Here is a 117,154-nt window from a genome sequence, read left to right as displayed (position 1 = left end):
TGTTCTGCCTGGGTCCATTTCAAGTTGTAACAGAGTAGACTCAAACTATAGACATTAACCTATAGTTTCAGGTTTCTAGGAACTTGCCTTTCATGGTATAGAAACCTTAGGTATGCTGAGTATTGCCAGAATTAGTGGTTTTCTGCGTATAGATAACAAGCAACCTTTTCTAATACACGTGCCTTCATATAGTGACTATAAAAGACTTCTGATCCTGTTGTCTCGTGTAGGATAATAGCATCTCAGAGTTGGGTGTGAGGAGTAGTTTGATGGTTAAACCATCTGTGCAAGGGCTTCTTCAAGGGGAATAGTTGAAGAAGGAAATAAAAATCACCTGTAGTCACAACAACTAGAGGAAATCATTGTTTATGGTTTGCTATATCCTGTCACATATACAAAAAAAATTAGCCAGGGGATAATGTGTCAACCTGCTGGTTTCTTGTGTTGTTTTTTTTTTGTTTGTTTTGTTTTGTTTTTTTTAAGCTGGAGGAGGAATACTAGCTGATGGAAATAATTGGGTTGGGTGGGGAGAAGTGCTTTAAGAGGACTTCCTGGAAGTCAGGAGACTTGAATTCTGGCTCTGGATCCACCACTAAGTGGGTTTAGGGAATATCCCAATGTTTCTTTTTTTTCTTTTTTTTTTTTTTCTTTTTTTTTTATTTAACGTTTATTTATTTTTGAGACAGAGAGAGACAGAGCATGAATGGGGGAGGGTCAGAGAGAGGGAGACACAGAATCTGAAACAGGCTCCGGGCTCTGAGCTGTCAGCACAGGGGCCCGATGCGGGGCTCGAACTCACGGACCGCGAGATCGTGACCTGAGCCGAAGTCGGCGCTCAACCGACTGAGCCACCCAGGCGCCCCTATCCCAATGTTTCTTGAGCTTCAATTCCCACTTGTGTAAAATGAGAGTCGGAAGTAGATGCTATCTGAACTTTCTGATCATTCTGGGTACAAACAAGTTTCCCAAGGAGACGGAGTTTGGGAAATGTATATAGGGGGGCGGGGCCCAGTTGCGTTCACACTGCCCACGTTCTGTAATCCCCCTCTTCAATCTCCAACTCCTCTTGCGTGGTCTCCTGTTGGTCATCCTGCACCTCACGGCCACGCAAGCAACTTCCCTCACAGCCCTAGGAGCCTACCCTATTAGATGGGGCCATAGGGTTTGTGTCGCAGGAGTCTTTGACACGTCACAATGCGCAGGGGAGCCCCTACCTAGGGCCCTCGATTCCCACCAGAAAGGCCCTCGGAGGCTGTAGTGGTTGGGATGTCGCGCGTGTGCGAGTGTCCTCTGCGGCTGGAAAAGGGCTTCATCTTGGATGGTGTGGCCGTGAGCACCATGGCCCGCACCTATGAGCGCCTGAGGCCCAAGGTCTGGTCGGCGATTCCGCCCTACAACGCTCAGCAGGACTACCACGCCCGCCGATACTTCCGGAGCCGCGTGGTTCCGCCAGTGCTGCGCCGGACTGAACAGGTTATTTATAAGAGTGCCCCGGACGATCCCACTGTCTGCCCCCACAGAGCTCGACCCTGTGGCGGGGCGTTTTACCCCTCGGGCGGGCCCTCCCACCCCCTCGGTTTTCTTACTGAACCCCCGGAACTGGCGCAGGCGAATGACAGGTATTGAGTTCACTGGGCTCACAAAATCACTTTCCATCCCTGAATTTGAGAATGTTCCCATTTTGGGTTTCTGCAAGCCTTAGCGAACGGGCCTGGAACCTGGCCTCTCCCAAACAGATGGGTGTCATTGTCCCTTTTGACGTCATGGACCCGACCTTGGGGTGATCTCGCACCACAGATTCTCTAAGCGCGCGAAAATCCTTGTGACCTCAGCGAACACCTGCCAGGCGGGGCGCCTTCCATCGGTGACGTCATAGTTGCCGAGGAGCCCCCTCGATGGGACTTTCTGTGAGCAGGCAGGAAGGAAGCTTCCCGAACCTCTGCTACCTCACTCTCCCCAGCCCTTTCCCCTCGTGGATGTTGCCCCTTCTCAGCAGAGTCCTACCCGGGATCAAAGATCCTGACGCTATTTGCTGATGGCTTCAACACCTTTGCCTCCAATATTTCTGTCTCCATATTTCACAGTGGTATGGGTAGGGGAGAGGAGGGCTTAGCGGGGGTTATTCTGGGAACAAATCTTGGGTTTTTTGTGTGTGATCTCAGTGTTTGTGTCTGCGTGTATATCGCATGCATATGGACACATCTGTATGTGGCATGCTTGAGGGTGTACGTGTAATTACTCATGTAATTTTTATGACAGAACCAGAGTCTAGGAGGAAAAAGGAGAAAAACTTGAGTATTTAAAAGCTTGAAAATAATATGGTGTGCACACTTTTTAAATTTTCCATTTGTAAGTATTTAACCATCACAACTGTTTGTAGTAGGTATTACTTCATTTGCATAGAGATAATGGGGGTTTGGGGCTCCTGGGTGGCTCAGTGGGTTAAGCCTCTGACTTTGGCTCAGGCTCAGGTCATGATCTCACAGTTCGTGGGTTCAAGCCCCACTTTGGGCTTTGTGCTGACAGCTTAGAGCCTGGAGCCTGCTTCAGATTCTGTTTACCTCTCTCTCTGCCCCTCCCCTGCTCGCATGTGCTCTCTCTCTCCCTCTCCCTCTCTCTCAGAAATAAACATTTAAAAAAAAAGATAATGGGGATTTTTGTTTATTTTTTTGTTTTGTTTTTAAGTAAACCCTGCCCCCAATGTGGGGCTTGAACTTACACACCCAACATCAAGAATGGCATGCTCTACAGACTGAGCCAGCCAGGCTTCCCCAAATAATGTATGTTTGTTTGTTTGTTTGTTTATATTTTGAGAGAGAAGTGTGCAAGTGAGCGAGGGGCAGAGAGAGAGAGGGAGTGGGGCTCACAGAAGTGGGGCTCACCCGAAGCAGAGCTCGAGCTCACCCAATGTGGGACTTGAACTCACAAACCGTGAGATCATGACCTGAGCCAAAATCAGATGCTTAATGACTAAGCCACCAAGTTGCCCCAATAATGCATATTTTTAAAGTAAATTAAGTAACTTTTACTATGCCAGGCCCTTTGTTGGAACTATCTCACTTAAATCTCTCAGCAACCCTCCTTAAAGCCAAGAGGAAATTGAAGTCCAGAAAAGCTGTGTCATTGGCCCAGGGTCACACAGCTTGTTAGTGGCAGAGCTGGACTGGAACCAGTCTGTCTGGCAACAGACAGCCCTTAACTGCCCAGCTATGCTGCCTCTCCCTGAGAGATAATAGGTCAATACGTATATTTATATTTAATCTGTCTGGCCCAGTTACCCCTGGCTGTGACCTCTTCTCTCTCCCCGAAATAAGCCCAAAGGGAGTTTGCGTGTGCACCTCTCAGCATGGTGGCTGACAGTCTTTGTTTTCTCCCTCACTTTCAGGATCTCGGGGGCACAGGCAGGGATGGCTGGATAGTGGATTATTTCCACATCTTCGGGCAAGGACAGAGATACCTGAACCGGAGAAACTGGGCAGGGGCAGGCAAGTGCCACCTGGCTTTCCAGCCTCACCATGGACCCACTTGGAAGAGTGATGTGCATTCCCCCAGTTCAGAGAGAGAAACCGGGCCACAGAGAGCCCTGTTTTCAGGGGAAGAGGCCCAAGGACTGCATCCTCCGGCTTTTCTTCTCATGCATGAGCAGATGGTGTCACTGTGCTCCTTATATTTAGTGATTGAGTGCCTACTGTATGTCAGATGCTTTCTGCCCTCACGCTATCCCTGTGCTACAGCCGGGGAAACGGAAGTTTAGGGTGGTAAAGTGATTGGCCAAGAAGGGCTTAGCTGGGATCAGAGTTCCACTCTTTCCAACTCTAAAACCCATGTTCCCCTCACTGCTCCCGGCCTGAGCAGGCTGTGTCCTGCTCCTTTTCCGAGCCCAACTTAGCAACAAGAAAGGAAGGGTTGAGAGCTGTTTTTCTGACAGTGTGAAACCTCCTCCCACCCAACCCCATCGCCCTTTCACCACACTCTAGTCACATGATCCTATGCACCATTTGGCCAAAGTGAGCTCATCCATTTTCTCCAGATGGGTCAGAAGCAAGGGTGAAATGTTTTCAGTCTTCCTGGGAGCAAGGCAAGTTCAGCCAAGCCCAGAATCTTCTGGCCCCTCCTGTGCTAGCACATACCATTCACGCTCCTCCTGTATACTACTCGTGGTATGTGGTTTGGTTTCTAGAAAGCTGTCTCCTTGACTTCATCAACTCTTGGCTTTTAATCAAGACCCTTGAGACACTCCAGGATTGAGGTTTTAGCTGGGACATGGGGAGCATGTTCTATACCAGCCCTGGGACGGCGGGGGCGGGGGGGAAGCAAGTGGGGGGGGGGGCGGGGGATGGCTGAATGCAGGCTCAGGCTTCTCTCTGTGCCCCCAAGGGCATTCCCTCCAGCAGGTGACAGGGCATGATAACTACAATGCTGATCTGAAAATGATCAACGGATTCAATGGTCGGTATGGCTATCGCAGGAACACCCCAGACCTCCGCCAGCGCCCATCGGTCTTTGGAGAGGTCACCCGATTCCCTCTCTTCTGACAGCATCTCTTCCCTTCCCACCCCTTGACCTGAATAGAAGACAGATGTTTAGACGATCTCTCAATTCTATTTTTATATAAACAGTGATGTTATTGTGCCTCCAAGTGTGCTGTTTCTTTCCCAAGTTTGGGACCGGGGCCAGCTAGTTTCTTCACCTTCTGCTTCTCTAGCCTTTGGAGAGGAAGTGGGAGGAGAGAGGCCATCCTCAGGCCTGTGCCCTTACGCTCCATGCCCACGAGTGCCAGGCTTGAAAGGAGGCCTCAGTTCTCCCCCGCCCATGTAAGAAGAAACTGCACTGCTCACCGAGCCCTCCACAAAGCTCTGCCCCAGGCAGCAGCAGGGCCCTGGGTTAGACACTGGCTACCGATTTTCCATCAAGAACTGAGCCAAAAGGGATTCGGCCAAAGGGATTGTCATTGGTTGCCCTGAGAAGGGTTTCCTGATTTTCCTGAGAGTCATCCCATCCAAAATAACTGACATCTTCCTTCTCCTTTCTACCCTCAGTCCATCAAGAGTCAGGGCATGAACAAGGGGATATCTGGGGGTGTTTTTTAGCCTCTGGATTCTGATCTAGTAATTCTGACACAGTGCTTGTGGGCACTTTCTCTGCTGGTGCTCTATCAGTTTCCTTTTCAGCTAGTTTCCAGGATGTCATTTTTCAAGTGTCCCCACCCAGTTTACTGGTGACCAAGAGAAAAGCCACAGCAGATGATGGATACAAAAGAAGGTGGAGCTTTAGAACACAAAGCCTGCCAGAGCTCTGGTGTGGGTGGAACCTGGTGGTATTGAGTCACCTTAAGTGGACAAGGAAGAGAAGAATAATAGGTCATGGGGGTATAGCTCAGGGGTAGAGCATTTGACTGCAGATCAAGAGGTCCCCGGTTCAAATCCGGGTGCCCCCTTCCTCCTCCCTTTTGTAATTCCATTAAATGGAAGTCAGTAAGGGCACCATACCTCTTAACTCCCAGCCAGAGTGTCTAGAGAGGACAAAGAATTGTCAATGCATTCTTTGATTGGAACACTACTAATCTCCCCAGATTCCAAAGGATACTTAGCTGAGACCCCTGGATGACCTTGTTGGGCTTCAATTAAGACAAAGTCCCCTGGGGCGCCTGGGTGGCTCAGTCGGTTAAGCGTCCACCTTCAGCTCAGGTCATGATCTCACACTCTGTGAGTTCGAGCCCCGCGTCAGGCTCTGAGCTGAGCCTGGAGCCTGCTTTGGATTCTGTGTCGCCCTCTCTCTCTATCCCTCCCCTGCTCATGCTCTGTCTCTCTCTATCTCAAAAGTAAATAAAAACATTAAAAAATAAAATAAAGACAAAGTCCCCTAAGGAAACTCTGAACCTAAAATTAGGTATGAGAGCTGTGAACACAAATGTAGCAATCTGAGGGATGAGAGTACAGGTAAAGAGGATCATACAACATGTGTTTTTGAGAGCTTAAGCCAGTGCATGTAAGGCAGCTGTGAATTAAAAGATGAAACAGGGCCCCTGCCATCAGGGAGTTTTATGTCTGCTGGAAGTTGACATATTTATACACAGCTGTCAGAGGAAGACATCAGGTTGTATCTCAAGGAAGAAACATCTTTTAAAAATACCTACCCACCTTTTCTAGACATAACTTCCAAGTGAAGCTTTCCTACAATTTGAGGGGGTATTTCTGCCTAATCCGAAGAGTTTATTATGGACATGTTTCTGACACCACAATCCCTTCTAGATAGTTCAGGGCACTTTCCTCTTAGTAGTTTATTGTGCCAGTCAGAGTTCTTGGCATGGAATAGATACCCACTCTGGTCACTGAAAGGAGAAAAGGAGTCTACTAGAGGCAGGGGGGACTCATGGTGTTGATGGAAGTTTGGAGAACCTAACTCACAAAGCATTAACTATGAAGGGCAGCAGAGGAGGGAAATCCAGCTCTGGTCTCCTCTCTCAGGAAGTGTCCATTGCTGATGTCACCAATTCAGGGCACTTATCACCAAGTCGTGGTATGGTTCCAGCTGGACCTGCATCTCCAGGAAACTTCCTCAAGCTTCAAGATGCCAAGTGCAGGGCGCCTGGGTGGCTCAGTCGGTTAGTCATCTGACTTTGGCTCAGGTCATGGTCCCAAGGTTTGTGGGTTTGAGCCCCGCGTCGGGCTCTGTGCTGACAGCTCAGAGCCTGGAGCCTGTTTCGGATTCTGTGTCTCCCTCTCTCTCTTTCTGCCCCTCCCCTACTCACACTCTATCTATCAAAAGATTTGATTGGTTGAGTCATGTCTGACATGTGTGCAGTTTTCTGCCAGGAAGGGAAGGAGGTAGTGTTGCCTCATCAAGTTTGACAGTGCGAGATAGTCCCCCTGAATTGGAGGGGTGTTTGGTGCAAAAATGGATGTATCGCCACTTTCCCTTCCTTGAAGAAACAATTGTAAGGAAAGAGCGTGAAAATTCACTGGTTTATAGTTCTAGTGGTCAAGAATTTGCTCTCTCACACCCCTTGATTTCCCATTTGCTAAAGTTAGGTCAAAAACATTTTTTTTAATGTTTATTTTGAGAGAGAGAGCAAGAGCAGGGAGGGGGAGAGAGAGAGGGAGAGAGAAAATCCCAAGCAGGCTCTGCACTGTTAGTGATCTCAAGAACCGTGAAATCATGATCTGAGCTGAAATCAAGAGTCAGATGCTTATCCAACTGAGCCACTCAGGCGCCCCTGAAGAGGCATTTCATAAAGGAAGAGATGCAAATGGTGGATAAACCCATGAAAACGTATGCAACATCACGAGTCATCAGATAAATGCAAATCAAAATCATATTGTGACACCATACATGCATCAGAATGACTAAAATGAAAAAGGCTGGTAACATCAGACGCCAACTCTTACTTGGTGGGAATGTCAAATAGTATGCCATTTTGGGGAAAGATCTGGCAGTTGGTACAAAACTGAAATGTACTGACCTTCTGGCCCAGCAATTCCATTCCTAGAATTTTACTCGGGATAAATGAAAACACACTTACAAAAAGACCTATATAGGAATGTTCATAGAGACATTTTTCATAATAGGCAGAACTAAAAACAGACTAGGGTCCACCAATAGGAAGGTGATTTTTTTTAAATCTGTGGTTTATTCATACAAGGAAATACTACTCAACCATAACAAGGAATGAATTACTGATTCAAGATGGATGAATCTCACCAACATAATGCTGATAAAAAACCTTACAGAAAAGATTGTATGTTGTATTATTCCAGTTATATGAAATTCTAGAACAGACACAACTAATCTATGGTGAAAACGAATCAAAAGAGTGGTTGCCTCTTGGGTGGGGGTGGGAAAGAGATTAGCCAGGAAGGGGAATGAGGGGAATTTTACGGGGATGATGTTAATGTTCCATTTGTTTCTTTCTTTCTTTTTTTAAGTACACTCCATTCCCATCATGGGGCTTGAACTCATGACCCTGAGATTCTGAGTCACATGTTCTACCAAATGAGCCAGCCAGGCACCCCACTGTTCCATTTCTTGATTGGGGTTTGGGTTACACTGGTGTATGTACCTGTCAGACTTAGTGAATGGACACTTAAGATTTATACATTTCATTTTATGTCACTTTAACATGAAATGAAAAACACTGTAAACAAATATGAACTCTAGTTAATGATATGCATGCTGAAGTATTTAGGAGGAAGTGTATTTTCTGCAATTTATTTTGATTTTTTTATTATTTTGATATATATAAGTATATAAGTTATGTATATGTAATAATTAAATTAATATAATTATATTTTTATATTATTTGTATCTATAGGTTATGTATGTTTATATCATATATATAATTTTTGTATATAATATATTTATCATATATAATTATATATTTATATATTTTATTTAAATTTATATTTATACATTTATATTTTATTTAATATATCTTTATATAATATATTTATATATTTATATTTTATATTTTTAGTTTTTACACATTATATTTATACATTTATATTTTATTTAATATATTTTTATATAATATATATTTATATATTTATTTATATATTTATATTTTGTATTTTTATTTTTTACATATTAATTTATATTTATACATTTATATTTTATTTAATATATTTTTATATAATATATATTTATATATTTATTTATATATTTATATTTTTATTTTTTACACATTAATTCTAATTTATATTAACTATATAAATCAACACAATAAATTATATATATTAAAATATAAATATGTATTATATATAGAGAGAAAGAAATGTGATCAATCCAGTATAGTAATATAGTAAAGTGTTCACTGTGTTCACTGTAGAACGTAGGTGGTGAGTTTATAGATGTTCCGTGTAAAAGTCGTTCACCTGTGTTGAATGTTTGAAATTTTTCATAATGAAATGTTGGGGACTGTTTTTAAAAAGGTGAACCAATATAAGTAAAAGTATTAAATAAATGTCATTGTTATATGAACATGACAAAAATCATGACCGTGGTACTTTTGAATGACTGAAGTAGGTGAGCAGAGCATTACTTCATTTAATACACACAGCAACCTTATGAGGTAGGTTAGGTACTAATAAAATCATTGTTTTGGTTATGGGGAAACTGAGGCTCAGAAAAGTTTCCCGACTTGCAATGTGGCATGCCAGCATCCCAGCCCAAGTGTGTTTTGACTCCAGAGCTCATTATGTTTTGCTGCTTGTGCAAAAATTTATTTCTCTGTGTTAATACATTACTTTGTACATTTCTCAATTGTAGCCTTTGTTATACTATAGTGATGTCAGGTGTTTCGATGTCTGTCACCTCCTCCACACCATGAGCCCCTTCAGGGCAGAAACAGTTTCCATCTTTGTAGCTTCCATACAAAAGTATAGTGCTAACTAGCCTATCATCATCTCTCCCTTAAGGTGCTGATGGATGAAGGAAGGAAGAAAAGAAAGAAATGCTTCCTAACTTCGATGATGTTTTGGCTAACTTACCCCCAAAGTTCCCTCTCCCACCACTTTCTGCAAAGATCTATGCTTAACCAGACCACTTGATCAGAGCCTATCTGTGTTCACCTTGGTCAACAGCTGTGGGGCTATTTATGATTACTTGACAGGGCTGGTTGCCACAAGCCCCAAAGAAGCAAAAGTTGGAGCATCTGTCTCTGGAATAGCTGAGGAGTAGCAAAGACCTGACTTTACCTCAGGAAGAGAATTTGTCAGTTTGCAGACTATGGCTATAATACAATTTGTCCAGTGTCTGACATCTATTGAATGGAGGGATGGATGGAAGGATGGATGGATGGATGGATGGATGGATGAATGATGAGTAGCTGGATGAAAAGGCAACACAAGTCAGCCACGGTGATTAATTTCTTGATCAGTGATGTCTTGCCTTTCCTTATTGGGGAAGCATCTCTGTATCACGATGTTTGTAAACAACCTTCACATTTCCTGGTTTCAGACAAGACTATATTTTTCCTTGAAAACTAACTTTATTCTAAAAACATTTTCAAATTTTAGTGTGCATCTGAATCACACGAAGAACCTGTTAGAATCCGGGGATTCGACCCTTTGGGAAGTCTGATTCAGTGATTCAGGGGTAGGGCCCAGGGTTCTGTAGGGTTGAATAAGACCTTCAGGGCAATCCATTATGGGTAGTCCCCAGGTCACAATTTGGAAAACACTGGTGAAAAGAAATTATTTCCTGCAATTTCAGTTCTCTCTCCCTCAGATATAGGGAGTCTTGTATTAAAATATTCTCCACCACAAAACTATGGCACCATTGGCTTTTAGAAGCATCCTTGTCCTAATCTCTCATGTCAATCAGATAGAGTCCTTGAAAAGAAGTTCTACAGATGTTAGTAACATGGTAGAATTGTTATCATCCACTGAGCATCTGCTATCTGCCAGACACTTTGTGAAATGCTTTACAAATGCTGTTTCATGTAATACAACAACTTTCACGGTAGGTGGTAGTATATTTATTATACAGATGGGGAAAAACCCTCAGAGAGGTTATATAACTTGTCCAAAGTCACAGTAACCTACATGGCATACAAAGTCATTGCTTTTTCAAATATACAGCCCCTTTTATTAGTGTGTAATTATTTAATTTCTTAATGTTCATTTATTCTTGAGGGAGAGAGAGCCAGAGTGAGAATGGGGTAGAGAGAGGGGGAGGGCAGAGAGAGAGGGAGACACAGAATTCGAAACAGGTTCCAGGCTCTGAGCTGTCAGCACAGAGCCCGACGCGGGGCTCAAACTCAGGAGCCATGAGATCATGACCTGAGCTGAAGTCAGACGCTTAACCGACTGAGCCACCCAGGCGCCCCTATTATTGTGTAATTATTAATAACATTAATGATTACTGTTATTTCTATGAGATCATACCCTAAAAAAATACGTTGGTCAACTTTGACTCCAGACATGAGCCTTTAAGGATTCAGCAATCCATTCACTCATTCATTTAACGACACTTAATTGAGCAACTATTGTGTGCCAGAATCTGTCCCAGGCATAAAGCACACAAAGATGACCTAAAGTCTCTAGTATTATGGAACTCACATGGATACAGACAAGTATACAGGCAATTTATAAAACAGTGTGATAAGTGCTATAATTCTAATTAATCTAAACATTGATATATCCTTCAATAAAAACAAAACAGCACTGTTTCTGGAACTGGACAAGCTGACTTTAAAAGTTCACTTGGAAGAATAAAAGTGTAAGAAGAGCCAGGACATTCCAGAGAAAGAGTATTGAGGGAGAAGTAGGCATACCAGTCATTAAAAAAAAGTTACAATAATGAGGACAGTTTGGTAATAGTATATGAATGGAGGGATTAACGAAATGGAATAGAGAATCCAGAAACAAACTCAGATACAAATGGGAATACACTATATAATAAAGGGATATTTCACACCAGTGGGGAAAATACAAGATTATTCTGTAAAGCGTTGAGGCAAATGTGTAGCCAACTGGAAAGACAATACACAAAAATAAATTCCAAAGGGATCCGAGACATAAATATTTAATATAAAATTATAAAGTTACTTGGAGGAGGGGCGCTTGGGTGGCTCAGCTGATTAAGCGTTGAACTCTTGATTTCAGCTCAGTTCATGATCTCACAGTTCATGATTTTTTTTTTAATTTTTTTTTAACGTTTATTTATTTTGGGGACAGAGAGAGACAGAGCACGAACAGGGGAGGGGCAGAGAGAGAGGGAGACACAGAATCAGAAGCAGGCTCCAGGCTCTGAGCCATCAGCCCAGAGCCCAATGCGGGGCTCGAACTCACGAACCGCGAGATGGTGACCTGAGCTGAAGTTGGACGCTTAACCAACTGAGCCACCCAGGTGCCCCTCACAGTTCATGATTTTGAGCTCCACGTTGGGCTCTGCGCTGACAGTGAGCAACCTGCTTAGGATTCTCTCTCTGCCCCTCTCCTGCTTGCTCCTCTCTCTCTCAAAATAAATAAACTTAAAAAAGAAGGTACTTGAAGGAAACATGAGATAAAATAACTCTGATCGAGGAGGGTATAAGGATGGTGGGTGACTTTTTTATTGTATTGCCTTTTGCATCTTTTAAAATGTATTTATAATGCATTAGCTATTTAAAATATGTTAAGAGTGTTTGGCCAGGGAGATAAAAGTTTTCCTGCCAGAAAACAGTGAATAAGGGGTAGGAAGTCTTATGAGGCTGGAGAGGTTAAGAAGGGACAGATCATGAAGGGCCTAGATATGTTAAAAACATGGACTTTAGGGGCACCTGGAGGTCTCAGTCGGTTGAGTGTTCTGACTCTTGATTTCTGCTCAGGTCATGATCCCAGGGTCATGGAATTGAGCCCTGGCTGGACTCCACACTGAATGTGGAAACTGCTTAAGATTCTCTCTCCCTCTCTCTCTTCCATTTGCTTTCTCCCTCTAAAAACAAACAAACAAATATATGGACATTATAGTATGAAAAAATGCCGAATTATAAAAGGTTTTAAAGCACGGGGATTGATACAGCGTTTTGCATTTTAGAGAGATCACTCAGTATAAAGTCATGCGTAGATCCGTAAGGGATAAAACTGAAAGAAGGGACATAAGAATTCTCCCAGAGGAAGGATGATGGTAGTCTGAACCAAGCTGGCGGTGAATGGTGATAGAGAGGTGGATAGATGTGAGAGATGTTTAGCAGTGAGGATCTTGTTGACTGATTGGATGCTGGAGGGGAGGGAGAGGTCTTGAATGATGCCAAGATAGAAGTGGTAATAATAAGTAATAATAAGGTAATAATAAGGGATAAAAGAGGTGGGTTGGGGAAATACGGATAGGTTAGATAATAAGTTCAGTGTATGTGCCTCCCAGATGTCCAACTGGAAATATCTAATAGCCAGGCTTAAAAACCTGGAGCTTGAAAGATAAATATGACTGGAGGTAATGAATTTGGGATCCATCAGTTTATAGATGGTAACTGAAGCCCTGTGAGTAGATGAGATAGATCACCCAGTGAGAGCATTTAGTGTGAAAAGACCCAAGACAGAACCTAAGAGGCAAGATGAAGTAGGAACAAAATGCTCCCTGAGAAGGGATTACAGAAGAAAACAACACTCTAGAGAGTGGTGCGGAGAAGTCAAGTGAAAAGTATTTTGATGAGAGTGTGATGAACCGCCCCGCCTTAGGAACGACGCCCCTTCCAACGTAAACCAAGGGAAAGGAAATGGGGAAGCTGGCATTTTAAAGGTTTGATGCAGGGAGGGGCGCCTGGCTGTCTCAGTGGGTAGAGCACGAGGCTTTTGGTCTCTCAGAGTCGTGAGTTCGAGCCCAGGGGTAGAGATTATTTGATAAACAAAAAATAATTTTTTTTTTTTTTTTTTTTTAAATAAAGGTTTGGTGCAGGGAAGCCGATGGAAGTTCGGTTCGATGCTTTCTCCTTCTTTCAGTAAACTCGGCCTGGAGTAAGGGAGTTGACCCTGCGTGGAGGTTGGAGGGGAGTGCGGGCTATTTTTTTGGAAAAGGCCGCTGCGGGGAAGTGTGCCCGGGAGAGGAGACAGACGTAGGCTGGGCGGCGCTGGGGCCCTGCGGGCAGAAGCCCGGTGCGGCCTGCGGTAGAGCCGGGAGGAGTCGTGGCGCGCTGCCATGGCGACAGGACCGCGGGGCGCAGCCCGCGGCCGACTGGTAACTGGACCGAGCGGCGGCGTTTCAACACAGCGCTCGCGAAACCGGGTGAGGTGCCAACCAAGACGCCCAAAACGCGACCGCAGGCGCCGCCAATCTGGGCGTCACTGGCCGTGACGCTCGCGCTGCTGCGCGTCAGAGTAAGAAACGTCATCATCCCGCGACGCCGACGCTGTAATAGGACGCCCTCCCGGAAGTGGGCTCTAGATCTGGCAGTCGAAGTGGCAGCCGGTGGCCTCCCAGACCAGATCCGGGGAGGTCGCAGCTGAACTGTTTGTCTGCGTTTCCTCCGGATCCCTCCTGAATCCTCCAGGTCCGCGCGGAGAGGAAACTTCTCCGTCGTCATGGGGGGCGGAGATCTGGTAAGTGGGGGAAGCCTGGGCGGGAGAGGACTGAGCGGGAGACCGACCGGGTCTGGGGACGGAAACTGGAGGGTGTGGGAGTGGGTGACCATGGCTACACAGCCGTGCTTTCGCGAGAAGGGAGCCGTAGCCTTGGAGAGGGGACCGATCTCTGGGGCCACGGAGGGACAGGGCGGAGACTTGGAAAGGTGTGCGAAGCGTGTCGCCAATGGTGGCGGCAGGTGTTTGTGTTGTTTGTTGGCGGGGACTCTCCCGACTGGAAATTCTGGGAGGGGGTGGTGGTGGTGGTGGTGGTGGTGGAACCATGCTTACGAAAGGAGGCAGATATCGAGTCACGCAAGCTTTACTTTGTATGTCTTGTCTTGGGACACTTCTCTCTTCCTCAGCTGGGAGTTCAGTCATATTTTGGACTATAGTAAGAGTGGTTTGTGCCCCATTCTCTTTGCCCTTGAGCCGTATCCAGGGGTCTGTTTTAAACCTGAAGAGATCTTCTTCATGTCCACCTTTCTGACTTCCACTCCTCGTCAGTGCTTCATTCTGATCTGTAGTGACAGAGCTTTCTTCTGGATTTACGGCACTTAAATATAAGTGATGTGGCAATTTCTCTTGAACTGCATAGTTCATTTGTAGGGTGCTGAAGCCCCCGACGGGGCAAAAGACCCACAACGGCATGGTGCAAGGTCAGAAAGATGCTAATCTCTTTAAAGTGTAGCTGATTGAATCAGCAAATAGATCAATTCTACGTATCCAGTATCTGTATTAGAGTTTGTAGGTGTCACTGATTAGAATGACACCTAATTCTAACGCTGAGTGTGGCTCGATCCCATGACCCTGGGATCATGACCTGAGCTGAAATCAAGAGTCATATGCTCAACTGACTGAGCCACCCAGGCACCACTTTTTGTTTTGCGTGTGTGTGTGTGTGTGTGTGTGTGTGTGTGTGTGTCGGGGGGTGGGGGGATGATGGCCCTATGCATTGTAGGATGTTTAGCAGCATTCTTGGTCCCTAGCCACTGGATACCAGTAGCACTCTTCTCTGGATGGGACGACCAAAAATGTGTCTGGACATTGCCAAATGTGGAGTGCATGGGGAGGGGGGGCAAGATCACCCATGTTAAAGGAGAGAGAGGAAGACCAGTAGGATAAGGCCAGGGATGGGGTGGGGACAGGGGATTGAGTGACCTGATGAAGGGAAAGGAAGGACAAGGAGGAAGAGAGAAAAGAAAGAAAAGAGAGCCCTCATTGACTGAATACCTTCTCCATGCCAGATACCTTGTGTTGGTTTTCTCATTTAGGCCTCTTAACCGGTCTCCTGGTCTCCAGTCTCTGCCCTCTCCAATCCATTCTTCACATGATAGCTAGTCATGCCTGCCCTGTTTAGTGTTTCCTACTGTCCAGAGGATAAAGCCCACTCCATTAACATGGTTTATAAGGCCCTTATTCTATTGCTTTCTTAGTTGGTTTTGTTGATTTCATCTTGGACCCCCCTGCCCCTGCCCCTCGGCCCCGTCCCCCTTCATCAGCTTGCATGCCACCTTTAGCCACACGAAATCATCTGTGCTGTGTTCTTTGTTGCCGCTGGGCCTGCGGTTGTGTGTGCTGTTCCCTCTGGAAATCTGCCCCCACTCTACCCTGCTTCCTACATCACTGGGCTAAATTATAGTTGTCCTTAGATGATCACTGCTTCCAGGAAACCTTCCCTGGTTGGGAAGCTGAACCAAAGTAGTGGTTTATGGGGAAGCGGGAGAGGAGAAGCATTCTTGAAGTCCGTCCAGGTGTAGTGCGAAGGGGAGCTCAGAACCAAGGGGAGAGTCCCAGGAAGGAAGGGTGAAAGAGGTACTCAGTGGGGTTGTAAACCACGAAAGGTTGGGGTTGTAAACCAAGGTGAAGGCAGGTTAAGTGGACTCGAGAGAAGGAAGATTGTGTTCGTGAAAATGAAAGGTCCCCTGCCAAAGGCACTTGAGTTCTGTTGCCTTTTAGAGTTTACCTTCCCACCTCTCTGCCCATTCCTCCTTTACTGTCATCACTAACCCTTAGTTCAGGAATGGCCCGTGGAAGTCCGAGTCGTGTGCATTCCGAGTGAAAAGTGTTCAAAGGGAACCCGGACAAGGCCTGACGCCTTACATACTTGAACAGAACCCCTGGATGTGTGGGAGATTGGTGGGGGCCAACCTCGCCGTTGTGAACGATGCCTTGCCCCTAGATGTCTGCCCTGGCACGAACAGGGAGCAGAGGGGTCGGTGGTGGTGGGGCCCACGCACCCACCGGCTCCCCGCATCGTCTTCTCCCTCCTTTCGCCACCACAGAATCTGAAGAAGAGCTGGCACCCCCAGACCCTCCGCAATGTGGAGAAGGTGTGGAAGGCCGAGCAGAAGCATGAGGCTGAGCGGAAGAAGATCGAAGAGCTGCAGCGGGAGCTGCGGGAGGAGCGGGCCCGGGAAGAGATGCAGCGCTATGCCGAGGACGTCGGGGCCGTCAAGTGAGGGGGCAGCCGGGGCTGTGGGGAGGCGGCGGGGCTGTGGGTGTCCCAGGGTGCAGGACCGGCCCCCAGCGGCGTCATCCTCTGGCTGCAGACCTGCTGGTTAAGAGCATGGGTTTGGGAGTCGGCCCGGCCTGAGCGCTGAGGCTGGCTTGGGGTGTCCTGGCCTCACTGTGGCACCGAGAGCAAGTTTGGGGCCTCGGTGACCTCGGTAGGACCAAGGAAGGGAGAGTGTCCAGTTCCCAAGGTTTGTGGAGGATCAAATGAGATGACACCCAAAGGGCCTAGCGCAGGCCTGGCTTGTAGCAGGCGATCGACCAATAACCAGGCCTGAGGATGATTGCCCCCCACCCCGCCTCTCGGGACGTGTCCAGGTCTCAGACCTGCTTTTGTTTGTTTATGTACCGTGGACTCATTTCAGGGGCGCAGTGAGGCCTCGTGAAGGGAGGCAGATGGTGAGTCTGTCAGTAAAAGCTACGTGAGCGTGGACAGTCCCACCGCTCGGTTTTACCTTATTTCAGTTTCCTCTTGTATAATATGGGATAGGAATAGCAGATAATTATCAGGCTACCCATCTCATAAACTGAGGTGGGAGGACATGTGTTCTGAGAAAAATGCAAAGCATAAAGCGTACAGCGCATTCTTGAGTTTTGCGAGAACAACACAGAGCCAGAAATGGGGTAATCGGCCCCGTCTCCTTGTTCATTCTCCTCGTACGTTTGCCTTGCTCGCGTCCTTGTGGGCAAGTCCCCGGGGTGCCCTGTGGCATACTCTCCCCACTGGGTATCTAGGGCTCTTCCTTAATACTTCATGACAGGGTCTGTGACATTCAGGGTTGTGTGTGTACGTGAAACTTAGTTTCACTTCATGGAAATGGCATGAGGGACATGGTGCCCTGGGGACGTTCAGGATAATGGATTGGGGAGAAGGCCCTTCTGACTCAAGTATGAAACTTGGAATGTTTTAAAATAAATAAGAGTTTTTAGGGGCACCTGGGTGGCTCAGTCCCTCGAGCACCCAACTCTTGGTATCGGCTCAGGTCATGATCTCACGGCTTTGTGGGTTCGAGCCCTGCCTTGGGCCCTGCACTGACAGTGCGGAGCCTGCTTGAGATTCTCTCTCTCCCTCTCTCTCTGCCCCTCCCCCACTTGCGCTGTCTCTGTCTCTTTCAAAATAGATTTTTTAAAATTTGGAAAAAAAAAAAAGAATTTTAGAATTTTTAAATACAACAAAATATGACATTAATATATCCAGTGAGATAAGGGAATGAAGTTTTATGTTTTTTGGTACTGTAGACACACCTTAAATTATTTTACTTTATAGGCTTTATGTGAATTAAAGCCTATAAAGCAAAAAAAAAAAATTTACTTTTTTTTTTTTTTTTTTATAGAATGAGCGAGAGTGTGTGGGGGAGGGAGCCGAGGGAGGGAGAGAGCGAGAATCTTAAGCAGGCTCCACCCTCTGCACGGAGCCCGAAGTGGAGCTAGATCCCACAACCCCGGGATCATGACACTGAACTGACTAAGCCACCCAGGTGCCCCTAAAAATTTGTTTTTTTTTTTTTTTTTTTTTTTTTTAGGTAAATTCTGCCCCCCATGTGGGGGCTCAGACTCACAGCTCTGAGATCAAGAGTTGCATGCTCTACTGACTGAGCCAACCAGACACCTACGTTATAATTTAATGCAAATAGGGGCACCTGGATGGCTCAGTTGGTTAAGCAGCCAACTCAGCTCAGGTCATGATCTCGTGGTTCATGAGTTCAAACCTCGCGTTGGGCTCGTTGCTGTCAGCGCAGAGCCTGTTTTGGACTCTCTGTCCCCCCCTCTCTTTCTGCCCCGCTGACTCTTGCATGCTCCATCTCTCTCTCAAAAATAAGTAAAAATTTAAAAAAATGTTTAATAAAAACGAATAATTGAATGTAAATAAATTTCACACATTCAAATTAATTCCTGGGCAGCTTACAAAGTGAACACACATTGTTCTATGTGAAATTTTAGACTTTGTGAACCTTTGATTTTCGAACAGATACCAATTTTAGATTCAATACTCACTAGTCATAAGAGTTTGCTTTCCCACTAACCAAAAGTTAAAAAAAAAAAAAAATTGTGAAATTCTCTCTCTTTTTTTTTTTTTTTTTTTTTTTATTTTAAAGTAATCTCTACACCCAGCATGGGGCTCAAACTCACAATCCCAAGATCAAGCATTGCATGCTCTTATGACAGAGCCAGCCAGGTGCCTCTTGAAATTTTTATTCAGCAAAGCATTACACATCATATGCCTGATGTGTCTTATTTAATGTTATACGGCCTTTCAGGAAAGTGAGCTTCCTAGAATGTTCTAGGCAACACTGATCTTCCTACTCAGACTTCCTTAAGATCTGAAGTGGTCTGCCTTTCACAATCAATTCTTTTTTTTTTTCGCCCTAGGCACAGAAGTCCCAAAGGAAATGGTGGCCATGTTTCACGGTTATTTGCCCTTTGTCCTTGACCTTCTAAGCACTTATTATATATTTTATTTTAATGCTATTGGACATTTACTTTAGTCACAAATACAGTCCAAGGGTGGATAAAGAAATGTATTCTCTTTTTACACCTCATCCCCCCCCCCCACCGTGTGCTAAATGTCTCTTCATAGCCTGTTTGGCCATAGTTATCCTATGGTTTAAAAACAGACTGTACCTTGGTCTTCCCAAATCCTTCTTGAACTGCAACTTATTCTGTTAAAGAAGTCCTGGGAAAGAAGTCCTATTGGCATTGTCCATATAGTCTCCAATGGGGAGAGTGGTCACTGGGTTGAAGGCAACTGGGAGGAGTCTTCAACAAACTAAGGACCATTGAGAAACCACACAAAAGCGAAATAAGTCAGAGAAAGACAGATATATCCTATGTTTTCACTCATATGTGGATCTTGAGAAACTTAACAGAAGACCATGGGGGAAGGGAAAGGGGGGAAAAGTTACAAACAGAGAGGGAGGGAGGCAAACCATAAGAAACTCTTAAATACAGAGAACAAACTGAGGGTTGATGGGGGATGGGGGAGAGGGGAACGTGGGTGATGGGCATTGAGGAGGGCACTTGTTGGGATGAGCACTGGGTGTTGTATGGAAGCCAATTTGACAATAAATCATATTAAAAAAAAAAGAAACTGCACAAAAGCAAATCTTGTCAACCAGATGCCAGCTCGTCCAGTTAATCCTTGGATCACCCATCACAGCTGACCCAACAACCATGGCCACTGGTCCATTTCTTGCTGCCAGTGTGGCTCCTATCAAGGCACCACATGTGATGGAGTTTCAGAGGCCTTCGTTCCCTCTATCTTTTTTTTTTTTTTTTCAACGTTTTTTTTTTTTTTTTTTGGGGGGGACAGAGACAGAGCATGAAGGGGGGAGGGGCAGAGAGAGAGGGAGATACAGAATCGGAAGGAGGCTCCAGGCTCCGAGCCATCAGCCCAGAGCCCGACGCGGGGCTCGAACTCACGGACCGCGAGATCTTGACCTGGCTGAAGTCGGACGCTTAACCGACTGCGCCACCCAGGCGCCCCCGTTCCCTCTATCTTGAACCACACAACAATCGATCGTGGAAAACAGACCTCTCCAAACTACAAAGCTACCTCCCAACTGCGGAGGCCTGATTTTAATAGCTGTCAAAGTCTCCTGTAGTCGCTGGTTTATTCCAGCTGGAGAATGGCAAGAACCTTTAATTGCTTGAAAGACTCCACTACCTGCGGTACTCATTGTAAAGGCCCCACCACAGTCTCCCACAGTTCGCCAGGGCGCGGCCCTGTCTATACTCCTCCTTCTTGACTCCAGTGGGGTGAGTGAGGCTGGGCAAGCTGGGTGGAGCCCGACCCCAGTGGCCCACAATCAGTTTTTAATTATAGACTAGAGGGTTTCTCAAACCGCTCCTTTTAATGGGGAAAAAAACAAAAACAAATCTAAAACGAAAGCATTATGACCCTCCATTATTGGGTTAAAATATTCTTATTAAAAATATCCAAAGACTTAACTAAGAAGACTTTCCTTATGCTCATAGTTGTTACATAATCGTAAACAAAAATAGATACGCCAGTTTTGAAAAGCCATATTCAAAAACATTGAATTTAATGTTACAGGTAATACTGCTTTTGATGAAGCTACTTAGCCGCTCGCAGTGTAAACGTGCTATCGGCTGCTGCGGCGCATGCACTTAATTTGGCGTGCCTTTGCCGTCTGTTGTGGGAAGGTTCAGTTTTCCCACCATTTTTTCCCCCTCAGAAGCACAGGGCAATGTTTGTTTGGCAAATATCAGACATGACTGACATTACTGATATTGATAACTCTCTTTTGGCTTGAAAGCATAATTTCCTTCTTCACTTATCTCTGGTCTTTTCTCATCATCTTGAGTTATCTCACATGTGGAATTCCTGCTTGTGTCCATGCTCCAAAAGACACCTCGAACAACCGCACACGTGCTCCCTGAAACTGTTCTCGGTCATGAGGTGATGCAGAATCTCTTTATTGTTTCAGATCATCCTCAAAATGAAAGCGTAACATAAGGACTTTGTAAAGGAGGCTTGAGAAGCCCTGAACAAACGTCCATGTCTGGGAGGATACTTTCTTCACAGAAATTGCTTTAAGTGTGGAGGAACGATCTCTCCACGGAATGGCGAGCTCCATGCCGGCAAGCACCATTTCTTCTCATGTGCCACGAGGAGCACAGCGTTTAGTCCCTACTAGGTGCTTGGAGAATGAGTCGTGCTCTTGCCAGCTGCCATCTCTCCCTCGTGTTGGGGTTGTGTGTGTAGGTCTGCAAGAGCCCTACGCTTCCTTTGATTGTATTTTTTTTTTTGGTCTTGACCTAGGAAAAAAGAAGAAAAATTGGACTGGATGTATCAGGGTCCTGGTGGGATGGTGAACCGTGATGAGTACTTGCTGGGGCGCCCCATTGACAAGTACGTTTTTGAGAAGATGGAGGAGAAGGAGGCAGGCTGTTCTTCGGAGACAGGACTGCTCCCAGGTTCCATTTTTGCCCCATCCGGTGCCAATTCCCTCCTCGACATGGCCAGCAAAATCCGGGAGGACCCGCTCTTCATCATCAGGTACTGGCGACGGGCCGGGGAGGGTTTTTTCATAGCTGCTCAGCCTTCCAGTCGGTTTCCTCTTGACTTTGGTCTGCTCTGTAAAAGGATTTGTCTCCATTTGGGCTCCCTGATGTTGGGAAGGAGGCTCCATCTAGTGTGTCTTATCTAGGCCACGTGATAAGAGATGGCAAGTAGACCAGGGCAGACCAGATTTATTCATTTACCTTTGGCCCTTGAACAAAAAATGGGATAGAAGCAAGGTAAGGGGTACGTGGGTAGCTCAGTTGGTTAGGGGTGGTTTCGGCTCAAGTCATGATCTTGTGGTTCGTGAGATTGAGCCCCACACCAGGCTCTGTGCCGATAGTGCGGAGCTTGCTTGGGATTCGCACTCTCTCTCTCTCTGTCTCTCAAAAAATTAAAAAAAAAAAAAAAAGATGAGAAAGCCTGGCAGCTTCTTGGAAATTTGGGGATATGTATATCGTGGGATAGGTGGGTGAACAGGCCTTCTACCTACCCCCCGGCCCTCCTTTTTTGTGCAGCCAAACCCTTTAAAAAGAATCTGCCTCGAAACCCTAATGTGTAATGTATCAAAGTGGAGTTGCATTTTGCCATATGTATAAATTTGTGTGGTTTAATTTGCAGGATTTTATTTCAAGTGGATAGGTTGAACATTGAAAAACCTTTGTCATTTATATTTCTTCTTTTGAAAACATTTTAAAGTTATTTACATATTGGGGCACCTGGATGGCACAGTCGGTTGAGTGTCCAACTTCAGCTCAGGTCATGATCTCACGGTTCGTGGGTTCGAGCCCCGCGTCAGGCTCTTGCTGACAGCTCGGAGCCTGGAACCTGCTTCAGATTCTGTGCCTGTCTCTCTCTCTGCCCCTCCCCAACTCACACTCTGTCTCTCTCTCTCAAAAATAAATAAACATTAAAAAAATTTTTTTTAATAAATAAAGTTATTTACATGTTAAAGGTATTGCGTAGATATATATATAAAGGTATTGTATAAAAATTTATTTTGAGAGAGAGAGAATGAGAGAGAGAGAGAGAGAGAGAGAGAGAATCCCAAGCAGGTTCCGTGCTAACAGCTCAGAGCCCGACTTGGGGGCTTGCACTCAAGAACTGCGAGATCACGACCTGAGCTGAAATCAAGAGTCAGACGCTTAACTGACTGAGCCACCCAGGCGCCCCACCATTTTGTTAGCCTCATAATTAATTAAATTGTGGTAATTGTGTTAGCTGTGCTGACAGGTTCAGAGCCTGGATCCTGCTTCTGATTCTGTGTGTCCCTTTCTCTCCGTTACTTCTCCACTCGCACTCTCTCTCTCCCAAAATAAATATGTTAAAAAAAAAAAAAAAAAAGGTTTTCACCTTACAAAGCTGAAACTCTTTACTCATGAAACAAGAACTCCACATTTCCCCTTGCCCCAGCCCCTGCAAACCACCATTCTCTTTTCTTTGAGTTCTACTATAAGCATATAGGTGAAATCATACAGTAGTTATCTTTTTGTGGGATTGGGTTATTTCGCTCAGTATAATGTCTTCCAGGTTCGTCCATGTTATACCATGTATAACATGTCCTTCCTTTTTAAGGCCGAATAATATTCCGTTGTATACATTTTGTTTGTCTCTTCGTCTGTCGATGGACATTTGGGTTATTTCCACTTTTTGGCTATTGTGAATAATGCTACTGTGAACATTGATGTACAGATATTGTGCCCATTATTTTATAAGCTTTTTTTTCACCTAATTATATATAGCAAGCATCTTTCTACGTCCCTATGTTTCTGTAATACCATTTTTTATGTCGATATTGTGTGGTATACCATAATTTTTTAATACTCTCTTAATAGGTCCGTAACCTGTTTCTGAATTTTCATTGTTATAATATGGATGACTCTGTAGGGACCTCTTGATTATATCCGTACAGTAACAAATTCTTGGGAAAGAATTGGTTAAAGAGTGTGCAGGCAGTGATAAGTATTGCCAAATTGTCTTCCATGAAGGCTGACCAGTTTACCCTCATGAATAATGAGAGTAAGACTCCTTTTTGTTTTTTTAATTTTTTTTTAATGTTTATTTATTTTTGAGAGAGAGAGAGCAAGTGGGGGAGGAGCAGAGAGAGAGGGAGACACGGAATCCGAAGCAGGCTCCAGGCTCTGAGTTGTCAGCACAGAGCCTGACGCGGGCTTGAACTCACAAGCTATGAGATCATGACTTGAGCCCAAGTCAGATACTCAACTGACTGAGCCACTCAGGCATTCCCCATACTCATTCTTGTACAACAGGGAGCCAGTGTGAACTTGCCCCACACCATTCAGTCCCTTCTGCAGATTTGAGGAAGAGTCCTGACTTCCACACCATCATGTAGCTTTTAACACAGGGCCTGTCTGCGTGTATTTGGAAAAACGATTGCTGTATAGATGGTCTTGTGGAGAGTACAATGAATGACTTAATCCCCTTCCCCAAAGAGATAGTCATGATTTTTATAATGTTCTCTTTCTCTTTAGGAAGAAGGAGGAAGAGAAAAAAAGAGAGGTGTTGAATAATCCCGTGAAAATGAAGAAAATCAAAGAATTGGTAAGCAGTGCATCAAATTAGGCACCAAGAGTGCCTTTTAGCTACTTTTCGTGAGAACTACTCACCATTCACTCTTACCTTGTGAGAGGGCAGACAGAATGGCTTTTACATTCTCGCTTTTAGAGACCTTCCCTTGGTGATTTTATGCAGTCTTCATTATCAAGCTCAATTAAGCTTATCTTCTCTTTTATTTTTTTGATTGGAAGAGCACCATGTGATGTCTTTTTTGTTTTGTTTTGTTTAGAAAAAGGGGAGTATGGGATAGGCCTGTGCAAGTCCTCATCACACAGTGTGTTCAGGGGATCAGGTGATATCAAGCCTCGAGGGCCCATTTGTCATTCACGTGACATATTCCGTGATTGTGTTTTGGATTAGTTGGCAAGGAGAATGGAAAGCTGGATCCTGCGGTCCCCGATTGCTTTCGGTGTTGCTGGGAGTTCCTCTGACAGATTGGAAATTCCCAGGCACCGGTTCTGGGGATGGTTTAAAAATACAGATTCCTAGCCCCACTCGCCCGAGATTCTGTTCAGTAGTCTAGGGGCTGTTTATGCACCCCTCAAGGTAAGACTTGCCCCCTCTTGTTGATGGGGAAACTCCGCTGGTGTCTTGGGCCTCTGTAGTCCCAGAGGACGAAGTCAGGTAGTTTTCGGGCGTGAACCAGGCCCCTCGGAGGGACCGACAGGGGCCTTCGTGATCTTGCATGGTTATGTTCTGGGTGTTTTGTAGTTGCAAATGAGTCTGGAAAAAAAGGAGAAGAAGAAAAAGAAGGAGAAGAAAAAGAAGCACAAGAAACATAAGCACAGAAGCTCAAGTAGCGATGGCGGCAGCAGCCAGGATGAGCGCAGCCGGGGGAGGTGAGCACGTGGGGGCGGGCCTCCCTCATTGACTCATTCACTCATTCATTCCCCACGTAGTCACGGCTGCTCTAGGCTGGGAACTGCCAGGCACTGGGGTTTCAGTGGTGAACGCTCGTACGTGGGCCCCGTGCCCACAGAACTTTGCCATCTAGCACCAGAGTTCCTTGGAGGTCTTGGCATGGCCCCTAAAGGGCTGCCCGTAGCCTTGTAGGTCTTAGCTCAGACATCCTGGCTGTGACTTTCGTCTCAGCTTATGACTCCTCCAAGACCGAAGTGGGTTTTATGTAGGCCTTTTTTTTTTTTTTAAATGCATTAATGGGCCCATCTGGGCGCATTCTGTGTGCCTTCTCTGTGGGAACAGTGAGCACTGTCACCGCTGACTCACTCTTAGTCGCTGGAATAGCAAGCAGCACGAGGTGAGAGGAGAATGTGTTCAGGCAGTGGGGCTGAAGAGCCAGGCCCACGTGTTTTCACAGGAAAAACATGACTGTGCTGATGCATCTTCCAAAGACAGTCCAAAGCGAGAGCCACGCTCCCAAGTAATAGAAGTGGGGAAGGTCACGTCTGAAGCAGGAGGAGGCATGTTTTAGCACGAGACATTTAAACTGGACCTTCATACATTTTCTTTTTCAATGAATGTGTGTTTTAATCTCTTAGAGCTCAAAAGAAGACGGCAGATTCTTCCCCTGTTTTGTCCAAAGCCCCTGGATACGGCTTACAGGTAAGGGTGTGGGCGTCTCAGAGGGAGTGACCGTGGACCAGGGAATGTGTTAACTTGAGAGCCTTTTTGGACAGAGAGCATTTCGAGCAGCCAGTCAGACATCACATGGGAAAAAGGGAGTTTGGGCAGCCAAAGCGGGCACCGCTGGGGAACTGGCCCATTCCTTGTCCTTGAGCCTCCGACCGGGGCTGGGGGCCCTCTGAGTGGAGAGTCTAAACCACCAGTGGGGCCTGCAGGCGTTCTGCCCGTCTCTCTGCAGATAACTTACGTGAAATGCAGGCATTTTAAGCTTCAAGGTTGATGACTTTTGACAGATGGACATCCCTCTGGATCCCTTTTTCCCATAGTAGGTTTAACCTTAGGGCCTGTTCTCCATGCTCTGTCTCTTGCTCCTGCTCAGGCTTTGGTGAAGCGCCAAGCCAGTGGAGGTGACTGGGTGGGTACATTCTCTTAGGGGACTCTGCAGATAACTTTGCTAAGTTTGAGTGGTTCTCTGAGGCAACTGTGCGATGGGATCGGTACGCCCACTTAGCTTCGTACAGACCCTCGTTGCTCATTCATTTCCTTGTTTCACTGCATTTCCTCCTGAGCTGCACATTTTCCTCTGAATACCTTTTCTTCCTTTCCTTGGTGCTACAGATCAGGGACTCCTACCACAGCCAGGGACTGCAGAGTCCTCTGACAGCCAAGCAAAAGGGAATGCACGGGTTGAAGAATTATTCCAGGTCCAGAAGCTCCTCCCACTCACCTCCCAGACATGCCAGCAAGAAGAGCACCAGAGAAGCAGGGTCCCGGGACAGGAGTTCTCGATCCCCAGGCAGAAGGTCACGGTCCCCAAGGCCAAGCAAACCGTGAGTGTAGGAATTCACTGGGAAATGGCCTGTAAGGGTGGGGGTTGCTCACCGCAGGTGTTTCTGTTCATTCATTTTTCCAAACGCCTTTGGTTTATTTCCTTTACATCATTTTCCCCCACCGCTATGTAAAGCTCAGTCCCCCAGAACTACATATTTATATATGTAGGCTCTTTGGAGTGAGTTTAGTACCAAATCTTCTGTTTCTTTAGGTATTTGCTTTTCTTCCACCTCTGCCCTCTGTTCCCTTCAATTTGGATTGTAATTCTAAGACTGTTAGCTTTTCTCCCATCATTTGAGGGACACGATAAAAGCCCCTACCTTGAAAAGGCTTTTCTCCTTTCTGCCCTCTGTGTGTCTGTCCCAGGCACAACTCTAAGGTCAACAGGAGAGAGAGAGGCCGCACTAAGAGCCCATCGCCTAAAAAAGAGGTCTATCAAAGGCGCCATGCTCCTGGATACACCAGGTGAGTCAAGAGCCTCGTAGGTGAACTTCAGACTCTGCGGGCCTGAGTCTCAGAGTGGCTCAAACCAGGGCAGGTGGATAATCTAAATCACCTTTTCTCTTTCTTTTTTTAATTAAAAAAAATTTTTTAATTAAAAAAATTTTAACCCAAACCTCTCTCTTTGAGAGAGAACGAGACAGTGCGTGAGCAGAGGAGGGGCAGAGAGAGAGGGAGACACAGAATCCAAAGCAGGCTCCAGGTTCCCAGGTGTCAGCATAGAGCCCGACGCGGGGCTTGATCTCACAAGCCATCAGTCAGATCATGACCCGAGCCAAAGTTGGACGCTTAACCGACTAAGCCACCCAGGCACCCCTACATCACCTTTTTGCCAAACCTGCTTTTATTCTTCATGTCAGCTTTTTTTAAAATATTTTATTTTTTTATTTTTGAGAGAGAGAGAGAGAGAGAGCGTGAGCAAGGGAGGGGCAGAGAGAGAGAGGAAGACACAGAACTTGAAGCAGGCTTCAGGCTCTGCACTGTCAGTACAGGGCCCAACATGGGGCTTGAACTCACAAACTGTGAGATCCTGACCTCATGAGCTGAAGTCAGATGCCATCCAGGGGCCCCTCTTCCTGTCAGCTTTTAACAGTCTGTCCCGCCTCCCTACACTGCGCACACTGAAAGGACAAAGTAAGAGTTTTAACTTGATGAACAATCGATTAAGCGACTGTCTCTGGACATCTAAGCATGTTAATTCTCTCAAGAGATTTCCACCGAGAAGCTTTTCTTGAGAGAGTGCTCCTTTCTTGAGCCACCAGCTGAAGGAGAAGCAGGGTGCTCTCCTTGAGGGCCGACACCCTAAGATGGACTCTGTGTTCACGTTGGGTGTGTAGTGGGTCAGACAGAACAGGGACATAAAGCCCTGGGACCTGAGGGGAGTTGGTTGTGCCCATGAAAGGCTGTCCCTAGGGGTCCGTCTTGCTCTTAGAATTTAGAGGAGCCAGGCAACTCTTGCGAACCTCCTTTTACTGCCCAAATTGGCTGCACGTTCGAATCACCTGGGAAGCATAAAAAAGAAAAAATCCCGTTACCCAGCTACACCCCAGCCCTACTACATCAAAACCTCTGGGGGTGGGCAGCCAACGTTGAGAACCGCCGAGAGTCTATACCCACCTCTTTTATTCACTGTGTTAAAACAGAGGCAGACCCTACATGTCCCTTGCAACTCTTAATTGCCCGACTCCCTGAGTCTCCAAGGAACAGAAACTTTTAAAAGGTTTAGTCTTGACTGACAACCTTTAAAAGTACGTTATATACTTCCCTGCCTTCCCAGACAGAGTATGTTACATAGAATTTGACCTATTATTAGTTGGCAGTTTTTCAGCTGTGCTGTAATTCATGCTGCTCTTAGGGTAGATACTCGTGAGTGTAAGTATTTGTTTCTGTGTTTTAAAGCTTGTGGGCAGCAGGCTTTTTCAGATCCTGCTTTGTTTTTCTCTCTTTTGCCATCTACCATCACTTTAAGTTTATGTATTTATTTTGAGAGAGAGACAGCATGAGCAGGCGAGAGGTAGAGAGAGAGGGAGAGAGAGAATCCCAAGCAGGCTCCACACTGTCAGCACAGAGCCTGATGCGGGGCTTGAACTCAGGAACCGTGAGATCATGACTTGAGCCGAAACCAAGAGTTGGATACTTAACCGACTGAGCCACCCAGGTGCCCCTCACTTTAGTTTGTTTTATTTTATCAGCCTTCCTTACCTCCCTTTCAATTTGTGTTGAATTTTGTGACATAAATGGTTTAGAGCCCTCAAGACCTCTCTTCCCCAGGAGTAAAAGCACAGAAACTTTAACGCATAGACTTTATGATTTCATTGTCTGTTTTGGTTTGGTGTTCCAAGTGGTCAAGGTTGTTTTATTTTATGTACTTAAGATGATGCTGAATTAAGAAAAAGAAAAATTAGGGCCATAATTGAGAATTCTGTGAGAACTCTTTCTTTTGTGTATTTTAGCTGGTGATCTAAAATGACTTTCTTAATGGCTGAAAAGATGAAGGTTCTCTTTTATAGTGAGATGCTTAATTTAAAGTGATTTTTAGGGGCGCCTGGGTGGCTCAGTCGGTTAAGCGTCCGACTTCAGCTCAGGTCACGATTTCGCGGTCCGTGAGTTCGAGCCCCGCGTCGGGCTCTGGGCTGACGGCTCGGAGCCTGGAGCCTGTTTCCGATTCTGTGTCTCCCTCTCTCTCTGCCCCTCCCCCGTTCATGCTCTGTCTCTCTCTGTCTCAAAAATAAATAAACGTTAAAAAAATTATAAAATAAAGTAATTTTTATGGGCCAAGACTGTATTTTTTCTTGTAAAAAATTTTTGGGGTCTTTTGGGATTCCCATTTAATTAATATTAGTTTTGATTGCTTTTGAAATTTCTTACAGGCAACACAGCCCTTTTATAAGTTAAAAATATATGTGCTCAAGACAGACCAAAAAACCACTACTGTGATGTCACACCCCAGAAATGCCTAAAATTCCTTCTATTGGGCTTATAAATTGCCCAGAGTAAAAGTGGCTGCAGGCAATAAAAAATAAAGCTATTACTCTTATATTAATTACTATTATTTTAGAGGCACAATTACTGTTATTATCGAGGCTTAAATTATTTTGATCAGATAATACCCCTTAGAGATACATTTTATTTTATTTTATTTTATTTTATTCTATTTTATTCTATTTTATTTTATTTATTTTTTTTAACATTTTATTTATTTTTAAAGAGAGAGTGAGCACAACCGGGAAAGGGGCAGAGAGAGACGGGGACACAGGATCTGAAGCGGGTTCTGCGCTCTCAGCACAAGCCTGATGCGGGGCTCAAACTCACATACCGTGAGATCATGACCTGAGCTGAAGTTGGACACTCAACTGACTGTGCCACCCAGGCTCCTAATTGTTATTATTTTTTTTTATTTTCGAGAGAGAGACTGCAAGTGGGGGAGAGGGGCAGAGGGAGAGGGAGATCGAGAGAGAATCCCAAGCAGGGGTTTGAACTCACAAACTGTGAGATGATGACCTGGGCTAAAATGAAGAGTCAGAGGCTTAACCGACTGAGTCACCCAGGCACCCCCAATAATACACATTTTTAAAAGTTAAAAACGATTAAAAATCTCCTCACAAGAGGTGCCTTGTGAGACCCAGAGCCTGCTTCAGATTGTGTCTCCCTTGCTCTCTCTGCCCCTCCCCCCTCACACTCTGTCTTTCTCTCAAAAATAAAATAAACATGAAAAAAAAAATCTTACAGAAACTACCAGTTCCTTGCTCTGCCTGACCTCACTTCCAGTCATGCTGCCTAGTGGCAAACACTTTCAGCTTTTTGAGCGGTTTCTTTTGGCAGCTACCTGTCTCTAAAAATATGCACATGTTGCTGTCTCTTAAGTCATGAATTTTATGTATGTATGTATGTATGTATGATTTATTTATTTATTTTAAGATTTGATTTTTTAAAGTAATCTCTACCCCTAATATGGGGCTTGAACTCACAATCCCAAGATCAAGAGTCTCATGTTCTACCAACTGAGCCAGCCAGGCACCCCTTAAGTCATCATCATTTATTTATTTATTTATTCATTCATTCATTCATTCATTCATTTATATTTACTTATCTATTTATTCCTATTTATCTATTTATTTTTAAGTTTACTTATTTTGAGAGAAAAAGAGCACAAGCAGGGGAGGGGAAGAAAGAAGGGGAGAGAGAGAGAGAGAGAGAGAGAGAGAGAGAGAGAGAGAAAGAGAAAGAAACCCAAGCAGGCTCTGCACTGTTAGCACAGTGCCCGACACAGGACTCGAACCCACAAACCGTGAGATCATGACCTGAGCCAGAGTCCAGAGCTGGGCGCTTAACCGATTGAGCCACCCAGCTGCCCCTTAAGTCATCAATTTTAGACATTAGGTATTTTCTTACTATTGGAATAAATGAGCTCATATACACTCCCAGTCCCATATTTCTTCTCCCTCCATTTATTCCATTAGGTAAATATCACAGTTTTTGGTTTTGTCAATAAGTGAATTCATGTTCTTCCATTATGTAAATATTGTTCATTGATACTTTTCATTGCCAAGCAGAATATTGAGGTTATATCTCTTGTATGAGTTTCATATTTTTTCTAGGGTCAATATTTGCCTCTTTCAGTTTTGACTTAACGGATTTTATTTCTGGGAAATGTTCTTGTATCATTTCTTTGATAACTTCTTTGTTCTCTCTGATTTTTCAGAGCTCTTGTATGTTCTGATTGTTCCTTCTTAAAAGCCTTTCTCGGGGTGCCTGGGTGGCTCAGTCTCTTGAGCATCCAACTCTTGGTTTCGACTTTGGTCATGATCCCAGGGTTGTGGGATTGAGCCCTGCGTTGGGCTCCGAGCTGAGCCCGGAGCCTGCTTAGAAGTCTCTCTCTCTCTCTGCTGCCCCTTTCCCCTGCTTGCAGTCTCTCTCTCTCTCAAATAAAAAATTAAAAGAAAGTAAAACAAATAAAAGCCTTTCCCATTTCAATGATGTAATATCTTTGATTTATCATCTCTGAGTGAGATTTTTTTTTAATTTTTTCTTTAACGTTTATTTATTTTTGAGACAGAGAGAGACAGAGCATGAACGGGGGAGGGTCAGAGAGAGGGAGACACAGAATCTGAAACAGGCTCCAGGCTCTGAGCTGTCAGCACAGAGCCCAACGCGGGGCTCGAACTCACAAACCACGAGATCATGACCTGAGCCGAAGTCGGCCGCTTAACCAACTGAGCCACCCAGGCGCCCCTCTGAGTGAGATTTTTAATTGTTCACTTTTTGTTGCCAATTTTAAATAGTTTTATTTAAGATGAATTGTACATTTTTTAAAAGTTTCGTGGTTTATCTTTGTTAAGTTCTCTTTTCCTTTTCCTTTGGTCGCTTTCATGTGAGAGGCTTTCCTGAAATGTTTGGTGATATTTCACTGTGTCTTCCTAGGCATTAAAAAGCTGAGATCTGGGGCGCCTGGGTGGCTTAGTCGGTTGAGCGTCCGACTTTGGCTCAGGTCATGATCTCAAGGTCTGTGAGTTCGAGCCCCATGTCGGGCTCTGTGCTGACAGCTCAGAGCCTGGAGCTTGCTTCAGATTCGGTGTCTCTCTCTCTTTCGCTGTCCCTCCCCCGCTCATTCTCTCTCCCTCTCTCTCTCTCTGTCAAAAATAAATAAACATTTAAAAAAAAAAAAAAAAGCTGAGATCACTGTATTGTGTATGGGCAGGGCTTGTCTACTGGTGGAGATTGGTTTTTTGTACTGGTTTTTAGCTGGGGACATTCTTATACCCTCTGGTTACCTTTGGTTCTCCTGTCAGGAACCATTAAATTTTTGTAGGAGAAAAAAAAAAAAAACCCTCTGGTTGCCTGACCAATGGCTCTAACTCTGGCTGCTGGCATTTTGGGACGTTATTTCCACTCATGACCCTGAGATCAAGAGTCACATGCTCTTCCGACTATGCCAGCCAGGCACCCCTTATTTTTTCTTTTAAAGGGGGATCTTTCATGGGGTACCTGTCTGGCTCAATCTGAAGAGCTGCGACTCATGATCTTGGGGTTGTTAAGTTTGAGCCCCACGTTGGGTGTAGAGATTACTACAAAAAAATAAACTTAGAGAGGGATCTTTTTTTTTTTTTTTTTCTCTAAAGACTTTATTTTTAAGTAATCTCTACACCCAACATGGGGCTTAAACTTACAACCCCAAGGTCAGGAGTCGCATGCTCTACCAACTGAGTTAGCCAGGCACCTCTAAAGGGGAATCTTCCAAATGGGTACATCACACCCATTTGAGAAGCAATGGATTCGAGTTTCTCATATTGTTAAATAGCGATTGAGCTCCTTCATCACCTCCTCTTCTTGCTCTGACTTCATTTTCAATGAGTGCCAGGAAAGACTTACCCATTACTTTCTGAGGTTAAGTTGAATTGACTTGAATTCTTCAGGCATCTGGCTTCTGGCTTAGTCCCAAAGTGGTATACTCATGGGCTGCGTCCATGAATTTCTAAGCATTTCCAGTGGGTAAATGGTAGATGTGAACAGTCACATGGCTAACTTAGTCCCCCATACTCCAATAAGTTGTTGAGCAAACAGTGGAATATTTTGTTTTTTTGGGGGGGAATATTTTGTTTTTAATGTTTCAGAATAATCACTCCAGGGATTATTGAGAGAGTATGGAATCCTTCATTACAAGTCTTTGAAATTTGGATGAAACCACCTGACCCAAGATGTTAGGAAGGAAGGAAACTCATGCTGAGTTTGGCCCTGGGTTGGGCATTTCCATGGAGAGAGCGGTGCGATGGAGAACCTGGGGTCCTACCTGATATCTGTTCTCCCTGAAGTGTTTGGGTTTTTTTTTGCTGGGAGAGAAGTAGACCTGATGGTTTTTGTGTTCAACAGAAAGCTCTCATCAGAGGAACTAGAGCGAAAACGGCAAGAGATGATGGAAAATGCCAAGTGGCGGGAGGAAGAGAGGCTAAACATCCTCAAGAGGCACGCTAAGGATGACGAACGGGAGCAGAAGCTGGAGAAGCTGGGCTCCCGAGATGGAAGGTTTATCCAGTGAGTGCATCTTCCTGCTGCCTAAAGGCTTTCATGGCTATGGTTCCAAGGAGGCAGTTGGGCAGCTGACTCACTCATCGTGTTCCTGGTGTTTCTGTGACTATGCAGAGAGAACGGGGAGGTCAGCCTCCAAGCCACCTTTGTTACTACTCCCAGCATCTAGCCAGACAGTGGGATGGTTTTGATTTGAGGAGAGGAGAAGTGAATTAGTATTTTCATTGAATCTCCTTGCCTTCCATTTAAATAAGAGTTCATGGCTCAGGAGGCCTTTTTCCTTTTTTTTTTTTTTCTTTTTTTGCATGAACAGGGGAAGGGCGGGGGGTGGGGGGGCGGGGGAGAGAATCCCAAGCAGGCTCCACGCTGTCAGCACAGAGCCTGACGTGGGGCTTGATCTCACGAACTGTGAGATCATGACCTGAGCTGAAATCAAGAGTCGGATGCTTAACTGACTGAGCCACCCAGGCGCCTCTCAGGAGGCCTTTTTCCAATGAGGCTTTACTTACTTTCCAAAACAGATAAATTTGCCCTTAGGGATATTGGTTTAAAGAATGGAGTTCCAAATGGACTCACTCCAAAGTTATCTACATGGGCTTTTAAAAGAGCTTGTATTTCTACATGGGCTATATGACTGGCAACCCGTTTCTTCTAATTCTGCCAGAGAGTTGACCAGCTGACAAATATTTGTAACTCGCATTATTCTCCTCTCTTCTGTTCCTAGTCGCATGAAGCTGGAGAGTGCATCTACCTCCTCCCTGGAGGACCGGGTAAAACGGAATATCTACTCTCTGCAGAGAACCTCAATAGCTCTGGAGAAGAACTTTATGAAAAGATGAAAACCATCCCCTCTTTTGTTGGTTTTCCTGAATTTTCCAGGGAGGCTGCTGATCCCTTAAAAATTCTCTTTATAAGAGTTCAAGTGACTTCTTCCACAGTTGTCAAACCACCACTGTTCAAAGTGACTCTCCTCCAGCGATTCCCGAAAGAGCTCACTTCCTTTAAGAACCAGTGTGACTCGCTTTATGGGACCCTCAGTAACTTTTGCTGGGTGCTGAGTGGGTTTTGACTGTGTTTTTAATGAGTGGGCACTGGACCATGTAGGTGTGAGCACTTGTCCTGCCGTGGAAGGGCTGCTCCCTGTGGTTGTGATACTGATTATGCCACTTCTTTCCCACCCGTGTAAACTGTGTGCCTCGGTATAGACCGGACCTTTCAGAAACCTCCCTCCAGAGTCACCCAGGTAGATGGCGCCTAGTGGGGTAAATGAATTTACTGGGTTTAGTAGATAATGGGACAGAATGATGTCTACTTAGGGCAGAGCAAAGGGGGTGACAAAGAATCTGGAAGGGAAAACAATACAAAAAAGCACTAAATGAGCTGTTGAACTATTTGGACTATCTTTTCAACTGTAAAAGTGTAGTGTGTATGTGTATAAATGTATAATTTTTACAAGCTTTTTAAAAAGTTAGCTTTGTGAGAATATCTTGTTTGGTAAGTGACTTTACTATGTCATGGAAATGTATCTTGTTATCGAGTAATACGGTAAGGCAGGTCAGCTTTTTTTTCCCCTCTGAATCCAGCTAGTTTAGGAGAAGCCTGGGTTTGTAGATCGGATCTAGTGTATCTATCCTTTTACACTGCTTATAGTCTCCCATGTGGGCAGTGCAGTGGTGAAGTCAAATGATTTTAGGAGTCAGGACCAAATTACCAGTGTGCTCCCACCCTGGCTCTTAAAATAAAATAAAATGGAAGCTGTTCCTTTCATGGCTTCCTTTTTATCATGTAGTAATCTTATTACAATGCTAAAATTTCAGGAGGTGTTTGCTACTAATTTTTAGTCAGGTATTAAAAAAACCCCAAAACTCATGGGACCGGTCTCCTGTCTTTACTCCTTCCCCTTTTCTATTCTTTTACCAGAAGCCCTCATTTGACCCATGCAGTCCTAGGCCCTGTTGACCCACACATTAAGCTGGGCCAGTTCCTTGTTCTGCCAATCCCTAATTCTGCTTAAAACGACGTTGGATTTGTATTTTTGAGCACTTACGATGCCAGGCACTGCGATACTTAAAACCCAGTCTTTCCCCAGAAAGAAAGTAACGTACACTTGTTACTCATTTAATCACCTCATCGTGCTTCTCTATGCTAGAGTTAATTATGTCTTTTATTTTATTACTTGGTAATAAAGGCTACATTTATTTTTTGTAACTGTTTAAAGAGCAACCACGCTCGGAGTACCGAATTTACGAATTCCCCCACAGAACGATATTGACCTGTTAATTTGTGTCGAATGTATGGAGATCCTTCGTCCAAGAGGAATTATGTAACAAAGCGTGGGCAGTTTACCGAAAGATTTCATGAAGTGAGCCACAGAATAAGACGATTATGTTTCTCGGCTGTAGGATAGAAGTCTTAAGGTGCCGCCGGTCTTTTAACTGGACCCTTTGGAGGGAGGAGGCCAAGCGGCAGGTGGGTGGACGCGCGACCCATTCATAAAACCCAGGGCTCTCGGCTTGCTTCTCTCATTGGCCCCGGGGGGAAGGGGCGTGACCCGCGGGTGGAGCGCGCTCCGGGCCCCAGGGAGTGGGAAGATCCACGCTTGGGTGGAGCGAGGGGGCGTTCCTTAGTTTTCCCGGCAGGACTGCCTTTTCCCCTCGCCGTGTTCCTCCTCTCTCCCCTGGGGTGGGATGGTACGTCCCACCCTCCTCGCATTCCCGCTCCCTCCTCCCCTCCGGAGCTGTGGTGCTGCCGCCATCTTGGCACGTCAGGTTGAGGGAAAGAGCCAAACCCAGGGGGCCCGGACAGGAGGGACCCTCCGGCGGTAGACAGCGAGCCCTACCCCCAGCCCTCCTCCCGTTTTTGCTCCGGCGCGGGGCTCTGAGGCGTCCCAAGGCCGGCCTGTTCCTGTCAGGCCCGGGGAGGAGGGGCGGGCGGGGCGGCCTCTGCCTCCCCGGGACGGGCGCTACCACCCGGGCGGGGAGGAGAGCGCCTGGTGACGGTGGGGCGGCGGCGGCGCCCGGGGGCGGGGTGCGGAGCGAGCCGGCCGACTCCCTGGAGCGGAGCGGGGCGGGGCGGGGCGGGCCGTGGGGGCGGGCCGTGGGGCGGACGGAACCACCGGGGCGGGGTGGGGAGGTAACGGGACGGGCGCTACCATGGCGCGGTGAGGGAGCGGGGGTGGGGATCGGTCCCGGGGAGGCCTGGGGCCGCTGGCTTGTGCGCCGTCTCGGCCGCCCCCCCTTTTGCCGCCGCCGCCGCCGCCGCCCCGGGCATGTCGTCCAACTGCACCAGCACCACGGCGGTGGCGGTGGCGCCGCTCAGCGCCAGCAAGACCAAGACCAAAAAGAAGCATTTCGTGTGCCAGAAAGTGAAGCTATTCCGGGCCAGCGAGCCGATCCTCAGCGTCCTGATGTGGGGGGTGAACCACACGGTAACCAGCTCCCCCGCGCGCGCCCCTCCGAGCGCGGCGCCGCGCGCTCCCACGCCCCCCGCAGGCCCGGCCCTCGCCCCGCGGGCCCTGCCGGTGACGCCTGCAGCCCCTCGCCAAGCCACTTGCACGCCCACCCCACCCTTGCACGCCGTCCCGGCCGGGTGTGCACTCCCCGAGCGCCACGCGAGGCCTGGTGTCTCCGACGGTGGTATGCCGTCGCCCCCTCCCTTCCCTCCAGCCCCTCTAGCTTCCTGCGTCTGGCTTGCTCGCTTCGGGCAGTCCCTGGAGCGCTGGGGGAAGGCCTGGGTGCGGCGGAATCGCTTTCATCCCTTCACCCTGTTTGTTGCATGTGTTTCCCCCCTTGTTCCTTTAACCGGCTGCCAGCTCACTGTCCAGTTGACGGAGCAAGTGGCATTGGCCTGCCTGAATATTCCTCTATTTCTGGTTATTTGGTCGGTGTGGCTGCTTAAAGTTTCCCACCCTCCAGATCTCCCTACCCCTGACTGTGGAAATCCTTCCTGGGTTTCCTTTTTTTCTTCTTGAACAAGATGTATCAACTGGAGAAGCACAGGCTTCCTTGAACCACAGACACTTTACCAGGGTCTTCCTTGGTTAGGGAGAAGAGAGAATGTAACCATTTGAGAGAAGGTGAGGCCTGATTATAAGGAGGGCTATTCATAGTAGAAATAATGTGTCTTCTTGCATTCGCCTATGGTGTTCATGTCAAAGACACTGACTTCTCTTTTTATTGAGCTTTCTGTTGTATGGTCATGAAGGGTGTGATAGTGGATGGTGGTTAGGGTGAGAGGGCGGTCCCCTGGACCTTTGGGGTCCTTTGAGATTGTCCTAGGAAGTTGGAGCCCAGCATTAGTGCTTGAGCTGGAAGACTTTGTGCCCTGATTGTTTAGGGTCTTTCTTTTCTTTTCCATCCACTTGCTCCTTGCCTTCTGACCACTTGCACTGTGAGTCCCTACACCAGGAATGAGCAGAGGAAGTTAAAGGACCCGAAACACCAACTTCACCAGCTGGAAGTTTGGAATGAGGAAGATGAAGCTGATGGCTTGGGTTTCCTGTGAATTTCAGTTTAGGCACCTGACTTTTCAGAGCACTTGCAATTATCCTCAAGATCAAATGATGACAAAGGGGCCTGGGGCCAGCAAGACTTTGTGCTTTGCTTTGGTAGAGGAGCCTTCAGCTGGAGATCGATGAACCTTAGTCTGAGCCAGGGTTTTAGATCTTTACATCTAGTACAGAAAAGTATAGGCATATGATGAGGTCTTTGTTGGTGTTTTGGTCTTGGACAGGTTACGGTTTTCAGTAACCTCACTCAGGCGAGGGTCCTCCTGGCCAGGGGTAGGGACTAGCATTGCCTGGAAGCTGCTCTGGGCGAGTAGTCCAGCAGACTTTGTTTCTCCTGCTTCCTGCTGCTTCAGGGGTCATCTGACAACATTGCAAGGGAAACTGGGTCATCAAAATGTGAACCTTGTGTCCCTGCCTGGAAGTCAATCCTTAATTTTGTTCTACAGCCTGCTTCTCACTAGAAACCATCCTGTCTATATAGAGAACTGGTGGAGGTCTGAGAGTCAGGAATATTGCAGCTAACTACCTTGGGTCCTTATTTTATACACGAAGAAATGGAGGCCTCAGGTGGGGGATTAGCTCACCCATGGCCACGGCAAAAGATGCAGCTCATTGTCCGACACCATGGGCTGTGTTGGCCACTGGTGCTGCTTGAATGGCAGGTCTCACTTTCTGTGCTTCCTGTTGTTCATTCCATCTCTCAACCGGGTGCCAGGATAGGTGGGGATTATCGTCTTGTTGGAGAACCTGAATGCACCCTCAGGTATGTGTGCTTGTGCACGCCGTTTCTCGGGAGTGTGTGTGACGTTTGGCAATGAGTCTGCCCAGATGTGGGCCTCTGAATAGCAGATGGATAGGCATCTGTGATTCTTACTTTCTTGGACTAGGGGGTCACCCTCCTTCATTGCTAACTTGAAGAAAGTTCGTTTGAGGGCTAGTTGGGAAGGCATTGACTTTAAGTAAGGCCCACGGTTCTGGGTGTAATGAGTGAGCACCTCAGGGGAAAGGCACTGGGCACCACTCCCTGGACAGGCCAAGCAGCGCAGGGCCGTTAGTTCCAAGCTTTATTGCATTCATCTTGGCCTGCCATAAGGTCTGATACTTTAGGGTCCCCATCGGGGAGACGGAGGTGTCTCTGCAGAAGAAGAGTGGTATAAAATCTTGCAGTTCTCTAGGGGGTCAGGACTGCATTGTTCTTGGCAGATTGCTAGCCCTTCTGGGAGGTTACCTTCCTTCAGAAGCCCACTGTTGCCACTCTTTGCAATCTGAGGTTTCAGATACCACGTTTCTTTGATTCTTTAGTCTCTCACCCACTTAGGCGTTTAGAGCATGATGGTCTGTGACTGATGGTGCATGAGATGCTATGTCTTTATCAAGAGCAAAAGTCAGTTACTCTGTCCTGAAGTGGTTGATTGACTTCTAGATGGAAAAAGACAGGTTTTTGAGCTTGGTGTTGTTACAGGAGCTCCTCTCCTGGACAAGAGATGCGGCCCATGGACTTTGTGGAGGGAGACTGAAGGAAAAGGAGAAGAGTCAGAAGACTTTGGATCTGTCAGGGAAGAACTAGTAAAGAGAGAAAACCAGGGGTTTTGTGGATGAAAAACAGTTTAGAGGCTCTTGAGTTAGGGAAGAGATTGTCTTGGAGAGGGGCGTGGAAACCAGAGATCTCCAGACCTGGGTCGATAACCTGTTGGCCATTTCAGGAATCAGGTATGTGTGAAGATTCACCCAGGTTATCAGAAAGAATGGGAGCAATCGATGATAGCGATATTTAACCATACAGGAAACTGATAGACTGTTCTACACCATTTTACATTTCCCCCAGCAGGGTTGTGGGGTTTCCAATTTCCCCTCATCCTTGGCAACACTTGTTATCGTCTGTCTTTTTTATTATAGCCCCCCTGGTGGATTTGAAGTGTTACCTCCTTGTAATTATGATTTGTGTTTCCTTGATAACTAATGGTGTCGAGTGTCTTTTCATGTGCTAATTAGCCTTTTTTATGTTTTCATTGGAGAAACATCTAAGACCCTTTGCCCATTCTTTTAAAAACACTCTTGTCCATTTTTTAATTGGGTTGCCTTTTTATTACTGAGTTGTAAGAGTTCTTTATATATTTTCGATACAAGTCACTTATCAGATATATGATTTGCAAATATTTTCTCACATTCTTTGGATTATCTTTTCTACTTTCTTGATGGTATCTTTTGAAGCTCAGGTTTTTAATTTTGATAAAGTCCAATTTATGTATTTTTGTTTGTTTGTTTGCTTGTACTTTTGGTGTCATATCTAAGAAGCCTTCCCCTTATCCAAGGTCAATGAAAATTTACCCCTATATTTTCTTCTAAGAAAAAGTCTGATAGTTTTAGCTCTTACATTTAGGTCTGTAATCCATTTTGCATTAATTTTTGTGTACGGTGGAAGGGACAGATTCATTCTTAAGTCTGCTCAGTTCTCCCCCACACTTCACCCCTGTTCTGCCCATGTATTTTCTTTGCCTAATGCAGACCCAGAACCTCTTTTACCTGCCTTTTTGTCTTGCTCTGCCACTTTTAAAACCTTCAGTAAATATTCCCATTCTAGTGAGGCCTTTGGATAACTTTGCCCTTTGCCAGGGCTTTCCACCTCACCGAGAAGAAAAGGAGAAGAAAACCCACGGTGTGCAGAAGGATGAATAAACGTAGGGGTGAATTTGTTGGCACGTGTGGCTCTGTTCGTGCTTTTTTCCTCTCTGGTTTGAGGTCTTGCTTGGACTTCCTTGGTCTTGGGAGTGTGTTTTTCAACACAACATGTTTTCTGATGGAGGCAGGTGACACATGATTGTCAGTGGTAGCCAGCCCATTGCTGAGCCAACCACAGAATTGCAGGACAGGTCAGGAAAGCAGCACGTCCCGCCCACGCCTTCTGTGTAACAATTCCTATGAAGGTCACACAGGGAAGTAGAGGCTTCTGGAGTCAGAAGTTCACCAGACTAGAACTAGCGACTGAATTTTCATCTCCAGTAGGATCAGCCGAGGGTGAATTCTCTGCTCCTAAATTTCTCACTCAGCTTGTTTAGCCTCCTTATTATTCATGCTGATGGCTCATGGAGTTAATCATGTGGATAATCCAAAAACCACTTACGTGATGTGAGATACAACAGATTTACCATCCTAACACGTTGTATTTAGCGTGATACTTGAATGAATATGCATTCCGCAAGTGCACTTCTGCTGAAGGGCAGAGGGGTTGCTTGGCCCAGAAATGTGCTGGATAATAAAGGAAAGGCACATCTTCCTGAAACGTTGCTTTAAGTCATGACCTTTCAGGTTTCGAAACTTTTAGTTACTCCCCTTTACCTACCAAATAAAGTTTCTTCTTCTCTCCCTGGTATTTAAGACTTTTTAAGGTCTAGTCATAGCCTTCTCCATAGCTGACTTAATCTTCGTTCCCATTCTCCAGACCATGAGTCTTTGGCAAAGTCACAACAGCTTTGCTGTCTCTATTCTCTTTGTCCTGGTGTTGCCATCCTTCAGTCCCCTTTTTCTAGCCATGAATTCCTCTGGCCAGCATTTATTGTGCAATTACTATGTGCTAGTCATTGTGCTAGGGGCATAAACATGGGTAAGGTGGTCTCTTCCTTCTAGGGGCTCACAGCCTAGTGGAAAAATCAAGCATGTAAGCAAACAGTTACCCAAGTGAGTGTGATATTTAGGTTATAAAGATGCACAGAGGAATGAATAATTAATTCAGCCTGGGAAAGACAGAGTGGGTCTCACAGAGGAAGTGTCATTTAGCCAGATCTTTTTTTTTTTTTTTAATTTTTTTTTTAACGTTTTATTTATTTTTGAGACAGGGAGAGACAGAGCATGAACAGGGGAGGGTCAGAGAGAGGGAGACACAGAATCTGAAACAGGCTCCAGGCTCTGAGTTGTTAGCACAGTGCCCGACGCGGCGCTCAAACTCTCAGACCGAGAGATCATGACCTGAACCGAAGTCGGCCGCTTAACTGACTGAGCCACCCAGGCGCCCTGCATTTAGCCAGATCTTGTATGATTCTCTTAGCTTTATCCTTTCCTCAATTCCTGCTGCCAGAGTCTGTCACCTGAACTATTGTAATGGCCCCATAAATGGTCTTACTGCTGCTTATTTTTGCCTTTTCCAGTCCTTACTTGATTTTGATTCCAGGATACCTTTCTGTTCCATTTGAACATGTGAATTCCCAGACTTAAACCCAAGAGGACTTCCCATTTCCTGCCTAGTTAAGTCCAGATTTATATAGTGGACAAGTCTAAGTTCAAATCCAGGCTCTGCCCTTTATTATAGCTTTGGAGCTTCATTTTCCTTTTCTATAAAATAAGCAAAAACACTTGCCTTGCAGATTATTAGAATAGAGGCAAGGGATGGAAAATGCTTCCTTAGTCAAGGTAGCTATCCATAAGAAGGATCACACAGCACAGTATAGGGGCACCAGACCGACCTGGGAGCAAATCCTGACTCTGCACATCCTGTCTATGTGACCTTGAGCAAGGTACTCTGAACTTCTTTTGCAAAATCAGATTAATAGCAGTTCATGTGACCAACCAGGTATTAGAAATAATAGCACAGAGGGGCGCCTGGGTGGCTTGGTCGGTTAGGCATCTGACTTTGGCTCAGGTCATGATCTCACGGTCCGTGAGTTTGAGCCCCGCGTCGGGCTCTGGGCTGACAGCTCAGAGCCTGGAGCCTGTTTCAGATTCTGTGTCTCCCTTTCTCTCTGCCCCTCCCCTGTTCATGCTCTGTCTCTCTCTGTCTCAAAAATAAATAAACGTTAAAAAAAAAATAAAAAAATAATAATAGCACAGAGCAGAAAATATGTGATACATGTGATATCTATGTATTTGTATATACAATATATGATAATATAAAGCACCAGCCACTTTTAGGTATTTGGTAAAAAGAAGCGGCTGTTCTTTATTAATACTGATAATATGAACATGTTAGACCAGTCACCTATCTTCCTATGTTGTCTCCCTCCACTCCTTAGTGCTGCTGACCTACCCTCTCACCCTCCAGACTTCTCCTCACCCCCCAGCTCTGTACTTAGGCTGGGCAATAGACGTTTACAACTCTGAGGCTTGGTTCTGACTGTTCCCACCACCTGGGATTCCCTTCCTCTTATTTATTTATTTATTTTTTTTTTGGAGAACTACCATCCTAGGCCTTTCTCACACATTCTCCACAGCTTCCTCTAGCCAGCAACTCTGACTCCCACTCCCAGGCAGCACCAGTTTCTTAATCTGTTTTGCCACCTCCCTTTATTCATAACTCCATAGCACTCATCACATTGTATTCTTTGTTGTCTGTCTTCTCAGCTAGACAGAGATCATGTCTTTTTATTTTTGTATCCCCAGCTCTGGCACAGCCCTGGCACAGCCCTGGCACGTATAGTAAGGCCCTCGGTACACTGAGTAGAAATTAGCTGAAGAGGAGTTTGGCAGAGTCTGAGCCAGGTCAGGAAAGGCCTTAAATGTCAGGCTAAGGAGGTTTGCCCTGCGGTTGATGAAGAGCCATGGAAGATCTTAAGTAGGGGTGTAACATGATCTTGTACATTCTTCCAGTGTCAAGTGCCCTTGGCAATACCAGGAGAGGCATTAGGTGCCCTGTTTCAAGCCTGATGTGTGAGAGCCAGGAGTCTTTGTGACCACATTAACCTCACCCTCTGAGCCTCTCCTGTTCTTGATGTCTCTGTGCTGTGTTCACACTTACTTGTATACTACTTGACTTTGAATTTCTCTTATGTCACGGGTTTGTCTCATCTCCCTGATTAGAGGAGAAGCCTCCTACTTCTTTTGGGTACATAGTGTGCATGTTTCCCCTGCTGTGCGCCCCCTCCTCCCTAACATGAAGTGAGGCATGTAGTAGGTATTTTAGTAAGTGCTTGTTCAATTGAAATTGAATAGAACTCTCCGGGGATGTAAAATTTAGCACAACTAAAAAAAAAAAAAAAAAAAAAATAGTACAGCTAATCCCCAGAGTGAATCATCTACATGGGGCCCAGTGGAAATGAGAGGTGAGTCTACATAGTGCAGATGTATGGATCGTTCGCCAAAAAGTATCTCAGAAATTTCCTCCCGTTGGGTTGTGTAGTCAAGAATAGAGATGAAGGGAGAGCTGAAAACCAACCAACTGGACAACCACTCGAACTAGGCTGAACTAAAAGTTAACAGAGAATTAATGAGTGTTCCTGAATAGCTGCTGTTAGAATAATTCCCCCCGGCTTGCCGCAGCTGACCCTCGCAGGCAAGGGCTTCAGTCTTTTCTAATCCTCGCAGCATCAAGCCCTGCCCTGGCACCAAATCTGGATTTGAGACGATCCCAGAATCTATGGATAGCAAATACTAGAACATTTTGGTATAAAACCATACTCTTGGAGCCAGTGGTATGTCCTTTCTAGTGTGGAGGTGTGAACTAGAAAATCCGGAAGCTGCACATGCTCTATGAACTTCTTAACTTGTTTAGCTGTCAGAGCCGGGCAGTATATGCTGGGGCGGGGGCGAGGGGAGCGGGGGGAGGAGGTGGGCCAGCTACCATGAATTGTTTGTGTTGGCAAGAAAACGAGGAAGTAGAATGGTTTCCTCCGAAGGCACAAACTTAACAATCGGGCTCCCTTGTGAGCAGCCCCTGGAATGGGAAGTGTGTGTGTGTGTGTGTGTGTGTGTGTGTGTGTGTGTGTGTGTGTGTGTGGCTGGTAAGCCAATGGCAGGCATCACAGACCTGAATGCTGGGAATGTTCAGGTCCAGTCTGATGAGTTTCGGCAAATGTATATAGCCATGTAATTATCAAGCCAAACAACATATAGAACACTTCTGTCACCCCAGAATCACACCTGTCATGTCCCTTTACAGTCAACCACCTCCAGCCCAAACCCAGGCAGCCTCTTTTTGGATTTCTCTCACTGTAGATTTCTGCTCTAGAATGTCATGTAAATGGACCCATACAGGATATACTCTCGTGTGTATGCCTGTCCGTTTTTGCTAGCAGTTTATTGAGTCTCTGCCCCACTGCCAACTTCTGCCAGTACCCTGCTTACCCCCTGCCCCTCCGCCACATATATATGCCTGTGCCTTCCTTCATTTCCCCAGAAGCAAATTAGGTTTTTCACTAACTCTAGGAAAATATGGTTCCCCAGCCTGGTTACTGCATTAACTTGAACTTCTATCCTCTGACATTTCTAAATAAAAAAGGTTTGCAGCATGAAAGGGGCAGCAAATTAAATGCTGTTTCCCCCATTCATGCTCCTAATGACTCTAGGTTATTCCCTCACTGCCACATGGGCCTCATTGAGATAATAGGATTTGCAAGGAAAGTCTCTGGGAGACATAAGGCTGTGCGTCCCCTCCCCCCCAGCCATTAAGGCAGACCTAAGGTTTCCTCTGTAAATCCTGAATGCATTAGTGGCCACTGGGTAGAGGGTCAAGTGTCAAATACTCTGCTGTGAAGGGAGAGGACATCTGTGGCTAATTAGACCACTAATTGGCTAAGCTGGGGACAGGGAAGGGCAGGATGAGCTCTCTCAGCTCTGCACCAATGGGAAGCCTGCTCTCCGGCAGCCTCCTGCTCCCTGAAGGGAGAAGAAAGCCCATGGGAAGGTTTGTAAGGCACCCCACCCCATCTCCCCCAGTTTAGCAGAAGGCAGGACCTGGCTCTTTTAAATTTTAATTATTTAAAATTTATTTTTATTTTTATTTTTTATTTTTGAGAGAGAGAGCATGAACATCCATGAAGATGGAGTGGGGGGGGGGGGGAGCGGGGGACAGAGGATCCAAAGCAGGCTCTGCGCTGACAGCCCAGAGCCCAGTGTGGGGCTCGAACTTCACGAACTGTGAGATCGTGACCTGAGCTGAAGTCAGACACTCACCCAGGCGCCCCTATTTTTAATTAAAAAAAAAAAGTTTATTTATTATGAGAGAGCACAAGTGGGGGAGGGGCAGAGAGGGAGAGAGAATCCCAAGCAGGCTCTCTGCTGTCAGCTCAGAGCCTGACACGGAGCTCAATCTGAAGAACCTTGAGCTGAAATCAAGAGTTGGCTGCTTACCCAGGCACCCCAAGAACTGGCCCTTTTTTAATCAGGAGAGTGAGAGTGAGCCAGTGGCCAGATGTCTACCTCATCTTTTCACTTAGTCCTTTATTTTAGGGGCACCTGGGTGGCTGAGTCGGTTAAGCATCTGATTCTTGATTTTGGCTCAGGGCATGATCTCACAGTTCATGAGTTCAAGTCCTGCATCTGGCTGTGTGCAGGCAGCAGGGAGACTACTTGGGACTCTCTCTCCCTGTCTCTCTGTTCCTCTCTCTCTCTCTCTCTCTCTCTCAAATAAGTAAACTTAGGGGCACCTGGGTGGCTCAGTCGGTTAAGCGGCCAACTTTGGCTCAGGTCATGATCTCGCGGTGAGTTTGAGCCCCACGTCAGGCTCTGTACTGACAGCTCGGAGCCTGGAGCCTGCTTCGGATTCTGTGTCTCCCTCTCTTTCTAGCCCTCCCCCGTTCGCGCTCTGTCTCTTTCAAAAATGAATAAATGTTAAAAAAATTTTTTTTTAAATAAATAAGTGAACTTATAAAAATAAATTTAATCCTTCACTTCGGAGATGAGTTATCCACCCACACAAACTCATCCAGCTGCTTTCGTACCACAACCTGGTTTCTTGAGTGACCTCAATTTGTATGAAGATGTTAGGCCACCATACCCACATAGGTTGTGTGATGTTTCTTCATTGATCTATTTATTACTACATTTGACCAATATTTATACAGTATCTGTCAGATGCAAATCATGTTGCCAAGCACCATGGAGTCTCTGGAGATCAGTTAGATGACCTTTGCTTACAAGGATCAGTAATAGGGTCTTGCCTCGCTTAGAGTCTAGCAAGCTTGTGAGGTTGATAAGCACTAACCACAATATGAGGGAGGCTGTGTGATGGCCAAAGGACAGATGCAGACACTGCTTCAGGAATTCCAAAATCAGAAAGAATATTTATGGTCTAGAGAATCACGGGAAGCTTCCTGGAGGGAGGTGCCTTTTGAGCTGGACCTTATCAGATGGGGAGAATTTCAGTAGGTAGAGATGAAGTTGGGAACTTAACTTGAAGACAAGAGCAGAAATATAAAGACCAGGAGGGACTCCATAGACACGTTTTTGGTGAGATGGCGGCATTCACGTTTGTTTGTAGCATATCGAGTCTCTTGCTTTGCAGATCAATGAGCTGAGCAATGTCCCCGTCCCTGTCATGCTAATGCCAGATGACTTCAAAGCATACAGCAAGATCAAGGTGGACAATCATCTCTTCAATAAGTAAGTTACCTACTGAGTGGGCTCAGGTTTTGTGGGCAGTCCTTTCCCTCAAGGCAGAGAGCTTCCGAAAACTGGCGCACGATAGTGCCAAGCCAGCTCCTGGCAGGGTGTGACAGGGACACCTGGATCTCAGAGCTGACAGACTGGCAGGGAAAATCCATTCATTATGGGCCTCTCCCCTTTGCGGTGTTTCGTCATCGCCTTTGTCTACCTGCCTCCGGTGTCCCTCGGGGCATGTGGCCAGGCCCAGGGTGATTCATCTGGGGCCAGGTTAGGTAGCAGTGAGCTGCTCACGAGCTGTGGTGTCTAGTGTGAGGCTGACAGCAGTGGCCCTATCTTGATCTCCGTCTGAGGCAAGAAGCTGCCAGACATGTTCCTGGCCCGGAATGCAGCCAAGCTCTTCCCTCTCCAACGGGCGTGTGAAAGACAGGCCGAGCATGGGGCCCAGGGGCGCCATCCAAAGCAATTCTTCCCACTTTCGTTCACTGTGGCTTCTGGGATCGACACTGGGGTCGGAAGCTTGTCTCAGGTTGTTGGAGCAGCCATCTCACCTGGTCCAGTGTGGGGCCGGCTCTGAGCCCTCTGGAAGCCTCACGTTTTCATCCTACTGTGGGTCACCCTGGGAACCATTCGCTGTTCACACTCCCCTCCGTTCTGCATTTGCATCCTGGCTCCACTTTCCATTGCCCCACCGTCCCCGCACCTCACCAGCTGGGCTCTGTCACCCCACCATTGCCAGACTGCTAGCCTGGAGGGAAGCTTGATTTGAAAATATCCCTTAGTGGCCTCTCTGCCACAGTAAGTAATAACGACATCTTATTCTAGAAGACATCTGTCTTCGGCTAAGCGGCCACCTGTATGGACAGAAAACTCCTGTGTTTCTCACACCGCTACCACACGTCACTTCACTGGGTTTTCCACACGTCAAGCAATTCTGTAGGACACTAGGCGGGTGCCCTGCCGATTCAATTCAGCTCTGACACTGTCCACCTGCAGTTAGCATCAGGCCCCACAGGTGAAGAGTTTAGTCCCACAGAACTGCCCCCCACCTTCAGACGCCAATCGCAAATCTAGGTCGTCACCTGTGCTTCTTTTTTTTTTTTTTTTTTTTTTAATTTTTTTTAACGTTTTATTTATTTTTGAGACAGAGAGAGACAGAGCATGAACGGGGGAGGGGCAGAGAGAGAGGGAGACACAGAATCGGAAGCAGGCTCCAGGCTCTGAGCCATCAGCCCAGAGCCCGACGCGGGGCTCGAACTCACAGACCGCGAGATCGTGACCTGAGCTGAAGTCGGACGCTTAACCGACTGAGCCACCCAGGCGCCCCCGTCACCTGTGCTTCTGACCAGCCTGCTGTGGGGCCCATGTTCCCCCGACCCTCCCCCTTGGGTTCGGTTAATTTGCTGGAGGGGCTCACAGAACTCAGGAAAACAGTTTATTTACTTGATTACTAGTTTATCATCAAGGGTACAGCTCAGGAACAACCAGTTAGAAGAGACACATGGGGGAAGGTATGTGGGAAGGGGTGCGGAGCTCCCATGCCCTCTCCAGGTACACCACCCTCCCCACACCTGCGTGCATGCAACACCTGCGAACTCCGGAGCCCTGTTTTCATTAAGAAGGCATGATTGGTGAAATCGACTGGTGATTGGTTCAGCCTCTAGCCCCTCTCCCCTCCCCGCCATCCAGGGAGTGGGACTGAAAGTTCCAGCCCTCTCATCCTGGTTGGTTCCCCTGGCAACCAGCACCTATCTTTTGAGGCTTTCCAAAAATCACCTTATTCACATAAGCTCAGATGTGGTTGAAAGGGGATTGTTATGAATTAAAAAAAAGACCTCTTTATTGCTCTTATGACTTAGGAAATTCCAAGGTTTTTAGCTGCTCTGTGTCCGAAACAGGAATGAAGACCAAATGTATATATTTCTTATTATATCACAGTATCACACCCGGTAAGGAAGAAGAGGCAGCCCTTGGCTCTGAGGCAGGAAAGGAGGTTGTTCTCTCCCAGGGGTCAGGGCTCTGGAAGTGGGCATCGAACCACTGCCCATTTCAGGGTCTGTGGCCTCTGGTGAAGTTCCGGGACCTTGACATCTTGGCCTAAAGGAGAGCATCAATTTCTTCTTTTCTTTCTTTGTTCCTTTTGGCCTTTCAACGACCGTTTATGTGCTAGTTATTAGCCTGCAGTGCTCCTTACTAGAAGATGGGTACATGAGGCAGACCAGGCCCCTGCCCTCATGAGAAGCCACTGCTTTTTTATTTCCTCGAAGTATATCATCCTGGAGTAGTCAGAGGGATGTATTTCTCAAAGGGACTCCCCAAGGAAGGTGGCCATTGTAAAGACGGAGGATTTGGAGGAGGCATCCCTTCAAGGCGATTCTCTACCCTCCCGGGAGTCTGAGTTTTTGACCAAGGAGTGGGAAGGGTTGAGGTTGGTGCCAGCAGCCCACAGACAAGGCTTCCTGAAAAGACAGGATTCCAGTCATTTGAGATCTCTTTAATCCGAAGCACCCTTGTCCTCCGTCCCGGGGGAAGCCCAAGGCAGGGCCTCAGGACGTGTTGATAGCAGCGTCCCCGAGGAGAGGGTCCCTTGGTGGAGAAAGTCCGCTCCCTTTAGCAGTCAGACTGCTGTCCGCCTCACAACTGCTGTTCCCATGCAGCCAGTGACAGGTAGCAAGTACAGCTCTCGTGCAGGAAGCGCCTGCACTCCGTCTCACTTCTTGGCAGGTAAGGTTTTTTCCCTTTAATGTCGATTTCGTCTAAAGATAACACGCGGGAAAAGTACACAGATTGTAAGTATACAGCTCGACTAATTTTTACAAAGTCAACACAAGGGATGTAAAGTTTTAAAACTCTTACATGCGCAGAATCACCAGGAGTATTGGTTAAAAATGCAGTTTCCAGACTCCTCTCCAGAATTTCTGGGGCCTAGAAACCTCCATTCTAAGCGCCACAAATTGTTCCGATTCTGATGACCTGTGGACCAAGCCCGCAGAAGTTCTGATGTAAGGATTAGATGGGCAAGGAGAGGCTCACAAAGACGTTTCTCTGCTTTGCCCTAGGGAGAACCTTCCCAGCCGTTTTAAGTTTAAGGAGTACTGCCCCATGGTGTTCCGGAATCTCCGGGAGAGGTTTGGGATTGATGATCAGGATTACCAGGTACCGGGTGTCTTTGCAAAGTCGGAGGGGTCAGGGAGTGAAGTGGGGCCAGGAAGCCACAGGACGAGGAGAGGCAAGACTGGTCCACCGTTCTTATGCTACATCTTCCTGTCCTGTCCTGCTCCCGCCCGCCCGGCGGTCTTTCCCCCGGTGTCGGCAGGCTTCTGGAGGGGTGAGGGCACTGGAAGTGGTTCTGAAACTGCCTCGAAGGCTCAGGCTGTCTCCCTGGGAGGGAGAGGCGCGGGAGGGAGAGGGCTGCGGAAGCTGCTTCATCTCAGTCTGACATTCCCAGTCTAGGCCGAAGAACCCTTCTCCTTCGTAGTTTGACTTAAAAGAGAATTGTTGCCAGCGGGAGATGAGGCCTCTTAAAGCAGATAAGACAGAGTAGAAAAGGAAGACTTCAAGGGTAGTGTAACCTTGCCAGGTATGAGTGCCACCTCCTAAACTTGTCCCCTGTCCTCTGTTGGGAGGGGGGATTGGCGAGACTGGTGACTGCCCCCTTCAGGGCTGATAATGCCATAGGGGCCTTTGGCCTGCTGGAAGGAATCAGTCCCAGTATCAGGGACGTTACAGTCTGACTCCTAGTGCGTGGTTTCTGTTGCTGCTCCGCCTAGCACCTTCCTTGGACCTTCTCCCCCTGGCAGATAGCCTGCTGGTGATGGCGGGAGAATTTTCCACTTCACTTTGGTAGCAGTAAGAAATACAACTGACTTTCAGTTGTCTGTTGGGGTGGGGGGGGAGAAAAAAAAAGAGTGTACAGCCTACTGAAATCGAAAATGGACGCCCGAATCTTTTTAGAGACCATAACACCTCCCGGCCTGGTCCCAGTAAGCCCTTCATAGCATAGTTCCTGAGGAGCAGAACGCGCCTCGGTGAGTCCCCCTGCCCTCCCCCTCCGCTCTGGAGGGCCTCCTGCAAAGACGCCATCCCCAAGAGGAGGGCACGGGGATGTGGGAGGAGGAGATGCCAGGCCCGGAACGGTCAAGAATGGCTGTGTCTAGGAGGTACTGGGAGGTCCCTCCAGCCCCGTCTGTTCGGACTGAGCCCTGAGCTGAATCACGACCTGATTGGAGCTGGAGGTTTTCTGAAAACTCTTGCCACTACTGCAACCCCACGTTGCTCGGACGTCTTCCTTCCGCTGTGGCCCCTTCCCTTCCCCTCGGTATTCTAACCACATCCTCTCGGTGTCTGCATTTTTCCTCTAATAACCTTGTGGGCGAATGATTGTGCTCACAACTGACATAGAGGCAGGGCGGGCGTAGTTCAGAGAGGGGACTCGAAGGATTTGGAGTCAGAAAGCGCTGCCTGCAGACAAGGCAGCAGTGGAACCTTCCTTCACACCTGGGCTGGAGGCCTGCATGTCTGACTGGGAGAAGGACCAGGCTGGGAGGGTGAGGCCCTCAGCTGTGTAGCCTACTCAACATTTCTGGGTCGGGGACACCCTGCTTTGGGGATGCCCTTTTAATTCAGGGAGCATCTCACCATGTCACATTTCAGTCTCCCCATGACAGTGGTGCTCCCTCCTTCCCCCGGGGTCCCGTGAGGAGGCATTCAGTGAGGGGAAAGCGTCGAATCCTAGGTAAGAGCTGAGGAAAGGGCTTGGAGAAGAGGCGTTTCTGTGAGCAGATCCCCACATGTGTGCTTGGGAATGGGGACATCTGGGACCTCCCTCTCTGCCTCGCCTTGCAAAGGTCTGCTTGGTGAACACATCCCTTCGGTTGACTCACGTGTCCCCCGCCACCCCCTCTAGAGGCTTCTGCTCTCTGATCCTGATGGGAGTAGGGCCTCAAGGAGGAGCGGTAGCACTAAGCTTTGTCTTTGTCGCCCCAGGAAACTGGGAAAATCATCTCCGTCTGCCTCATGTTCTAGGTCAGGGAATTCAGGAGTGGACAAGTTAAATGGCTCACCCAAGGTCATGTTACCTGTGAGCGTCAGGATTCAAGCTCAGCCCCAACGTCTGAGGCAGAGATTTAGTTTACAGGGCAGTTCTAGGGGGTCAGAATGAGAGGAAGTGTCTCATAGTCAGCCCTCTTCCCATCCAGTCAGGGATTAGGAGCTGGTGGAAAGGAACAGCTCTTGTCACTCTGCAGGAGGACTTTCGGGAGAGAGGTGAACTTCCGGTGAGGCAAGGGGTGGGTAAGGCCCTGCCTGTCTCGGCGTGGCTGGCTTCAGAGCAGTCTGGCCCAAGTAAAGGTCAGAGTCTTTGTTCCCCTCCCAAGACCAGCCCGCTTTTGTCTTGGTCCGTCAGAATTCGGTGACGCGCAGCGCCCCTATCAACAGTGACAGCCAGGGCCGATGTGGCACACGTTTCCTCACCACCTACGACCGGCGCTTTGTCATCAAGACCGTGTCAAGTGAGGATGTGGCTGAGATGCACAACATCTTAAAGAAATACCACCAGGTATGGTGAGTCCCGAGCCTGGGCGGTAGAGGAAGGATGGCAAGAGGGAGAAGAGAGCCCCTGGGGAGGGACTGGTCCTCTCACAGCGGCCCACACCTCCTGAGAACCAAGCACTTGGCCCTTCCCGGTGCCATGTGTCTGTGAGCTGAAATGCCTACTGGAAAAAAGGGAAAAAGGAGACATGAAGGCGTGCTACCGATTCAGTCCCATCGAACAGCTGGTTCTTGTCAGAGTCGGGAAGTTTCACACTCGGGCACCTGCCGCGTGTCTTCTAAAAGAGGCCCTGTGGGCTCGGCAGGCTCGCTGCTTTTCCCCTTCTGACTCCCCGCTCCTCAGGAACCGGTCCCGGAGAAAAGCAGGGGGCGGTGCGGCGGCCTGCTTGCGTCTTCAGGGAAAGCTGGCTTGTCTCTGGGGCCCCTGAGAAGTGGTGAAAGGGACTCCTGGTCTTTGGGGGGACAACGAAAACCCTGCCCGTGGCACGGCTAAGGCCTCCCGGTGCAGGGCCGTTCATTTTTCCCGGACAGCCGGACGGCAGCCCCGCCTCTGCACGCCCCGTGCCCTCCGGCTTGCCCGTTCAGGCCGGCGGAGGAGAGGCCAGACCCGTCTGAGGTGCTGACACACCTCTGAAATGGCAGACACGTTCGGTGGCGTCCCAGTAGTGTGAAACCACAAGGGCTCTGCAACTGCCTCAGCCTCTCCCTCTGCCATGCCCGCTGGGGGCGGGGGTGGCCGTGGCCCGCTGTATGTCCAGGAAACCCCTGTGACTTCACAGGACCCCTTTGAAACCGACCGGTCTGGGAGCCAGACTCCCCGGGAGCGTCTGAGCCTGGGGCGAGCCCCGTCCGTCCTGGCACCTTCACACGTTCCTCAGCATCCGCCTTCCTCCCTTCGCTCTAGTTCATCGTGGAGTGTCACGGCAACACCCTTTTGCCGCAGTTCCTGGGCATGTACCGCTTGACCGTGGATGGCGTGGAGACCTACATGGTGGTCACCAGGAACGTGTTCAGCCATCGGCTCACTGTGCACCGCAAGTATGACCTCAAGGTAAAGGGCTCTGTGGCCGCCCTCCCACGTGTCGGGAGAGCCGGGGCACGTGTTTTGGCGTGGACGGGAGACTCGGGAGTTGATGTGCCTAATTCTTACGGGTCAAAGGCTGTTTGAGGTCCAGATGACAGTGACAAGGGGTTATTTATCGTGCCATATTTATGGCACGGTCGATGTGCTTCAACTCCTGTCAGTGGGGCGTGCACGCCGAGGGCAGCACTTTAGGGACAGGCTGTGCTGACACACGCACTCAGGCGTGTGTCCGGGCCCCGCGGACTGACAGCACAAGCACGGTCCTGGACACGGAGAGGAACACGCTTGTGACTGTGAGCCACCGTGCTCCACTGTTCTCGAAGCTGGCTTCCTGACGTGTCCCCTCACACCTCTCTCTCCCTGCTACAGCCACGAGGGTTTCTTTCCATTCCAGTGCCCGTGCTCTCCTCCTCCAGCAGCTCGCGCGGGCTGCCTGGCCTGCGTTCCCTCCCTGCCCTTTTCTCCACCTCCACCGACTCCCACCTCATTGCTTCCTGCTTTCCCTTCTGGGCTCAGCTCACATATCACTTCTTGCAGGAAGCCGGCCTTGGCCTCCACCGCTGCCCCTCCCCAGTCTGGACCCGCCCTGTGCTCGTGCTCTTGGTGTCCTCCTCCCTCGTACCACCTAGTACTGTTGTAACTAACGGATTAATTAATCGCATAACTGCTTCTTACTGCCTGTCTCCCCTGTTAGAAGGAGAGTCCCCTAAGGGCGGGGCCTGGGTCTTGGTTCGGGGCTGTTGGCCGAGCACGTGCCTAGTGTCCGATCAGAGCTCGGTCAGTGGTCCGTGACACGGGAAGTGAACAAGTTGCTGCCTCCTGGCCTCTAGGACTCTAACCAGCCTCCTTCAGTTCACCTGCTGCCTCTCCCCAAAGACTGGTGCATGTTTTCTCGCTCAAAGGACTTTGCCTCAGCTGGACCTCTCCTGACGGCTCTTATCCTTTCAGGGCTCCACTGTTGCCAGAGAAGCGAGCGACAAGGAGAAGGTATGCCGGGACCTGTACTGAGCGAGTGTGGAATGGGCTGCTTGGAATCAGAAACACCTTCTGTCGGTCACCCTGTCCCTTCCTCCACCACAGCCCCCAGCCCAGTTCCCAGACGTGTGGCCTGTCGGTGCTGTGTCACCAAGCTCCCGCCCGTCCTCATCCTCGGCCCCGGCCTCTCTCCAGCCTTTAATCTCTACCCTTGCTGGGTTGGTCATCGTCCTACAGGGCTGGCGATCTCTGTCTCATAGTCCAGCCTGAATTGGGGAGTGGCTGCCTGAGCCCCGAGGTAGTTCCGGCTCAGCAGGAAGACGTGCTTTGGTCAGTCCTCAGTGTCTGACGTATGTCAGATATTTGCCATCCCTGCCTGCCCGAGGCCTGGGACTGTAGCCTCGTGCGCTGAACCTATTGATTGGGCAGGCGACCATCTGTGCTCTAAGGACCCTTCCCTTTTCTGTACCATCACCTCTGGGGGTGAATGGTACCCAGCCTAATACACTGCTGTTGCTCTCCCAGGCCAAGGACTTGCCGACATTCAAAGACAATGACTTCCTCAATGAGGGGCAGAAGCTGCATGTGGGAGAGGAGAGTAAAAAGAACTTCCTGGAAAAACTGAAACGGGACGTGGAGGTACTTACTAACCCTCGTTTTCACCTTGGTTGAGGAGGCCCCCTCTTGTCCTCAGAGCAGGAGCCTGTTCAGCCTTAAGAAAAATTGAATTCACTACTTTCCAGGAGTGTGGACAAAAGGAAGGCTGGTGATTTGAACAGTGTGGGTGCGAATGCGTATTCCATTGCGGGGGAGACATTTGTGCCGGTAGAAGCTTTGTAACTCAAGTTGGAATGCTTTCCTTCACCTCTTCGCTAATCTATTCCAGCACCTTTTTCAAACGCCCCGAAACTTTCTTTCTGGAGGTGTCCCTGTAGTGGAGAGGGTGGCAACGAGAAGCCAGTTGCTGACATCCACCAAGCAGGCCCTTCTTTGGCTCCCATTGTCCACTTACCCAGCAGCCTTCTGGTGGAATGGGGCTTCCTGTGGAGAAGTTCTTCCAGGGCGGGCAGGTGCTAAATAGTGAATGCGTTACTGGACCGCTTGATAACTCAGTGTTTCCTATTTTAACAAATTGGGAGCCTGCTCATTAAAACCAAACCCTACAAACTTTTAAAATGGTTTTTTTTTTTTATTATTGTGGCAAAATACACATAAGATAAAATTTGCTGTCTTAACCATTTGTGAGTATATCGTTGAGTGACATTAAGTACATTCACGCTGTTGTGGAGCCGTCATCACCATCCATCTCCAGAACTTTTCATCTTCCCAAACCGAAACTCTGTACTCATTAAACACTAATTCCCCGTTTCTCCTTCTGCCTAGCCCCTGGCAGCCGTCACGCTGCTTTCTGTCTCTGTGAATCAGACTTTTTTTTTAATGTTTATTTATTTTTGGGGGGGGGCAGGAAATGTGATTGGGGGAGGGACAGAGGGAGAATCTCAAGCAGGCTCCATGCTGTCAGCGCAGAGCCCAACATGGGGTTGATCCCATGAACCACAAGGTCATGACTTGAGCCAAAATCAAGGGTCATATGCTCAACTGACTGAGCCACCCCGGCACCCCGTGAATCGGGCTATTTTAAGTGCTTTATATATAAATGGATTCATACAGTTTTTGTCTTTTGCGTCAGGCTTATTTCACTTACCATCATGTCTTCAAGGTTCATGCATGTTATATATAACACATGTCAAAGTGGCCTTCCTTTTTAGGGCCGAAAATATTCCACTGTATGTTTGTACCACATTTTGTTTACCTGTTCATCCATCAGAGGGCAATTGGTTAAGGTTCTCCAGAGAAATAGACTAGGGTGCTGACAGATAGATACACAGACAGACAGACAGACAGATGTTTATTGTAAGGAATCAGCCCACAGCTGTAGCTGGCACGTTAGAGACCCAGGAGAGTGGGTGGTTGAGAGTGTCGCCTGGCTGTGGCTTTCTTTCTTTCTTTCTTTTTTTTTTTTTTTGTTAATTTTTTTAATTTGAGACAGAGAAAGAGAGAGAGAGAATGAGCGGGGCAGGGGCAGAGAGAGACAGAGACAGAATCTGAAGCAGGCTCTAGGCTCTGAGCTGACAGCTCAGAGCCGGATGCGGGGCTCGAACTCATCAGCTGTGAGATAGTGACCTGAGCCAAAGTCCGACACTTAACCAATAGAGCCACCCAGGCAGGCGCCCCGACTCTGGCTTTCTTATGGGGTGTTTGTTCCCTTTTCTTTTCCTCCTCATTTTCATCCTGACTGTTAAAGAAGCTGAATTACATAGTTTTTCAAGCTTCGCCTGTGCCCCTCAATTAGAAGTACATTTTACCTCACAGCCCAACACGCACAACTGAAACACTGCCTGCCTATGTCGTGTTACATATGTTTTCTATCCTGTTCCATAGTATTTAATAATAAAAACTGCCTAGTCCCAGCCAACTAAATTAGATTTCCGGCTCGCAGTGGGTTGAGACCTGTGGCTTGAAAGCCACTGCCCCGTCACACCCACCTCTCCAGCCTCCGTGCAGTGTGGGACTCCTTTCTTCGCTGGGACTACCACAGCGTCTCTCGGGCGGTTTCCTCTTCCCTCAGTGTTCTACGTCCTCCCGCAGCTTCTGCCTGCCTGTCTGCTCCTCCTCCGTCAGGCCGCCTGGGCTCCTCTCCCCAGAGAGGCCCCTCTCCCCGCTGCCCTGGCTCCCGCAGCTACTTCCCTCGAGGGACGGCCGTCTTCCCCGCTGGGCACTGAGCTCACTGAAGGCAGAGACTGATGTTTTTTTCTCGCCCGGGGCTCAGAATCGGAGGATGGACTTGAAGGGAGTGCCTTTTCTCCTCTTTCCAGATGCCACTGGGGTGTCCCTGTAACCTCTCCCTCCCATCTCTCCCTCCTCACCCTCCCTAGTTCCTGGCCCAGCTGAAGATCATGGACTACAGCCTGCTGGTGGGCATCCACGACGTGGACCGGGCGGAGCAGGAGGAGATGGAGGTGGAGGAGCGGGCAGAGGACGAGGAGTGCGAGAATGACGGGCTGGGTGGCAACCTGCTGTGCTCCTACGGCACGCCTCCGGACAGCCCCGGCAACCTCCTCAGCTTCCCCCGCTTCTTTGGTCCTGGGGAGTTCGACCCCTCTGTTGACGTCTATGCCATGAAAAGCCATGAAAGTAAGTGGGAGCCGCGTCTGTCTGGCCACGGGGCCAGCTGCTTACTGCCCTCCTCCCTGCCGCCTCTTCTTCCTTTCCTGCTTCCCTCCCCTGCAGGTGCCCCCAAGAAAGAGGTCTATTTCATGGCCATCATCGACATCCTCACGCCATATGATGCTAAGAAGAAAGCCGCGCACGCTGCCAAAACAGTGAAGCACGGGGTGAGTCCTCCCTGCCACGTCGAGGCCCGGGGCGGGCAGCCTTGGGCCTCCTGCTCTGAGCCGCTCCCCACCCCGCCCCCACAGGGAGCAGGCCCCCTCCCAGCCTCCCGGTTCTCCCTGCCGCCCACCCCTGTGCTCTCCCCACCAGCTGATCTGCCCAGCCTAGTGGCCCCTATTTCTCAGCTTATTGGTTCCCTTCCCAGAGCTGCTGGGCAAGTTGTGCGTCCTGTTGCCTGCAGGGAATAGCTCTGTGTACACGCCCACGCTGCTCCCCAGAGGCCCTTTTCCCCATGGACTTGAAGTTACTGTCTCCAAACACGGACCCCGCCCAGAGATACAGTCTCTCCACCACCTCCCCACCGCCTTGCCGCTACTCAGTGGGTTCAGGCGGGGGCTTGTGAGTCAAAGGAGCAAGGCCGCGGTGGTTCTGAGATGGGAACTGCTCCTCGAGGGCCTGCCCAGGCGGGGGTGCAGCATTCAGTTCAAATGCTGGGCCAGAGACTTCCAGATACCCAGGCTCCTCCCGGCTGTAGGCTCTCAGGGCCAGGGAGCTCGACCTGAGTCAGCCTCTGTGTGTTACAGGCGGGGGCCGAGATCTCGACTGTGAACCCTGAGCAGTACTCCAAACGCTTCAACGAGTTCATGTCCAACATCCTGACGTAGTTACCTTCTACCTTCAGCCAGAGCCGGAGAGCCGGATGTGGGGTCGGACCAGAAAAGGGAGAGGGTGTATTTGGGCTAGATGGGAGGGTGGGGAGCGTGGGGAGCAGCGTAGGGGGAGGGGAGGGCTTCAGTGATGAGACTGCAGCCTGTGACATTGAAAGACTCTAGCTGGGGAGGAGGGGATGTGCTGTGTGAGCACGTACCCACAGGGTGTAGCCTTGATCTTTCCCCCATTTGACCCAGGTTGAAAAGGGGTTTCCTTTTTGTTCCCTTGTAACCTTTTTAACAATACGTTGGGGCTAGAGATGAGTTTGTGGGTTTATGTGGGTTTTGTTTCTGAAATCTCATTGCTCCAGGTTTGCTATTTATAATGATGTGTGTCATCACCCCATCACCCTCCCCATCCCTGCCCTGCTCTCGGTTCCCTTCAGTGAAAGAGGCACCCCCATGGACCCGGCCAAGGGGCCTCTTAGGGCCAAGTGCTCTGATGGCAGAGGAGAGGTCAGACACTTCAGTCCTGCTGCATTTGATCTTGTCTGGATTAACTTTTTCATTTTATGGAGCATTGTGCACAAACTTCCTCCACCTTTTCACCTTGGATCCAAGTGAAATGTTACCTGATTCCTCCATCTAAATGCTGTCCTCCAAATCAACAGCAGGCATCTTGGATCAGAATCAGAGATCTCACAGGGGCGTGAGTTCATCCTCATGGGATGGTGAGGGGTGGGGGTAGCGGCTGGGCTCTTGGACAGCTGGTTCTCACAGAACCCTGCGATCATCACCCACGCCTCTGAGCTCCTTTGGCTGCTGGAGTTCAGATGTCCTCTGTCTAAAGCCTGCCTCCCGTTGGTCAAGAGGAACTAGAAAGCATCTTTAGGTACAGCAGGAGCCTTCATGCTTCGATGGTTATTTCCCCTTGGGAAACCCCCCAGAACCTGATGAGTAGCCAGTGAGGCCTTGTGCCCTCCATCCATTGACTTCCTCCTGACTTTCTCCCACGCACCCTCCCTTGTAGTTGAGCTTTTAGCTGGGGGAGACCTCCACGTGCCTGGGATGCTCCTTGCAGAGAGGCCTCCTCAAGCCCCAGGGCCACCATGTAGATAATCTGATGCCCTGTGCCTGTGGTCTGTCCCCCTGGACAGTTTTGGCCATCAGGGAGTGCTGCCCCCCACCGTGGAGTGTGGCACCCAAGCCTGAGCTGGCCGCGGAGTCACTTGAAGATGTGACCCAGGAAATCCAATGTGGAAGCCTGAAACGGGATTCGACCTGGCCCAGCTTTGGGGCTGTTTTCCTTGATGCCCCCGTCTTAACTTTGAGCAGATCTGCCACCCCAGGGGTGCTTCGGGAGTGGCTTCCTGCAGCTTCGTGCAGGGTCCCCACCCACCTGCTGAGCTACCCAGGCCTCAGAACTGAGCCGGGTGTCATTCTGTGATGCCATCAGAGCAGTCTGGTCTGGCTCAGAGAGAACAGCCCTGTGTTGGGGGAGGTACATTCCTGCACCTTCTCACCCCCTCACCCGGAACTGGGGATTTGGGATGATCTATGGTAAAACTTTTGTAGATAACCCCACAGGTGCGATGCAAGTTTATGGAAACATTTCAAATGGGTGGACTGGTTTCCTGTGGCTCCCTCCAAACCTGGCCAAGTTCAGCTTCTGGAGCAGGAACCACCGCCTCCGTGCCCTACCTGCAGCGTTTAGGTGAGGGGGGAATGGAGGCAGCATTCTTGGACTCCAGTGAGGCTGCTGGAACTGTTCTGGAAGAGGCAAATAGGTCAGACAACCGCCCCCCGGCCCAGGAAGGGGCCATAGGCAGCTCTGAATGATCAGCGGCAGCAAGACCATGAAGTGACTTGGGGAAGAACTTGGAACCAAGTGGCTCACGGAGAAAACAGATCTGACTTAGGACGGGATTACGTAGGAACGATGTTTGGACTTGATTTCCCCACCTCCTAATCAAGAATGGAAATTTGGATCTGTCCCTCGGGAGGCCCGCATCTTCCGAGCTTAGTGGGCTGTCCTCCAGCAGAGGCCACAGCCTTGGGCTCCCACCGGCTTCCTGCGTTTGGTCTGCTGATTATGTTGCATCATGTGTGTGAAAAGTGTAACACAATCCATCGGTTAAAAATGAGCTACCAGGTATCTAACTTCTTTAACATTGAGTTTTGTGTTTTTTGTGGGGTTTTTGGTTGTTTTTTTTTTTTTTTTTGTATATTGTTTACATTTTGAGAGTAGCATTCGGTTTCAAATGCTTTTTTTTTTTTTTTTTTTTTGACAGTATTGTTGTTTGGGTCAAAACATTTGAGCTGTGGTCGGGTGGACTTTAGATTTTTTTAAAAGGTCATTCTCTGTGCTATCTTCAAAACCTTGGGTTTGGCCCTCTGATTCCTTTGGCATTCAAATGTTTAAAAGCTATTTATCTTGGTTTATGCCAGTTTTCTTTCTCTTCTTTCTGTAATGATGCCGATGTGTTTGGTTTGTGGTCTGAATGTGGAGAAAGTGAACTGATGGCCAAGCCTTTGTCTGCCCCCACTCCTTTCTCAGAGCCCCACCTTCCCGCTCTCCCTACAGAAGGCATCCAAGAGCAAAGGACTACCCTCAGCCTTCCTCTCTGGAGCCCTGAAGAGAAGCTCAGCTGTCCCACGGCACCCTAGAATAATTTGGGGGTCTCCTAAGAACCAGGTGTAAGGATAGGACGTGACGGACTGGGTGAAGCCCAGGATGGGGGTCAGGGCAGGATTCCTCTCCATTCCCCCCACCTTGACCACCTAGCCAGTCACAGCTTCACCCGTCCTGAGAGTCTGGGGCTGAGAAACCCAGGCTGGTCCTCTGAAAACTCCGCGTAGACCACTAGATGAAGGCCTCTGGCCCTTGTTCCTATTAGTGAACCACTGAGTCTTTGTCCCCCCCACCCCCACCCCCCAGTGCAAGCTCCTTCCCTGTGCCCTGCGGTTTGGGGGTACAGGGCGGGCTGGGAAGCCAGCAGTTCCGGGAGCAGACTGCAGCAGCGCTCCATCTCTCCTTATCTAGCTCAGGGGTTACTGGTCTGTGGCGGGTGCCACGAGTCGCCCCTGTGGCTGTTCTCAGTGGCACCTTCTAAGTTCCCACCACAGGCAGCTCTCCCTCCCCTCTCCCAACTCCTACTGTTTCTCTCGCCTGTGCTTTAGGCCTCAAACAGGTCCCCTGGTAGCGCTCAGGGCTTGGGACTAGACTCCTGCCCTAGTTGACTTTCCCTCTTCGGTCTGCCAGGGTCTGCCCTGGGGAGGTGGACCAAAGACACAGGACTTCTCTCAGTAGCCAATCCTCACCCCTCAATTGTCTTTTTCCCAATTCAAGTTGGGAGGGAAAAAAACTTCAGCACTCCCTAGCATCTGAGCTACTCGAGTGTTAGGGGCCAGAAGGGACAGTGTGTTTAAATGGCCCTTACAGCTCTGGCCTTATATGGCTCCCCCGAGTCTAGGGACCTCACTTCTTTCTGGCAGAAATGGGGGGCGGGGGTCCAGCCTGAGCACAGAAATCAAAGGGAAAACACATCCGAACAACTGCCCCCAAACCTACCAGCCACCTGCAGGGGCAGTGACTGCCTAGCTTTCCTCTGAGATGTGCCGCGTACGAAGAGTGCCTCCAGAGGGAAGGGGAGACTCAGCTGTCCCCAGCGAGTTGTGCCGAGATCCTTCAGAGGCTGGGGAGGAAACTTCCAGAGGAGTTCCTTCCCCCTCGCTCAGAGCTATTTTGTGAGTTGTGAACCAACAAACAGCCTTTAGGGGGAGGCCGGTGCCGCTCAGCACACCTCAACATCAGGTCAAATCATTGTAATCAAAAAATGTGAATGAAGCTGAGATTCAGCTTTTGGGGGAGCAGGATAAATACGACCCCTTCACGTGTGTGTCACTTCTCGGTTCTCACCGCACTCTCCATTTTTTAAATAGGAATTTTCAACCCCTTGTGCTTGTCTAATGTCTGCTCGGAACAGTTCGAGACACTGTTACTGTTTAAAAATGCATGCATGTGAAGATGAATCTCCAACCCAAGGAACAAATAAAACTCAAAAAACTTTGTGTACACATCTGTCATGTGTCAGTCCTTTGGAAACGAGCCTTTATTTTTCTCCGAATTAAAAGGTTTTGGCCTCAGTTTCAAAGGCTGCTTGGGTGAAATCAGTGTCTGGCTTGAGTTTGGAGAAAGAGTATATACAGGCCGTGACTTTGGCCGCCTGCTTTCAGATGTGGCTAACAGAGCAGCGGTTAAGAGCACAGGCACCAGAACTGGGCAGCCGTCATGACCTTACTGCGCACATTGAGAAATGGACAAACCACCCGCTTCTCGCCTCTCTAACTACGTAAAACCAGCACTGGCTAAGAGCCACACACAACTACCACCCCTGTCCCAGCTCTCCCTTGACTGGCTATGTGGCTGACTTTGAACAGGTGACCTCTGTGTACCTCATGTTCTCCATTTAGATTGAGCTTAAAAATCTAGTGATCCTCCCGGTGTGGTTCTGGGCGAGCAGGATCAGCAGCGCCTGGGAATCAGAAATTCCGGGTCCCTCTGCAGATCTGAATCAGAAACAGGTTTTTTTTTTCAATTTAATTCTATTTAAATCCAAACATGAGGTGTAATAATGGTTTCGGGTGAATCAGAGTTTTAACAGGTCCTCCAGGAGATTCTGATGGAGGCTCAAGTTTGGGAGCCGCCACCACAGGTTGGAAGCTGGAATAATTTGGGGAACTTTTTGGAAAGACAGGCACCCAGGCCTTTAAAAGCCAGTTAAATCAGAATCTTGAAGGACGGTATCAAAGTATCTTTGTGGCTAATGTGCACCCAAGGTTAAAAGACACCTGGGTGGCTCAGTCGGTTAAGCGTCCGACTTCGGCTCAGGTCATGATCTCCTAGTTCGTGGGTTCGAGCCCCATGTCGGGCTCTTTGTGGACATCTCGGAGCCTGGAGCCTGCTTCGGATTCTGTCTCCCTCTCTCTTTCCCTTTTCCCTGCTTGTATTCTCGCTCTTTTCAAAAATAAGCAAACATTTTAATAAAAAACAACAAAACACTGATCCATAAGCCTATTACTTGTAGTTACATAGCCAAATTTCTACCTGAAACTATGAAAGATTTAAGAGTTTTCCTATAGGGGTGCCTGGGTGGCTCAGTTGGTTAAGGGTCTGACTCTTGATTTCAGCTCAGGTCACGTTCTCATGGTTTGTGTGTTGGAGCCCTGGGTCAGGCTTGTTACTGACAGTGCAGAGCCTTCTTGGGATTCTCTCTGCCCCTCCCCTGCTCATGTGCTCACTTTCTCTCTCTCTCAAGGAAAAAAAAAAAAAACGTTTTCCTGTAGAATTGAGTGCAAAGCATTCTAGGCTTTGGGGTCAAATACAATATGGGTTTACATCTTTGCTTTACTATTTATTAAAGTCACCCTGAACAAGTTAACTGCCCATAAAAGAAGATTACGTCAGCTGACTTAAGTCACCATGATGATTAAATTCTAGAATGTGTAAAGCACTTTGTGCCGGGCCTACCACACAGCAGACACTCAGCAGGTGATGCGTCGATGTTCTCCCCGCTGGTGTACCGGTAGAGTTGGCTGCCAAGTCCAGAAGAAAACCCAAGGGCTGAGCTACACCCTGAGGAGCTATCTGTAAGTGCCTAGCGGGGATCAAAGACCTCGGGTAAAAGTCCCAAAGACAGAGAAGCAGAAGTGAAAGAAAAAAACTATTTTATTTAAAAAAAAAAAAAAAAAAAAAAGTAGGCTCTGAGAACAGAGGGTTAGTCCATGCGGGCCTTCAGTGTCCTGGTGGTAATCCTGTCCTTCTCACTGCAGAGGGAGAAAAAAAAGTCACAAAACATCTACGCCATTCTAGACTGCAGAACGGAGCTGTCCAGCCAATTCTAGGTTTGACTGTCTTGCTCATGTTCCACTAACCTTAGCCTGTCTGCTCAGCCTGGGATGAGGAAGGGGGGAAAGACAGGAGACTAGTGACAGCTCTCCAGGGCTGGGACCACCAAGAGTAAGAGGACGGCCTGACTGCACAGCTGGCCGAAGAAGGGCAGGAGCTCCCCCAGGCCCAGAGGACCAGTCATTTAGGAAGGACGTTTCATCCCAAGGAACATACAAGGGCCCGAGGGTGAATTGTTTGCTATCAGCCACAGTCTGTTTTTCGTGATAATTGAGCAAGCTACCCCATAACTAAAGGGTCCAAATGCTTATTTGGGGATGTGCCCAAGGAAAGCTGTCGGGAGGACATCTACTTCATCCATTCGGGTTCCTGGTGACAGCTCCAGACGAGAGGAAAGGGGATGGCAGTGAGGGAGCTGGCTGGGGCTGGAAAATCATTCCCAGCGCCCGGAGCACCAGCCAGTCGTGGCTCAGAATGTCACCCAGAGGCGGGAGTTGGGAGAGGAGGGAGTCACCTAGAGTCCTGACCAGTCTGCAGTAGCGCTGCTGTGGCTCATCCCCACACAGGTCCCTGAGACTTTGGGGACACTTCCTACTGTCAGCAAGTAGGGAGGAAACTCAGGGTCACGGAGCCTCACCTGACAGAGGCCAGGGGAACCGCAAGACGCTCCTTGCCGCCACCCTTGGAGAAGCATGGATTTCTGCTATCCCAAGCCTGCCACAAGCACCTTTCCTCCCTCACTCCTGATCAGGGGGATGGGAAGATGGGGTGTTTGTGGGGGAGGGGAGAGGCAGGTGTACGCAAAGCTTCTAGACTTTTTCCAGCTCGTACTCACATGACGTGGACAATGACTCCCATGCCTGACACTGCATCCCGATCCACGGCATTCAGCATGGCTTGTGAGATGGTTTCAAACAGGTGTTCTGGATCCTGCCAACAAGCAGAAGCCTCAGACCCTAACTTGGTTGAACCCTTTAACTCTCTCTTCTCTAGGCTCAAGATCCCCAACTCTGGCCACCCTCACGCCTGAAGTGAGGGACGGTTCCCGGGATGTGGGAAGCCCCCTCGGCTGCTCAGAAGGAAGCAGATTACGTAAGGGAAAGCGAAGCCCTGAACTGCCTCTACTAACCAGCAGTGTGACCTTGGACAAGTCACACGTTCCTTCGCTAAGTTCAATCCCCCTTCTGTAAAATGGGGAGAATCCCTATTTGATTTCCACGTGCTTTAGGAGTTGTCTACGGGCTCTCCTCCTGGGTGTCACACAGGTACCTCAAAACTCGATCTGTCCAACCGTCAACCCACTCGCCAGCCCCCCAAACCTTCTCCTTCTCCTACGTCCTCCATCTTGGTTGGCTTAGTGAGAAAACTCAAGACACCCTCATTGTCTCCACCTCCCTCACTTCTGGTTGAAATGACCAAATGCTCTAGACGCCAGAGGCACCCCTGCCCCTCCCCTGACGATCTTTGCTCAGGCCTCGCCCAGCGCCGCCTGCAGGCGAGCACGAGAGCCTACGGCATCTACCTGCGGGTTCCGGTTCCTACCTACCTTTGACATCAGGTACCGGGGAAAAGTTCAGACCCTGGAACGGCATTCAAGGCCTTTTGAAGTCGCAGCCATCATCTCCCCCCACAGAGCAGCCACAGCAAGCTCTCTCATCACCGAACATACTCGCCCCTCTGGTACCTTGGCACAGGCTGTTTCTTCCGCCAATCAGACCTTTTGTTTCCTCTCATCCTGGCAAACTGCATTTTAACACGCGTTTGGGGGTCTGTCTTGCTTCACCAGACTGCACTGAGCCCTTGAAGACAGGCCAGAGGGGCCCGGCAGAGCTGGCACAACAGCCAACCCTTCCCGTCAGGGACCGTTCCAGTCTTCATGTGTTTTCCTCACACTGCCCCTCCTAAGGTAGACTACGCTGTTATCCCCATTCTACAGCCGAGGTAATGGAGGCACAAAGAGACAAAGTGACATACCTGAGAACATAACTAAGTGACGGGTGGATCCAGGTTTCCGACCCAGACAACCCGGCTCCAGAGCCCATTCCGCTGACCCGCCTCGGCTGTGACCCTACACCTTGTTAAATGTTTGTTCAACGAACGGGTGTGGAAAGCCCGTAAGGAGTTACTCCAAGGTAAGGAACCATCCGCTGTTGCGGCAAATATCTGACCGGGGTCTCCTGACAGATGCTGTTCTCCCTGGAGCCAGCCCGCACCAAGGCCCGGCCGTTTCTGGACACCGTCCCGAGGCCAAGCAGCTGTGGCTCTCTCCTACCTGCGTCACGCTCTTCATCGTGTGCCACATAAACACATTTTTCCCCGATGGCCAAGGGGTGGACACCTCAGAGCCCGGCCCCACTCCATGCCACCAACTCACCATGTTGGGCTCCCAGAGGGACTCGCACATCCCATACATTTGTTCGGAGCAGGTGCCGCTGACCACAAAGTCGTCAGTCACCATGGGGCAGCCGATGAGGTCCAGGGAGCAGATGAAGGGCTTGAAGGTCTTCGGGTCCAACCCGGCGATGACTGGCTCTGTGTAGTAGGGGCCAAACCTGTGCAGGCCAGGAGCAGAGAGAAACCAGGACTCAAGAACAATCGCCTTCTTGTTCAGACCTACCCAGAAGACCTTTTTTTTTTTTTTAATGTTTATTTATTTTTGAGAGAGCAAGTGAGCATGAGTGGGAGAGGGGCAGAGAGAGAGAGAGAGAGAGAGAGAGAGAGAGAGAAGGAGGGAGGGAGACACAGAACCCGAAGCAGGCTCCAGGCTCCAAGCTGCCAGCACAGAGCCCGACGCGGGGCTCGAACTCACAAACTGTGAGATCACGACCCGAGCCAAAGTCGGTCGCTTAACCGACGGAGCCACCCAGGCGCCCCTCAAGACTCTAAGAGTCACATGCTCTACTGACTCAGCCAGCCAGGTGCCTCCCATAGGGACAGCTTTGATTCACCCTTCCCCACCTCCTGGCATCTGACAGTGCTTTAAGACTTCTTTTCCCTGACACCTGCCTTCATAGCCTCCGCCCCCCCGACCCTCTCTTCCACTTCCTAGTTCTGGGAATTCTGATTTCTTCTACTCTTCCCTATCCTCACCAAAGTCCTACCACCATTCAATTCTCTATTCGTGTATCTACCTATACCTCCACTCCTTTTGAAAATGGACTTGAAGCAGTTTATAGGAAACACACTAAAAAATAAAAATCCTTAAAACAATAACAAGACACCCAGACTGAACACAAAGTTTTGTTCTGAGTCTCTTGGCAGACAAGGCAAAGAAGGATACTCAGGAAGCTGGGTTATTTTCGTTGTCTGCCTATAGAAAATAGGAGATCATCAGACACTTGTCCTAGACCCTGAGCTCTGAGTAGAATTAATCTCAGAAATCTATCATAAAATACTCAAAAGCTGGGACACCTGGGGGGCTCAGTCAGTTAAGCATCCGACTTCGGGTCAGGTCATGATCTTGCAGTTTGTGAGTTCCAGCCCAGAGCCTAGAGCCTGCTTCAGGTTCTGTGTCTCACTCTCTCTCTGCCCCTCCCCCACTCATACTGTGTCTCTCTCTCTCTCTCAAAAATAAACATTGAACCAAAAAAAAAAAAAAAAAAAAAAAAAAAAAAAAACGCAAAAGCTAATGGCCGTTATTCTCAATAAAAATAGTAAGTAAAGATGTCTTATGTTTATTTTTAAAAAATGTTTGGGGCACCTGGGTGGCTCAGTCGGTTGGGCATCCGACTTCGGCTCAGGTCATGATCTCACGGTCTGTGAGTTCGAGCCCCGCGTCGGGCTCTGTGCTGACAGCTCGGAGCCTGGAGCCCATTTCGGATTCTGTGTCTCCCTCTCTCTCTGCCCCTCCCCTGTTCATGCTCTGTCTCTCTCTGTCTCAAAAATAAATAAACATTAAAAAAAAAAATGTTTATGTATTTGTTTTGAGAGAGAGAGAGAGAGAGAGAGAGAGCAAGCACGAGCAGGGGTGGGGCAGAGAGAGAGGGAAAGAGAGAGAATCCCGAGCAGACTCCCCGCTGACAGTGCAGAGACCAACATCGAGCTAGATCTCACGAACTGAGATGATGATCTGAGCCGAAATCAAGAGTCGGACACTTAACTGACTGAACCACCCACTCGCCCCATCTTGTCTTTATTTACCCATGGCTTATATTGGCTCTCAGTAATACCTGAGAGCATGACCTTAAATAATAGCTCCGTAAGAAATAATTCTAAAAAAAAAAAAAAAAAAAGGTTCTGTCCACTGCTCAAGTTTGCAAATCACAGAATGAGTCTATCCTGCTAGAAAATCCCTGACTTCAGGTGGGCTTGTACAGAACGCTCCCGGTTAGCTGAGAAGCTAGGACTTACCAGGTCAGCCTCAAAAATCCTGTAGTTTTCTTTTTCTTGTTAAAAGATTGTTTTAAGTTACCTCTACGCCCAGCATGGGACGCGGACTCATGACCCTGAGACCAAGAGCCACGTGCTCTACCGCCTGAGCCAGCCAGGTGCCCCCGTATTTTTATTTCCAGTAAACACGATGGGGCACTGGCTCAGTCAGTAGAGCATGTGACTCTTTTCTTTCTTAAGTTTACTTACTGATTTTAAGTAATCTCTGTACCCAGCACGGGGCTTGAACTCACTACCTTGGTTGTGAGTTCAAGCCCCGTGCTGGGTGTAAAGTTTGCTTGTTCTACGCTGACGGTATGGAGTCTACTTGGGATTCTTTCTCTCTCTCTCTCTCTCTCTGCCCCTCCCCTACTCTCTCTCTCAAAACAAATACATAAACATTCTAAAAAACAAAAACAAAAACATGAGCCATTATTCATCTACTTAAATGTGAGGTAATTTTCACAGGTGTGAAAGACATTTCCCCCATCTACAATCAGTTTAAAAAATTGTTTAGGGGCACCTGAGTGGTGCAGTCTGTTGAACATCCAACTCTCGAATCTGGCTCAGGTCATGATCCCGGGGTCATGGGATCGAGCCCTTCATTGGGCTCTGCGCTGAGTATGGAGCCTGCTTAAGAGTCTCCCTCTCCCCCTCTGCCCCTTCTCCCTGCTCTCTGTAAAATAAAGTTTAATTTTTTTTTTTTTAACATTTATTCACTTTGGAGAGACAGAGCGTGAGCGGGGGAGGGGCAGAGAGAAAGGGAGACACAGAATCCCAAGCAGGCTCCAGGCTCCGAGCCGTCAGCACAGAGCCTGATGCGGGGCTCAAACCCACAAAATGTGAGATCATGACCTGAGCCGAAGTCGAACACTTAAACAACTGGGCTCACCCAGGCACCACACTCTAAAAAGTCATCTAAGGAGCACCTAGCTGCCTCAATCAGAGTGGCGTGCTACTCTTGATCTTGGGGTTGTGAGTTTGAGCCCCACGTTAGGTGTAGAGATTACTTAAATAAAAACTTAAGACAAAAATCATTTAAACCTTTTTCAATTCGGGATTTTGATAAACACGGTTACACGCGGCAGACAATTCACAGCTGAGGATATTAAAATACACCTAAAAAAAGGTAACCTTTCTTACAGTTTTTAGCTTTTTAATACTACAAAGGCAACAGTATTGATCCAGGTATGAACATGGCAACGACTCAGCTTTGAAAGCTAAAGAGTACTTCTGTGACTTTTCCATAAAGTTCAAAATTATTTCAAACTAAATGATTTAAAAAGAAATAAAGGGGGAAAAAAAAGAACTCCACTTGTCATTTTGCTACCCAGTTGTGCCCAGAGATGAGTAGAAAAGTCCCTGTGGGGGGTGCCTGGGTGGCTCAGTGGGTTAAGCGTCCGACTTCGGCTCAGGGCATGATCTCACGGTTTGCGGGTTCGAGCCCCGTGTCGGGCTCTGTGCTGACAGCTCAGAGCCTGCAGCCTGCTTCGGATTCTGTGTCTCCCTCTCTCTCTGCTGCTCCCCTGCTCGCACTCTGTCTCTCTCTCTCTCAAAAATAAATAAACAGTAAAAAAATTTAACAGAAAGAAAAAAAGAGAAAAGGAAAGTCCCTGGGGGGCTCTCCTTTGCTTCCATCCCAGCTTCTGCACTGGATTATAGAGCTAGGCCTCTGCTTTCCTCGTCACAAAGTCTTCAAAGAAAACGGACAAAAATTCAGGTACCCAATTCCTAGGTCCCGAGACTCTAGGGCACACTTTGATGGGGTCAATTCTGCTGCCTGGAAGCAAGTTTGTCTGCTGTGTGCGATCCCTGCCTTCTTCTGAAGTAGCCCTTTCTTTCCTGGTTGGTCGTCAGGCCCACAGAAACAGACCCATAAAACAGGGTTATCACCCTGCAAATAAGAAATAGGAGAGGGAGGAGGAGGAATCATCCTCCAGCCACGACCACGTGGCCACAAAGTCCCGGGCTACACTTCCACTCACCGTTTCTCATACAAGAGGTTGGCCACCATGCTCATGAGGGTGTAAGGCTTGATCTGCCGACCTTCCTTCAGCTCATACAGGTTCAGCCGGAACTTGAGGCGCTGGGCACTGTGACAGGAGGAGAAAGGAGTTAGGACGTCACTCCTGAAGGTGCCCGAGTGTCCACTCTGCGGAGGGCAGGAGGTACGTAGGGAAACACACAATCGCCGCCCTTGCCAAGCAAGACTCCTCTCTTCCTCTCCCGGTGATTTTCTCACCAGAAGTCCGGCCTCATGTCCACGTTTCAGACTTGCCCAACAAAGGCCACACGGCCTCCAGCGCCACAGCTCTGAGCCCAGGACAGGCCCCGGCAGGGAGGAGGAGCAGACCAATGCCAGAAGCAAAGCTGCTGAGTGGGTCAAAGGACGCCAGAACAAAGAGCCTTAGACACAACCTGAGCTTCTCTTACAGGTGAGGAAACTGAGGCCTTGCAAAATTAGCAGTTACCTCCCACAAGCCTACAAAGGCGGTGAGAAAGCCTCCAGAAGAAAAGGAAACGGTGTGAGGGGCGGAGAGGAAGGCTGATGGAGGCCTTTACAGTGACGGCAACTTGAAGCTGTTGCCCTGATGCCAGAAGGAAGCATTTCCAAGTCACGTGTTCTTGAGACTTAGGGAGCTTCGACGGAAACGAGAGAAAACGTTCTGACCAACTTCCACCCACATTAGTGAAGTAGTCTCTTGATCTTCTAAGAACTAAGTCCAGGAACTGCTGTTCTTTGGGCCACCAGCTTCCTGCAGGACCTGCCACTTGTGACATCTTCCCTCTTGAAACCCTAGCCTGATCCTTTTCCTCCGGCCTCTCGTCTTCCCCCACCACTAAATGTACAGTTCAGCTCTCGAACGGCAGCTAATTTTTCTCCTCTATATATTCTGTCCAAAATCTGTTCCCAGAGGTTTAAAAGATCACCGATGCCTCTCTAGCCCCGAGATACAATTTCAAGTTCCCAACTGCCCGAAAGATGTTCCTTAGGTCACCTCGTCCCTTCAAAATTGGTGTCAAAATCAGTCATCACCTTCCCTTAAAACTAGCCCGCCCGAATTTCTGGATTTCGGTCAACACGCTCAAATCAAAAATCATCTTTAAGACATTTCTGGATCACCTATATGCCAAGTAGTAATCTAGACACTAGTAACAGATGAAAAAGACACAGAGCCCACCCTCAGTGAATGACTCTTTGGCCTCACAATATCCAAGCAGCCACTAAGGCTGCTACACTCTCAGAAATGCCTTCCTTTCCTTTCCCATCACTACCATCCCATTAGGACAATAACCCTCATACCTTTTTTTTTTTTTCCTTTTGGACCAACACAATAGCTACCTCTTTCATCTCCCAGACTCCTCTTCCTCTTAAATCACAGGGCTTCTATCCACTAGATGAGGAATCTAGCAGTTAATATGCACTCATCTTGGATCAGGTATCTTTCTGTATCCCTTTCCCAACTAGACCTGAAGTTATTTAGGGACTGAGCACAAGCCCCAGGAAGACCTGCATTGAGATCCTGAGTGACATGCATCAACTTGCACCTTGGGCAAGAAACTCTAAGACCTTCAGTTTTTTCATCTGCAAAACGGGACGGCAGCATGGTAATGTACTTAAGCGGTTTAAATGAGTCCCTGCATGTAAGGTGCTCCGTGCAGAGAAAATGAGTAAATGCTGGTGAAAGCTGGCTAGGATACAATTCTTTATGGCTTACGGTGTGTCCGGCAAAGTCTCTGATTCACTGGTGCTGTTTGGTAGATGACTGATACCTGGGCCACTCAAGACACCAGGCAAGGCTAGTCCAAGAAGAGGCCTCCGTGTGGGCGGGGACCCCCGACACTTACACAGTCTGGACATCGGTGGCCAGTCCGGCCAGGCCTATGTACAGCCGATCGCCCATGGGAAAGATCTTCTGGAAGTCCGTGGTCACCATCTGGGCCTGGATCCCGAAGCGCCTGTCGGCAGCGATGGCCACACAGTTCTTCCCCTTCATGGCCATGACGGCCCCTCCGTTATAGGACATAATAGACTGCGGCAGACAGAGCGGAGGAACTCAGCGTGACGGGCCAAATGCGGCCAGAGCCCCCGGCGCAGCCCCTGATCCGAAGGCTCCTATGTGCACCGTCCTCCCCTCTGGAGGCGCCTGGACACCCCGAAGCCCAGCTGTGACATTAGCGCTGTGCAGCTGCGGGGAGCCGCCTTCGAACCCCTGGTCCTCACCGCGGTCGGCTTCCCTTCAAACGACCACCAGGCCCTCTCCGCCTCCCAAAGCTCCCGTGCCCCCTCCCCGTTCTTCAATCCCTACCCCGCGTCCCTTCTCCTCGCTCCCCATCTCACCATGACTGCGGCGTACTGGGACCTGCCTGCAATCGCCACAATTCCACTCAACCGGCTGAGGCCCCCCACTGCACAACCACTCTTGCTGCCTTTTCTCTCTCCGCCCAAAGGCCGACCCTTCCGGGACATTTTGACTTCCTACTGGCTGTGCCTATCTGTCAGTCATCAGAACCGGAGTTTGGTTGAGAAGCCAAAACCGAGAATGGGAAGGCGGAAAGTGAAAAGTCACTGTTGAGTGCGGAAGAGCCTGGCGCCGCGGTGCAAGCTGGGATCGCGGTGGACCGGGACTCCCGGCTCGGAGGACCTGGGCTGGGACCTGTGTGCACGTGGGCTGGTGAAGCCCAGCATAGGGGCTGCGGTCCCAGCTGAAGGACCACGGTGTTGCGATCGCGCCGTGTGGCTCGGGTGTATTACGCTAGCTTGTTTCATTTATTCTTTCCAGAAATCCTTCCGTCTCTTATGTGCCAGGTACTATGCTAGGCTCTGCACATTCGCTGGCCTAGAACGGTGCCTGGTCTTTAAGAGGCGCCGATTCAGTACATAGTTAATGTTTCGAGGGGGAGGGACAAAAGGAGGGCGTCGCGGATGGGCTGCGGCTGCAGGGGTTCAGGTTCAAAGGGGAGGTTTGGAGACCAAAGGTGGTTATGCTTTTTGAGACCCCCCTCCCCACGTATCCCCAAGACCCAGGTCACCCTAAAAAAAGGACGTTTCGGGTTTTTCCATCTTCTTATCTTCCCCTAAGAGCGATCCAGAGGAAGCCAGCGACTACCCCTCCCAGAACCAATAAAGGAGGGACATGAAGGTCCCTCCTCCTCCCTTTCCTTGATTGGGACCTTTCCCTTTCTCCCCAGGGCCTGACTGCTTTCGCCCGATTGCAGGGTTTCCGTTGGATTCCTGCGCCGTCATAGGTTCACTCCCATTGACTCGGCTCACCGCCACGCTGGCAGTTGTCGCAGTCTCTGTGGCGCAATCGGTTAGCGCGTTCGGCTGTTAACCGAAAGGTTGGTGGTTCGAGCCCACCCAGGGACGCTGCCTTTTTTTCTCCCCCCTCTACTAAAAGAAAAACCTAAGCGGTATCCTCCCAACATCTAAGATGCCAAATTCCGTTTTGAAACGGCAGATGTTTTTATCTATAGCAAGTCAGAGGGTCATTGTGATTGAAAATTCCTTGATGTTCAGTCAATGATGGGATTATTTCTCCAGCACTTTCCTCCACCGCCTACCTCCCACCCCGCCCCCAGGCTGGATTGCAGGAAAGGCGAAGACAGAGGTTTTTGTCTCGCTGTGCAATACGTTTCAGGTTGCATTTTTCGTAGGATTAAGAATGAATTTACAGTGGAGGTGGGACAGTTTTCCATTGTCTGCCTCAATCGATGTTACCCTCTCGAAATATTATGTTTGGAAGGGAAGAAAGTGGCGCCAGAGACAAAGGCAGGGAGAAATTGTGGGATGAAGCAACAGAGGTGAGATACAGAGCTGTGAGAGACAACAGAGTGGTGATACAGAGAGACAGAAAAGGGAGATGACAGGGAAATAGGTGCGGTGAGTGGAAGGAAGACACCAAGAAAATGGAGGGAAAAGAGAAGCAGTTCATATGCGAAGCCTCCAAAAAAGGAAAACAACAACAACAAAACTGTTTTTTCTAGAAATACAGAGCAGTGGGGCAGAGAAGGAGAAATAGAAGCAGAAACTGACAAACGACATTGTCTTGGGGAGAGAGAAGGAGCGAAGGACACAGAGGCAAAGACAGTCATAAAGTCACTAGAGGAGCCACCCTCTCCTGCCTTTGTCATCATCTTCTAGGGGATCTTAATTTCACAGTAGCTCTTGGCATGTGCCAGAAATAATTAATTAGATTTCCCAGGGTTCCTGCCCTCTGGAGGCTTCTAGTCTGTGCCAGACACAGTGATTCTTCTGATGAGAAGTCGTCAGCTAGAGACCCCGGTGAGGTCGTACAACTAGCACAGAACGCAGGGGAAGCATTGGCACCTAATGGCAGCCGGAGGCACGTTCTAGGATGAAGAGCTAAGCAAAGGACTCGGGCAGTTCTCTTGGATATCTGGCTTCTCCTCAAGATTGGGCCCAAAGGACACCTCTTGTGAAAACCTTCCCCAGTGCTTACCCACCCTTACCAGGTGCTCACAGGGCTGGTGCGGGCAACCTGGTGGGATACCCAGTGCCATGGAAGCTAACGGGACAGGCTATGTAAACCCACTGGGCCGTGAGCTCCTTGCAGGCTAAAGCCTGGCTCATCAGTTTTAGGTCTCCAGTACCTAGTACAGTATTCCACATTGCTACATGACAGGTGTTTCCTTGTCAAGAGACCAGAGAGCTTCACATGTGAGAAAGATTGGCTCTCAGAAAGTTCTCCTGATAAGTCAGAAAGGCCAGGGAGGTGGGGACTGGTTGCCCAGGATGGAAACGATTAAAACGAAGTTTTAGTGAGTAATGGGGTGTTCATCCCTCTGTCTTGTGGTTTGCTAGTGACTGACGCTTAATAACTCTCTGAGGAAGGAGTGGATGGACCCGCGTGAGTGTGATGGGCCCCCTAGCTGCAACACTCCGGGATGAAAGGACCAAAGTGTGGATTTACCAGCCCTCCTCCTCCTGGCTGATACCTGTCCCCCACCACCACCACCCTCCGGTACACACACTTGGAAGGCAGCCCAAGTGCCCCTGTGGATCGTGTGTAGGATGGAGGTCTTCGGGAAGCCCCTACAGGTTTCTCTTGCCCCATGAATCTTTTAGCAGGAAAGGAGTGACACTCCCTGCTGCACTCCCCTCCCCACAAGGCAACTGGGGGACAGTAGAGGATGCGCGAGTCTTCCCTGGCAGAATTCAGGTTGCTGTCGACCCACTTGCCCTGGGGACAGTGGGTGTGTCCATGCCAAAAGCCCCCTTTCCAAGAGGGGCGGCAAACTCCTGGTATTCCCGCGTAAGGACAGGGGAGTAGGTGACCGGGCTCTCTAACCCCTCCCCGCATCTTCTCCCGCGGGTTCTCAGAGCACCCCCTCCAAGAGGAAATCTCTCCCGCCCATCCTCTTCCTCTCCGCCCCCATTTGGCTGCTGTGGGCTGAAGGCTGAAGCTTCTGAGGTCACTTGGCGGCCAATGTCCGCAGGTCTCCTTGTCGCCGGCCAAAGGGTGAAGGCATTCAGTCCAGGGGGCCCGGCTTCGGGGCGGCCTGAGCTGCGAGCGCTTAAGGAAGCAGGAGGCAGGCGCTACGAAGCTTGCGGAATATTTGTCTCCTAATTTCCTAACTCGAGCCACCCACCGCCAGTGCGCTTAATGGCCCTTCTGGCCGGATAATCAAGCTCTCTGGAGGGACAGACCCGGTGACCATCTCTAATAAATCTTGAATAACGAATAAGCGAATCGACCGTCCTAATGAGGCAGGGCCCGGGTCGTCGCCGTAACGGAGTATCGATTGGCTTTCCCGGCGCCAGCCTCAGCCGCTCCTCCCTGCCTTTCCAAGCCTCCCTCTTCGTTTTCCCCTCCCAGCGGGAGCCACTGGGGACGGGAGCCCGAGCGCTGGGAGGAGCCGGGAGCGACGGTCGGAGGCGGACTGGCACCAGCCGCCTTTGCGCTCGCCCGGCTCCTCCCGCCGCCGGGGCGAGGGAGGCGCACCAACCGCGCAGAGCTCGGAGCGCCCCGGCGAAAAATGCGGGAAGCAGCGCAGGGGAGGAGAAAAAGCGCGGGCCCGCTTTCGGGCCCCGGCGCCTGGTTTTCTAGTCCGGTCGGGCCTCTTGCATTCGAGCGGGTTATTGTGTCCCGGACCGGGAGTGAGTCCCGGTCTTCTGATGGTCTCCCAGCCCAGGTTACGTTCCATTCTTCTCCGCTCGAGCACGCGGGAGGCGCCAGCCTCCACCCCAGCAAACCGCCCCCCCACACACACACACACTCAGACTACCCCCTCGGCCTCTCCCTCCGTCCCCCGGCAGTTCGCTTCCCCGGGGCGCCCTGGCTGGGTCCCGGGCGGTGGCGTTTTAGAGCCAGTGATCCCGCCGCCGAGAGGGGCCAGGGGGGTGGGGAGGACACGCTCTCTTCCCACCGTTGCAGTTGTTAATTTTAAGGGAGTGTCACTTAGAGTGAATGAAAATACCCTGGACGCGTGGCCGGAGGTGTCGAGTCCCCCCGCCGGAACCCAGCGCCCTTTGGTCTAGGCCGTGTAGGACTGCAGAACGAACCACATCTCAGCCCGGTCCCCCTCATTTCACCATTTTCCAGGCGCCCCAGCTTAGGGGCGGGGATCGCAGGGTCAGGGGGTTGGGGGGCACACACACAACTTGGGGGGGGGGGAGGGTTAACTGCAGAGGTTAACAGAGAGGAGGATACATCCTCCAGGGTCAGGGTCTGTTTGGGAAGAGCGAGGTCGCGTCCTAGTTTAGGGGGCCCGGCACCCGGTGTGGGGGCAGCCGCGTTAGCCTCTCCCCCTCCTCCTCTTCCCCTCTCCGCAAACACCCTGAAGGAATGAGGTCACGTGGGTGAGTAGTGGGCGGGACCTACTCTTGTCTGGAGGAAAAAAAGCCATTTTGTACCCCCCCAGCCCCGGTCCCTCCCCTCCCCCCTCCGTCCCCTCCCCTCCCCTCTCTCCCTCCCACCCCAAGCCGCTTTCACAAACTCCTTTCTTACCGTAGGTTTCTCCCCTCCCGCCGCCAGAGCGAGCGACACGGCTGCGGCCCCCCCTCCCCCCCCTTCCCTCCCTCCCTCCCATCCCCCCCTCCCCGAGACCCACCGGACCCCGAACCCAGGTAAGTGGAGGCAGACTCCCTGTCCTTTCCTTCTCCGCAACTGGAACGGGGCTGGGGGGCCGGTGCATCCCTCCTTACACACCCCTGCGGGAGGGGGAGACTCCGAACCGGGCCTGCTTCTCGCGTCCCCGCCCCACCCCGCCAGCCCCTATCCTAGCTCGCCCCGTCCGCCTTTCTTTCTCCCTTTTCTCTCCCCTTTTCCCTTTCCTCCCTTCCAAGATGGCCGAAATGGATTCCCCCTTTTAGCGATTTGGCGTCTCCCTCGACCACCACCTCTTTGTGCCGCAGCCCCCTCGCAGACCTGCTCCTGAGGTAGCGAGGGGGAGGGTCCGAGGCAGCCACCAGGGCTGTGGGCTGCGCGCGGGGCCGGATCTCTGCCCCCCTCGCCCGCCCCACGAGCCAGAGCGGCCTCTGGCCCTGCCCCACTACCCCTTTCGGTCTGGGGAGGGGTCGCTCTCTGCTTCTTCCGTGGGCACTGGGGCGTCGTGGACGCGCAGGGACTTGAGACCGGGAGGAAAGCGACATGGCTTTTTGATCGCTGCGGGGCCGGGGGAGGGCGCTCCTCCATGCCCGGGTCCCCGGCCTCTCGGGCACCTCCCCCAGCGGGTCCCTTTCCCCCCAGCCCCGGACTGGGCGCCCCGCCCCCTCCCCGAACCACCCGGGCAGAGCCTCTTTCTCCGGAACACCCCTCCTTGGGCTCCGCCGAAAGTTTGACTCTAGGGAAGGTAGGAACGGCCACCCGGTAACTGAGGTCCCTGATCCTCTGACCCAGGCTCCGGGGGAAGCCCGGGAGGAGGGAGTAGAAGGGAGAAGGGGGGAGAGTTATCGCGATATTTCCCATCGCCAGCGGAGGCAGGAGGGGTCTGACCGACTGGCCCCTCTTCCACCGAGGAGCCGGGCTGCCCCCTCCCTCCCCCGGCCCTCCTTCCTCTAGCTCTGAGGGGGTGGGACCTCTTGGCCAGCAGACACCCCTGCCCCTCCTGTCTCCACAGTGGGCCTAGGCATGCCTCTCCCCCTCCCCCACTGCCCCCATCTGCCCAGAATTGCTTCGGATGGCTTGAGGTGGGGAAGGAAGAGGCCTGGGGGTGGTGGATTTGCCTGTAAATACCGTGGAAGTGTTACCCCGCGCTTCTTCCTGGTCTTTGTCTCTTAGAAGAACCCCCACCATACGTATATATGCCTCAGTCTCTCCTGAGCTCCCTGTTGCTTGGGGGGGCGAGAGGGGGGGAAGTAGGGGGTCTGTCTCCTGGTTGTCTCCCGCTGTCTTCTGATGCCTCCTTCTCTGGGCCTCTCGCAGTTTGTATCTGTTCCTGAAACTCTCATTTCTCTTCTTCTCCCCGTCTCCACTCTGTTCCAAGGTGTTAGTACTTGGAGAAGGAGCATAAAGCCAGCTCTGTTGCAGCTTTTGGGTAGGGAGGTTTTCCCAGGGGCTCCCTGGTTTGGAGTTGGAGGTTGTGGCCTTAGAGCTGTCTTTGGAATGAGGCCGGAAACAGACCCCAGGTGAGACCTGGGACTCAGTATCCACCCTGTGTGGCTTGAGTGGAGTTCAAGTTGGAGTCTTTGGGGGTGGGCAGGAGGGCGGGGGGGGGGGGGCTCTCTGCTGCCCCTGGCCTTGCCTGAGAGGTCTAGGTTGATGGAGCTGTTGCCATGGAAATGGAGACAGCCTGAACAGGAAGAGGCTACATCTTTGTGCAGGTCAGATGCCCACCCTACTCCTCCAGCCTCTGGCCCCCCGAGTGGAGGTTGGGAGCTGCACTGCCTTTGTTGCTGGAAGACTTATGTTATAATTTATCCTGGGTGGACCGGGGATGCACAAAAGGTTAGTGTATATTTCCAGCTCTGGTTTCAGGCAGGGATGTCAGACGGTGTGCTGCTGGGGTGGGTGGGGGTGGCTTATACATCTGGCAAGTGTGGGCCTGGCTCTGGTCTGGCTGTATGTGTGATGGGGTGTGTCTGGCCTGGTGTGTGTGTGTGTGTGTGTGTGTGTGTGTGTGTGTGTGTGTAGTGTCTGTCTGGCCTTGTGTGTTGTGTGAGAGAGATGGAGGGGGTGTGTCTGGCTTTGTGTGCCTCTGTGTATATTCGGCAATGTGTAGCTCTGGGTGTATATTTTGGGTTTTGTCTTTGTTTGATCTTAGGAAGCTGAGGGGGGAGAGCAGAGAGGGGACAATGAGCCCGGCTTCAGGAGACTAGAGGATGTTTTTGACGCCGCTGGCAAGGAGGGGCAGGTCCCAGGGTCAAGGATCAGGGAACATTGAGAGGTCGACATTGTCCCCAGGCGGACCCCTGTGCTCCCCCTCCATACACAAATACACAGAGCTTGTGCAGTTGGACCCACACAGCTACCAGAGGAATGCACCTAGTACATTCTGGCTCACTGTGCTCCCGTGGAGCCTCAGTTTCTCTAACTGTTCCGTGGAAGTGGGGTGAGGCAATTAGTCTCTGTCCCTCTTCCTGCTTCAAGGTGAGAATGTGTGCTGATGGTCATGTTTGGGCCAGACTCTGACCTCCCCCAGAAGGCTCACTGAGCAGTCTTCTAAGGAACCTGGAGTCCTTCTGCCTTCCACCTGCCTGGACAGAGTCAGGCCAGGCTTATTGGTTTCTTAGATGAGAGGGGAGCCTGGCCTGGGTGCCAGTGTGTAGAGAGCACTGGAACAGGAGCCAGGCGGTTTCTACTCCTAGGACTGCCACTGCATTACTGCATGACCTTAGCTAAGTCACTTCTTTCCGAATTTCTTCATCTGGAAAATGAAAGGATTGGACAAGACGCCTTCTAAGATCCCTTCTACTTCCGCAGTTCTAGGTGTCTGCATGTGACCTTGAGTGACTTTTCCTAAGACCTGGTGATTTTCTAGTGGGGAGTGGGGCTAATTTCATGTGCAGGAAAGGCAGAGCAGAGAATGCTGTCGTGGGGCATCTGAAGGAGCAGAGACCTCTGGGTTATCAAAGACAGCCTGTTTTGCAGAAGAAAATCAAAACAACGCAAAACAAAAACAAGAGAGCCCTATAGTGCAGAGAGCTTCCAGAAAAAGACTGGCTAGAATGGAGAGATGGGGGTGGTCTCTAATTAGTAGGGGCTTTGAAGAAGAGGAAAGACAAAGGTCAGGCTTGAATGGCAAGGAGGAGCTGGCGCTGGGTGCTGACCCAGGCTCCTTTCTTTCCACTGTGGCCAAGACCCGGATCCCCAGGGGCCAGGATGGGCTGCCCAGCCATCATGCCCTTGCAAAGAACAGTGGTTTGGGGACAAAAGGTGTTGAATGACTTGGCTGCAGTTGGGCATGGGGGACAGGGCACAGGTCCGCTGTGGTGGTGTCGGTGGGACTGACCTGTTAAGGTCCCCAGAGCTCCACAGAGGCCACTTCCAAATGGCCCTTGGCTCCCTTTTCTGCTTCACGGAACTTCTCTGTCTTTCTCCCTCACGCTGTTTCCCATCTCCCAACCTCTTCCCTAACGTGATGACAGCCAGAAGTCCAGCCACCGTCACCCCTCTTCCCTCTCCTTCCCACGATACACCCGCCAGTTGCAGCTGGGAAGGAATTGGGTGTCAGGTGTGGGGGGCGCACAGTGGGGGAACCAAGCTCCTGTTTACAGTTGTTCTTGGCACCTGCTGGCAGGGCCCTGCAGGTAACCATGGCAATCAGGTGAGGAGCCAATCAGTGCTTTTCCCCACCCCCAGCCCCAGAGGTGGCAGTCTGAGGCCCCTGGGGATAGGGTGGGGGGAGCTGGGAGTGCGGGGCGAGGGGGCCTGCTCTTACACCAGACAAGGAGGAATATTTCTATACAGTCAGCTCCACAGCTCCTTCCTTCTCCCGCGCATCTAGAAAGGAGCTTGAGAGATGATCTTGGTCCGAATTCTCACAAATGCTCGCGGAAGTGAGAGGGTAAAGGTCACGGCCCCTTGCCTAGGAACTCCTGCGTGTTGAGGCCACAGTCTACCTGGCAGGAACTGCATGGAAGTTCTTAAGAGCCAGTGTGTGTTGTGAAAATGCAGCCAGTGTGTGAATGAGGTGACTGAGGCAGTGGGAAGCGCCTGTGTGTTTGTGTGTACGTACGTGTGCGTACGTGAGAGGGAGAGACACAGCCGGGTGTGAGATGCGCTGATAGCAACCAGCATCGACCAGAATGTGTTGTTTCTGTCTGTGCATGCACACAAAGGTTCATTTGGATACACACACACACACACACACACGCACGCACGCACGCATGCACAGGTCAAGCAGTCGTACAAAGTAGTTTTGGAAGCCCAGACATCACATACACATCCAATGGATATTACACACACTCAGCGACACAGCCACTTGGAGTTTGTTCTCTCCTCTGGATGGTTGTAATAATATTTGGGCATCTTGCCAGGGACAGGGTTACTATGGAAACGACCAAACAGTGGAGTAGCCAGCAAGCCTTCTGCGTAATTGTTAAGGGGGGAACCCTTGCAGGGAGGCTGGCCTAGGCCGCCCTCCTTGGGACAGGAGCCCCTTTCCTTCCTTAGGCCGCTTGTGTCTCCGCTGGCTCTCTGGGCTTGCTTGGTCCCCTGTCTGCCCTGCAGACTTGGTGTCTCTCCCGCGTGTGGCCTTTGTGTCTGTCTCTCCATCTCTTTGGGTCTCTGGCCAGCCTCTGTTGGCTGTTTGGGTCCTGGCCAAACTCATCCTGGGGTCTCTATAGAAACTGTTGATCCTGGCTGTGAATTTCTGGTCCTAGAAAACCCAATATGGTGGCTTTAGAAATCTTTCTGGAAAGGAGAGAAGGGTGTATGTTGTGAAGGAGTCATTGGGGCTTGGCCACTCTCCCAAGCCCCACGCCTTGGGCTTTTACTCTGGGAAAGAGGAGGGAGGGAGGGAGGGGCCTTCCCTTCTAGGTGCAGGTTTGGTTTTTATACCGAGAAGTTAGGCATATCAGCCAATTCAGAGTTGGGCTCTGACTGACCTCCCAGGTCCCTGCCAAGGCCTGGCTGGGTGCTCGGGGCTGCTGCAGAGAGAACTTTCTGCCCAGCTTTGGCGGGCATATCTCTGAGAGCCTGTGGTGTGTCACTGGACAGCCTGGGGACAGGCAGCCGGCGTGGCAGCAGTGTCCACGTGGAGAAATTGCTGTGCGTGCCTGGGAGGGAGGTCTCGGACTGCGTGTGGGACCGGGGGACTTGCACGGTGGGCCGTCCAGTGGGGACTGCGCAGAAGGGGCAAGAGCAGTCTTTTTTGCCCAGGCTCTTTGCCACTACCTGCAGGGTCGGGGCTGGGGTCAGGCTGGAGCTGCGTGCTCCCAACTTCGGGCGCGTAAGGACCATCCTCCGTGTTTCCTGCCTGAGCGCCAGGCCTGGAACCTGCATGGCCAGCATATGGTGGACCTCCAGGGAGCACTCCGGGCCCAGTCTGGATGTAGAGCTAGGAGGACGAGATGGTGGGGTGCTCCCTCTAAACCTAGGGTGTCCCGTGGCCACAGTGTTTCCGGGACTGCCTTCCTGGGGGAAGGGTGATGGGGTGGAAGGAGGGGAGGATGGAGTAGAAAGACCGAGGCAGGGGCCTTGCACCTGGGTAGAGGGGGGGTCTAAGTGTCCTCAGCTCCTAGCATTCACTTCAGTGAATGTGGATTGGGATCAGGGACATTTTGAAAAACTCTGTTCTCTTCAATTTTCCTGCCTCCTCTGGAGAGTTGGTCTAACTTCATCTTTCCTCCTGCTCTTGAGATGGAGCCCGATGGTGTCGCTCAAGGTGGCACGCATCTCCAGAGCCCCCTTACCTGGTGAATACTCAAGAGGGGCCAGGAGGAGCCAACCCCATGCACGTAGCCAGTCTGGCCTCGGAGGCAGAGAGCAAAAGCCTTGGGCTTCGGGACAGACGTTGGGTGGTGTGGACTGTGGGAGGGGCTCTTGGGCCTCTGGGTTTCTGATCCCACTTTCATTTCTCAGGGTGACGCTCCCCAGGCCCCCTGCCCCCCACCCCGGCATCATGCATCGGACCACACGGATCAAAATCACAGAGCTGAACCCTCACCTCATGTGTGCCCTCTGCGGGGGGTACTTCATCGACGCCACCACCATCGTGGAGTGCTTGCATTCCTGTGAGTTGGGCAGAGGGGCCGCTGCTCAGGACGGGCAGTCTTTGGCCAGGTCGGAGGGGCACTGCCTGGGGAGGGCAAGCACTGCCCTGGAGAGCACGCGCGTCCGTGCACCCCGTGGCGGTCCCTGGCCGCAGAGAGACTCCTGAGGGGCAGGGGGGAGACTGGAGGGGTCAGCCCGGAGGTTTATTTCGGGAGCTTTCACCTACCTGACCCCTCGGTTCCCTCCTCCATCCTCTGGCTGGAGCTGCAGCCCCCGAAGATGCACGTGCCCCCTCACGTGCCCACTGGGCTCGGTGGCAGAGGTCCAGGACCCTGGGAGGTGTCCAGCAGGCGGGCTGTTGTTTTGTACTCCATCAGACTTGGGGCGCCCCTTCTGCTTGGTACATGACACTGGCCTGACACCCGCACGCACGCACGCACGCACTCCCACGGCCCCTCCTCCCCCAAGGACGGAGGAGGGGTGAGACCAGGACCACGTTGAGCCTTTGAATGGGCTGAGCTGCGGGCACAAGGTGGAGAGGAAGGGATACCTGAATCTGAGCAGAGGCCATCGGGGGCTGGTCCTGGATTACGAAGGGGGCTCTGACTCTCCTTTCTTTCTCCACCCCCCACCCCCAAGTCTGCAAAACCTGCATCGTGCGCTACCTGGAGACCAACAAGTACTGCCCCATGTGCGATGTGCAGGTCCACAAAACCAGGCCGCTGCTGAGCATCAGGTGGGCCCGGCGCTGTCCCTCCCGCCCGCGCCGACTCTCTGGGTCATCTGCCCTCTGTCCCTCAGCCCTCTTTGCATCCTGTAGCCAAGGTGGCAGGTGGGGGAGAAGCACAGGGCGTCGACACAAGGCCCCTCCCCCTCCCTCTGTGTCGCATCCGGCTTGTCTAGGCTGAGAAGTACTGGAGGGGTAAAGACCGGGCCTCTGGGGACCCTGGTGCCTGTGCCCCGGATCTAAGGAGGGGAGGTGGGAATAAGGGTTCCTGGCTGGGGAGAGCAGGGTGAGGTGGTTGCTGATGGGACTCCGTGCTTTTTCCAGATCGGACAAAACCCTGCAAGACATCGTCTATAAACTGGTCCCTGGGCTTTTTAAAGGTATCTCCCCCCGCTTCATCCTGCCCACAGCTCCACGCTTCCCTGCCTGGTGCTCCATCCTCACCTTGCTTTCCTCTTCCAGATGAGATGAAACGACGGCGGGATTTCTATGCAGCGTACCCCCTGACCGAAGGTGAGCGTGTTCGCTTGCCTGTTCCCCTGAGCGGGTGGTGCCGCCCCGGGCTGTCCGCCCTGCACATGCCACCGCGTCACCGCCCCGGCCCAGGGGATGGTTGCGCTCCCCACCCCCCGAGCTGTGAGATCCAGGGTCCTTGGTGGGGCTCCTGTCCCCGTCCTAGGCCAGCCCCTCAGCTCTCTCTCCTTCTGCAGTCCCCAACGGCTCCAACGAGGACCGCGGCGAGGTCCTGGAGCAGGAGAAGGGAGCTCTGAGCGACAACGAGATTGTCAGCCTCTCCATCGAGTTCTATGAAGGTGTCAGGCAAGTCTGAGCCACGCCTGGTTTTGGGGGTCCTAGGTTGGGTCGCCCCTCTCTCCCACCCTGGCCCCCTTCCTCTAGCAGGAGAAGGTGTCTCCAGGAAGGTCTTCTGGCTGTGTGTGTTGGGGCATCCTGCCTGCTTCAGGGTTTCCCTAGCTTCATTGTTTCTCCTCCCCCAGGGACCGGGAGGAAAAGAAAGGTCCTCTGGAGAATGGGGATGGGGACAAGGAGAAGGTGAGTGCTGGGGACCTGCCTAGGGGTGGGATGCGGACTGGGAGAGCGTGCCTGGGGTGGACCCCAGCCCTTGGGTGCTTCTCCCTCAGCAGACAGGGGTGCGGTTCCTGCAATGCCCAGCAGCCATGACCGTCATGCATCTCGCCAAGTTTCTTCGCAACAAGATGGATGTGCCCAGCAAATACAAGGTGAGTCCCTGGGCCCTCTCAGAAACTGAGTGCCTGTTGTGTGGCTGCATCTGGCAATCTGTGCATCCCAGCCACTGTTCTGAGCAGGCTGGGTGACACGAGGACCTGCGTGGTTGTGTAATTGAGCTGAGTAGAAGGGTAATTGAAACCAAGATTAGGGTGGAGTAGTCTTTGTCCGTTGAAGCCAGTGTGCAGAGATGCACGGGAACCAAGACGGAGTGTACGTGTGTGTGTGTGTGTGTGTGCGCGCGCGCATATGTGTGCACATGTGCATGCTTGCATGTTCAGAACTGTGCCAGAGGTATGTGTGCAGAAATATAGGGGGTTGTCTGGGGCCACCTGGCTGAAGGAAGGCCAGTCTGAAATTCCACTGGAGGTCTTGGACAGCACTTCTCGAATTCGAATATGTCACTGGTTCTCTAAAGATCTTGTTAAAGCATAGATAGGTTCTGCATTTCTAGCAGGTTCCCAGGTGTTGCCAATACTACTGGTCTGTGTACCACACTTTGGGTATCAAGGCTCTAGGACAACGGATCCCAAACTTTGCTGCAGATCAGAATCGTGTGGGAGGCTTTAAAACTTGACTCATGTCATACCAATTAAATCAGAATCTCTGGTGAGATCCAAGCATGTGTTGTTGTTTTTTTTTTTAATTTTTTGTTAATGTTTATTTTTGAGAGGGAGAGACACAGAGCGTGCGTGGGGGGAGGGACAGAGAGAGAGGGATGCAGAATCTGAAGCAGGCTCCAGGCTCTGAGTTGTCCTCACAGAGCCTGATAGGGGGCTTGAACTCATGAGTGGTGAGATCATGACTTGAGTTGAAGTCGGACGCTCAACCGACTGAGCCACCCAGCTGCCCCAAGCATGTGTTTTTTTAACGCGTCCAGGGTCATTCCACTGCAGCCTGGGCAAGAGCCAGTGCTCTGCGAGATCTTTCTCACCTGGGCTTTTTCTTTGCCCCCCCCCCCCCCTTTATCTCTGGAGGACCTGCCAGAGATTGAGGGATTCAGACAGCTGTGTGGATGGCGGGAGGCAGGGGTTGTTAATGATGTGGGTATCTTCTCTGGATCCTTCCTTCTCCGTCTGGTGGTCTGGAGTTCGGTTGGGACAAGCATGACCGGGAAGTCAAACCCACCACAAAACCCCAAAGTAGTACGGGAACACCTGCAAGTCCCTCCTCCCCATTGCCCCACTTCCCACCCCTAGCTAGGAGCCTCTCTGCCAAATGGCTGGAGCCTTGAACCTGAACCGGGTAATGGTGTTCTCCATCTCCTCCTCCAGGTGGAGGTTCTATACGAGGATGAGCCACTGAAGGAGTACTACACTCTCATGGATATAGCCTACATCTATCCCTGGCGGCGGGTGAGCTGGGCGGGAGGGTGCAGGGCGGGGACAGGGCCGGGAGGGGAGCCCTGCAGGGTCTGGCATTGGTCTGTGGCCACAGTGACCACATAGTGACCAGTAATCACGGTTCATGCCTTGTCCCATGAGCTGGGCATGTCCAGGGTGGTCTGCCACAGCAGGCCGGCCGCTTCCGGCCATCTTCTGATGATGGCCTCCCACACTCTAAAGGGAAAAAGGACCCTTTGGCAGATGACATGCCCTGATTTGGGGCAGAAAGCAGGGTCGGGTGGCCGTGGAGGAGCGGATGCTGCTTCCTGCCTTCCAGCCTCTCTCCTCTCCGGTCTCTGGCCTTGGACGTTCTGTCTGCCTCTCTGGGTCTTTGTGTGCCCCTGTATCTCTGGCCTTGCTTGGTCAGTCTTGTTTGCCTATCTGTTCCTCTCCAAGGCCTGGGCCCCGTTCCTCTATCTGGGCCCTGTGGGGTGAGGGTTGGGTAGCTTCCTGGGTGGCCTCTTTCTCCCGACACCTTCCCCTTCACTGCCTCTCTGCCCCCTCTCCCTGCAGAATGGCCCTCTCCCCCTCAAGTATCGGGTCCAGCCGGCCTGCAAGCGGCTCACCTTGCCCACGGCACCCACCCCCTCGGAGGGCACCAACACCAGCGGGGCATCTGAGTGTGAGTCAGTCAGCGACAAGGCTCCCAGCCCTGCCACCCTGCCAGCCACCTCCTCCTCCCTTCCCAGCCCAGCCACCCCCTGCCATGGCTCTCCCAGCTCCCACGGGCCCCCGGCTACCCACCCTACCTCCCCTACTCCCCCTGCGACAGCCAGTGGGGCCACCACAGCTGCCAACGGGGGTACCTCGAACTGCCTGCAGACACCATCTTCCACCAGCAGGGGGCGCAAGATGACTGTCAACGGAGCTCCTGTGCCCCCCTTAACTTGAGGAAAGGGACCCTCTCCCTCCTTTTCCAGCCATGCCTCTCCACCCCTCCACTTTTTCTGGGCCCCTTTTCCACCTCTTCTACTTGCCCCAGCTCCTCCCGCCTTAGGGGTGGGGGGCGGGTTTTATAAATAAATCTATATATATATGTACATAGGAAAAACCAAATATACATACTTATTTTCTATGGACCAACCAGATTAATTTAAATGCCACAGGAAACAAACTTTACGTGTGTGTGTATGTGTGTGGGGGGGTGGAGTGTTCAGTTTTAGGGGGTCTTGTGTAATTTGCCCTGCTCTTATTTTGGGGGCGTCTGGCGGTGGACTCGAAGGGCCACTTGAGGCTCAGTAAAGCTCTACTCCATCATCCTGTTTCCCAAGGCAGATGGGGTGTTGGGGGAGCCCCACCAGCCCCCAAAGCTTTAGGCACAACTCCAGCCGGCTGTGAACGGGGTCTACCCTCTCTCTTTCCCCATTTTGGCTGCTGTCCGGCCCCACCAGCACCGCCCCCCCCCCCCCCCCATTGTTGAATGTCCAGAGACTTGCTAAGACAGTGCCTTTTACAAATGCAGTCTATCCCCTGGTTCTGAGGAGTGAGTGGGTTGTGAAGATGGCATCTCCCTTACCTCCTCCTCTTGCAGTGGAAACTTTGTGCAAAGAATAGATAGTTCTGCCATTTTCTTTTTTTCCCTGTGTGTGTGGCCTTTGCATCATTATCTTGTGGAAGAGAAGATTTGGGCCACGGGAGGCCTCAGCCTCAGCCCTTGAAATTCCACCGTGGCTTTAGCAATGTGAACTGCTTCACCCCGTTCTGCCCCTGCCCCCCACCCCACCCCGAAACTCTGACTAGCAAGGCTGGGAGGAAAGTCCCATCTGGGGGCCTGGAGTGCCGTGGAGAGGCGGAGTGGGGCTAACCTCAGACAAGCACAGACCCCAGATTGTGCCAAAGGCCAGCAGCCCTCCAGTCCCCTCCCCACCCCCAGCTGAGGCAGAGTCAAGAAAGAGCGACAGAGGCATCTAAAAGCACAAGAAGACAGAAGCCTGTAGGCTCTGACCTCTGCTCCGTCCCGCGAGGGCAGTGGACTGCCCCCTGAAGGGCAGACCCCACCAGATTCCTGCCCACCTGTTTCCCCTCCAGTGTACATAGATCAGATCGGGGAGGAGGTGAGGAGGCTAGACTCCCTTGCAACCTAGGTGTTTGGGGTTGGGAGTACCCCCCCCCCCCGCCCCCATCAGGTTTGTCTGTGTTTGCACCTTGTCCTGTGTCTGAGGTGCTGTGACTGTACCCTCCTGCCCTGGGACATTTGTATCTCCTGGCTTTGTAATAAATGCTGCATACTCTCTGGACCTGTAGTTCTTTGGGGGACAGGGAAAGTGGGGGGGGGGTCCTTTGCCCTCCTCCTCGTGTCTCTCATCTCTGGGCTCAGCCTGCCTTGGGAGACCCCGTATGGAATGAAGGTGAGCTGCTCCCTCCCTATGGCCAGTGGGATGCCCCATCTCAGGTTAAGCTCCCGAGCTGGGGTAGGCCATGCGCCTCACGCCAGTGACCACAGGAGCACCATTCTGGGTGGGTATTCTGTTTAATGTCCTCTTCACCAGCAGGCGTTGAACCAGGGGCATGTTCCCCGGCTGCCCAAGAGACCTCAGGTATTGGGAGCAAGCCCTTCACAAGCCAGCAGTGGGGACTGGGGTCCCTGGGTGGTCCCTTCTTGGGTTCAGCAGTTTCCTTCCCCACAAATGGGGTACCTGTCATGAGGCCTGGGAGCCACCCCCTCAGAGCGGGGAGCCCACATCTGCCTTCTGCACCCGCTCACTCCTGTGAGTGCCATCGCAGTACGGGGGTTTCTGGGTGGCCTTGCAGGTACAGAGGGCCACTACACGGGTCTCCTGGGCCTTGAACTTGAGTGGGGATAGGCCAGTGCGTTGGAAGAAGTGGGAGCCATCACAGAAGGGCTGGGAAGGGAAAGAGAGAAGTTAGAGATGCAACCCCACCTGCTGGGCTGAATAGCGCACAGTGTTTAGGGCTCAGGCTCCTGAATGAGACTGCCTGGGCCCCCTAGTTTTACCTCCCTCATCTGCAGTGTGAAGGTAATAGGAGAACAGTCCCTAGGCAGTAAAACAAATAATGGTTTCTTTTGCATTTTGCCTGTAGGAAGCGTTAGGTAAGTATGAGTCTTTAATGCATTAGTCTCTGGGGGATCCAGAGGGCCAGGATAAAAGGGCAGAATTTTCAAGGTGAAACAGCACTGATAAGTTTTTTGATTTTTGAAGGTTTATTTATTTATTTAATTTTTGAGAGAGAAATGGGGCACAAGTGAGGGGGGGCAGAAAGGGGGAGACAGAGAGAAGCCGGGGTCACCCGAAGCGGGGCTCAAACTTACCCAATTCGGAGCTCAAATTCCCCCGATGCAGGGCTCGAACTCACAAACTGAGATGATGAGCTGAACTGAAGTCCGATGCTTAACTGACTGAGCAGTTAAAACCCCACTGATAGGTTTTTCTAAAACATCTCTGATGGGGAGTTTGCGTGGCTCAGTCGCATAAGTGTCCCAACTCTTGGTTTCGGCTCAGGTCACGATCTCAAGGTTCGAGAGTTCGAGCCCCACACAGCATGGAGCTTGCTTGGGATTCTCCATCTCTCCCTCGCTCTCTGCCCCTCCCCAGCTTGTGTGCTCACTCACTCAACTCTCTCTCAAAATAAGTAAACTTAAAAAAATAATAAAGTAAAATGTCTCGGGGTCTCCACCGGCTCGTGAAATTCATTTCCATCCACAATATTCTATGGGTAAAAACTTCTCCGTGTTGTCGGGAGACAGCCTGCCATGTACAATGCTTTAAGACTGGGGTATCAGTTTTGTTCGGCTCCAGGAAACATGGGCGCATGTTACAGGGAGTGGATGTTACAGGGAGGAAGGGGATGTCCCACGGGGAACTGGCTGCCTGTTGCAGGAATATATTTCCCATCCTTCCGAAAGCTGCTCAAGCAGAGACTGGGTAATGGAAACTGAGGCCTGCCTTGACTTGCTAGTTAGTTAGGCAGGCCTCCTGACCTTGAGGTCAAGGTAGGGTAGCAGACGAGATGAGAGAAGTATACAAATAAAACCCAGCAACCTGTCCCAGAGGGCAAAAGCCAAGAAGGCAGAGTGCCAGATTGTGCTAGGCCACACTATGGCTGGCATTCCCTAGAGCTGCTCCACCCTCAAGAGGACCCGCTCAGGGTCAAGAGAGTAGCAAAGTAGGACTTGGGACCCTGGGCTGGGGCACCACATGACACTGCTTGGAGGCGCACATTTCAGAGCTCAGTTTAGGAAGGAAAGGGGCTAAGAGGCTAAGAATGTGGGTCAGGTTCCTGCTGGAAGGAAGGCTCCTGGGGCGGAAGGGAGAGGAAGGTGAGAGCAGGCAAGGCGACCAAGGAAGCCCCATCACTAGAGGCTTTGCAGAAGACACTGGCAAGGGGCACCTGGGGGTCTTCCCAATGTTGGGGTCCAAAGCCTGGGAGCCTTTGGCTCAGATGCTTCCTGGAAGGGGGAAGAGAGGGGGAGAAAGACAACCCAGCCTCTCTCCTTTGAGTGGGGAGTCCAGACCACGCCTCCGAGGGGTCGCACCAGAAGAGGAGGGCAGAGCCCTCTCAGAACTCAGAGAGACTGAGTTTCCCTCTGGCCTTGTGTCAAACAGTGGATACAGAGAACAGGGAGCTCAGGGCTGTGGGTGGTGGTGCTGGCCAGACAGCATTCTTTCACCCCCAGCCTCCCTTTTTGTGTGTGTGTGGGGGCAGGGGGGAAGGAAGAGGAAGGTCTTGGGCAGGAGCTCCCAGGAGATACCTGCTGTCCCAACCAGGGGTGTCATATGTTAAAGACAGGGGGTAGGGGTCTCTCACCTGCTGCTTGCTGCGGCCACACACACACCACCTGTAGGTTTTCCCAGCCACCAGCTCCACCTTAATGGGTGTCTTCAAGGCCACCACGGACTTGGCTGGCGTTTTAGGGAACCATCGGGCCTGCGGCAAGGGAAGATGAAGGGCTTGGGGTCAGCCCCATGCCCAGCAAGCACTTTCCTGCCTTTGGACTTGTCCAGTTTCCCAGTGGCTTAGGGCAGGCTTCCTCTGCAAGAGGCTGATCTGATGCCACCCCACAAGGACATTCCCCCAGGTTCCCACAGGACACCATAAGGACCCTGAGCTCCAGACAGGGAAGAGATTTCAAGCCCATGTAGGTGCTCCAGCTGGCTTCTGGGCCCAGCTACCTTCCTTTCAACTCCAGGCTCCCACTTGGGGACTAGGAAGGGAAGGGCCAGGATCCTGCCAGCCTAAGCAGGGTCACCTGCACCTGGGGCTGTGTTTATCAGGCACTGCTGTTCCCAGCGTGGAAGCCTGGCTCCCTGCCCTGTGCCCTCTGGTCACCCTACCTCCCCGGAGCCAGTGGGAAGGTGGCTACAGTCAGGGCTTTCTGAGGCTGGAGTCTGGGAAACAGGGCTGACTCTCTCGTTCCTTCTCTGATCTCTAGTTTTAGGGTCTCTGGGACTGGGGGGACTTGGGCGGAGGCAAGGGGAAACTGGGTACTTACCAGCCAGGAGGAGATGCCCCGCCTCTGATTCAGCGTCTGCAAGGTATGCAGGCATGACTAGACGGTGGTTTGGAAACACACAAAAAGAAAAGAAAGAAAAAGTCAGTGGAAAGCGTTGGACTTCCAAAAGGGTCATCTGGGAGGGACGACAGGACCTGGCCGGGGAAGGGGGAGGTAGCAGAAATAAGAGGGTAAGAAAAAGGGGTCACAAGACAGGAAGTGGAATTGCTGGAAGGTGCGGGGGGCACCCAGCCTGCGCTCAGCGAGGGAGGGCCGCAAGGCGCCCGGCGAAGCGGGACTTGGGGACGCGCAGCCGCGGGACAGCGGGGCGGGGCCCTGGAGGGGCGAAGGGGCGGGGGTGGGCAGGCGGCCGGCGGCGCAGGCTCGGGGTGCTCACCCGGGCCGCGGGCCGCAGGGGCGCCCCCACGCCACCCATGCCGGTCCCCGCCGCTGCGCCGCGCCGGCTCCGCCCCGCGCCCGGGTCACCTCCCGCTCCCGCCCTCCCGGCCGGCCCAGCCCGCCGCGGCCCGGAAGACGCCGCGGGGCTCCGCGCGGGTGGGGGCCGGGGCCTGCGCGGTCCGGTGCCTGCCGCCGCCGGAAGCCCGGCCGCCCTCCCCCACCCCGCCCCGCAGCCTCCCCGGCCCCCCCGGGGGCGTGCGGCGGGGGCCGTCCCGGCGTCCGCTCCGGTTGCTGCGTGCGCGCGGAGCGACCGGCGGGGAGCTTCGCCTCCGCCTTCCTGGCGTCCCCGTGTGGGCGGGGACCTCCCGGGAGCCGGCCTCTCTGGCGGAGGCCGAGGCGGCGGCTCCGTCTCCTCACCCAGGGAACCTGCTTTTTCAACAGATTCCCGCCTGGCCCGGGCGTACACATCACGTCCCTGTGGGTGGGCACAGGTATTTGGGTCTTTGGAGCATACCGGTGCGCGAACTACTCACTCTAAGTGCTTAGAGAAATGGAACCGACCCCCCCCCCGCCCCCGCCCCCCTCCCGAGGCTCCCACAGTTGGCACGCCCCTCCCTTTCCCTTCAATAAAGCCAGACAATGCAGGGGTCTTTGGATTTTTTTTTTTTTTTTTGTAAAACATTCTTTTATTAAAAGAACAAGTGCTGTTTACGAACTGCCCTTCGTACAAATAACATCCGTTATACAAAGATACAAGATCCGGGTTATGCACAATTCCAGGCTCGGAAGTGAAAGGAGGGGGCATTGCCTTTTGGGCTGAGGATATAAAGGAGGTTCTAGAAAGAATGTAAAAGGAGCCCCTGGGTTTGCAAACTCTGGCTTCCCCTCCCTGCTCCCCTAGGAAGGGTCTGCTACATTGAGACAGGCTGGGATGGACAGAGGGAAATGGGGCTGGGAGTCAGGGTTTGGGTCTCCAGTCCTGCCACCTGAGTCCCAAGTTGGGCTGGAGGAAGTGAACAAAGGACAATGAAGGCACCCCTCAGTCCCCAACTTTTCAGTAGATCAAGTCAAAGTGGTCGGGAGCTGGACACACTTTGAATCCAGATTGATGTGACTGGAGGGAGCCAGGGTACTGTGCCCTGCCCCCTCCACATTCCCCACTGAAGGGACCTTAATCCCTCTGGGCACCTCTCCCCAGGAAAAATACATCGAGACAGAGGAAAATTGGGAGCAAGCTGCCTACCCCTAACTTTGGCCCACCGCTCACCAGGGAAGATGCTCAAAGTTGGCCAAGGGGAGCCCGTGCCTCTGAAAAGTTGTCTGCATTTCCAGCTCAGGGGGAAAAGGGAAGTGTGGAGGTTACCCTTCCTCAGAGCTGGCCCCTGGCTCTGGCTCCCCTCACTTGTCTAGGCCTTCCCCAGGAGTACTTCCCTAGCCCTCAGTACAGGAATGGGTGGGGTGCTCTCGGCCTCAAGGTTAGGGCACCAGGAGGCAGCAGCAGACCCAGGAGCCTGAGGGGAAGACACACACAAATAGGAAAAACTTAAAAAAAAAAAAAAAAGCAATCTTTAAAGTGTCATTGTCTATGGAAAGGATCCATCAGCTCTGAGCTAAGACAATCAGTGCTACATAGATACCCTCCCACCCGGGCACAGCCCTGCACTCACACACACAGGGACAGACAGACAGCCACATGGAGGTGGTGCAGTGGGGGGCAAGAGAGCCCAGGACCAGGAGGCCTGGGTCCTGAGGGCTGGTCCTGGCTCTGCCCCGAGCCCCTGCCCCTCCTAGGCTTGGAGCTATCACCTGTGAAGCAAGGAACTGGCTCAAACCACCCCTAAAGACAGGTCCCTTCCAGCTGTGACATTCATGCACCAGTCGTGACTTCAGAGCTGGACAGGGGTTCTGCATGCACAGCCCTCACACCTCCACACTGAGCGTGATTACACACGAAGCTCTGCTCATGCATTTTCAGACTTCATTTCCGCCCTGCAAACCACATCCTTTCGCTCTGCTAGGTAGAGATATACAAATCTGTGTCTTTTCCCACTCCCCATCCAAACTCGTCCTGGAAAAAGGGACCAAGGCTGGGAAAGGAGGGTGAGGTCAGTATAGCCATTCCCCCTGCATTGGGACCCTGAAGATCTCCAGAACTTTCTTACAAAGCTCCCTCCGAAGAAGGAAATGTACTCTCTCTCTCATGCCCCTCTGTCCCAAACTGAGGGACAACAGCAATCCATACCCAGCCTGGGTCCCTTCTTCAAATCTAACCTACCTGGTGCTGCACCCCAGCCTGGGGAAAGCTGGAAAACAAAAGACTCTTGGAGATGAGAACCCCAGACTCTCGGGTGCTGGGAGGGAGGGGGGAGGTCTTGGTTCCAGTGCACTAAATCATAGGGACCTCTCACTCTCTGCCCCAGCAGCCTTGGAGCGGGTTTACTTTCCTCAGCATCCAGAACAGAAGTTGACTTCAGTTCTTAGTGGGCCGGCCTTGGGCAAGGGTGTGAGTGTGAGTGGGCAACTCTTCTAAGAACCTCTGAAGGTTATTTTTCTTTTCAGTGGTTCGGGGGCAGGGAATTAGAGAGCTTAATAGATGAAGATGAATAAAATGCTGAATTCTATTGTTTCTTCCTAATTGACATTTAGCATTAATAAAAAGTGAGTATTTCTGAGGTCATCACAACTGCCTTCCCCCCTCCCCCAAGCCCTTGCAAGTGCCTAAGAAATTGCCTCCGAAGGATTCCCACCCACCCCCTCCTTTATCAGCTCCCTAACATCTTACAAAGTCTTATCAACAGGAATATTAATATTATTTTCAGTATCAGAAAAAAACCAGTTGAGCAGCACAGGCAAAAATATATCTGCACTACGTTTCTGTCGTTGCCAAAAATATACACATCTTCTTTTCTTTATTAAAAAAAAAAAAAAAAAAAAAACCAACAACAACAAAAACCCAAACGGAAACACACACAAAAAAATCCACACATGCAAACACTGACGAGACATGAGCTTCAGGGAAAGCTGGAAAAGCCTTCTCCTGGCTCCAACCCCAGTGCAACTGAAACACAGACACAGGCTTCACCCTTGCCCTTCTCTCCTGGCTGCCCTACTGGCCCCTCACTCAGCCTTTGCCACCAAAGGCTCTGAGCAGGTGGGGGTTCTTTAAGGTGAGAATTGCCCCCACACCCTGAGGGGGGGGAATAGCTGGTGGGTGAAGGGACAGTTGTCAGGTCAGCTCAAGCTGAAGGCTCCCCTGGTTGGTGGGGGCAGGGGTGGGGGTAGGGTGCAGGGGAGCAAGCTGGCTAATTCAGGGAGGGAGGTTTTCACTAAAGGAAGTGGCACTTTACCCCCCTCCCCTTTGCCCCATCCCCCCACCCCTGGGACTCCCTTCGTGCCAGGGAAGCAGGACAGACCATCAGCGGCTGGGGGGGGGGCGGGGAGGGGAGGTTTGAGGGGGCACTGAGACCATGTGGGGTCTGGGGGAGGGAAGGCAGGATATTACCCTGATTCAAAGCCCCCAGCCCCCGGTTACTCTCCAATATTGGAGTACTGTTCTGGTTTTGTTAACCATTCACGCCCCAGAAAGGGACCAAAGTTGGTGAGGTGGGGAGGGTGCAAACAGAAGCTGGGAGCCCCCTTCTGGTGCCGCCTCATCTGAGCACTGCTCCTATCCCTGCCCTCGGCTGCCCCAGGTCCAGGGGGAGTCAGACAGACAGACGCGAGCACACACACACACACACACACACACATACACGCACGCACGCAGACACACATGCACAGGCTCACAGGCACACGCTCTCTGAGTCAGGCAGCTCCATCTTCCCACCCTCCGCACTCCTAAATCCAATAGTGCAAACAAGGGACAGGGCACTAAAGGGGGCTGGGCCTCCTCCCCTGCCCTTCCCCAGCCCGTCACTGGGGGCTCCAGAGAGGTGGGGAGGCCTGGGCTGAGTTTGATGCCATCCTGCCCCTTCCTCAGCTCCCTAGTCTGTGGGCTTTTACAAGCTCAGCTTGTAACCCTTGTTGGGGCGCAGGGGCAAGGGACCGGTGAGACACAGTCCAAGGGATCTCTTCTGCCACCTGCCCAAGTTGGGAAGAAACTGCAGGTAAAGCAGGACTACTCCTTTCATAAGAGATTTCCGCGCAGGGGCAGGCCCAGGGCCTATCCCTCCCCGCCTCTCCCCACTCAAGTGCTGATCCATTTTATGTGGAGGGTCCAACCAACCCCCCACTTATGCCATGGCCCACTTTGCTCTTGGAGGACCTCAAAACATTTGCTGAGAGTGGGGGCTCCTAGGTGGGCTTGGAGCCTGTCCTCCCTCTGAGCCCCTCACAAAGGGGTCAGTGCAGAGGGAGAGGGGGCCAATGGAAGGGGCATCCCTCTCCGTCTCAGTCCTCGGCACCAGGAGCACCCCACACTCCCCAGGCCTCGGCACATGATCTGGGCTAGGCTCTCCAGTGTCTGGGTGCAGGTGCCTGCTCCAGGCTAGGACCCCTCAGGCCAAGATCTGCCCCCTCCATCTGGGGGTCAGGAGGGGCTGGGTGGATTTAGCCTTTTTCCTGGTTGGCTGAGGTTCCTTTGTCAGCGGTCTGGAAAGAGAGGAAGGGAGGCTGGGGGTTTAGGAGGTGTCTGGTCCTAACACCCAGCTGAGAACAGCTGCCTGGGTCAAGGAAGCTGTCGTAGGGTACGGTGAGGGAGCCCCGCTGAAGCCCCTGCCCTGGGCTCTTGGGCTAACGTGTTCTTTATTTCGTGGGTGTTCGTGTGTGTGGGAGGGAGGGAAGCGGGGACGGGGGGCAAGTTGCCCTGCACAAGGGCACCCAGCTAAGCAGGTACGTTCCAGCCAATACCAGCACCCTGGGCTCTGCCTGTATACCTTAAGAGGACAAAGAGAGGACCTTTCTCCAAATGGGCCACCCAGAGCATCATCTTTTTCTAGCTGGTCCACTCAGAGAGGAAACAGACTTTTCTAACTGGTCTTCCCAGAGGAACACTATTTTCTAATTGGTCCTTTTTCTATTAGCCCATGCTCAGAGTTTATCGTGGATCTAGCCCAGGCCCTGGGGTCTGGAGCAGGGCACTTTGCTGGCCTAGGGGTAGTTTCCTTCCTCCTTCCGATGACACATCTGATGATGTACCTTCTGATGTTCCACCTCTGCCCATCCCGGAGAAGGGAGACAGGAGGACGGCCTTGGGCCCCCTACTCACCCCTCCTTTGGGACCACTGCCGTCCGCCCCCGACAGGCCGAGGAAGGGGTTGGTCTGGGCAGTGAGGACTGGAGGTCCGCCCGCTGCTGCTACTGCTGCGGCCGCAGCTGCTGCAGCCATGAGACTCGTGTTGTTGCCAAGCGAGGGAGCCACCAGGGCTCCGGCGGGCAGCAGAGGTGGGGCAGACGCCGCGGGCAGCAGGCCAGGGGCGCCCGCGGACAGCAACGGGGTGGAGCTTCCTGCCAGCAGGCTGGCCACGGGCAGCTGGGAGCCCCCAGCCATCTGCAGCCGCTGCAGCTCCCGCTTCTGCTGGATCTGCTGGATCATCTGGTAGACAACAGTCTGGTGTTCCTGCAAGGGGGCCACACCACTCATGGGCCAGTGGCCCCCAGAGCTAGCCTGCCCTGCTTGGTCCAGGCCCCATCCCATCACCCTGGAACTATGAGGAAGGAGACCTGGGGGACCGTCAAGTTTCTGTTTCCATCTCCCTACCTGGGGACTCAAATCTTCCCATCTGGATCAGAAAGCAGTCACTGCCACCAGTGTTTGGCAACTGGGGCACTACCGGCCAAGTGCCGGAGGCTGTGTAACATCCTTGGCCCCACCCCCTCACTGAATCAGTTCCTGTTGTTACGACAACCACAAATGCCCTGGGGGTGGCACGACCCCAAGTTGAGATATAACTAAGCTAGGTCAATAGTAATCCAGCCCCCCCACCTTTTGTTTTGTTTTGTTTTGTTTTGTTTCATTTAAGACTCATTTATTTTTGCTTTAAATAGGCAAGGCATTTTCAGTGTCTCAAAAACCAAAACAAAATATCAAGGTTTACCTTAAGAGATCTTGCCCCCACCCCTGTTCCCATCGGGCCCCTATAGGTAACCAGCTGAACTGGTTTCCTGTGTATCTTTCTAATGTTTCTTTAGGAGAAAATGATTATGTTTTCTATTTTTTCAACTCTCTCCTTTTTAAAAGGAAGAACTCCTTTTCTCCAAAGGAAATCTTAGCGGAACCCAGCATGTAAGACAGACCCAAAAGGGGCTGCTCTGGTTGAGAGGGTGTCACCTGCTCAGCCACAGACCCTGAAGATCCTTGGGGCTGGGATTGGAAATGCTCAGTAACTGAGGACCCACCACCCTCCAGACCTTCTCACTAGGATGTTATCTGGGGCCACTGGAGCACCCCTTCCGCAATGCCCAGGGGCCTGAGAGCAACCCTCATCCCCTTTGCCCCCGCATGCCCCACAGGGGCCCAGCCTGGGGCTGCCCTCCCTCCTTCTATGCCGGCCTGGCCCAGGCTGGCCCAGCCCGACATGGGCCCTCCCCACGGAGCTGGAGCAGGCTGGGAGGGGCGGGCATTACCGGGGTCAGCTGTGGGGAGGCCAGGAGCTGTTGGAGCTGCTGAAGCTGCTGCTCTTGCTGCTGCAGGAGATGTCTCTGCTGCTCGGTTAGGCTGAGACAGGGGGACAAAACACACACTATGGACAGGGGCAGGGACATACGCCTCCCCCCTCCCCGCCAAGTTCCCGGACTCCCTCAGACCCAGGTGGAGAAAGGCAGGGATGTGCGGTTTTGGAGGGCTACAGAGAAACAGAGTGAGCTCAGATACTGCCCTGGGAGGGATACAAGTCAGATGGAAGAGCTTTCCCAAAAGGGAAATTAAGATTGGGGGTGCAAGAAAGAAACCGGCGACTTTGTCCCTGGAGAGCTACCATCCAGAGGGCACTCACATCTAACATCTGGGGAGTACCTGGGACCAAGAAGTGACTAGATTCTATACCTTGTGAGACTGGAGAACATTTTTCCTTTAAGGGGGACTGTGGGTGTTTGGGGGAGTCCCTCCCAGAGCCAGCCTCCCCGTTCCCTTCCCCAGGCTGAGCTCTCCCTCACCTGTTAAGACAACCTGGCAGCTGCAGCGTGGGGGCCCCGCCAGCCTGGCTCAAGCCCGCAGGGTTGGGGGCGGCAGCCCCATTCAACCCCCCCAGGAGCCCATTGAGGGGCAGGGCCCCGCTGCCCGCCAGCCCCCCCAACAGCCCCTCAGCCATGGGCATGGCCCCCAGTCCCGCTGCCCCCGGTGCCCGACCCAGCCCGTTCTGCGGCTGGGGCGGGAGCGGGGCAGGGGCCCCGGGCAGGGCCAGGGGCAGAGTAGCAGGGCTCTGCTGGAGCAGGGGCAGCGGTGGGGGCGTGCTGTGGAAGGACAGCGACGAGCTGCTGCGGCTGGGGCAGCCTGAGTGTGGGTCCTGGGGAGGGAGGGGGAAGGGAGGGGTCAGAGGGGCAGGGGGCCAGCATGACCTCTCTGGCCCCCGGCCCAGCACCCACCAGCATTCTCACGGAGCACAGCCCCCCTCCACCTCACCCAGCAGAGCCACCCAGGAGAGAGAAGCAAGGCCCAGGGATAAAGGCTACGAATCCAAAGAGTCCTTCACAAATCACGTTTACAAATCACTTCCTGGGGGCCCAGCACCCCTTGCAATCCTGGTTTAATCGTGAACAGTGACGATGGTGGTGGCCATCTAGCGAACCAGAGCCAGGGTTCAATGTGTGACCTGTACCATCTCGTTATTCCCACACATGGGTGAAGCCATTGATTCGTAGACAGGCTCTGTTAACTCTGCAGGCAGGAGAGCAGTGGCTGGAGTGAAAGGCTCAGGTTCAAACTCTATGGTCCACAATTCAATGGCTTCACTGGCTTCTGTGTTAGTTTACTCACAATGTGGGGAAGATGGCAGTCCCTACTCCACAAGGTTATTGTGAGGGCTAAACAAGCCAATGCTTTGAAAGCCTCAGCACAGGACGTGATTTCAGAGGGCGAGTCTGTCATTAATATTCGCTATGATGATGACAGTGATTGCGCAAGTATGTTAAGAAGCCAGTTCGATTCCGGTAGCAACCACCACATAACAATAGCGACCGGTACCCCAACCCCCACCAATTACACAGGGGATTATTTTGTGTGAGGCACTGTAATAAGCCCTTCGCAAATACTTCTCAGGAGCCTTCCCTAACCACCTCTTAACTCCAGAAGAACCCCACCCCCACTCTTCCTCACCACCCTCAAATTATTTCCATTTTAGCCCCTTTCCTGGTTCGTGATTATCATTTTCTTGGATTTACAGTCTACCTTCAGGAGCAGGACTGCGTCCGTTTTGCTCACTGATTGCGTAGCCAGTGCCTGGCATCAAAAGTAGGCACCTCGTAATCATTATTTATTGAAGGAATGAACGGATCAGTCAACCAATTGCTCAGCCAATCACTTCACTGCCCAGCCTCCAATAGCTGTAGGGTGGAGATGAGACCAGAAGGCCCTGGCGCTTCCCCTCCTGCCCCCCCCCCTTGCCTCTCCCCGCGGCGCCCACCTCGGAAGACGTGGACAGAGAGTTGTCCAGGCCAAGGCTGTTCTTCCCCGGGGGGCTCTTGCTGGTGCTTAAGGAATCGCTGCTGCCGGCTGAGGGAGGGGAGCAGGGAAGGAGGTCAAGGGCTGGAATCAGGGCCACGTCGCATCGCCCGGCAGAGGCCCCTACTCCCAGACTGGGTGGGAGTCCCCTTACCTTGGGGAGGCAGGCCATAGGGCCCAGGGACTGGGCCGTTGGCGGCAGGCAGGGCGGCAGGCAGGGCGGGGAAGGGCACAGAGAGCTGCACGTTGAGAATCTGCAGCCGCTCCTTCTTGGCCGTCAGGCTCAGAATCTGTTCCTGAAGCCGCTGGTTTTCCTTCTGCAGCGCGTGCAGTGCCTTCAGCATCTCCACGACTGCGGAGAGAGGGTGAGAGCGCCTGAGCCCGCAGGCCTGGAAACGGGAGGCCAGGCCTGGGGGCGGGGCGAGAGAACCGGAGGCGGGGCCTGGAGGGCGGGGCCTGGAAGAGGAAATCGGTCTGAGACCTAAAAAGAGAAGGCAAGGCGCCTGCTGGCGAGACTTGGGTGAGCTCGGAGAGGCGGGACCTCGGGAGCCGGAGGTGTGAGGACTGGGGGCGGGGCCTGAGGTTCGCGGGTAGAAGCTTGTGATTAGGGTTGTGGAGGCCGGAGGAAGTTGGAGCATAGGAAGGTAAGGGCCAGGAGGCCGCGGGGGCCGAAGGCGGGGTGCACAGGTGGCGGGTCCAGGTGCGGGGCCTAGCAAAGGTTAAATACAGATCAGGCCCGGGTAGCCAAGAGTTAAGGCCGAGGCGGGGCCAAACGCGGAATCTTAAAAGGTCTGGGGACCTCGGACAAAAAGGTGACCGAGTCTGGGGGTCCTAGGGCAGGTCTCCCAGCCCGACTGCACCCCTCCTCACTGTTGACACCGGCCTCGCCGTCGCCCTGCTTCTCCAACAGCTGCTCCATGTTAGTTGTTCCGGGGGCTGCTGGGTCTAATTGGCTGCCCCCGCAGGATGCAGACGCTGTCTGGTCAAAGAGTGCGGGGAGGCTGCTGATGGGGGACCTGGGGTCAGAAGAGAAAACCAGGGTCAGGCTTACCTCACGTCCCCACTCCTGTCTCCCTCCTCCTCCCTCAGGGGTTCCAGTCGTCCCCTTTTGGACCCCACCCTCTCCTGGCGCCCTTCTCTCCGCCCTCTCCTCCCCTCAGTGTCCCTCCAGCCCCGCTCCCAGCCCCTCCCCCAAGCCGCCGCCCCCTCCCTCACATGGAAGACAGACTCTCCTGGGGGGAGGTCCCCCGACACCGGAAGCTGCAGTCCTCCAGGTCTGGCTCTTGGAAGGAGAAGGGGAGCAGGGATCAGCGGGGAAGGGGTGCCGTCGGCCTCACGGTCCCCGCCTGGGAAGTGGTGCGGGATCTGGGACTTTACCGCACACCCCTTTCCCCCAGCATCTCCCCCAACCCCAGACTGGCAGTTCTAGCTCTTAAGACGCTGGTAGCCCTGGCTTAGAAACCTGGCCCCTTGGGAGGCACAGCCAAGGGATCTGGTCTCTTCCCCTTTCTCTAGGCACAAAGGCGGCCGCTGCCTGGCTTCTTTTGGAATCCCCTCCCAATTTCTTTCCTGGTGTCTTCAGGGTTATAGAAATTCGGGGTCTACGCAGTCTTGGATTGAACTTGGGCCCGATACTTGCTATGTGACCTTGGGCTTGAAACTAATATCTCTGAATTGGTTGTGATGAAGATTAAAAATAAGGTAATAAATGTGAAGTGTTAGCTGTCCTGCAGCAAGCCCGTGATAACTGTAGCTATTATAGTTTTGTGCGACTTTTCATATTCATAAACTCACAAGTTAGGTTGCCAAACCTTTTTGTTGGGCCACAGAATTCCAATGTGGGGTTTGGAAAATGTAGTCACCCTGCGCTGTCGGGTCATTAATTCTGGAGTCGGATTCGGCCCCTTTTAGAAAGTTTACCTGAACTGGCGGCCGGGAGGTAGGCTCCGCCCCCTAACCGGCCAGGTGGTGTCTCTGTGCCAATCAGCTCTCTGGGGCTGGGACAACTCTCCCGGGAGAGGGAGGGGCGCTTGTGAGCCTCCCCCTTAACTCCTAAATACCCGGAGAGCAGGTTGCCCAGCTAGTGGACTCCCTAGACGCCCAGCCCAAGGACTTACTAAGAGGCCAGCGGGGAACTACGCTGCAGTGACCAGAGAACGGGGCTTGAAGTCAGGACCAGAACTGAGCTCCAGCTCTGCCCTTCTCTACTTGAACTGCCTTGAGCAAGTCATTAAGCCTTTTTCTTCTGTGAAATGGAGCAGTAGTAATTAATTCTGCCAGGTCCTACCCGTCCCATCAGGGGATTTTAACGTGAAAGTATACCCTGGTTTGCTGTGTGTGGCTTTTTTTTTTTCAGGGTGGGCAACGGCCAGAGGGAGGGGGCAGCCGGAAAGCCCTCCCATCCTTTCTGGGGTGACATGCAGGTGACGGGTGCCCCTTTGGTCTTTGGGAAGAAAGGGGAATGGGATCAGAGACACGTACCTGTGTGGCTGCTCTCGGCCTGGGTGAGGAGGGGGTTAACGGCACCCATGGGGGTTCCAAAGATGTGGGTAGAAGGAAGGCTAAAGGTAGAGCCAGCCAGAGAAAACACCTGAGGGAAAGGAGGTATAGTCCAGCCTGGTGGTTATTCTTGGATCTAGGGCACAACTGTGTCGGGGGAGGAGGGGATCAGGTAGGTGTACTGGGGAGGAGAGAGGGCCAGTGAGAGGAAGACATTCTCAATCTCTCCCATGGAGACCTGGGGTCCTAGGCAGCCTGTCCCCCACATGTCTAGGGATGGAGGAGCCCAGGAGTAAGGCCTCACCTGAGTGGTGGAGATAGAAGCAGAGGAGGAGGGGAGGGTGCTGGTGAATGGGGAGCGGCTGAGGCGGGGCAGGGCCGAGGTCCCTGGGGGCCCCAGCAGGCTGGAGGAGAGGGGGGTGCTGCAGACAGCTCGCAGCATTCCGCCACTGCCGCCGTGGGAGATGGGGTCCTTATTACTGGTGTAGATGCCTACAGGCAGAAGGAGGACACAGAGGGAAGCTTAGTCACCATTCCCCCTCGCCCTTCCTCCACCAGGTGGTTGGGGCAGCCCCTCCCCAGAGAGAACACTCCCCTGGGTCTGGCCACACACAGCAGTCTAATGCTCTCGCTACAAAGATGTCACATCTGCCTGTGACGTCTGCTTGATATACCTGCTTATTAGACTGCCCTGCCCAGACCTGGGGGAGTCCTGGCTTTTCTATTAGGTAGGTCCTGTTGGCAGTCTACCCCAAACTCTCTCACTACAAGCCTGCAGATGATGGGTATGGGGGAGTGTCTTAGAGGTGACTATCTCTTCCCTCCTTTATCTCTGTCTTTTGGAGCAGTTTCTATCATTTCCCTCTCACTGCATGTTTATGCCTCTGTTCCCTCACTAGACTGGCTGGGCCCTGAGATGTCCAAGGGTCACTAACCTGCCCCTAGCAGGGGAGACTCCAGGCTCAGGCTGGGAAGGCTCCCTGAAGGCCCAAAGGTGCGGGAAGCCAGACCACCCAGGCCAGAGCTGACCAGGGAACCTCCGGAGAAGGGTGAAGCAGCAGTGGCAGTAAAGCCAGCCAGCTGGGCACTGGGCAGCGAGGGAGCAGCTGGACCCCCAGCCCCCTCCTTGTTCCGGCTGCCCTTGGGACGTCCTGGTCCATGTCGGCTCCTCTTGCTAGCTTTGTGCTTCTTCTCCTTCAGGCCCGTCTCGGGGGTCTCCTCAGCAGGCGCAGGGGCAGCACTCAGTGTGGGCATCCGCTTGTGGGTGCCTGCTGAGGCCCCGGACCCCGACACGTGGGGAGACTTATAGTCTCCAGGGGACGGGGCCCGGGCCCGGCCCGAGCTGGAGGTGGTGGTGGAGAAGCGCATGATGGGCCCAAAGCCAGAGAAGACCACCTTCTGCTCAAAGAGATCAGCCTTGGGGGGCTCGGGGGCTGAGGGAGAGGGGGGAGCCGAAGGGGTGGGGGCTGCGGGCTTGGAGTACTTGTCCTCCTCTGGCTGCTCCAACTTGGGGAATGCCGAAAAGTCGGGAGAGCTCTGCAGGGACGAGACTGCACAGAGGGAAAACTGAGTTACAGCTGGGCCCCATGTCCCTCCCACCCCACTCCCAAGGGCACTAGCTGGAGAGAGCTCTGGGCAGGGATTGGGGAAGCCACCGTTCCTGTCCCAGCTCTGCCGCTGTCTCTATGTCTTGGGATGAGTGTCCCCAGCTCCGGCTTTCCCACATGTGATAAAAGAGAAGGAGAAGAACTCCTGCCTAACTGATCTCACTGTACTGTAGAGATTATAGGAGATTATTAGTGTTGACACTTTAAAAATGGCACCTTATGGCACAAGTGCAGGGGATAACAAGTGCATACTGTTAGGGCAGCAGAGGAGTGGGACCTGAGAGGGACCGGCTGGGGGAGGGTTTGGAGAGGAGTCATTTGGTGGGGATCTCCCATCTTTAACCAATTTAAGAAGCAAATGAGATGCAAACCAGTATGCAGAGGCCCTTGCTAGAGAAGCTCTGGGCTGGCTGAAGGCTGTCCCACCCCCAGCTTCCTCCAGGATGCCCACACTCACCTGCAGGCTGGAAGGGCCCCCCAGAGGAGGAGGAAGAGGAGGAGGAAGAGGAGGAGGAGGAAGAGGCGGAGGTGAAACTGCTCACACCTTTCCCACTGCTCAGTTTCTTCCCCTTGTGACTCAGGCTATGGCTGGAAGACTTTTTCCCCTTCGAGTCCCTGCTGCTCTCAGAGGTCTCCTGAGTGCTGGCCTCATGGTGGGAGGAGGAGGAGGCTGAGGAGGGGACCTGAGAAAGGAGGAGAGGGAAAGCTCAAGGCCCGCTGTCCCCTGCTCACCCAAACCCGGAAGCGGGGCAGGAGAACACAGGGCTCAGGCTGTACAGGGAGAGCCCAAGTTTGCTTTGGAAAGGACTTGTGGGTGGGGAGCCCAGAACAGGGAAGCGGGTGTGAGGAGAGAGGAGTTGGTCTATCCTTCACCTGAGGCAGAGGAGAGTGAAAATAGTCCCCAAGCCTGTACCCATGTGCCCATCTGATCATTCATCCTTTAAAGAAACGCTTAGTGGTGCCAAGAGGGCTGGACTTGGATGGGCCTGTGCTGGGGAGAGGGACCACTGCCCCGGCCCCATCCTTGAGGCCTCCAGTCACCACCCTGCCCTCCCCGCACACCCTGAGCTGCAGCCCAGCAGATACCCCATTTCCTGGCCACGCTTGTGCCCCTCCTAAACCACCTGAGCTTGCAGTGCCCAGCCCTCTGCCAGGACAGCCTGGCTTCGCTCTCCCCGGGAAACTTCTCATCCTTCCCAATTCAACCTGGAAGTTCATGAAATTCTTCCATGGGGCCACCTGGATCCCTGGGGTGGACCCAGTCACTCTTGTCCCTTAGTTCCAGAGCTCTGTGCACTCACATCAGCCACGTCAACAGTTGCCACACTGTTCTGAAATACACGGTCCCCATGTCTGAGGCTTCCAGCAACCCCTCCGAGGGCAGCAGGGTAGTGGCTGGAGGAGCATGGGCTCTGGGGTCAGGCAGAGCTGGCTATGAGCCTCGTGGGCTCTACCATCTACTGCTGTTACGTTATTCGGTCTCTCAACCTCGCTGAGCTTGTGTCCTTACAAGACCAACTATGCCTCTTTGGAGAGTCACGAGGAGCACAGAGCCAGATATGTAGTATGGGGTCAATAACGATGATGGCTCTGATGCCAGTGGCTGCTATTATTATACCGCAGAGACAGTGTCCTGTGGTAGGTTAAGAGTACAGGCCCTCAAGACTGCCACTCCACTACTTACTAGCTGTGTGCTTTTAGGTAAATTACTTAACTTCTCTGTGCCTCAGCTTCTTCATTTATTGGGCAAGGTTAAAAAAAACAACACCACCTAATTCATTGGATTACTTTAAGGATTAAATGAGCTAATAATCCCCACCTACTCCTTCCATCCCCCTGTTCTAGAAGTGACATAGGCATGTGGTGAGTGAGTAAGGCTTCATATTACTGCCAGGGATGGTGTGTTTCCTCCTGGTAGAGACCAGGTATTTAGTACATGAACAAATGCTAGAGGAAGGATGGACAGGGCGATGAGAGCCACCCTTCCCTGGGTGGAGGCCTGGTCTCTGTCTTCCTCTTTGTTCTTTTCAACAGCTGGAGTTCTGAAGGGAGCCAGATGTGGTTCTGAGAGCAAGGGAGGAGAGGGGCTAGGGGGAGGGGTAGCTGAAATGCTGGGGTGGGTGGAGGGGGATGGGCAGAATGCTCCTACATGTCCAAGGGGACAGCTGGCCACTGGGAACTCCCATATCTCTGGCCATATTTCCACCTGCGTAAAGGCCCCAGGAAAAGGTCAGAGGGCAGGAATGACAAGCTTTTCCAGGTGAGCCCTGGAAAGCAGGCTGGGAGGGGGTTACCGGGAGGGACAGTTGCCACAACATCACCCTGGAAACCTGACACCTGAGCCTCCTGCTAAGACGCCCAGAGCTCCGCCAACCTCCTCAGGCAGGTGGAGGTGAGTGGGTCGTAGTGGTGACAGGAAGAAGCAGCTTTTCTCCAGGCCCCTGTGCTCCTTCTGTGGGTGGGTGGGTTGTGGGGGGCGGTGGCTGGAAGGAGGGGAAGGAAGGGCTGCTCTGGCTTGGATTAGCGACTCCCTAGCCTCGGGTAGGGCCTGCCGGCTGCTCCTCCAGATGTTGCCCATTTCTGGAGACAGGCCTGACATACCAAGCCCTGGGAAGGGTGGGAAGAGTGGGGGTTTTGGGGTGCTGTCCATGGGCCTGGCCCATGCCACCATGGATTTTGGTTGGGAGCCAGGCTCTGGGCAGGGTCCTGATGTGGGGCAGGGGGGAAAGCGAAGGGGTCCTCTTTGCCTATCTCTGGGGAAACGGGCCCCAGAGCTTGGAGAACCAGCTTGAGTACGGTGCCCGCAGACAACAGCCCAGGGCTGAGGCTCTGTCTGGACAGAGGCAGATGTAAACATCTGGCAGCCAGCAGGCAGGGCAGCACCCCCCACCCCACCCCACCCCTACCCTCCTGGTTGGTCAGTGGTTGGTGGGGCTGAGGAGCACAGGCCCCCGCTGGGCTAGAATAGGGCAATGGAGAGGGGTGGGGTGGGGTGGGCAGCAGAGGCACATTAACCAGAAGCTGCTGAGGCAGTGCCCACAGTCCCTGGCTCACTCTGACCCTCGCGGCGTGCCTCCCTCCCCTACCGTGGCCGTTCCTCCTGGGTGTGGGCAGCAGTACCTTGTCAGCAGTGGGGACCACAGGCGGGGTGAGGATGCTGGGGGGTGACTCAGGCCGCTTCTTGTGCTTCTGTTTAAGGCGTTCTTTGTCCTTTCGACTCTGGGGAGGGAGAAGTGACCAGATACAGGTTGTGGGGGACAGTCTGGGGGAGGATAAACATGACATGTGCATGAGGAGAGGGGTCGCCTCTCAGGGATAGGCTTTGTGGGCATCATCTCCCCTTGTGGAGGGACTGGGGGACTTAGGCTGGAGGAGATCGGCTCAGGCAGGTCGCTCTGAGAGCCAACAGCCCCTCCCCCTCATCCTCACTGCTTGCTAAAAATAGCCTGTCCCATTATCACGCCTGGGACACAGAGCACCACACACATGAGCGTGTACCTGTGAGGGTGTCCACCTGGGGCATGGAGCCGTGCAGAGGGTTGGGGACCGGGTGCACCGTGATGTATGGCGCGAGGGGACATACAAAACTGGGCTGACACACGGCTAGACTGTGGAGGTGTCTGCAAACGTGTAGGGCCATGTGTTGAGGGCTTGGGAGACACTGTCACGTCACGAGGAGGACATGGAGATACAGAGAGCCCCAGAGAAGCCACACCCTCATCTTACCCTCCATGCCCCTCCTGTGTCACTTTCTCAGCCTCCTGCTGGCCCTCAGTGGCCTCAGAGGAAGGAAGGGGGCACAGGGGCACCTTGTGGTGGCTTCTTAAAAAAGTTATGTGTTTGCAAGTGTCGGCAGGAGGGGGAGAGGAAGAAGACATTTATTTACCTTCTTCTGGCCCCTTTCATGGTGGGAAGGGTGCTTCTCCTGCTGGGTGGACGGAGAGGCTGACCGGCTTCTCCGGCCAGCAATAAAGCCGCTGCCACCTGCCCCTGTACCACCGCCTCCTGTTCCTCCGCCACCCCCGCTGGCATGCCGGGATGTCTTCTGGGGAAAGAATAGAGAGGAAATGCCAAACCCTCCTTTCGATAGCTTAGGAGAAGATTCCTGAAAGTCAAATGATCCCGGGGGCCAGTTCTTCCCACCCGCCTTGTCACTAAAAGGACCTTGTATCTTCAGTGATGCTCTGCTCAGCAAAAGGCATTCTCTAGCCTTAAATGCCAGCGCTTCCCAAGCTGGCTTATCCAATGCAGATTCAGCAGCCGAGGCCCAGAAGAGCTAGAGGCGTCTTGGCCCCAGCAAGGTACTACTGGAGGTAGGACGAGAACCTGGGGCTCTTATTTTCCACCCTCCTCTTTCCAGGGTGCCTCTCGACCCATCTCAGGCAGCCTGAGCCATGGCCCAGCTCTGCCTCTTTCCCTGGGGTAGAGGACAGAGGGGGGCCCTCATGGGGAGTCCCTGCTCCCCTGAACCCCATACCCCTCCTCCCCACCAGCCCAGACACTTCCCTCCAGCCATCAGCTCTTTCTCTCTTGATCCTGGCCCTCCCCCTCCACCAAACACAGTGGTTCCTTCCGTCCCAAAGGACCTGACGCCCCTAAGAAGGGGGAAGTAAACATACGCAACAGCAAAAACCCAGATACGTGATCCTCTGATCCTCGTGCTGCCTCTCCCCCCAGCCAGGGCCTGCCGCCTCCTTCCCTTCACTGCTGATGACTGCCCCCTGCCTGACAGCTTCACCTGTGCCAGACTTGCAGGTGTTTCCTCTAAGGTCACCCACTACCTCCCAACTGCCAAATCCAAGGACTAATTGCAGGCTCCGTCCCACCCAGTTGCTCCCCCGTGGTGGGTACTGCGCCTACCTCGCCAAGCACTAGACTCTCCCCTTCACGGACCCCATCACACCTTGCCCCACCACGTCCTGCTGGGCACTTGAGGATTCCAGCCCAGCCTTCTATACTTGGGCCTGCCACCACTACCCTGCCTGGGGGACAGACAGCCACCAACGCCGAACATCCCCATTTGGCACCTCCTATTAGCCACACTGAGCTCCCTACCCTGTCCTAAGTCCTCATCGAACCCTGAAACCAAGGTGACCGTGTGATTTATGATCCAAACCAGGACACTTTTGAAAACAAAAGGGGAAACTATTAATAATTACACCGGGGTGATGGGCATGAAATGGAACTATCGAGGCCAGAACAGGACGTATGCCAACCCTACAGAAGGCCACCGCACCCCCTGTTCATAGCATTCCCAGGTGTCCAAGCACTGAGAGCCAGGATCCTATGTAGTACCCTGAAATCCTCCTTCTCAGCCACCCCCACATGTGAGCCTGTCTACCTAGAAATCATTCTAGAGTCCAGCCTCACCCCTCCAGCCCTGTCCCTCCCCCCACCCTTCTCACAGCTGTCTCCCAGCCGCCAGCCTCAGCCCTTCGGATCCAGCTTCACAGTGGCTTGCCAGGGCAATCTTCCTAAAAAACAAACCTGATCATGTTACCCTCCTGCTTACGAGCCTGTGGCCTGGGGGTGAGGTCCAAGCTGCATTCCCAGTCCGGCTGCAGCCTCCCCTTGCCAGGACACCCCCTAGTTTCTGGAACATACAGGTCTCTCCACAAACATGGAATAGAACCCCTCCTCCAGCCTCTCCTTGGGCCCCTGAAGCCTAGGGCAGAAGCAAGCCCCGCTCCGGCCCTGCCTGAGCGTCCGGACATCTCCTGCCTCATCCTCACCAAGCACCGTGTTCTGTTCACAAGTTCTCTTTTCCATCTCAGGACTTTGCCCATGCCAGTCCCTCCCCCTAGGACTCATTTCTTTCTGTCTTCGCTTGGCAGGTCCCCAAGGAGCTTGCAAGTCAAACTGTGTGTTCTGATTCCCACACACTAGCTGTGGGATGTTGCACAACCTAAGTGTGGGTCTTAGTTTACTCATCCGTAAATTGGAACGATACGGTACACCTAGTTCTTAGGGTTGTGGGGAGGACCACATAAAATGACACATGGAGAGAGCTGAGACAGAGGCTGGGGCACAGTAACCCCCTCGGATGTCGGCTCTTACTGCTTCCACCTCCACTCAGCTCAAATGCTGCCTCTTCCTTAAAACCTCCCAGGCTCTGACAGGCAGAGTCTGAGCCTTGCCTTCTGGAATGGACTGCCTGGTTCAGCCCTCTTTCGCCCACCTCGGGCTGGGCTTCAATCTGTTCCTTATCCAGTGGCATGCTCCTCGGGGCAGACACTGGGTTCCTTCCACCTTTGTCCTACCAGTGCCAGGCACCAGCCTGGCCCAGAGCCCACACCCTCTAAAGCTGACTTAGAGGGTATGGCTGACTGACCCACTCGTGCCCTGGCCGAGGAGACTCACCATTTTGCTGAAGTGGTATTTGCAGTAGCCGCAGTACTTGACGTTGTCTACCTCCAGCACTTCCTCCTCGCACAGCAGGCCTGCCATTTGGGCACTAACCGGAAAAAGGTCAGCCTGAGAAGGGTGTGGCCACAGACCAGACCAGCCGCCTTCTCCCCACCCTCCGGGACCACCGCTAGGGTGAGGCCCAGACCATCCGGCGAAATCACCGCCATCACCACCAAAGAGACAGTTGTCCATGGCAAACCTCGGAGCGGGTCGGTGCGGCCGGCCAGGGATCCCGGAGAACCCTGGAGGGGGTGCGGGACGGGCAGGGGTCTCACCAGGTGACGTGGAAAGCTTGCCGACATCCATGGCGGTTACAGGTCATACAGGCTCCTGAGGCTGCCTTGCTCTCCCGGCCCTGCTCCTCGCAGATGTAGCAGGTCTGCAGGACACAGTGCAATTGTCCCCTCCTCCCTTCTACCTGAGGGATCCCTTGGCCTTCTCCTCCACTCTATTCTCTCCCCGTGATCCTAGGTCGGTGCCATCCAGTGGAAGATTTTGCGACGATGGAAATTTTCCCTACCTTGCTGTCCAAATACAGTAGCCACGAACCACACAGACTACTGAACACCTGACAGGTGGCTCGTGTGACTGAGGAGTTGAATTTTAAATTGTGTTTAATTTCAATTAGTTTACATCACCACGTGTAGCCGGTGGAGACTAGATTGGATGGCACCGTCCTTGGGCGGGGAGCCCTGTAAGGCCGGGGACTATGTCTGCCTTGCTCACAGGGAGCTTATGCCCACCTCTGGGACTCTGCACGTTGTTCCTTCTGCCTGGACCTGGAACCCCATCCTCCTCAAGGCTGGCCTCAGCCTAAATGTCGCTTTCCCTGACCGATTTATCTGATGTAAGTGCCGATGATTTATCTGATGTAAGTGCCCCCGCCCCACCCCACAAGGTATTTATTTCAGTACTTTGTTTGTTTTCTTCACAGCACTTACCACAAACTGCGTTTTTGTTTTTTTTTTTTTATTTGCCTGTTTATTGATATTTACAGCCTTCCCACACAGAAGTGCGGGTTCCATGGGGCAGGGACCACATCTGTTTTGAGTACCTCAGCCCAGGTTCGGCACATAGTAGGCATTGAGTAAAACGTGTCCAGCCAATGAGCAAGTGAACTGCTTGCTAAGGTCCACCCACTGGACCTTGCAGTATTACCGCAAGGGAGCCTACTGCTTCACTTTGAGCCCCAGAGCATAAGCACGTGCCAGTCAGTGGCAGGTGCCTACCCACCTCCTGAGTCCCCCCTTCGGCTGGACAGAATCAAAGGACACTGGATGGAGAGAGAGAAATGGAGGGACCCAAGGACGGCGGGCCGGGGCGCGGAGCGGGGGCTGGTACAGGGCATGGCACGGGCGGCTGACCTTGTTGAAGCGATCGTGAGGCACGTACTGCAGCACGATGGGCTCCATGGTGAGCACGTTGGCAAACTGCACCTCCGGGATGTAGAGGGCACATACCACGTGGGCCCAGCCTGGGGTGGCGGGGGGCTGGCCTCAGCTGCCATGGCAAGCCTCAGACCCTGGCCCCTCACAACCCCACACTGCGGACAGTCCCCTCCTCCACAGCCTTCCCATCAGACTCCGACCTCCATCCCCACCCTGCCCCCCTCCCCCCTGCAGTCCACTCCTGACTTCCCAGACCCTGCTCAGGGGGCCTTGCTGACCTCAACCGATGAACTCTGGGGCTCAGGGACCCCCTCACCTCCATTATCAGTCCTCTTCAATGCCCCGTCTTTGTGTGGGCACAGCTCACACCTCTGCCAATGCAAGGGGGCACAGGGATTTGGAGGGGGGTTCCAAAAAGGAGTGGGGGAATCTGCTGAGCTGGGCCCTTCCTCAACACACTCAGAGGGCCCCAGGACGAAATAAGCTGTCTACGGGGGATGTGTAGGGATCTGGAAGAAACGGGGTTGCCCATGAGTGGTAACTGTCGGAGATGAGTGATGGGGACAGGAGGTTCATTGTAGTATTCCCTCCACTTTTGTACATGTTGGAAACTTTCCATAATAAAAAGTTCAAACAAACTAACAAAAATAAAAAGCTCAGTGCAGGAGGTGGCGCAGAGTGAAGGATGAGCTGCGGGAGAGCTGGGTTGGTGATAGATGTGCAGGAAACAGGAAGTCCTGTGTGACAGTCCCACCCCAGCCTCAGCCTCAGCGTCCCCTAGTTTAACTGCGAGGAGACGCTCAGGTGTACAGAAGTGGGGAGGGAGTCTCAAACTCACCACCCTGGCTGCTCGCTCCTGAGATTCACATTTCCGGCAGAACCAGGGTCCCGTTGGCACCTGGACGATGCCATAGCAAGCTGGGGGTTGCGGAGAAGAATTGCCAAGTCAGCCCTGGTTTTTCCCAGAGCAACTGGGGGAAGAGGGTAACTCTAAGGGTTGCGGCGGGTGGGGGGGGGGGGTTGTTGTTCCCCTGTCTGGAGTCACTCACTAGACAGCAGGACCACAAGGAATGCCCCACAGCACATGGCCAGCCTTCAACCACACAACCAAACACTCCTGGCAGGGGTGAGAAGTCTGAGCCCTTGACCTTAAACTTCTAGAAGACTCCCTACCCCATGCTCTTTCTGGACCTGTTTCCCAACTTCTGCCTGGGAAGAGTCCTCATCATCAGGAATAGAGGAAACCAGAGGGACAACATTTACAACAGTCAAACACGTTTTGTTGTTATGGGGAGGGGGGGGGCATTTCTTAAAGGGCCAGTAAGAGAAGAGGTGGGGAAGTAGGGGGTCCAGGGACCTCATCTTAAGCCTGTAACTGTAATAGGTACAGGTCAAAAGGCAAGGCCAAGGGCAGGTGCAAGTGCAGGTAACCAATAGGAGAGTGGCGGGAAGAGCGGGCAGCGATAGCATTAAGGGTTGTCCCGGGAAGGGGGGGGGGGGGCAGCTGGCTGTGCCAGACAAGCTGGAGATGCCAGCCTGCGCCCTCGGCAAGACTCCTCAAGGAGTTAACTCCCGAACCATGTGCTGTTGGGGTAAACTCCAAACCTCCCTCTTCTCTTCCCGGCCCCCTGCACAACCTCGCTCCTATCCGCAGCTCTTCCCGGAGGATTTTAGGAGTCCCTTCTCCCCTGGGACCCTTCTCCTCCCTTCCCAATTCCGCTCCTCCCAGTATCCGGAAGCGGGAGGGGGGGATGACCCCCCCTTGACCTCTCCCTCCGGGAGCCGGGACCAAAATAACCGGGCGGGAGGGGACACCTCGCAGGTAAACATTCCCCCAGCAGCCCCGACACTGGCGGTGTGGGGCGCCGAGAGTGCACTCACTGCCCCCTAGTCTGTCCCCAAACTCCCTCAACTTGGGGTGGGGGGCGCGGGACTGGAACAATAGGCAAGAAAACAATGCCTGACCCGGTCCTCCAGGACCGGGCGGGGGGAGCCCCCTGACGCCTCCCTTCCCTTCAGGTGGGGTGGGGGAGGGGCGCCCGAGCCCCAGGAGGTCCCCGGAGGGCGCGGCCGGGGGCTCCCTGCTCGCGCCGCCCCCGGGGTCCCGCCGCCCCCCGCGGGCCACCCCCGTACCTTGGTGGACAGCCACGCTGCACGCGTGCCCATCACAGTAGACCAGCGGGTTCTCGGCCCAGCCCCTCTCGTCCGAACATACGCAGCAGCCTCCTACCATCTCCTTCATACTCCCATGAGCTCCCTCCGGGGCTGGGGCGGGGGGCCGGCCGGCGGGGGTCGGGGGTCAGGGGGGGAGGGAGGGAGCGGGGGGCCGCGCGCCTCCTCGCTCCCTCCTCCTCCTCCTCCGCCGCCGCCGCTTCTTTTCTTTGCCTCCTCCTTCCTCCTCCTCGGCGTCCTCCTCCTCCTCCTCCTCGCTCGCTCTGTCTGGCCGCCCCCCCCGCCGTGCTCTCGCCCTCATGCCCCGACGGGCCCCCCCCCCCCCGCAACAATGAGACCCGCGCGCCGGGTTCGCCCCCTCCGCGCCGCGCGCCCGGCTACCAGGGCCGCCCGGCCGCCGCACAGCCCGGGCCCGGCGGGGGAGGCGCCGAGTGGCACATCGCGGGCGCCCGCCCGCCCCGCGCCCGCCCCGCGCCGCCCGCTCACGCGCCGCCCCCCCGGCCCCCCTGCCCGGCCGCGGCAGCCATGGCCGCGCGCCTCCGCTCGCTCGCTCCCGGCCCGCCCGCCGCCCGCCGCCGGGTAAAGTCTTAGGTTCAGGGAACAAAGCCTGGCTTGGTAGGGAGCTTTTCGCTCGCTCACTCGCTCGCTCGCGCCGCGCGTATTTTCCCTCTTTCTTTTTCTTTCGGTGGCTGTCGGTTGTTGCGCCTGAGCTCTCCCTGTGCCTGCCCTTGCGTCTCGGGCCGGGGTCCCCGATTCTCCATACCCCTCCGCCCCGGTCTTCGTCTCTTCTCTTGAACCCCGAGGAAACTCAGAGGTGGAGATCGGAGG

The 117,154-nt window shown here is 51.9% G+C and overlaps 6 protein-coding genes and 2 non-coding genes across 15 annotated transcripts; 6 read left to right on the top strand and 2 right to left on the bottom strand.

The window, feature by feature from the left end:
- Positions 1-1,079: 1,079 nt before the first annotated feature.
- On the top strand, positions 1,080-4,639 carry CE1H17orf98 (chromosome E1 C17orf98 homolog). 4 transcript variants are annotated; one of them, XM_042915470.1, is made up of 4 exons: positions 1,080-1,473; positions 3,386-3,485; positions 4,181-4,249; positions 4,395-4,479. In XM_042915470.1, exons 1-3 carry the CDS (start codon positions 1,267-1,269, stop codon positions 4,246-4,248), a joined length of 375 nt encoding a protein of 124 aa, XP_042771404.1. In that variant the 5' UTR covers positions 1,080-1,266; the 3' UTR covers position 4,249; positions 4,395-4,479. The 4 variants fall into 4 exon arrangements, with proteins under 4 accessions (XP_042771404.1, XP_042771403.1, XP_042771405.1 ...); XM_042915469.1 differs by having other exon boundaries at positions 4,378-4,468; XM_042915471.1 differs by lacking the exon at positions 4,395-4,479 and adding an exon at positions 4,357-4,373.
- Positions 4,640-5,365: 726 nt separating this feature from the next.
- On the top strand, positions 5,366-5,437 carry TRNAC-GCA. Its single transcript has one exon. It is a non-coding gene; the product is annotated as a tRNA-Cys (tRNA).
- An 8,397-nt stretch (positions 5,438-13,834) lies between these two features.
- Positions 13,835-35,796, top strand: CWC25 (CWC25 spliceosome associated protein homolog). Its single transcript, XM_042914676.1, has 10 exons — positions 13,835-14,015; positions 16,322-16,494; positions 21,334-21,570; positions 24,066-24,135; positions 24,862-24,989; positions 25,650-25,713; positions 26,353-26,564; positions 26,932-27,030; positions 33,433-33,594; positions 34,313-35,796. Exons 1-10 carry the CDS (start codon positions 13,998-14,000, stop codon positions 34,425-34,427), a joined length of 1,278 nt encoding a protein of 425 aa, XP_042770610.1. The 5' UTR covers positions 13,835-13,997; the 3' UTR covers positions 34,428-35,796.
- Positions 35,797-35,961: 165 nt separating this feature from the next.
- On the top strand, positions 35,962-61,288 carry PIP4K2B (phosphatidylinositol-5-phosphate 4-kinase type 2 beta). Of its 2 annotated transcripts, none has more exons than XM_042914675.1 (10): positions 35,962-36,057; positions 47,304-47,401; positions 50,461-50,557; positions 52,806-52,958; positions 53,856-54,002; positions 54,984-55,022; positions 55,536-55,649; positions 57,947-58,205; positions 58,302-58,405; positions 58,988-61,288. In XM_042914675.1, exons 1-10 carry the CDS (start codon positions 35,974-35,976, stop codon positions 59,066-59,068), a joined length of 1,176 nt encoding a protein of 391 aa, XP_042770609.1. In that variant the 5' UTR covers positions 35,962-35,973; the 3' UTR covers positions 59,069-61,288. The 2 variants fall into 2 exon arrangements, with proteins under 2 accessions (XP_042770609.1, XP_042770608.1); XM_042914674.1 differs by lacking the exon at positions 35,962-36,057 and adding an exon at positions 36,713-37,015.
- Positions 61,289-64,763: 3,475 nt separating this feature from the next.
- On the bottom strand, positions 64,764-73,944 carry PSMB3 (proteasome 20S subunit beta 3). The gene is made up of 6 exons (XM_042915568.1): positions 73,672-73,944; positions 73,179-73,363; positions 71,315-71,422; positions 67,336-67,513; positions 65,797-65,891; positions 64,764-64,879 (listed from the first exon to the last, which is right to left on the bottom strand). Exons 1-6 carry the CDS (start codon positions 73,798-73,800, stop codon positions 64,831-64,833), a joined length of 744 nt encoding a protein of 247 aa, XP_042771502.1. The 5' UTR covers positions 73,801-73,944; the 3' UTR covers positions 64,764-64,830.
- A 682-nt stretch (positions 73,945-74,626) lies between these two features.
- On the top strand, positions 74,627-74,700 carry TRNAN-GUU. Its single transcript has one exon. It is a non-coding gene; the product is annotated as a tRNA-Asn (tRNA).
- A 9,613-nt stretch (positions 74,701-84,313) lies between these two features.
- Positions 84,314-90,032, top strand: PCGF2 (polycomb group ring finger 2). 3 transcript variants are annotated; one of them, XM_042915566.1, is made up of 10 exons: positions 84,314-84,468; positions 85,088-85,184; positions 85,500-85,555; positions 85,638-85,688; positions 85,886-85,994; positions 86,171-86,225; positions 86,315-86,413; positions 87,695-87,775; positions 88,319-88,427; positions 88,628-90,032. In XM_042915566.1, the coding sequence occupies exons 1-10, from the start codon at positions 84,357-84,359 to the stop codon at positions 88,822-88,824; spliced, it is 966 nt and encodes a 321-aa protein (XP_042771500.1). In that variant the 5' UTR covers positions 84,314-84,356; the 3' UTR covers positions 88,825-90,032. The 3 variants fall into 3 exon arrangements, with proteins under 3 accessions (XP_042771500.1, XP_042771498.1, XP_042771499.1); XM_042915564.1 differs by having other exon boundaries at positions 84,315-84,468; positions 88,319-88,789; XM_042915565.1 differs by having other exon boundaries at positions 84,316-84,468; positions 86,318-86,413; positions 88,319-88,789.
- A 224-nt stretch (positions 90,033-90,256) lies between these two features.
- On the bottom strand, positions 90,257-116,435 carry MLLT6 (MLLT6, PHD finger containing). 2 transcript variants are annotated; one of them, XM_042914928.1, is made up of 22 exons: positions 116,288-116,435; positions 114,993-115,072; positions 114,471-114,525; positions 114,131-114,240; positions 113,042-113,145; positions 112,719-112,812; positions 110,245-110,403; positions 109,479-109,577; positions 106,816-107,041; positions 105,687-106,301; positions 105,056-105,243; positions 104,734-104,842; positions 103,468-103,534; positions 103,123-103,268; positions 102,407-102,604; positions 102,215-102,303; positions 100,749-101,098; positions 100,221-100,311; positions 98,863-99,213; positions 93,258-93,314; positions 92,573-92,692; positions 90,257-90,648 (listed from the first exon to the last, which is right to left on the bottom strand). In XM_042914928.1, exons 1-22 carry the CDS (start codon positions 116,394-116,396, stop codon positions 90,469-90,471), a joined length of 3,597 nt encoding a protein of 1,198 aa, XP_042770862.1. In that variant the 5' UTR covers positions 116,397-116,435; the 3' UTR covers positions 90,257-90,468. The 2 variants fall into 2 exon arrangements, with proteins under 2 accessions (XP_042770862.1, XP_042770863.1); XM_042914929.1 differs by lacking the exons at positions 90,257-90,648; positions 92,573-92,692; positions 93,258-93,314 and adding an exon at positions 96,264-98,246.
- Positions 116,436-117,154: the final 719 nt, after the last annotated feature.

Source organism: Panthera leo, chromosome E1, assembly GCF_018350215.1.
Source record: "Panthera leo isolate Ple1 chromosome E1, P.leo_Ple1_pat1.1, whole genome shotgun sequence".
Lineage (NCBI taxonomy): Eukaryota > Metazoa > Chordata > Mammalia > Carnivora > Felidae > Panthera > Panthera leo.
The sequence above is the reverse complement of the archived record's forward strand: the minus strand, read 5'-3'. Positions and strand labels throughout refer to the sequence as shown.

What these genes read in the sequence shown, in the direction of transcription:
- CE1H17orf98 (XM_042915468.1), top strand. Translation starts at nt 1,267, where the DNA reads ATGTCGCGCGTGTGCGAGTGTCCTCTGCGGCTGGAAAAGGGCTTCATC. An exon ending in TGCTGCGCCGGACTGAACAG is followed by an intron (nt 1,474 to 3,385) that starts GTTATTTATAAG and finishes CCTCACTTTCAG; the next exon opens with GATCTCGGGGGCACAGGCAG. An exon ending in GAGAAACTGGGCAGGGGCAG is followed by an intron (nt 3,486 to 4,377) that starts GCAAGTGCCACC and finishes TGTGCCCCCAAG; the next exon opens with GGCATTCCCTCCAGCAGGTG.
- PIP4K2B (XM_042914674.1), top strand. Translation starts at nt 36,857, where the DNA reads ATGTCGTCCAACTGCACCAGCACCACGGCGGTGGCGGTGGCGCCGCTC. An exon ending in TCTTAAAGAAATACCACCAG is followed by an intron (nt 52,959 to 53,855) that starts GTATGGTGAGTC and finishes CCTTCGCTCTAG; the next exon opens with TTCATCGTGGAGTGTCACGG. An exon ending in ACCGCAAGTATGACCTCAAG is followed by an intron (nt 54,003 to 54,983) that starts GTAAAGGGCTCT and finishes TTATCCTTTCAG; the next exon opens with GGCTCCACTGTTGCCAGAGA.
- PSMB3 (XM_042915568.1), bottom strand. Translation starts at nt 73,800, where the DNA reads ATGTCCCGGAAGGGTCGGCCTTTGGGCGGAGAGAGAAAAGGCAGCAAG. An exon ending in CCCTCTGGGAGCCCAACATG is followed by an intron (nt 65,892 to 67,335) that starts GTGAGTTGGTGG and finishes GCTTGTTGGCAG; the next exon opens with GATCCAGAACACCTGTTTGA. An exon ending in GGAGTCATTGTCCACGTCAT is followed by an intron (nt 64,880 to 65,796) that starts GTGAGTACGAGC and finishes CTCCCTCTGCAG; the next exon opens with TGAGAAGGACAGGATTACCA.
- MLLT6 (XM_042914928.1), bottom strand. Translation starts at nt 116,396, where the DNA reads ATGAAGGAGATGGTAGGAGGCTGCTGCGTATGTTCGGACGAGAGGGGC. An exon ending in CGGCGAGGCCGGTGTCAACA is followed by an intron (nt 102,605 to 103,122) that starts GTGAGGAGGGGT and finishes CTCTCTCCGCAG; the next exon opens with TCGTGGAGATGCTGAAGGCA. An exon ending in GGGGCATCTCCTCCTGGCTG is followed by an intron (nt 92,693 to 93,257) that starts GTAAGTACCCAG and finishes CCCTTGCCGCAG; the next exon opens with GCCCGATGGTTCCCTAAAAC.
- CWC25 (XM_042914676.1), top strand. An exon ending in TGAAGAAAATCAAAGAATTG is followed by an intron (nt 24,136 to 24,861) that starts GTAAGCAGTGCA and finishes GGTGTTTTGTAG; the next exon opens with TTGCAAATGAGTCTGGAAAA. An exon ending in GATGAGCGCAGCCGGGGGAG is followed by an intron (nt 24,990 to 25,649) that starts GTGAGCACGTGG and finishes TTAATCTCTTAG; the next exon opens with AGCTCAAAAGAAGACGGCAG.
- PCGF2 (XM_042915564.1), top strand. Translation starts at nt 84,357, where the DNA reads ATGCATCGGACCACACGGATCAAAATCACAGAGCTGAACCCTCACCTC. An exon ending in AGGCCGCTGCTGAGCATCAG is followed by an intron (nt 85,185 to 85,499) that starts GTGGGCCCGGCG and finishes TGCTTTTTCCAG; the next exon opens with ATCGGACAAAACCCTGCAAG. An exon ending in AGCGTACCCCCTGACCGAAG is followed by an intron (nt 85,689 to 85,885) that starts GTGAGCGTGTTC and finishes CTCCTTCTGCAG; the next exon opens with TCCCCAACGGCTCCAACGAG.